At 47.4% G+C, this 144,179-nt stretch overlaps 1 protein-coding gene and 1 pseudogene across 3 annotated transcripts; both read right to left on the bottom strand.

Moving 5' to 3' along the window:
* Window positions 1-41,158: 41,158 nt before the first annotated feature.
* On the bottom strand, window positions 41,159-123,479 carry LOC103653563 (DNA repair protein RAD50). Of its 3 annotated transcripts, none has more exons than XM_008680435.4 (27): window positions 123,092-123,474; window positions 122,906-122,992; window positions 122,531-122,698; window positions 116,922-117,097; window positions 115,791-115,905; window positions 113,236-113,464; window positions 112,978-113,156; window positions 112,720-112,890; window positions 112,315-112,419; window positions 112,109-112,216; window positions 111,315-111,526; window positions 111,117-111,209; window positions 105,028-105,155; window positions 85,467-85,581; window positions 85,260-85,389; window positions 84,955-85,164; window positions 82,471-82,679; window positions 63,485-63,686; window positions 57,772-57,941; window positions 57,366-57,690; window positions 56,898-57,023; window positions 56,766-56,818; window positions 42,565-42,715; window positions 42,427-42,489; window positions 42,160-42,293; window positions 41,948-42,076; window positions 41,159-41,530 (listed from the first exon to the last, which is right to left on the bottom strand). In XM_008680435.4, exons 1-27 carry the CDS (start codon window positions 123,212-123,214, stop codon window positions 41,434-41,436), a joined length of 4,008 nt encoding a protein of 1,335 aa, XP_008678657.1. In that variant the 5' UTR covers window positions 123,215-123,474; the 3' UTR covers window positions 41,159-41,433. The 3 variants fall into 3 exon arrangements, 2 of the variants coding, with proteins under 2 accessions (XP_008678657.1, XP_008678658.1); XM_008680436.3 differs by having other exon boundaries at window positions 41,240-41,870; window positions 123,092-123,479; XR_004857788.1 differs by lacking the exons at window positions 41,159-41,530; window positions 41,948-42,076 and having other exon boundaries at window positions 57,434-57,690.
* A 2,779-nt stretch (window positions 123,480-126,258) lies between these two features.
* On the bottom strand, window positions 126,259-134,327 carry LOC103655432 (uncharacterized; annotated as a pseudogene).
* Between the last annotated feature and the right edge of the window lie 9,852 nt (window positions 134,328-144,179).

Raw genomic sequence — 144,179 nt, 5'->3', positions numbered from 1 at the left:
GCTTCGAAACTTACTCTGCGCTCCCTTAGGAATGACTTTGCAGCTTCAGAAGCGTTGTTGAGGGGTGGCATTCTACACTCGATAGTGTGACCACAACATTATTACATCAAGTTGGAGATTAAACCTCTGTGAACTGTTTTTCATGCAAGAAAATAAAATGACAAACAAAACGAAAATACATCAGGTTAGTATATCCTTTAGTAAATGTGCTTCGACTCGGGCATAGTGTTGTTGACTGTGCGAGCTTCGGACTCCTCCCAAAAATCGCGTTGTTGCTGAGCATGGTGATGCCCTTCTGGCTGCTGACTGCGGACCAGAGTAGGTGCTAGCGGTGGTGGCAGTGGCAACTGGTGCCAAGAAGCTTGAGAATGGCTTGCCGAAGCGATAGAGGCCGTAGGCTGTTGATTGCCTACATACTCGGGGACATACGGAGAGTAGCATGAAGCGGTATGTAGAACCTGCTTCGGCTGATTCTACTGTGCTTCGACTTTGGCAATCTCTTTCTGCTTTTGGATCGTAACCTGTCACATTCTTGTGGTATGCCCTTTGTCTTCGCCGCAGAACAAACAAAAAAGTTTTCTGGGCTGATCTCCATATCTTACTCCGAAGTTTCTGCCCCCTCTGCCTCTTGGAGCTGGTGGCCTGAAGGAAATTTGTTGTGCCCCTGATGATTGGGAGCTGTGCTGCTGCCTTTGGGTTTGGTTTCCCCTGTCGTCACTTGAGCTGTCATTATGGATTGATCTGACATGTCTGGGATGGAATCTTCCTCTGAAGCCCCTGGCCATTTGAGAGTATCTATAGGCTTCTTCCCTTCTTTGTCGAAAGTCATTGTCGGCTCTGATGTACTCGTCCATTTTCTGGAGAAGCTCCTCCAAGGTTTGTGGTGGCTTCCTTGCGAAGTATTGAGTCGTGGGTCCTGGCCGAAGTACCTTGATCATGGCCTCAATGACGATCTCATTAGGCACTGTAGGTGCTTGAGCCCTCAGCCTTAAGAACCTTTGGACATACACCTACAAGTACTCCTCCTAGTCCTGTGTACACTGAAAGAAAGCTTGGACAGTGACTGGCTTTGTTTTAAATCCCTGAAAGTTGGTCGCTAACATATCCTTTAGCTTCTACTGAGAGCACCTAGAGGGGGGGTGAATCGGTGATCCTGTAAAAATTAAACTTATTGCCACAAAAACTTGGTTAAGTGTTAGTGCAATAGGATCAAGTAGCTGGAGAGGAGTACTTGTGAAACACAGAAACCACAGAGAGAAACAACATAGTAGACACAGTGGTTTATCCCGTGGTTCGGCCAAGTACAAAACTTGCCTACTCCACGTTGTGGCGTCCCAATGGACGAGGGTTGCACTCAACCCCTCTCAAGTGATCCAATGATCAACTTGAATACCACGGTGTTCCTTTTTCTTATCACTTTTCCCATTTACGAGGAATCTCCACAAGTTGGAGTCTCTCCCCCTTACAACAAATATCAAAGTGAAAGCACTAGAGTAAGGGAGGGAAGCAACACACACAAATCCCAGCAATACGCAAACACACAAGCCAAGACTTAAGCTCAAATGAAACACAACAAGTTCACCACTAGAACGGAGCTCAAATCACTAAGAATGTCAATCGAGTGTGCGAGGATGGAGTGCGGGAGTCTTAGAATGTTCATAGTATGCTTAGTTGACTCCTCCATGTGCCTAGCGGTCCCTTTTATAGCCCCAAGGCAGCTAGGAGCCGTTGAGAGCAATTCAGGAAGGCAATTCTTGCCTTCTGTCGGGTGGCGCACCGGACAGTCCGGTGCACCACCGGACATCCCCTGTTCACTATCCGGTGCAGATAGCCTTCCTAAATTGGCGCAGCCGACCGTTGAAGACTTGGAGCCATTGGCGCATCGGACACTGTCCGGTGCACATCGGACAGTCCGGTGCCCCATTCAGACCGTTGGCTCGGCCACGCGTCACGCGCGGATTGCGCGGCCGACCGTTGGCTCACCGGACAGTCCGGTGAATTTTAGCCGTACGCCAACGACGAATTCCCGAGAGCGGCCAGTTGACCACACGCCAGCCTGGCGCACCGGACACTGTCCGGTGCACCACCGGACAGTCCGGTGCACCCAGACTGCGCAGAGTCTTGGCTGCTCCAGCCAAGTCTTTTTCCTTTTGTGTTTTCTCTGATTCTAGCACTTAGATAAATATGTTAGTACACAAAAACCAATGTACTAAGTCTAGAATCATACCTTTGTGTTGATTTTCACTTCATCCACCATTTTGCACAATTTAATACTTAAGGCATTTGTGTTGGACACTTAATCACCAAAATCCTTAGAAATGGCCCAAGGGCACATTTCCCTTTCAATCTCCCCCTTTTTGGTGATTTATGCCAACACAACACAAAGCAACTAAAAGAAGTGCAACATCAACGCAAATGAGAACAAAAATTTGTTTTTGATTCAAATTTGGCATATTTGGATCATTCTTTGCCACCACTTGGTTTGTTTTTGCAAGTCAAACTCAATTTCCTATCTCTAAGTCAAATTCACTTGTTGAGGCATAGAGAGAGGTATTCCAAGAGAAATTGATCAAAGATTCAAAAACTCCTCCTTTTCCCATAATCAAACATTCTCCCCACAAGAGACCAACTTTTGACAAAAAGAGACAATAAGAGAATTTTGACAAACAAAGACTCTAACTCTACTATTTTCAAAATTCTCAAGTGGTAGCTGATCCATTTCTTGCTTTGGCCTTAATTTCTCCCCCTTTGGCATTAAGCACCAAAATGGGATCATTTTTGGCCCTTGAACCCCATTGCCTCACCAAAAATTTTCAATTAAGAGCAAAAAGGCAATAAGAGCATGGAGATGAACTTTGAGTTAGTTTCCCTCTCATCGGAGTGCAGTGGAAGTCTTTCATGGTCCAAGTCCACCTTTCCCTTTCAATCCACTTTTGAGACTAGAACAAGTAAACTCAAACACAAGGTTAGTCTCAAAGTGTCAAGTTGTAACATGCCTCCCCCTAAATAAGTGCATCACTTGCAAGTGGACTTGTGAGGTCCGGGGATCATGTGTACAACTCCTTTGTTGAGATCGACGTGTCAGTAGGTTCCCATTGGAGTCTTTGCGGGCTTGGCGTCCTTCACCCCAAACCGCTTGAGCAAGTCTTGTGTGTACTTCATTTGTGAGATGAAGGTGTCATCCTTGAGTTGCTTCACTTGGAACCCAAGGAAGTAGTTCAACTCGCCCATCATCGACATCTCGAATTTTTTAGTCATCACCCTGCTAAACTCTTCACAAGACTTTTGGTTAGTAGAACCAAATATTATGTCATCGACATAAATTTGGCACACAAATAGATCACCATCGCAAGTCTTAGTGAAAAGAGTTCGATCGGCTTTCCCAACCTTGAAAGCATTAGCAATTAGAAAATCTCTAAGGCATTCATACCATGCTCTTGGGGCTTGCTTAAGTCCATAGAGCGCCTTAGAGAGCTTACACACGTGGTCGGGGTACCGTTCATCCTTGAAGCCAGGGGGTTGCTCCACGTACACTCCTCCTTGATTGGCCCGTTGAGGAAAGCGCTCTTCACATCCATTTGGAACAACCTGAAAGAATGGTGAGCGGCATAGGCTAACAAATACGAATAGACTCTAGCCTAGCCACAGGAGCAAAAGTCTCCTCAAAGTCCAAACCTGTGACTTGGGCATAACCTTTTGCCACAAGTCTAGCCTTGTTCCTTGTCACCACCCCGTGCTCGTCCTATTTGTTGCGGAATACCCACTTGGTTCCCACAACGTTTTGCTTGGGACGTGGCACCAGTGTCCAAACTTCATTTCTCTTGAAGTTATTGAGCTCTTCCTGCATGGCCAACACCTAGTCCGGATCTAGCAAGGCCTCTTCTACCCTGAAAGGCTCGATAGAAGAGACAAAAGAGTAATGCTCACAGAAATTAGCTAATCTAGAGCGAGTAGTTACTCCCTTGCTTATATCACCCAAAATTTGGTCGACGGGATGATTCCTTTGAATTGTCGCTCGGACTTGGGTTGGAGGGGCCCTTGGAACTTCTTCCTCCACAACTTGGTCTTGTGCTCCCCCTTGATCACACGCCTCTTCTTGATGAACATGTTCATCGTCTTGGGTTGGGGGATGCACCATTGTTGAGGAAGAAGGTTGGTCTTGCTCTTTGTGTTCCTGTGGTCGCACATCTCCAATCGCCATGGTGCGTATTGCGGCCGTTGGAACATCTTCTTCATCTACATCATCAAGATCAACTTGCTCTCTTGGAGAGCCATTAGTCTCATCAAATACAACATCGCTAGAGACTTCAACCAAACCTGATGATTTGTTGAAGACTCTATACGCCTTTGTATTTGAATCATACCCTAATAGAAACCCTTCTACAGCTTTGGGAGCAAATTTGGAATTCCTACCTTTCTTCACTAGAATGTAACATTTACTCCCAAATACACGAAAATATGAAATGTTGGGTTTGTTACCGGTTAGGAGTTTGTACGACGTCTTCTTAAGGAGGCGATGAAGGTAGACCCGGTTTATGGCGTGGCAAGCCGTGTTCACAGCTTCCGTCCAAAACCGTTCGGGCGTCTTGAATTCACCAAGCATCGTCCTCGCCATGTCTATGAGCGTCTTGTTCTTCCTCTCTACCACACCATTTTGCTGTGGTGTATAGGGAGCGGAGAACTCGTGCTTGATTATTTCCTCCTCAAGGTACTCCTCCACTTGAAGGTTCTTGAACTCGGACCCGTTGTCGCTCCTTATCTTTTTCACCTTGAGCTCAAATTCATTTTGAGCTCTCCTTAGGAAGCGCTTGAGGGTCCCTTGTGTTTCTGATTTGTCCTGCAAAAAGAATACCCAAGTGAAGCGGGAAAAATCATCAACTATAACAAGACCATACTTACTTCCCCCGATGCTGAGGTAGGCGACGGGTCTGAAGAGGTCCATGTGAAGTAGCTCCAAAGGTCTTGATGTGGTCATCACATTCTTGCTATGATGAGAGCTTCCCACCTGTTTACCTGCTTGACAAGCTGCACAAGGACTATCTTTTTCGAAAGTTACATTTGTTAGACCTAACACATGTTCTCCCTTTAGAAGTTTGTGAAGGTTCTTCATTCCCACATGTGCTAGACGGCGATGCCACAGCCAGCCCATGCTAGTCTTAGCGATTAAGCAAGCATCTAGATCGGCCTTCTCCTTCGAAAAATCAACTAAATAGAGTTTACCGTCTAGTACACCCTTAAAGGCTAATGAACCATCACTCCTTCTAAAGACGGACACATCTACGTTTGTAAATAAGCAATTGTAACCCATATTACATAGTTGACTAACGGACAACAAGTTATACCCGAGCGATTCTACTAAAAACACATTAGATATGGAATGCTCGGATGAAATAGCTATCTTTCCTAAACCTTTAACCTTGCCTTGATTCCCATCACCGAATATGATTGAATCTTGGGAATCTTTGTTCCTGACGTAGGAGGTGAACATCTTCTTCTCCCCGTCATGTGGTTTGTGCATCCGTTGTCGATAATCCAGCTTGAGCCCCTGGATGCATAAACCTGCAAGGCAAATTAGGCTTGGGTTTTAGGTACCCAACTCTTGTTGGGTCCTACAAGGTTAGTTATAATCGTCTTTGGGACCCAAATGCAAGTCTTGTCACCCTTGCACTTGGCCCCCAACTTCCTAGCAATCACTTTCTTATTCTTACTATAAATTGCAAAGGAAGCATTACAAGCATGGTAAATTGTAGACGGTTCATTACTTACTTTCCTAGGCATATGAACAACATTTTTTCTAGGCATATTTCTACCATGCGCAACAGAGGAACTAGAAGCAGTCATAGCATGTGAATCATAAGCATAGTTCCTATAAGCATTTCTAGAGAATTTTCTATCAATATAAATGAAAGCATGATTCTTTTGAGCACTATTAGCCATAGGGGCCTTTCCTTTCTCCTTGGCGGAGATGGGAGCCTTATGACTTGTTAAGTCCTTGGCTTCCCTTCGGAAGCCAAGCCCATCCTTAATAGAGGGGTGTCTACCAATAGTGTAGGCATCCCTTGCAAATTTTAGTTTATCAAAGTCATTCTTGCTAGTCTTAAGTTGGGCATTAAGACTAGCCACTTCACCATTTAATTTTGCAATAGAAGGTGCTCAACACATGTATCAACATTAAGGTCCTTACACCTATTACAAATTACTACATGTTCAATACATGAGCTAGATTTATTAGCTATTTCTAACTTAGCATTTAAGTCATCATTGACACTCTTTAGACTAGAAATAGACTCATGACAAGTAGATAATTCACATGAAAGCATTTCATTTCTTTTAACTTCTAAAGCAAGAGACTTTTGCACACTTACAAATTTATCATGCTCTTCATATAAAAGATCCTCTTGCTTTTCTAATAATCTATTCTTCTCATTCAAAGCATCAATTAATTCATTGATCTTATCAATTTTAGTTCTATCTAAACCTTTGAATAAACTTGTGTAGTCTACTTCATCATCACTAGATTCATCATCATTTGAAGAAGCATATGTAATAGTATTTCGAGTGCTTACATTCTTCTCCTTTGCCATGAGGCAGGTGTGATGCTCGTTGGGGAAGAGAGACGATTTGTTGAAGGCCATGGCGGCGAGTCCTTCGTCGTCGGAGTCAGACGAAGAACAATCCGAGTCCCACTCTTTTCCAAGGTGTGCCTCGCCCTTAGCCTTCTTGTAAACCTTCTTGTTCTCTCTCTTCCCATTCTTTCCTTGTTCCTGGTAACTATCATTATCGGGACAGTTAGCAATAAAGTGACCTATCTTACCACACTTGAAGCAGGAGTGCTTTCCCTTCGTCTTGCTCTTGTTGGGATGCTCCTTGCGACCTTTGAGCGTTGTCTTGAAGCGCTTGATGATGAGGGCCATTTCATCCTCATTTAGCCCGACCGCCTCAACTTGCGCCACCTTGCTAGGTAGTGCCTCCCTGCTACTTGTTGCTTTGAGAGCAATAGTTTGAGGCTCGTGGATCGGCATTGGGCCATTCAACGCCTCATCAACATATCTTGCCTCCTTGATCATCATTCGCCCGCTTACAAACTTTCTGAGTATTTCCTCAGGCGTCATCTTGGTGTACCTAGGATTTTCACGAATAGAGTTTACAAGATGAGGATCAAGGACAGTGAAGGACCTTAGCATAAGCCGGACGACGTCGTGGTCCGTCCATCTCGTGCTTCCATAGCTCCTGTTGGGGGCCTTCGGCTTCCGAAGGTCCTCAAAAACATAATTTGACAATGTTTTCCTAGTGAAATATGTGAACAGGTATCTTCAGAATTGGGTTATGAGTATACAAAAGTATGGTTAGGACGAAGCTTGAGTAAGACGGAAGGCGATTATGATGAAGGATAAGATGATCACGAAGCTATGCGCAGAAAAGCTTCGGCATGGCAGCAGAAAAGGGGAACCGACTTAAAGATGAAAAGGCTATTCAGACCTCGATGGGTTATTATAGAGTCATTAGCAAATGTAAAGGGCATGGGTGTAATTTTACATGGGTTGCGTCCCGTGCCTATAAATAGATGAACAGTGCTCCCGTACTGTTCACGCTGACTTGGCATTCGCTTTTTGCATCACGCCTTGTACCTTTACTTTCCGTCAAACCGAAGGTACATTTATAACTTGTTATTCTGGATATGATAACGCAAATAAAAATAAATTGGTAATGATATCTATATTGTTCTTCATATTTTGCATATGAATTCCTCCTTATTATCTATGATGCTTACAAAGGATTTTTCCTTCATGACCTTCGTCCGAAATACAATATATCCGAAGGGACATAATGTCTTGAAGGACGAAGGACCTTTATATTTAACACATTTTATGTTGCCTTGTTCTTAACTCTTAGCATTTGAGAACAAGTCTCCAACATTGGCGCCCACCTCCGGTGAACTCACGTCCATTTTTTGAGTTTTGAACACCTTCGGCAAGCATCACCTTCGTCATGCCGCCGAAGAAAGCTTCAGCCACAGGGGCTGCCACTCTGCAGCCATTGGATCCCAATCAGGATGTCATTTTTCTTAGGGAGGCCCGAAGCCAGAAGAGGAAGGCCACCAGTCCAACGCCTCCGGAGGACGACTTGGATCAAGAAATCCAAAACTTGGAGATGCTCCATCAACAGGTCCAACGAAAGAAGGAAAAGATGGCTCGTCTAGCTGACCTACAAAGGCAGATAGACGAAGCCTCGGAAGAAGTTCGTCATCTTGCTCAAGATGACCAGAACCGAAGGCCTCCGCGCAGAGAGCTTCATCAGGAGGGCTTCTACAACGAGGACGACTGGTATGAAGATTTCCATCATGGAAATTTTGCTTTTGATGATGCTTCTCCTTTGTCAACAGAACTGCAGGCTACACCTTGGCCCCAGTCTTACAAGCCACCTCAGCTCCCCATGTACGACGGTCATTCAGACCCGAAGCAATTCTTGATGAGCTATGAAGCAACCATATCTGTGACACCTCAGTGTCACCTAGGGTTTCTCTTAAAATGCCAAACCAAGAACCATCATTTTATGTGAACCAAAGTAAGCATGAGCATCAAATTAACTTAAGAATAAAGAATTCACCAAGCATATACTTAAAAGTATCATGATCAAAACAAATGGGTATTCCAAAAGATAATAATGTTGTAACCCTAATAAAACCCTAAGTGAGCCCCATGAGCAAAATTCAAGAAAATAAGCAAAAGGGTATGAAAAATTTAAAATTATGACTTGAGCCAATTATAAAGATTGAAGTATATTTAATAAGCAACAAGAAAGGTTGAGAAAGCTTAGCCAGATTAACTCAAACAAAACCCCAAATCAAGCTTTTCATGTGGGGACTTAATGGGAATTCTGAATTTCAGACCTTGAGCCAAAGATTAGGGATGTTCACCTTGATCCCTAACTCGAATCGTAATGGCCCCATTAACAAAAATGTGCCTAACTAACCCCTCTGTCGTGTGCCAGAAGATGGCATTGGGACGCGAGCCCTAGACACGACAAAACCTTGGATTTGCCTCGGGTTTGCGCAGGGAGACAGACCGGATTTCCGGGCTCCATATCTCTGCAACCATTAGGCAAAATCCTATGACCCCACACAAGATCGGTAGCTTGTAGGGAGGAGAAGAGGTTTTGTGCACTGACCAAGGCGAGAGCAGGCTCGGATGAGCGACCACACGCGCCAGAACTGGGACAGAACGCACGGGCACACGTGTTCGACCCTGGTCGGCACGCCGGCGCTCGCCCCGGCGTTCGGTCAAGTCCGTCGCGCGCCCTTGCCCTCGGCCATGCTCGCCCGCGCCTATAAAGCCTCCCCGGGCGCGCCTCACTTCACCCCGCGCTCACCTTCACCGGCCAGCCCCCTCTCCTTAGCTCCGGCGAGCTTAATTCCGCCCGCCATTGCCGCCAGAGCTTCGGCCACCGTGGCCAGCCCACTCCAGCCACCCTCAAGTCAAGCCAGTGCTTCGGCTAGCTCCGCCAGTGGCCCGTGAAGCTTTCCAAGCCCTCGGACCAGGCCGGACTTCACCGGAGGCCCGAGATCGACCTCACCGGACTTCGGTCTTTCGCCGCCGCGCGTGGACAGAGCTAACCGGTGAGTCCCCGTCCAATTCCTTGCACCCATATCTTCTCTGGCATCCCGTGAACCTCTCTGACCCGTCCAATTGAACTATCTCGCTGTGAGCAGGCCGGACTCCTCGCCGCCAACGAGCATCCCCGCCTGCGCATGTGGACCGGCCAACTCCGACCATCCCAGACGGCGACCCGCACACCGTTGTGATCCCCGAGACCTCCCCTACGTCCTCGACCACTTCACCGGAGCAATCTCGCCGTCGGTAAGCCCCTCCGCCTTTTCTTCCGCCACGGTTACTGTTTAAGTGAGGAGAAGGACCTCGGGTTAGGATTTGTAGAACCCAAGGGGTTTTCTGTAACTGTTGGGGGCTTGTTCTCAAATGCTATGAATTAAGAACAAGGCAACATAAAATGTTAAATGTTAATGCCCTTCGTCCGCTGAAACGTTATTCCCTTAAGGATCTAATGCACTTCGGACGAAGGTTAAAGACGAAACAATTACGAAGGTCAAATCTTTGTAATTGAACTCTAATAGATTGTATGAAATAATACGAGATATGAAACATTAAAGATAAGCAAACTATAAATAAACAACATCATTTTCATATTATATCAACTTGATGTACTTAAATATTAGATACATTTATACCTCTGCCTTGGCAAAGAATAATTCCCGAATGACGCGGTTGCAATTACAGAAAAGCATGAACAGTAAAGGAATATTGTTCACTATTTATAGGCACAGAACACAGCCTGTGAGCAATTACAATCATGCCCCTCATAAAAGTTTACAACAACGACTCAAACACTTATGGACTAAAAGGTCATTCTACTTTTAAGTCGGTTTATAATTCCGAAGCTTCATGAACGGCACCCTTCGGCATCACGTGTAGACAGCTTCAGCCGAAGCTGTTTCTTCCTGCAGGACCTTCGGCGACGAAGCATGGTCCCAATAGTAACGTCAGTGACCCATGTGAATAGTAGCCTAAGGACTAATCCGCGAAGAAAACTTAAATACCGCCAGGGACCCCAGTGCAAAGTGGATTTCCATTAAATCAATTCTGTTAATCTTTTTAAAATGACCAGAGAACTTAGAAAACCCATAACTTGATGAATTCTTAATAAAAAGTTGTCAAACTAATTTTGCTAGCTCCTGAATATTATGAACTATCATTTAAAAATGATAAACCCTATGCTTTCTGTTCTGAATTTTTAAGTTTAAAATTAAAAGCAGAAACCTACCAAACCTTGTTTAATTAAGGAAAATTAGTTTTTCTTCTGTGCTGAACCTAAGAAAATTTGTAGGTATTCAAACCTCATTTAGACACTGTTTAAAAATAGCAGGAACCCCAGCATTGAAAAATATGATGTAGATATTCATTTAAAGCTATTTTGCCCAAAACTTAGGAAAAATCAGAAAGGCATTAGAAGTTAATGAACAGTGATTAAAGTTATTTTTCCTAGTTTGCTTAAGTAACAGAGAACCTAGGAAAAATACAGAGATCATTAGTTCAAATCAGTTTTAAATTAAAATGTTTTATTTAGCCTTATTTGGACTGAAAATAAATTATTAGAATTACAAAACTATATCCAAAATGAGTAATAAAAATCCAGTGGACTTACAACCACCAGAGCCCCACTACAAAAATAAAGAACACCTCAGCCCAACTTTTTATGTGAGGAAAATAAATATAAAGTGATAATAAGGCATTTTCCAAATAAATCATGAACAACCCCTAATAATGTGATAATGGGCAACCAAAAATTGACTAAGTCCATAATGAGATAAACCACCAGGGAAAAATGCAAACCCATGAAAAAGAAGCAAACTCATACCTATTGCTAGTGTCTTAGGAGAAAGGCCACTTAATTCAAATAATGCATACCACCCCTTCCCTTAAGCATAAAGATGCCAAACTTGAGAATGATTGCTCTTGCACAAAATAATAACCAAGAAAAATAAGAACTCTGTTGTTTGACATTTTTCAAATATAGTGGTAGTAGAAAGCACCTCTTTGACTAGAAACTTGAGAAAACTATAGTAAAATAACTAAAAGGTATTAATGGCTAGAAATTTGTATCAAGTCATGTCATAATACCTAAAAGCCAGCAAAAATAAGTTTTAGAGAATTACCCACTGTTAAATAATAGTTGTAGTTCAAAGCACCCTTTCTGCCCTAGAATTTAATAATTTTGTCCAGAGAAAACTATTCACTTTCTGATCCCCAAATTTTGAGACAGAGAAACATACACCAGTGCCAAGCCGCTGTAATTTTTGCAGAATTTTTAGAATTTTATAAAAGCAACTTGTAGTTCAAACCCACTCCAAAACATTTAAGAGATTAAAAGAAAAAGGAAGAAGAAATAAACCCCACCCCACTAAGTCTAATTTGAGTACTTATCAACTCTCACTAAGACTTAAAAGGAAATCAGTGGAACCTCAATAATAAACCTACCACTTACCTTAGCTAAGTTTAACCCAATTTACCAAGTATACCACCCAAGGGTCTTATATAAGTAAAGTTAACCTTGTTTAACTCAAGTAGATCATACACCTCCAAAGTTGTAATTTCTAAAAGCACATATCATATCATACATATATCTTACACATTGCATTCATTAGATTTTAATCTTGCCAACGGAGAGTATGTGCTCATCCCCGAGCAAGGACCTGTCCAAGAGGAGGACCAGGAGCAGGCTTCAGAGGCTGCTATTGAGGATCTCCCCGCAGCCCCAGCAATTGAAGGCAAGCCCCGGTTTTATGCATAACCTGTTAATTATACTATTTTACTACACTTAATGCTTGTAGGATTGTAATGTGCACTTAAGTGTAGGAGTTGCTTGAAACCTCTAGTTGCATGAACTTAGGATTCCTTTTTGAGATGAATACTAGTATGCTAGGTCGAGTAGCTGCTGTGCTAATCAGGATCTCGGTAGAAGTCGAGTGATTTTTCTAGCACTCGCGCGAGGTCAGGAATTGATTGTATTCATCTTGATAACGGGATCTGTGTTAGTCTATGGACTTGGATCCAGGGAGGATGCCTTTTCCATGAGACGGGAAAAAGGAATTAAGGATTAATGTGTGGATACCTGAGTCAAGCTTTTGAACGTACTAAGCACATGCCGGGAAAATGGTAACCGGTAAACCTAGTACCTGAGTGAAGTCGGGCGTGTACTTTATCCCTCATGCGACCTGAGACTGAGTCTCCCATGCTAGCTATGGTGGGTACAAGTGCGGTCACTGCACGGCGGCGGCCGGGGTCAGTGGAGCATTGTATGCCAAGGCGGTGAGGCCTGGACGCGAACTGGGAATCGATGGGGACGGTTGTCATGTGCGGGGTCGGAGTACCCTGACATGTCGTGTGTTTAGGTTTACCTTGCAAGGTTAAAACTCGATTCGAATCGTCTGCTTCTCGCAGCTAATGAGACTGCTTGACCCCTTGTACTGCATCGAGTAAGAAGTGGAATGAGGTTACATGAGATAACTTGTTGATTGAACTAAATGATTGTTACCATGTATGCTTAGAAGGAGCAAATCTAGCTAAGTTAGTGATGATAGAATTTGAAAAGCTAAAATGGATTTTAGAAACAGCTAGTGCTTTTGGCAAACCAAACCCCTCAGCCAAACAGCTCCATAGTCTAGAGGTAGAGGAGTAGACTCCTCACACCGGTTAAGTCTAACTGAGTATTAGTATACTCAGCCTTGCTTGTGGCACAATTTTTGCAGGTACCATTCAGGAAATGGTTGATGGTGTGACTTGGCCTACCACCCTACCACCGGGTTGGATGGTCGAGTGGGATGTTGCTCCGGCAGGAGAGGAGCACGAGGAGTAGTGGGCTAGGCCTTGCCCATTTCCTCGATACCGACGACATCGATTATCCGCTGCATTTTATTTTGTGAACTCTTATTTGCTACTCAAAACTCCGATTTATGTAATAACTCAGTACTTAATTTGAGGTTTCCTATTTTATTGTATTTCTTCTGTGACTCACCTTCGAGTGAGATTGTGGAATTTGATCCTGGTTAAATGGCTCTATCAGACTAGATCTGAGGGACTGACGGGTTATTCCGATTTAAGTGTGTTACGACCCCTGAGGCGTGACTTAGGCACTTAAGCTGGAATAATTCGGGTGGTTCTGCCACAGCTGGTATCGGAGCAAATTCCACCACAGAGAAGGACAATAAACCATGAATACCAATTTTCAAATCTAAAACTTGCCTAGAAACTGCTATAGATCGTCAAGACTAGACCGCTAGACCTAGGACGAAAGGCCTTAGGCATAGAGGGAGAAATAGGTGGCTAACTAACTAGGCCCTGTGGGCCGGTACTTATATTTTTAAGGATGCCCTAAAAAGCACCCTATATTTTTTTTTGAGAGGCAACGTTACTTCCAGCATGCATGCATTTCAAAACACAAAGAGGAATTAACATTTGAGTTAACCCACTTTCTTTAAAACCATCCCGGCTCTCTTTTTCTTTTTCCTTCCACCATAATCTTTACCTTTGATTCCCTTCCGCAGATGAATTCACCCACCCCCGCCAGTGGAGGAGACTCTCGTTTCAGTTCTGACTTCCTTTCTCGCGATGGTTTTCCTTCCATCTTGTGGGAAGTGCTTAACTCCGCCGGTTACCCTATGCCCCCTTTGTACATGGTGCAGTTGTATGAGGAGCATCGGGTACCTCGTTGTCGGGTCTGGCTGACTTTGGAGGCTCATCCCCTTTAGCCGGGTTGGCGTTCTCTTGATTCTGAGACGATTGGACTCAGGACGGACGACACCGTTGAAGCAGCAGCCATGAAGACTCTGACGACTTTCTGTGGCTACCGTCCCCTGGAGATGGTGATGCACCCCTTGGGACTCTTCCCTGCTGAGAAGAAGGATGATCCCATGTGGTGTAACCACGTGAGCCATGTGAAGGATGTGTGGGCGATGTATCCTGACTTGGTTGGGAGGGTCACTGTTCAGTGCATGAGTGCGTTGTACCGCCTTCAGGCCCTTCAGAGTGATGCTATGGCACTCCTTGCTAACACCGCTCAAACTGCCAAGCTCACTCTCGACAGTCGAGAAGATTTTGTGGTCGATCTATCCACCGAGTTGGTAGAGAAAGATCTGCAGGTGGAGAGGCTGAGCCAGCGCATCACCACCTTGGAGCAGCAGGTGGAGATCCGAGACAACACTATTGATGTCTTGGAGAACCAGCTTCCCGATGTGTAGAGGGAACTCGAAGAAGCAAATGACCACTTGGACATGCACCACCTGGAGATGGAGGCCAATGAAGTAGGAAGCGAGGGAGAAGAGGCTCCCGAGGAACTAGGACCAGCCCCTGGTGCCAATGGGACTACCTCCGCGATGCCTCCTTCACCCGTATCCAGTGTCGCTTCCACCGCTCAGGGTTAAGCAGTCACTTCGACACTTTTAGGCGGATAGAAACCTATGCGAGCTTAGTAATATCAGATTTTGGACTAGGCTTATGGGTACTTTCCCCTGATTGATGTAACCCTGTGAACTTTTGAAATCTGTGGGATATTTGTCACCATGTTATCTTCATTTCGAACCTAATATTATGATTATGGCATTTTTACTTCCATATGAGATGATATCTTGTCGTTCGAAACTGTGAGTCGGGATAACAATGGCGACAATCTCTGTTTTCAGATGGCACCTAGGCAGCGTCGCGGGCATAATGAGCAGGTTCCCCCGCCACCTCCTCCAGCTCCCACAGTGCAGGAGCTGATGGCCCAGCAGAATGAGATTCTGCGACAGCTCTTGCAGCGCCAGCCCCACCCTCAGCAGCATGGTGGAGGCCAGCATCAGCGACCCCCGGCTATGGCAACTTACCAGGAGTTTCTGAGCACGCAGCCACCCTTGTTCACCAAGGCAGAGGATCCGTTGGACGACGACGTATGGCTTCGCGTCGTCGAGTCCAAGTTTCCCCTCCTCACGGGAGACTGCCCTGATGAGGCCAAGGCTCGCTTCGCCGCACAGCAGCTTCGCGGCCCTGCTCGGACTTGGTGGGACCACTTCCGTGCTATGCTCCCTGCTGATCATGAAGTATCTTGGGAGGAATTCAAGACTGCCTTCAGAGGACACCACATCCCAGCTGGCATTCTTGATCGGAAGTTGAATGAATTTCTGGCCCTTAATCAAGGAACCCGCACGGTACTGCAGTATGCGCAAGCCTTCAACGACTTATGCCAGTATGCAGGGTATCATCCTGATTCTGATGAAAAGAAGAGGGATCGCTTCCGTAGGGGTCTTAATACGAAGCTGCGGGAACGACTCAACACTATCCGGGCTGATAGCTTCAATGAGTTGGTCAATATGGCCATCTCCCAGGAGGATTGTATTGTTGCTCACCGGGCAGAGAAGAAGAGAAAGGCACCAATGGCAGCACCATCCGCTCAGGCTCAGAGGTTCCGGATTGTTTCTCACAATTAGAGCAGGGGTTTTCAGCAGCAGGCAGGCAGATGGGTGATCAGGCCACCTCAGCAGCAGTAGCAGCCGGCACCCAACCGCTTTCCAGCTCCCGCCCCAAGGAACAATCAGCCTCCGCAGCAGCAGCAGTTCCGCCAGGGCAATGGGAACAAGTGTTTCACTTGTGGCAATGTGGGCCACTATGCCAAGAATTGTCCTAGGAACCAGCAGAGGCAGATGCCAGCACCAAATCAAGACAAGGGAAGAAAGCAGAAGGTGCAAGTCAGGCAAGGGAAGCTCAACTTCACTACTCTAGAGGCAGTACCTGAAGGAGCTCCTATCATGACCGGTATCTTTTCAGTTTATAATCAACCTGCTTTAATTCTGTTTGATTCTGGTGCATCTCATAGTTTCATTAGCCAAAAGTTCAGTGCTAAATGTAAACTGCCATTCTCTCACTCAAAAGGGTCATTCATGATAGTCACACCTGGGGGTAAAATTGCAACTAATCAATTAAACCAAAGTGTGCCTATTCAACTGGGAAGCCACATTGTCAAAACCACTCTTCTTGTGTTGGGCTTGGAAAATGTGGACATTATTCTAGGAGCTAATTGGATGACCTTGCACCAAGTTGTGCTTGATGTAGCCAGTCGTACCGTGGAAGTTAATTCTCCGTTCTGTGGGAACTTCACCTTAATTCTGCCTAGTCAAGGTTCTACTCAATCATGTGCTTTCTCTATGACGGAGTTACCTCTGAAAAAGATCCCAGTAGTCTGTGAGTATGCAGATGTCTTTCCTGATGAATTGCCAGGAATGCCACCAGACCGGGATATTGAATTTGCCATCGAGTTGCAATTGGGAACGGCCCCAATTTCCAAGAGGCCCTACCGAATGCCACCCGCTGAGTTGGCAGAATTGAAGAAGCAATTGCAAGAGTTGCTGGACAAGGGATTTATTCGCCCAAGTACTTCGCCTTGGGGATGTCCCGCACTGTTTGTGAAGAAAAAGGATGAAAGCTTGAGGCTATGTATAGATTACCGCCCTCTTAATGTGGTAACTATCAAGAACAAGTATCCTTTGCCTCGTATTGATGTTCTTTTTGACCAGTTGGTCGGGTCCAAGGTGTTTTCCAAGATAGACCTTCGCTCTGGCTACCATCAGATCAAGATACGACCAAGTGATATTCCGAAGACGGCATTCTCAACCAGATATGGGCTATATGAATTCTTGGTGATGTCATTCGGGCTGACAAATGCACCAGCATATTTCATGTATCTGATGAATTCTGTTTTCATGCCGGAATTGGACAAGTTCGTGGTGGTTTTCATCGATGACATTTTGGTGTACTCAAAGTACGAAGAAGAACATGCTGGGCATTTGCATGTAGTGCTTCAACGTCTGCGAGAGCATCACCTTTATGCCAAGTTATCCAAGTGTGATTTTTGGCTAAAGGAAATCAAATTCTTGGGTCACACTATCTCTCAGGCTGGAATAGCTGTTGATCTTGATAAAGTGCAAGAGGTGATGAACTGGAAGCCACCAACAACTGTTCGTCAGATTCGGAGTTTTCTGGGATTAGCTGGTTATTACCGAAGATTTATTCCAGACTTCTCTCGAATTGCAAAGCCTATAACTGAGTTGCTGAAGAAAGAAGCCAAATTTGTTTGGAGTCAGAAGTGCAAAGATGCCTTCCATGCATTAAGGCAGCATCTGACCACAGCACTAGTATTGGCGCAACCCGATAACAGCAAGCCTTTTGATGTATATTGTGATGCCTATGGCACCGGGCTAGGTTGTGTCTTGATGCAAGACAACCGAGTCATTGCTTATGCCTCAAGAGCACTCAGGCCTCATGAGCAAAACTATCCCACTCATGACCTCGAGTTGGCAGTAGTGGTTCATGCATTAAAGATGTGGAGGCACTATCTAATGGGAACCCACTGCAACATCTTCACTGATCATAAGAGCCTTAAGTACATCTTTACTCAGGCTGATCTCAACATGAGGCAGAGAAGATGGCTAGAGCTGATCAAGGATTATGACCTGGAGGTACATTATCACCCAGGAAAAGCTAATGTGGTAGCAGATGCCTTGAGTCGGAAGTTGCAATGCAATTGTATTCTGATGGATTCTCGCATTAACACCTTGTGTGATGAGTTGAGCAAGATGCAAATTGAAGTGATTCCTTCTGGTTCTTTGTCTCACATTTCTGTTGAGCCAGCTTTGCAAGACCAGATTATCATGGCCCAGCTCAGTGACAAGGGAGTGCAAATTATCAAGAAGAATCTCCATCAAAAGGTTGAGAAGTATAATTGTTTCCGCCAGGATGAAAGGGGTGTGTTATGGTTCTAAAGCAGATTGGTGATTCCTAAGGACCAGGATCTCAGGAGGAAAATTTTGGATGAGGCTCATCTCTCCAAATTCTCTATGCATTCGGGAAGCACAAAGATGTACCATGATCTGAAGCCTTTGTACTGGTGGACCAGAATGAAGAGGGAGATAGCCCAGTATGTATCAGAATGTGACACCTGTCAGAGGATAAAGGCAAGCCACTTGAAGTCAGCTGGAGCTTTGCAACCCCTGTCCATACCTTCGTGGAAGTGGGATGACATCAGCATGGATTTCATTGTGGGTCTGCCCAACACCTCTCGTCATCATGATTCAATTTGGGTTATTGTGGACCGATTGACGAAAGTGGCACATTTTCTTCCTGTGCACACCACTGATAAGGCTCAGAAGTATGCAGAATTGTATATTGACCGAATCGTGTGTTTGCACGGATTACCTCGGACCATTGTTTCTGACCGAGGAGGCCAATTTGTTGCCAGATTTTGGGAACAATTGCAAGAGTCTTTGGGAACCAAGCTAATCAGGAGTTCAGCTTACCACCCACAGACTGATGGTCAGACGGAAAGGGTAAACCAAATCATTGAGGATATGCTGAGAGCTTGTGCAATCGATTATGGCAAGAACTGGGATAAGCACCTCTCCTTGGCATAGTTTGCTTATAACAATAGTTATCAATCCAGCCTAAAGATGGCACCTTTTGAAGCTCTCTATGGAAGAAGGTGTAGGACACCACTCAATTGGTCTCAACCTGGAGAAAGAGAAGTTTTTGGACCTGACTTAGTGACTGAAGCCGAAAGGAAGGTCAAAATAATCAGGAAGAATCTAGAAGCTGCTCAGGCCAGGCAGAAGAGCTATCATGATAGAAGAAGGAAACCTCTCCAGTTCGAGGTGGGAAGTTTTGTATACCTCAAGGTATCACCTACCAAGGGAGTGCAGAGGTTTGGGATCAAAGGCAAGCTAGCCCCTCGTTACATTGGACCTTATGAGATCATAGAAGCATGTGGACCCGTGGCATACAAGCTGAAGTTACCTTCAAAAATGTCTGCCATTCACAGTGTATTCCATGTATCTCAGCTGAAGAAGTGTGTTCGATTGCCGACCGAGATCATAGCAGAGCCAGAATTGGAGATAGAGCCAGATCTATCGTACCAAGAGTACCCCTCCAAGATTCTGGATTGCAAAGAAAGATCAACTCGGGCTAAATCGATCAAGATGTACAAGGTCCAGTGGAGTAATCACTCAGAGGAGGAAGCTACTTGGGAAACCGAGGAATTCCTGAGATCCAACTTCCCCGATTGCCTACCTAAGAAAGCTGGTACGTAATCACCCCCAACCCCTCCTCCTGCCCTTCGAATCTAATTTTCAAAAATATGATATTAATTCAGAATGAAGTAACTATGAAGTAAAACTTAAAAAGGGCTTCCTTCTGAAGTTGCAAAGAGAATGACATTTGAAGAGCAGTTTTACCCTAATAATAACAATAATCACCCATTTCCTATAAGTCTCACCCTTCGCTTCACCCTGGGAGGACTCTGGCCCGAATCTCGGGACGAGATTCCTTTAAGGGGGGAAGGCTGTGACACCCCAGTGTCACCTAGGGTTTCTCTTAAAATGCCAAACCAAGAACCATCATTTTATGTGAACCAAAGTAAGCATGAGCATCAAATTAACTTAAGAATAAAGAATTCACCAAGCATATACTTAAAAGTATCATGATCAAAACAAATGGGTCTTTCAAAAGATAATAATGTTGTAACCCTAATAAAACCCTAAGTGAGCCCCATGAGAAAAATTCAAGAAAATAAGGAAAAGGGTATGAAAATTTTAAAATTATGACTTGAGCCAATTATAAAGATTGAAGTATATTTAATAAGCAACAAGAAAGGTTGAGAAATCTTAGCCAGATTAACTCAAACAAAACCCCAAATCAAGCTTTTCATGTGGGGACTTAAAGGGAATTCTGAATTTCAGAATTCTGAAATTCAGACCTTGAGCCAAAGATCAGGGATGTTCACCTTGATCCCTAACTCAAATCCTAATGGCCCCATTAACAAAAATGTGCCTAACTAACCCCTCTGTCGTGTGCCAGAAGATGGCATTGGGACGCGAGCCCTAGAAACGACAAAACATTGGATTTGCCTCGGGTTTGCGCAGGGAGACAGACCGGATTTCCGGGCTCCATATCTCTGCAACCAGTAGGCAAAATCCTATGACCCCCACACAAGATCGGTAGCTTGTAGGGAGGAGAAGAGGTTTTGTGCACTGACCAAGGCGAGAGCAGGCTCGGATGAGCGACCACACGCGCCAGAACTTGGGCAGAACGCACGGGCACACGTGTTCGACCCTGGTCGGCACGCCGGCGCTCGCCCAACCCGCGCGCGCGCTCGCCCCGACGTTCGGTCAAGTCCGCCGCGCGTCCTTGCCCTCGGTCGTGCTCGCCCGCGCCTATAAAGCCTCCCCGGCCACGCCTCACTTCACCCCGTGCTCACCTTCACCGGCCAGCCCCCTCTCCTTAGCTCCGGCGAGCTCAATTCCGCCCGCCATTGCCGCCAGAGCTTCGGCCACCATGGCCAGCCCACTCCAGCCACCCTCAAGTCAAGCCAGTGCTTCGGCTAGCTCCGCCAGTGGCCCGTGAAGCTTTCCAAGCCCTCAGACCAGGCCGGACTTCACCGGAGGCCCGAGATCGACCTCACCGGACTTTGGTATTTCGCCGCCGCGCGTGGACAGAGCTAACCGGTGAGTCCCCATCCAATTCCTTGCACCCATATCTTCTCTAGCATCCCGTGAACCTCTCTGACCCGTCCAATTGAACTATCTCGCCATGAGCAGGCCGGACTCCTCGCCGCCGACGAGCATCCCCGCCTGCGCACGTGGACCAGCAAACTCCGACCATCCCCGACGGCGACCCGCACACCGTTGTGATCCCCGAGACCTCCCCTACGTCCTCGACCACTTCACCGGAGCAATCTCGCCGCCGGTAAGCCCCTCTGCCCTTTCTTCCGCCGCGGTTACTGTTTAAGTGAGGAGAAGGACCTCGGGTTAGGATTTGTAGAACCCGAGGGGTTTTCTGTAACGTCAGTGACCCATGTGAATAGTAGCCTAAGGACTAATCCGCGAAGAAAACTTAAATACCGCCAGGGACCCCAGTGCAAAGTGGATTTCCATTAAATCAATTCTGTTAATCTTTTTAAAATGACCAGAGAACTTAGAAAACCCATAACTTGATGAATTCTTAATAAAAAGTTGTCAAACTAATTTTGCTAGCTCCTGAATATTATGAACTATCATTTAAAAATGATAAACCCTATGCTTTCTGTTCTGAATTTTTAAGTTTAAAATTAAAAGCAGAAACCTACCAAACCTTGTTTAATTAAGGAAAATTAGTTTTTCTTCTGTGCTGAACCTAAGAAAATTTGTAGGTATTCAAACCTCATTTAGACACTGTTTAAAAATAGCAGGAACCCCAGCATTGAAAAATATGATGTAGATATTCATTTAAAGCTATTTTGCCCAAAACTTAGGAAAAATCAGAAAGGCATTAGAAGTTAATGAACAGTGATTAAAATTATTTTTCCTAGTTTGCTTAAGTAACAGAGAACCTAGGAAAAATACAGAGACCATTAGTTCAGATCAGTTTTAAATTAAAATGTTTTATTTAGCCTTATTTGGATTGAAAATCAATTATTAGAATTACAAAACTATATCCAAAATGAGTAATAAAAATCCAGTGGACTTACAACCACCAGAGCCCCACTACAAAAATAAAGAACACCTCAGCCCAACTTTTTAAGTGAGGAAAATAAATATAAAGTGATAATAAGGCATTTTTCAAATAAATCATGAACAACCCCTAATAATGTGATAATGGGCAACCAAAAATTGACTAAGTCCATAATGAGATAAACCACCAGGGAAAAATGCAAACCCATGAAAAAGAAGCAAACTCATACCTATTGCTAGTGTCTTAGAAGAAAGGCCACTTAATTCAAATAATGCATACCACCCCTTCCCTTAAGCATAAGATGCCAAACTTCAGAATGATTGCTCTTGCACAAAATAATAACCAAGAAAAATAAGAACTTTGTTGTTTGACATTTTTCACATATAGTGGTAGTAGAAAGCACCTCTTTGACTAGAAACTTGAGAAAACTATAGTAAAATAACTAAAAGGTATTAATGGCTAGAAATTTGTATCAAGTCATGTTATAACACCTAAAAGCCAGCAAAAATAAGTTTTAGAGAATTACCCACTGTTAAATAATAGTTGTAGTTCAAAGCACCCTTTCTGCCCTAGAATTTAATAATTTTGTCCAGAGAAAACTATTCACTTTCTGATCCCCAAATTTTGAGACAGAGAAACATACACCAGTGCCAAGCCACTGTAAGTTTTGCAGAATTTTTAGAATTTTATAAAAGCAACTTGTAGTTCAAACCCACTCCAAAACATTTAAGAGATTAAAAGAAAAAGGAAGAAGAAATAAACCCCACCCCACTAAGTCTAATTTGAGTACTTATCAACTCTCACTAAGACTTAAAAGGAATTCAGTGGAACCTCAAAAATAAACCTACCACTTACCTTAGCTAAGTTTAACCCAATTTACCAAGTATACCACCCAAGGGTCTTATATAAGTAAAGTTAACCTTGTTTAACTCGAGTAGATCATACACCTCCAAAGTTGTAATTTCTAAAAGCACATATCATATCATACATATATCTTACGCATTGCATTCATTAGATTGTAATCTTGCCGATGGAGAGTACGTGCTCATCCCCGAGCAAGGACCTGTCCAAGAGAAGGACCAGGAGCAGGCTTCAGAGGCTGCTATTGAGGATCTCCCCTCAGCCCCAGCAATTGAAGGCAAGCCCCGGTTTTATGCATAACCTGTTAATTATACTATTTTACTACACTTAATGCTTGTAGTATTGTAATGTGCACTTAAGTGTAGGAGTTGCTTGAAACCTCTAGTTGCATGAACTTAGGATTCCTTTTTGAGATGAATACTAGTATGCTAGGTCGAGTAGCTGCTGTGCTAATCAGGATCTCGGTAGAAGTCGAGTGATTTTTCTAGCACTCGCGCGAGGTCAGGAATTGATTGTATTCATCTTGATAACGGGATCTGTGTTAGTCTATGGACTTGGATCCAGGGAGGATGCCTTTTCCATGAGACGGGAAAAAGGAATTAAGGATTAATGTGTGGATACCTGAGTCAAGCTTTTGAACGTACTAAGCACATGCCGGGAAAAATGGTAACCGGTAAACCTAGTACCTGAGTGAAGCCGGGCGCGGACTTTATCCCTCATGTGACCTGAGACTAGGTCTCCCATGCTAGCTATGGTGGGTACAAGTGCGGTCACTGCACGGCGGCGGCCGGGGTCAGTGGAGCATTGTATGCCAAGGCGGTGAGGCCTGGACGCGAACGGGGAATCGATGGGGACGGTTGTCATGTGCGGGGTCGGAGTACCCTGACATGCCGTGTGTTTAGGTTTACCTTGCAAGGTTAAAACTCGATTCGAATCGTCTGCTTCTCGCAGCTAATGAGACTGCTTGACCCCTTGTACTGCATCGAGTAAGAAGTGGAATGAGGTTACATGAGATAACTTGTTGATTGAACTAAATGATTGTTACCATGTATGCTTAGAAGGAGCAAATCTAGCTAAGTTAGTGATGATAGAATTTGAAAAGCTAAAATGGATTTTAGAAACAGCTAGTGCTTTTGGCAAACCAAACCCCTCAGCCAAACAGCTCCATAGTCTAGAGGTAGAGGAGTAGACTCCTCACACCGATTAAGTCTAGCTGAGTATTAGTATACTCAGCCTTGCTTGTGGCACAATTTTTGCAGGTACCATTCAGGAAATGGTTGATGGTGTGACTTGGCCTACCACCCTACCACCGGGTTGGACGGTCGAGTGGGATGTTGCTCCGGCAGGAGAGGACCACAAGGAGTAGTGGGCTAGGCCTTGCCCATTTCCTCGATACCGACGACATCGATTATTCGCTGCATTTTATTTTGTGAACTCTTATTTGCTACTCAAAAACTCTGACTTATGTAATAACTTAGTACTTAATTTGAGGTTTCCTGTTTTATTGTATTTCTTCTGTGACTCACCTTCGAGTGAGATTGTGGAATTTGATCCTGGTTAAGTGGCTCTATCAGACTAGATCTGAGGGACTGACGGGTTATTCCGATTTAAGTGTGTTACGGCCCCTGAGGCGTGACTTAGGCACTTAAGCTGGAATAATTTGTGTGGTTCTGCCACAATATCTTCGTATGGTGGCAATACTGCGGTCATGGCAAAGTCTTTCGTCATGGCTGTCAAGAGTGTTGCACAAACCTGGTACTCCTCTCTTTGGCCAGGAACAATCACCTCATGGCAAAAGCTGAAGGACATGTTGATAACCAGCTTCCAAGGGTTTCAAACGAAGCCGGTCACTGCTGAAGCTTTATTCCAGTGCACCCAAGACCACAAAGAATACCTTCAGGCATATGTCCGAAGGTTCCTGCGGCTGAGGGCACAGGCACCAACAATGCCCAACGAAATTGTCATTGAGGCCATGATTAAGGGGCTTCGGCCGGGACCTTCAGCTCAGTACTATGCCAGGAAGCCTCCTCAAACTTTGGAGAAGCTGCTCCAGAAGATGGACGAGTATATTCGAGCTGACAATGACTTCCGCCAAAGAAGGGATGAAGCATACAGGTTCTCTGAAATGAGCAGGGGCTTCGGAGGAAGATTCCATCCGAGGCACGTCTGGTCAATTCACAACTCTGCTCAGAGTGATGATAGAGGGAGTCAACAGCAAAGGCCACAGTACTCCTCGCAAGCTTCGGGGCAGCAGCAAAGCTCTTTCCTGCCGCCAGCTCCAAGGGGCAGAGGCGCCAGGGGCTTCGGAGGAAGATTTGGGGATCAACCAAGAAAAATTTATTGTCTATTCTGTGGTGAGGACAAGGGCCATACCACCAGGATGTGCCATGTTACCATCCAAAAGCAAAAGGAGATAGCAGAAGCTACAGCGCAACAGAGTCAGCCGAAGCAAGTCATGCATACTGCTTCGTACCATTCACCTTATATTCCAGAATATGTAGGCAACCACCCTGCAGCTTTTGTTGCTTCGGCAAGTCAACCCCAAGCATCTTGGCAACAGCCTCCACCTCCACCACCAACGCAACGAGGCCAGCAGCCAGAAGGGAGTCAGCACACTCACCTTCAACGGGACTTCAGAGAAGAGTCCAAAGCTCGCACAGTCAATAGCACTGTGCCAGAGTCGAAGCACATTTACTGACAAATATCCTACCCCGACATCAGTTTTTCACATTCAGTATTATTTTCTTTTTAAAAAGGAACAATTATGGGAGGCTTAAGTGTTTTTTGTCGTTTTTTAATCTCTTGTAACAGTTTCGCTTTTTACCATAATGAAAATATATCTTCTCCATAAGCTTAAGTCGCCGAAGCATAAGAATTTATGGTGGCAAGGAGGATCTTCGAATTATCAAAAATTTCGTTCTAAGGAACGCAGCGTAATTTCTTCGAAGCAACAAAAGTCGTTCCTAAGGGAGCGCAGTGTAAGTTTTTTGCTCAAAAGTCGTTCCGAAGGGAATGCAGAGCTTACAGCGAAAAATAAACGCTGATTCCGCTGAAAGTAAAAGGCGAAGAAGCTCCTAAGGGAGGCTTACAGCGAAAAATAAACGCTAATTCCGCTGAAAGTAAAAGGCGAAGAAGCTCCTAAGGGAGGCTTACAGCGAAAAATAAACGCTGATTCCGCTGAAGTAAAAGGCGAAGAAGCTCCTAAGGGAGGCTTACAATGGAAAAATGTCAACCTTCGGCAAATATCATTTTGCATAACATCACATCATTACATCATTTGCATAACATAACATCATACATCATATTGCATCAACAACGCAAGAAGGGGGTCTCGGTATTGATATTCGAAGATTGTTTTGAAGACATAGTGACAGGGCACAAAAAATAGCTATTGAAGAGTTTTACCTTCGTCAAACTCTGAAATGGAAAGATTTATTGATTATTGATTTTACGAGGATTGGTTACTGATTTTATGAGAACATGGATATTATTTACGAAGCATGAAAAGAAGGGAAGGTGTTTTTTTCGCCGAAGGCTCAAAAATGGTATGTATATGATGTTTCATGCATCGTAAAGAATAGGACTATAAACAGCTAATATATTACATTCAAAGTTACAAAATATTACACACAACAAATGTTACATTCTAAAAGTTTTTTACAATAACAGCTAATCTTCCCTTAGAACTATCTCTGCAGCTTCGTTTAGTAGTTGATCAACAACTTTATCCATGATGGCTTCGGCCATTTTCCTAATTCCGTCGTCCCCCTTTGCGTGGGGGTCCGCAGATGGCTCGGCAGGTTCTGAGGGAGGAGAAGATACGGCTATATTACTATTACAAACCGTGAACAAGTTCGAAATCAAAAAATTACAACAACGAATCAAAAACCACTAGTCAATACCTATTTGCCCTTCGGGCTCTGCACTTTTCTCAGCGGCCTCGGCTACTTTTCTAGCATCATGAATGTCTTTTTCGCTTTTTCGGATAATTTCTTGGGCCATTTCCCGGCCACCATTGTCCCAGATGTTGGTGAAAATTTTTCCACCGACCAGGCTTGCTTCGGCCGAGGGGTCTTTTATATCTTTGGAGGATAAGGCGGCTTCGGATTGCGCCAAAAATTTCACATGCTCACAGCCTTTCCTCTCCAAAATGGTAGCAATCCCCCTGGCACTCGAAAAGGCACATATGTCTCCGCGGCTATTCAAAATTTCTTCAAAGGCTTCAGCTTCGTGGCTGATCCATTCGATTGGGCCTTCGGGGTCACCCCTTATAAAGTTCTCCTCACTTGTGAATGCGCCAACGCTGGCGAAGCTGGTTTTTACTTTTTTAACACATTCCACGGATTTTTCATAGCATCTTTTCTTAGATGCACGAAGCTCTTCAACGCTTTTTTCCAAATGGTTGGCCCATTGTTCAATGATTTCTCGTTTTGTTTCTTCAAGTGTGCGTTCCTCTTTAGCCCTGGCTAGTTGTTTTCGGAGGTCTTCAATTTCACGCCTCTGAGCCTCAGCTTGAACATTAAAAGTAGCTTCGTCTTCTTTTATTCTATTTATTAATGAATGCAATATTTTATCTTTTTCGAGACCTTCATTCCTTAGTCAATTACTTCGGAACGAAGGTTGCTCAGGGCCATAACACACCCTTCGTCTTCGGCATCTTTTTGAGACCTGAGGGCATTGCTAAGTATAAGACCCTGCAAAAAAGTTTGGTTTCAATAAGTTTAAACAAATGAAAAATTTTGATTCCAAGAAATAATAACAAAAGGCCTTATTTTCACACCTTTAAGCTATTGTACGCCAAGCTGTCGGCTAGATCGTCTTTTGATAACACCGAGAGCCTGTTTTCTAGTATTGGGAATCCGAAGCTCTTGCTCATCTCCCGACAGACAGAAATCTCCTTGCTGTCAGGGAGACAATACAAAAAGTCTTCTTCTCCACTGCCGTTGAATATCAACGCCCCCTTTGGATACTTTAGCTTTTGAGCGTAAAACCGGGCCTCTTGCTTTTCTTTTTCAGTCAATTTTTTCCCCGAAGCATGACGTAAAATATAATCGAAGCCTTCGAAAGACGCTTCGGGGGCGGCAGTACCAGTTTCTTCAGCCGTAATTTGTTATGTTGTTTCTGTTTCTTCGGCTTCCAAGGATTTCACCTTGGTGGGCTCTGAAGGCCCAGCTTCAGTCACAGATTGATGTTTTGAAATTCGGCATCATGTGCTCCAATATGCACTTCAGAAGATTCAACAATTTTCTTCGGAGTTGTGCTTGAAGACTTTATTGTCTCCAAAACATCCAGCACATTAACCATCCTTTTTCTTTTGGGGGTCACTGCTGGACCCTTTTGGCTTGTTGCTGCCTCAATTTTTGCTGAAGGACTTAGAACTTCCAATGTCTTTGGTTCTTCAGCCCTCGGTTCTTCTATTTTTTCCGTCGCCAGCACTTCGGCCGGCCCTTCAACATTCGGCAGAGGAGTTGGTTCTTTAGCTTCGGTGGCCGAAGAGGCCTCACCGACAAACTCAGGCACTAAGGCCGGTTCAATATAACGTGGCCGGTGAGTGAGAACCTTTACCCTTTTCCTTTTCGGCGTCGGCTCGCTAGGTGCGGCTGAAGCAACTTCCTTCGCAGAAGATGTATTCTTTCTTTTTTGACCCCGCGTTGGATAACGGTAGTCGGGGTAGACAAACCCAATTGCATCAAATACTCGGTTGAGTCTCTTTTTCTTTCGGCCTCCGAAGGTCGCTGATAATGCAGTATCTTCGGCCCTCGAGTATAATCCAAGCAATTCATCACTTATGGCCTCAATACTTTTTAACCAGTCATCATCTGGCTCGACGAATTTATCTCCATATTGGAATGTGTATTTTAGCCTAACTAATCCACATTCGTCAGTTTCTCTAACAGTCTCCTTCGGCATTTCCCACTTTTCTACAAGTGGCCATATTCCGAAGGCAATGTGTTCTTGGACCAAATCCCTTGTCCCAATAAAAGAGCAAACCACGCCGAAAGGCTCTCTGGCATTCTTCGGGTGCTTCATTCATTTCCACCTTCGGCCTCCGAAGGCCGAAGCGTTGCCAGATAGGGCGCATAATGATATCTTTAATATCTTCCCGTGTTTTTAAGTCATTCTTCACATAAAACCATTCCGTCATCCAGTCGCCGGGCCACCTCTTTCGAAAGGTTGGCACATGACAGCTTGACCCAGACCGGGCACCGAAGCTGTAGCAGTCAAAGTTGTTGTGATACTGCTCTTTACCCCATGGTTTTGTCTCATGCAATAGCTCATGTATGTTGCAGAAACTTTTTGCATTTGGTTCTAAACCTTGGCTCCTCACGGCCCAGACAAAGATACCCATTCTTATGATTGCTTCGGGAGTAAGTTGATGAAGGTAGATTTAAAATATCTTCAGTACTTTCACGACAAAACTGCTCAAGGGAAACCGCAATCCAGCCTTTAAGAAGCTTCCGAAGATTACGACTTCATTCTCTTTGGGAGTAGGCACGGTCCTCTCTCCGTCATCAGCCCGTACAATAGACATGTCCCGAAAATATCTTCCCCTCATATTATCAAGATGACTCTGTTTAATAGTTGATTTTCCAAAAACTGAATGGCTTGGTCGCCAGGGTCGATCTTCGGAGTCTTCTCCCCCACTTTCTACATCATAGTTGTCACTGTCACTAGTGTCTTCAGATAAACCCTCCAAAATCTCTCTAGTGATCTTCTTTGTATTGGTCTTTGATATTGATTGAAGAAACCCGAGATGCATCTCCTCAGAAAGGCTCAGCTTCGATTCAGCAACAGCTTTTTTATCTTCAGACATCCTCGTAAACGCTGAGAAAGTGCTCTCGAAACCGAAGCTTAAAAATTTAAAAAGCCAAGCAAGTGTTGTTGCGCACATGCTAAAAGTTGAGTGAGCAAGAGCAGATGGCAAGAAAGCATGCCAAATAAACTCGTGGTGAGCTCTTATTTATACACCTAGTGCGTTGAAAACTGGAGGGTCTCGCTTGTCAATGACTGTTGCTATTCTAGCAAAGGGAAGGTGTTTTTTCGGACCTTCGGCTTTAAGCCTTTGTCCATGCCGCAATATGAATTTATTATTCCAACAAATTAATATTGCGAGGGGCTACTGTTGGGAGCCTTCGACTTCCGAAGGTCCTCAAAAACATGATTTGACAATGTTTTCCTAGTGAAATATGTGAACAGGTATCTTCGGAATCGGGTTATGAGTATACAAAAGTATGGTCAGGACGAAGCTTGAGTAAGACGGAAGGCGATTATGACGAAGGATAAGATGATCACGAAGCTATGCGCAGAAAAGCTTCGGCATGGCAGCAGAAAAGGGGAACCGACTTAAAGATAAAAAGGCTATTCAGACCTCGATGGGTTATTATAGAGTCATTAGCAAATGTAAAGGGCATGGGTGTAATTTTACATGGGCTGCGTCCCGTGACTATAAATAGATGAACAGTGCTCCCGTACTGTTCACGCTGACTTGGTATTCGCTTTTTGCATCACGCCTTGTACCTTTACTTTCGTCAAACCGAAGGTACATTTATAACTTGTTATTCTGGATATGATAACGCAAATAAAAATAAATGGGTAATGATATCTATATTATTCTTCATATTTTGCATATGAATTCCTCCTTATTATCTATGATGCTTACGAAGGATTTTTCCTTCATGACCTTCGTCCGAAACACATTATATCCGAAGGGACATAATGTCTTGAAGGACGAAGGACCTTTATATTTAACACATTTTATGTTGCCTTGTTCTTAACTCTTAGCATTTGAGAACAAGTCTCCAACAGCTCCTTATTTTGTTGACCAGGGTCTTGAGCCTGTTGTATGTTTGAGTTGGCTCCTCCCCCCTGATCATTGCGAACTTTCCTAGTTCGCCTTCCACCAACTCCATCTTGGTGATCATGGTGGCGTCGTTCCCCTCATGTGAGATCTTAAGGGTGTCCCAAATTTGCTTGGCATTATCCAAGCCGCTCACCTTATGATACTCTTCCTTGCACAAGGATGCTAAAAGAACAGTGGTAGCTTGTGCATTTTTGTGAATTTGTTCATTGATAAACATGGGATTATTTGTACTATCAAATTGCATTCCATTTTCGACTATCTCCCATATACTTGGATGAAGAGAGAACAAGTGGCTACGCATTTTGTGACTCCAAAATCCGTAGTCCTCTCCATCCAAGTGTGGAGGTTTACTAAGAGGAATGGAAAGCAAATGAGCATTGGAATTTTGCGGAATACGAGAATAATCAAAAGAGAAGTTTGAGTTGACTGTTTTCTTTTTCTCGTCGTCGTCTCTTTGGGAAGAAGAGGACTCGTCGCTGTCGTAGTAGACTATCTTCTTGATGCGCCTCTTCTTCTTCCCATCCTTTTTCTTATGACTTGAGCCCGAGTCAGTGGGCTTGTCATCTTTTGGCTCATTGAGGAAGGACTCCTTCTCCTTGTCGTTGATCACCATCCCCTTTCCCTTAGGATCCATCACTTCGGGCGATTAGTCCCTTCGTGAAGAGAACGGCTCTAATACCAATTGAGAGCTCCTAGAGGGGGGTGAATAGGTGATCCTGTAAAAATTAAACTTATTGCCACAAAAACTTGGTTAAGTGTTAGTGCAATAGGATCAAGTAGCTGGAGAGGAGTGCTTGTGAAACACAGAAACCACAGAGAGAAACAACACAGTAGACACAGTGGTTTATCCCGTGGTTCGGCCAAGTACAAAACTTGCCTACTCCACGTTGTGGCGTCCCAATGGACAAGGGTTGCACTCAACCCCTCTCAAGTGATCCAATGATCAACTTGAATACCATGGTGTTCCTTTTTCTTATCACTTTTCCCATTTGCGAGGAATCTCCACAAGTTGGAGTCTCTCCCCCTTACAACAAATATCAAAGTGAAAGCACTAGAGTAAGGGAGGGAAGCAACACACACAAATCCTAGCAATACGCAACACACAAGCCATGACTTGAGCTCAAATGAAACACAACAAGTTCACCACTAGAACAGAGCTCAAATCACTAAGAATGTCAATCGAGTGTGCGAGGATAGAGTGCGGGAGTCTTAGAATGTTCAGAGTATGCTTGGTTGACTCCTCCATGCGCCTAGGGGTCCCTTTTATAGCCCCAAGGCAGCTATGAGCCGTTGAGAGCAATCCAGGAAGACAATTCTTGCCTTCTGTCGGGTGGTGCACCGGACAGTCCGGTGCAGATAGCCTTCCTAAATTGGCACAGCCAACCGTTGAAGACTTGGAGCCGTTGGCACACCGGACATTGTCTGGTGCCCAATTCAGACCGTTGGCTCGGCCATGCGTCACGCGCGGATTGCGCGGCTGACCGTTGGCTCACTGGACAGTCCGGTGCACCACCGGACAGTCCGGTGAATTTTAGCAGTACGCCGCCGACGAATTCCCGAGAGCGGCCAGTTGACCACACGCCAGCCTGGCGCACCGGACACTGTCCGGTGGTGCACCGGACAGTCCGGTGCACCCAGACTGCGCAGAGTCTTGGCTGCTCCAGCCAAGTCTTTTTCCTTTTGTGTTTTCTCTGATTCTAGCACTTAGATAAATATGTTAGTACACAAAAACCAATGTACTAAGTCTAGAATCATACATTTGTGTTGATTTTCACTTCATCCACCATTTTGCACAATTTAATACTTAAGGCATTTGTGTTGGATACTTAATCACCAAAATCCTTAGAAATGGCCCAAGGGCACATTTTACTTTCATCTACCACGACATAATTGTTCCTGGCCGAAGAGAGGAGTACCAAGTTTGAGCTACGCTTTTGGCTGCCATGACGAAGGACTTCGCGATGACTGCAGTATTGCCCTCATATGAGGATATGGTTGCTTTGTAGCTCATCCGGAATTGCCTGGGGTCTGAGTGCCCGTCATACATAGGGAGCTGAGGTGGCTTGTATGATGGTGGCCACGGGGAGCCTGCAATTCTGCTGCCAAGGGAGAAGCATCGTCAAAAGCAAAATTGCCCTGATGAAAGTCATCGTACCATTCATCATCATTGAGTGGACTTTCTTGGCGAAGCTCCCTGTGTTGAGGCCTTCGGTCTTGGTCATCCTAAGTGAGATGGCGCATTCCTTCAGCAGCTTCATCGATCTTCTTTTGAAGGTCGGCGAGCCAAAGCATCTTTTCCCTCTTCCTTTGCACTTGTTGATGGATAGCCTCCAGATCCCTGATCTCTTGATCCAGTTCCTCCTTCTGAGGTGTTGGGCTAGTAGCCTTCCTCTTCTGGCTCCTAGCTTCTCGCAGCGTCTCCTGATTAGTGTCCAGTGGCTGCAGGGCAGCCCCTGGCACCGTTGTCTTCTTCGGCGGCATTGCGGAAGTCGATGCTTGCCGAAGGTGGTCGAATGAGTTCACCGGAGAACAAAGCAACACAATTGTTAATGATTAAAAACCTTCGTCCTTCGATATATTATCTCTTTTTTGGGTATAATGATCTTCAGACGAAGGTGATGAAGGACATACCTTCATCATCTCAGTAAACAAATATAAATGAAGGTAAATAAAATACAAGAGAACATAAATAATGATGATATATCAACAAATTACTTATATTCTCATTTTATAAACATGGATAGATATTCACAATATTTATATTACATTGATACCTTCGACTTGCCAGAAGGTGAAAATGCGAGGGCGACACAAGAGCGAATACAGTTCAGCGTGAACAGTACAGTGTTACTGTTCATCTATTTATAGGCATGGGACGCAGCCCGGACAAAATTACATTCATGTCCTTGACATTTACTGCTAATCATAAGGCGAGCTATCAAGGGCTGAGTAGTCTTTTCCCTTTTAGGTCGGTTTCATCTTCCACCTTCATCATCATACTAAGCCAAAGCTCCTTCATCCACAGCTTCGACGTTCGTTCATCCTACCTTCGGGTTGTATCTCCATATCACATATACCTTCGTCTTAAAGCCAAAGCTTCCTGTAACAGTTTATGTTACACTAAAAACATATTAGTCACGTTTTTGAGGACCTTCGGAAGAGGAAAGCCCCAACAGTAACAAATATCTTATTAAGAGGTACTCTAATTCAAAAACTTGGGAGAATATTACTAAATTCCAAAATAAGACTTTTGGGTTGTTACACTAGGGGTGTATACAACTCATCCAAAGTGTAAAACTAGGTAAAGTTCTTCTATTCCAACTTTTACTCTTTATTGGTTGGTTTTGAGCTATTTCTAACTAAGAATATGAACCTGTGAATCAAAGACTAGGCAAGCTATTTAGTCCATAAGGTTGTGATGGTCATCAAGCACCAAAATCAATTAGAGAAAATGGTTAAGTCTATTTCCCTTTCATCGGCTTCGAGGTGCGAAGATCTCGCCATCGAAGAAAGTAGATGACTAAGCCATCGAAGTGAAAGCATCGCTTTGGCATGCTAACAGTCCCCCTACCTGTCGTGTCAACTGTCGTGGTTTCGAAAACCGGGGACATAATAGAATTTGTGTTCGGCGGGGGAGGCTAGCGTGGACTTACTCCAAATGATGAGTCAAGAGTGGTGAGTCAAGAGACCAAAGCAGGGGTACATATTGGTTCAGGCTTGCACCCTAGTCTAGTGTAGTGCTGATCGTAGTATTGCTATAAGGAACATGTTACAATGGGTGCAAGTGTGAGAATGAGAGGAAGTGGATAACTCAGGTCGAATGCTCCCCTCTCTTTGGCTGTTTGGTCATCCCCTTTTATAGTTCAAGGGGAGGCTCTTACAAGGGGATTTGTTGTCTGAAGCAAGGAGCGTCGCATTGTCTATGGCGGTCCTGCTTACGAAGTTCTCATGACGTCGTCTTCTGGTACGCGAGTAGTCGTACGCCCAATATGGCGGATCGCTCCATCTACCTGGTATGCGGGTCACTCTAGGGACTCTAGCGTTTAGGCGGCACCCACGGGACAGAGTCAGGGGATACTGAGGGCCGTACGTGGCGATGCCTCAACCCGTTGTTAGAGACTCTCTGTCACCCCTCAGCGCATCGTGGCATCATCCAAGGCGGTGTGTGGTGGCGATGTGCCTTACCATGGCTGGCGTGGGGTAACAGTGCATGTCTTGCCTCCATGTCAGGCGAGTATTGGAGTGCTCCTACGCGCACGTGATAGGAGGGCATGGCACCAGGGCCCACATGTACCAAAGAGAAAGTCAACGAAATGATATAAAGGACATGTCCTCATAAAAATCCCCGGACTGGATGGCTTCACGAGGCACTTCTATAAATGTTGTTGGTCTATTATTAAATCAGATGTTTTAGCAACCCTAGTGGCTTTCCAGTGTGACGATGTTCGTAATCTTTCGGTGCTTAATTCAGCCTTCCTCGCTCTCATTCTAAAAAGGGAAGATGATAATCAAGTTAAATATTTATGACTAATTAGCTTGATCTACAATTTTGTGAAGCTTGTTGCCAAGATCTTAGCCAACCATCTCACAAAGAAGCTAGACATTCTAATAGCTCCTAAGCGCCTTCATCAGAGGAAGATGCATCCAAGACAACTTCTTACTTCAACAAACCACCAAACTTCTCCATCAACCAAAGCTCCCTCGAATATTAATTAAACTTGATACCCCCGTCTACCTCGTCTACCCCCCTCATGTATGCGCGTTCGCGCCGTTCGCACGTGTCGTTGTTGCCTTTCGCGTGCGCGGTCTGTGCGCGTCGTCACCGTCCATTCGCGCTATGTCGCGCACGCGATCCGCACACATTAGTTAATCATTTCGCTATAATCGTTCATAATTAGTAATGAGTTCTTGTTAATCGTTTACTAATTGATAATTCAATTTATCTAAAATGTTTTACGCAAATAATTTATATTAACTAAAAATCAACTTAGAAATATAGTTTCGCATATCTAATTATAATCTAGTGATATTCGCATGTCGCGTGTTGCCCGCACGCTACCCACTTGTATTGTTCGCGTACGCTGTCACCACCCTTTCCTCGCGTGTCACGTGTGTCCACACGACGTTCGTGCGTGCTGTTCACGTGTCGTCGTTCACGCGAGTCGCGATTCGCGTGCTTTAATAAAAATGTTTACTAGCCATGAATTGTTAGCTATTCCATATATAATGCGCCATAAACCCGTTTCTATTTCGTTTCGGTCGCTTTAACTTCGTAACCTCGTCACCAACATGTTAGTAACATTATTTCGTCGTGAGGCATGTTTTAATTAATTAGTTGATTATTTACTTATTTATCCGAGTCATTAAAGTAGTAGTTTACTTAAACTAATTTATAATTTTAGCCACACTTTATTTATATCTGTTAATAGGATTATATCTACTCAAATGTTTTAATTAATGTTTGTTTAGTATAAGCACGACGTAACTTAATAATTCCCTTATGTTGTATCGTTCGGTGTCAAGTTGTCGCGTGTCGTTCACGCATCGTTTCGCGCATGTCGTGCGCGTAGTCGTGCTGACTCGCGCGCTGTCGTGCGCGTAGTCGCGCTGATTCACGCGCTGTCGTGCGCGTTGTTTCGCGTGCCGTTCGCGCGCTATGTCGTGCAGTGTCGCGTGTCGTCACACGTCGTGTCCGTGCGTCGCGTGTTCCATTTACACGTGTCACTTGCCTTGCCGCGCGTCGTTAGCGCGTATCTCGCGTGTCGATCACGTGTGTCATGTGGTGTTTGCGCATGATAATACATTGTTCTCGCTTATAAACAATCGTGTTGGTAATATTAATTCGTAAGATCTCATATTTTAGATAATTAACTTAAGGTTGGCTCGACTAATATTTATTAGATTAATATTCCAATTAGATTAAATGGGTAGTGCTCCACTTGAGCTTTTATAATAAATATTGACATGATAAATATTAACTTAACTATTTTCTATTTATTTAACATTTGTTTAGTATAAATGTGTCACCTATTTAGTTTTCTCACCTGTCGCGCGTGTTGTTCCACACGTGGTGGCGTGCTCGTTCGCGCTGGTCGCGCGCGCTGTTTCGTGTGTCGTCAGCGTGCTATGTCGTGCGTGTCTGCATGTCGTTTGCACGCTGTCATGTTGGGTTCGCCGTCGTCACGTTGTCTGCGCGTGCCGCGCGTGTCGCGCGCGCTAGGTCGCGTGCGGGCGTGCTGTTTCACGCGTTATGTATTTCGTCTCGCTCCGCTAATTCGCTCTGCTAATTCATCCCGCTTAGAGTCGTTGATGTTATTTAAATTACTTATTTAACTAAGAATTGTTAGTGTGGTCAGCTAATTAAAACTGTGTGATAGCTCTAGTTTCATTTTAAATAAATATCGATTAATATAATCAGGTCAAACTAAATATTATGATTAATACTCGTTTAGTGTAGACGCGATAACTTCTCGACCGCCTCGCGTGACCGTAGTAACACGCTCTATTTCGTTTTGCATATTTTATTATGTTTTTATTTGAATGGTGTAACGTTCTTATGCATATATATATATATATATATATATATATATATATATATATATATATATATATATATATATATATATATATATATATATTTGTTTATTTGTGTCTGTTTGTATTCTTTGTGCGTCGTGAATAGATTGTGATCCGTTTCTGAGCTTCGAGGGATCGAAGATCAAGCGTTGGCAACCAAGCGATCTTGCTCTTCGAGTTCTACAAAGTCGAAGACCCTGAGCATCTGTTTGGTGAAGGCAAGTGTCCTCTGACCCATTATGTTCTATCTACTTATAATTCATCGTCCCGCATTACTTAATTGAAACATAAGGATTGACTAACTTTCTATTTACCTTGTCCTTGATTACCTTTTGGGTTATTATGGTTAGCTTCATGATATTGCTCTACTTTAATCAATAAACATGATGTGAACACTTATGATACGATGATATCTTGATTATGCTGATGATCTTGTGATATTTTAGGGGACTCAGGCCATTTTCCTAAGTACCTCTCCGTAAGGACCTGTTCGTGGAGTGACCACCCAGAATAACAATGCAGCCATGAGGGTGGAATGAGACGCCCTTAGCTGATTAATTAGATGAACTTGGGGGTATAGTTGGCTTTACCGGAGGGCCACCTAGGATAATGTTTTTCGTCGATGAGGAAATGGTTCACGGGTTGGCTATTACTAAAACTTGGCTTCCACTAATAATAAATACCTGACCAACTAAAAGCAACTGCTTGAGCTTAACTCCACATAAAGCTAGTCCACCTTAGCCAAACGGAACATTTGCTGAGTATGTTGATGTGTACTCACCCTTGCTTTCACAAAACACCAGGTTGCCTTTGGTGCAATCTATGCTCAGGTAAAGAAGAACGCGTCGAGGCGGATCTCCAAGAGTTCCAGGACTTCGACGAGTTCGAGGATTAGGCTAGCGACCTCCCCCAGTCAGCTGCATGTGGTGGGTTTATTTACGTTGGCTACGTTTCTATTATGTGCACTTTGATTTATATTATGTAAATGACTCTAGTCTTTAATATTATTAATTACTCTTTATTGTTATTCGAAGCATTGTGCTATGATGAGTCATTTATGTAATCGATGTGTATGTGAATTTCTGATCCTGACACGTACATGGTTCACATTCGGTTTATCTTTCAAAACTGGGTGTGACAATCATCTTCGACCCTTGTGTATGCCCCGAGCAATTCGTCACTGGTTTCCTCTATACTGCTCAACCACTCATCATTTGGCTCGTCAAACCGGTCTCTATATCTAAAGGTATATTTCAAGTAAACTAGGCCACCATGGCTAGACCCGGCAGCAGCTTCCTTCGGCATCTCCCACTCATTCACAAGAGGCCATACCATGTAGGCTATGTGCTCCTGAAATGCCGATGAAGACGCAAACATTGTTGAAAGCCTTCTAGCAATGCTTCGGTATCATTCCCAAGTGCAGTAGCCGGCCTTCGGAGGCCGAAGCGAGACCAGATAGGACGTTGGATAATCCCCTTTATATCCTCCCTTTCAATCAGATTATTTTTAACATAAAACCATTCCTCCATCTAGGCCCCGGGCCACCTTTTTCGAAATGTTGGAACTGGGTAATTTACATCAGAACGAGGAACGAAGCCGTTACAACCGAAGTTGTTGTGATATTGCTCTTTGCCAGTGGCCTTTGTCTCGTACAGTAGTTCGTGCATGTTACAGAAGCACTTTGCGCTTGGTTCTAGCCCTTGGCTTCTCACGGCCCAAACAAAAATACCCATTCTGATTATAGCTTCGGGAGTAATTTGATGAAGAAAGATCTTAAATGTCTTCAGAACTTCAACCAAAAATTTGCTTAATGGGAACCGGAGACCTACTGTTGGGACCATGCTTCGTCGCCGAAGGTCCTGCAGGAAGAAACAGCTTCGGTTGAAGCTGTCCGTATGTGATGCCGAAGGGTGCCGTTCAAGAAGCTTCGGAATTACAAACCGACTTAAAGATAGAATGACATTTTAGTCCATAAGAGTTTGGGTCGTTGATTGTAAACTTTTATGAGGGGTATGATTGTAATTGCTCACAGGCTGTGTCCTGTGCCTATAAATAGTGAACAGTATTCTTTTACTGGGCACGCATTCTTGTAATTGCAATCACATCACTCGGAAATTATCCCTTGACAAGGCAGAGGTATAAACGTACCTAAACATTATATTTGAATATCTTAAGTTTAGATAATATGTAAATGATGTTGTTTACTTCTAATTTACTTGTCTTTAATGCTTTATAACTCGTGTTGTTTTACATTATCTTTGAGAGTTCAATTACGAAGATATAACCTTCGTAATTGTGTCATTATAACCTTCGTCCGAAGTTCATTAAACCCTTGGGGAAATAATGTTTCAGCGGACGAAGGACATTAATATTTAACATTTTATGTTGCCTTGTTCTTGATTCATAGCATTTGAGAACAAGTCCCCAACACCTACCTTCATAAAGCTTCTGTAAACAACAACTCCATCTTCCTCGGGTGCAGGGGCGGCACTGTCCCCCCCAACTCTCACAATAGACATGTAACGAAAATAGCTTCCCTTCATGGCATCAATCTGACTCTATTTGATGGACGACTTTTCGAAGATGGTATGACTTGGCCGCCAGGGTCGATCTTCGGCATCTTCATTCCCGCTTTCCACATCAAAGTTATCGCTATCAACAGAATCCTCAGACAACCCAGCTAATATCTCATTCGTAATCTTTTCTGTGTTTGTTTTTTCATAGCTTCGTAAAACCCAGCTAGAGTAGGGTCCACAATCTTCTTCTCCTCAGACATCTTCTCTTCAGACATCTAATGAGCACTTGTGCAAGTGACGAAGCTCAAAATTAAGCGAGATCTGACAGCAAGAAATTTCAAGCTTGAAACAATAGCACAAGCAATTGAAAAGCGCAACAAATGATATCGTTGCAGGTTCCTATTTATATGCCCAGCTCACTACAACTTGGTGGCCCCATTTGTCATTCACTTTCGCTATTCTAGCGAAGGGAATGTGTTTTTCGGACCTTCGGCTAAAGGCCTTCGTTTACGTCACAGTTTGAATTTGTTAGACGCAAAAACAAATTAATACTGCGAGGGGCTACTGTTGGGGGCCTTAATCTTCTGAAGGTCCTCAAAAACATAACTAACATGTTTTTCAGTATAGTATACTGCCACAGGAAGCTTCGACTTTGAGATGAAGGTGCAGCGTATGGTATGAAAGGCGCGATCTAGTAGAAGGATGAACCAGCTCCGAAGCTGTGGATGGAGAAGCTTCGACTTAGCACAAGGACGGTGGTGCAGAATGAAACCGACATAAATGGAAAAAGACTGCTTAGTCCTCGACAGCTTACCCTTTGGCTAACAGTTAATGTCAGAGACATGAATGTAATTTTGCCCAGGCTGCGTCCTGTGCCTATAAATAAATAAACAGTAACACCGTACTGTTCACGCTGACTTGTAATCACTCGTGCGTCACACCTGCCTTTTTTTACCTTCTATCAATCCGAAGATATAAAATGCAATTCAAATATCATTGATGTTTGTTTATCTTTATATAATAAAAATGTGAAAAGTCCAATGATTCGAAATGATTATTCATGTTCCCTTTGTGTTTCATGCCTTTGTTTACATCCTTGCCTACTGAAATAACAAAGGTATGCCCTTCTTGACCTTCAACTAGATATCATTATACCTAAGGGAGATAATGTTTCGAAGGACGAAGGTCACTAATCAATAACAATTGTGCTGCTTTGTTCCTGAGTATAACATCTGAGAGCAAGGGCCAACAATACATCTGTAATATAAGTTTATAACATATCTTATAGAGAAATCTTTAGGGGATACATAGAGAAGAAATATAGAGATGTATAACGGTTCACATCGTCAAATGGTATAGGTCGTTACCTCTTAGATAGATGGTAAGAAAACACCCAAACTAAAACACGACACAACCACATATAGCACAGCGCTCCTAGATAGTACCACCTCACTAGAACAAACAGCCAAGCTAGATATTAAGTGACAAGTCTCCTTTTTAACAAATATCTTTCTCAAATATGGTCGTCATTGCACAAGCATCATACGTTAAGAGACAACCTTACAAATGTTGAAGCGAATCCAACGGCTCCAACGACGCAGAAACATGCCGTTGTGTTCCATCGTACTCGTAGGTACCTCCAAAACCAAATGAAACCGTAGCGATTTTGTATGACATCATGTGAAGCAAAAAAAACGGATGCTAGATTGTGAAACATTCATTGATGTCGTGAAACATCCATCACCCAGTGCACACATTCCATCCTCTGGCCAGATTAAATAAGTATACAACAACGAAGGATAGGTTTCACGCAACTGACGTAACGGCGTAACAGAGCCTCCTAAAGCTTGTTAACATTGCTCTGGCACCAGTACTTGGCATAAATTAACTGGATTCGACTAGCAAACGAGTGCGTGCTACAGCCTCCTAGAACACCCTTAGTCAAATATCTCTTGGGATTCAATTATGCTGTGCTGGCTGCATGCGGTTTGGTCAAACGTGAATCAGTTATTTATTCACCAAACGACAACCAAAAGAGCAAAAGCACTACTTACTTCTCATCCTTGGAGACTCGATAGTACTTCTCAGCAAGCTGCCTTTGACCGATAAGATGGGCAAATCTCTCATCATGAGTGATTACAATCAACTGGAAGTTCTCCTGCCCTTTCCTGGCTTCCATTATTCTGAGCGAGAGACATACATTCGGTTACAAACTCAACCTGATGGTAAATTAGTGACAGTCAGCTATTGTTGTCTAAAGGAGTACCTCAACAGCGCAGCAGCAAGACTCTCTGCATTTGGCCCATCTAGATTCGTAGTTGGCTCATCCAAAGCCAATATACCGCAGTTCAGGCAGAAAGTTTCCGCAAGTGCTAGTCTGATTATAAGAGAAGCAAGAACCTGAAGATAAAGACAGACATTGTCAAGATCTGACTCTGTTAGCTTCAAAAATATTCAACGAATCCTTTTGATTAAAATATGTCCGCATAACATATGCTACACAGTTGAAGTTCGTGAAGGCAGAATATTTTACCTTCTGACCAGCACTGCAGCGCCCTCGCATTTCCAGCTCAGCATCACCAGTTTGCATAACAACCTAAAGATTGCGCAGGGCTAAGAAATTAAAATTCAATAAAATAATTTTACCCTAGCAATAACTAGCTCAACATACGCGGTAGCTGTATGATCGAGTGCCAGCACCCTCAGAATCAGAATTTATGCTTATGTAATCAATATCCTGGCCTCTGTATGTCTGTTGCCACAGTTCCTTGATTATTTTATTTATCTCCTCCATCTTCATGCTGTGGAACCGCATAAGAGCCCTGGCAAAAAATATGAGCATGTCATACCAGGAAATTCAAAATGAGGGGAAAAAACAAGCACCTTAATATCAGCCACTGCCCTAAAAAATAATCATATGTAGTCAGTTATTTTTTTTCGAACACACAGGAGAACTGTGCATCATTATATTAAGAAGAAAAAAGCAAATACAAAAAAACAAAAACAAATAAAAACAAAGGGAAAAGATCCCAAAGCCTCCATAACACACTCACGCCTACAGGGTTCCCCACCCCTGCTGGCTCCAAACTAGCAGCAGCAGCAGGAGGGAGAACACCGACAGCACAAGCAGACACCCCTACACTTAGCCGAAACTAAACTTTAGGAATCTAAGCATGAAGGAAGGACAACCCCTTAGCACCCAGCCATCGACCAAAGTAAGGCTTCCTCCCTAACAGCCACTGCCAAATGTGGAGGAGAGCCTTGAAAGACGCAGGCATTCCTTTGTTTCCATAAAATCCAAGCTCAACCCAACCATAGAATCAAAACCTTTTTTGGACAGCCCATTCAAACGACCACTAGAAAAGCTCCACCATTGATGAAAAACAATGTCACCTGGTCCTGGGTGAAGGTTCTGCATCCCAAAGGGCCTGAACAGCTCAAACCAAAGCTGCCGCGCAAAGGAGCAGCCCACCAGCAGGTGGTTGATTGTCTCATATTGCTGATCACATAACGGGCAGTGGATGGGATGAGGCAGCCCCCTTCTAGCAAGCCTATCCACAGTCCAACATCTGTCGTGAGCCACTAACCATATAAAAAATCGATATTTGTTAGGAGCCCAAGCCTATCCGCAGTCCATGTAACATTGCTGTGTATGCAGACTGAGCTCCGGTATCAAGGCACACAGGCAGAGCGATGTCAATGTCAGGGACATAGAGGCGGCTCGCTGAATTTCGCACCTTAACCAGCAATTGTCGGCGCTGCAGCCAGATCCTGAGAACGTCGTTCTAGATTAGAACCTTACTTTGGTCATCCTTGTCGAGCTAACTGTTATAGACTCCTTCTATGGTCAGCAGTACCAAAGGCGCAGAAAAGGAAAGGAGCAGCAGCAGCAGCAAAAGGAATCAGGAGAGGAGATATGATTTAGGCACAGAAAAGGAAAGAAGGAGCCGCAGAAACAAAAGGAATCAGGAGATATGATTTAGTTTGTTCCTATACTAAGCAGATTGCTTAAGAATAAATGAGGAGAGTGTTTCCCTCAATTAAGAGATATGATCTAGTTTATTTCCCTGTTAGTATATTTCCTTAAGAGAAAGAGGTGCTAGCTATATAAAGCACCATAGTTTGTAATAGGGGACATCGAAGAAGAATAGATCTCCCAGAGAGGGCGATCTCCTTCGGTCACCTCGACTGGAGATCGACCTCCTCTGGTTCCACCTTCCCCATAGTCCATTGAGTCCATTTCACTCGAGTTCAGCTTTGTGTGGAGTCGATTTCCTGGTTTCCTTCCCCAATCCACATCACTAACCCAGACTGATTTCCTGGTTTCCTGATCAGGGAGATGGCCAACATGACAGACCTGGGCACTAAGTTGTCTGCGCAGATGACTACTGTCACCAACCGGATGAACTCCCATGACAGCCGTCTCGCACGGCTGGAAACAGAGGCTCCCGAGGGGGACCAGCCAGTCCCTCCTCCCCACCCCCAAGCCGCCGATGCATCCGCCAGCGCCGTGCACGACGACACGCACGACCCATCGGGAGGGCGGACCATCCAAGGGGTCGATCGGGAGGGACACCGCTTCCCCGACGGGTTTGGTGGCGGCCACGTGCAGAGCGACCGTGCAAGGGGCCTTTATGGCCGCGCCGCTGGCCGCATGAGGGGTCCCTACGGCCGCGTTGACGACGGCGACTTCTACGACCGCGGTCACGGTGCTGGCGGCGGGCGGGATGGCTTCGACGGCGGCTTCCCCCACCGCGACCGTCCCAAGCTCAACTTTCTCTCCTTCGACGGTACATCAGACCCTCTTCCGTGGCTGACAAAGTGTGTGGCCTATTTTCGTGGCATGCGTACCATGGAGGAGGAGAAGGTTTGGATGGCAATGATGCACCTCGAAGGCATTGCTGCAGAGTGGTACTACGCTCTGGAGCGGGATTATGGCATCCTCACCTGGCCTCGCTTCGCCAATTTCGTCAACATGCGGTTCGGACCGCCGTTGAGGACCAACGGTCTCGCTGAGCTGAAGGATCTGCGTCGCACGAGCACAGTGGATGACTACATACGTCAATTTTCCTTGGCATTATGTCATTGTGCTGATCTATCTATGCAGCACCAAGTGAATTTATTCACAGCAGGTCTGGGCGAGCCTTTACGCACGGACGTGGAGCTGCAGGCCCCGTCCCATCTACAAACAACCATGAACCTGGCCCGGGCCTATGAGCGGCGCGACACGGAGGCCAACAAGGCGTTGCGGGGTATGTATCGCGCACCAACAACCAAGACTGACGCATCGCCAGCCCAACAGCGGCCGACGATGGTCACCAGACCGCGCTTCAAGCGCCTGACTACTGAGGAGATGGCAGCCAAGCGTGCCAACGGCGAGTGCTACCACTGCGCCGAAAAGTACACTGCTGACCACAAGTGCAATGCCCGGGGGATATTCTTGATCGAGCTGGACGACGACGCGGAGGCCGACACACTTGCCGACGATTTGGGTGTGTCGCTCCACGCCCTCACCGGCATCGACGTGGGCGGGACCATGAAGCTACACTTCCGTATCGGGGATACAACCTTGCTGGCCCTAGTGGACTCTGGGTCGACCCACACCTTCATCCATGAGACCACGGCGTCCCGGTTGGGCCTCAGCGTGGAACCACGCCCGGGCCTCACCGTCAAGGTGGCCAATGGAGAAAGAGTCACCAGCCAAGGTGCCTGCCCCATGCTACGCGTCTCCATTGATGCAGAGGACTTCGACCACACCTGCTACGTTCTACCTCTCGTCGGCTTCGACGTGGTTCTGGGGGTCCAATGGCTTCGCTCCCTCGGACCGGTACTCTGGAACTTCGACGCCCTAACCATGACGCTCTGGCGTCACGGCCGCACCATGACATGGACAGGGGTGGGAGGCCCTACACCCCGGTGCAACGCCATCGTCGGGACGCAGGACTTGCTACCCGCGTTACTCGACTCCTACGCCGACGTCTTCGCGGAACCACGAGGACTGCCTCCACAACGTCGCCAAGACCACCGCATCCGGCTGCTGCCGGGTACGCCTCCAGTGGCCGTCCGACCATATCGCTATCCTCAACTCCTCAAGGACGAGATCGAACGCCAGTGTGAGGACATGCTTCAGCAAGGCATCATCCGGGAGTGTACATCGGCATTTTCCTCGCCGGTGTTGTTGGTCAAGAAGGCGGACGGCTCATGGCGATTCTGCGTCGACTACCGCGAGCTTAATGCGCAGACGGTGAAGGACAAGTTTCCAATTCCGGTGGTCGACAAGCTGCTCGCCGAATTACACGGCGCCAAGTTCTTCACCAAGCTCGATCTTCGCAGTGGCTACCATCAAGTCTGCATGCATCCAGACGATGTTGACAAGACGGCGTTCCTGACACACCGGGGACATTTTGAGTTCCTGGTGATGCCCTTCGGCCTCACCAACGCACCATCGACATTTCAGTCCTTAATGAATGACGTGCTCAAGCCCTTCATTCGCAAATTTGTTCTGGTTTTCTTTGATGATATTATGATCTTTAGCAGTTCATGGGCGGAACACTTACAACATGTCAAGCAGGTGCTTCAGGTTCTGCAGGAACACCACCTCGGCCTAAAACGGTCCAAGTGTTCTTTCGGCCAGGAGTCTGTGGCGTACTTGGGCCACATCATCTCGGCCACAGGTGTGGCAATGGATCCTGCAAAGGTCTCGGCAGTGGAGGCCTGGCCGCGGCCGCGGTCTCTGCGGGCACTCCAAGGCTTCCTTGGTCTTACGGGCTACTACCGTAAGTTCATCGCTGAATACGGTGTTGTGGCCGCCCCCCTGACGTCTCTCTTGAAGCGCGAGGCATTCACTTGGACAGAAGAGGCGACAACTGGCTTTACCCGCCTTAAGCAAGCCTTGATCATGGCGCCACTACTCCAGCTTCCGGACTTCTCCGAGCGCTTCATCGTCGACTGTGACGATTCCGGCACGGGTTTTGGTGTCGTACTGCACCAAGGGGATGGCGCCATTGCATTCTTCAGTCGAGTGGTGGCGCCTCACCACCAGAAGCCGCCGGCCTACGAGCGGGAGTTAATTGGTCTTGTCAAAGCAGTCTGACATTGGCGTCCGTACTTGTGGGGGCGTCCATTCACGGTACGGACTGATCACTATAGCCTCAAGTTCTTATTGGACCAGCGTCTTTCTATCATTCCGCAACACACATGGGTCAGTAAATTATTTGGGTATGACCTCACGGTGGAATACCGCCCTGGGAAACTTAACGAGGCAGCGGACGCTTTATCCCGCCGTGATGAAGATGTTGCAGCACTTCACAGCATCTCGGCCCCGATTTTTCAGCTTTTTGACACACTTCGGGCAGACTTGGCTAATGATTCCCAAGGTATAGAACTGCGAGCAGGGCTGCAGAATGGGACGGCTCCTCCTGGTTGGACTGAGTCTAATGGGTTATTATTGTATAATGGGAAAGTGTTTGTTCCTGCTTCCTCTTCTATGTGGTCTTCCTTGCTAGCTGAAGCACATGAAAGTGGACATGAAGGTATTCAGAAGACATTGCACAGATGGCGGTCTTCTTTCTACAGCCCTTTAGCTGCCCGAAGGGTGCGAGAGTTTGTACAAGGCTGTTCGGTATGCCAGAGGAATAAAACTGAACATCTACACCCCGCTCGGTTACTGCAGCCGCTACCTGTTCCCTCCGAAATCTGGAGTGATATCTCGATGGATTTTGTCGAAGGCTTTCCGAAGTTTGGGGGCAAGTCTGTGATCCTGACAGTGGTAGATCGGTTCTCTAAATTTGCTCATTTTATTTCCCTCGGTCATCCATACACTGCCTCATCTGTTGCTAAAGCATTCTTCGATGATATTGTGCGCCTTCATGGTATTCCGTCCTCCATTGTGAGTGATAGGGACACTGTCTTTACTAGTTCTTTCTGGACAGAACTGTTTCGTTTGGCTGGTGTTAAACTGCAGATGAGCTCAGCTTTTCATCCTCAGTCTGATGGGCAGTCCGAGGTGGTCAACCGAGTGATTGTTATGTATCTTCGCTGTCTCGCCGGTGACCGGCCTAAAAGTTGGCTCAAGTGGCTTCCTTGGGCTGAATTTTGCTATAATTCTTCTTATCAAACTGCCCTGCAATGCTCTCCATCCAAGGTGGTTTATGGGAGAGACCCCCCGACCATGGTCTCTTATTCACCAGGGACAACATGGGTGGTGGCTGTGGACCGACAGATGCAGGACCGGGACCTTTTCTTGGCAGAAATTCGGGAAAGACTGCTTCAAGCTCAAGTGACAATGAAAACGTATCAAGACAAGAGCCGTCGGGATGTCCAGTTCATCGTGGGCAATTGGGTTTGGCTCCGTTTACAGCACAGGACTGCTGTTGGTGTCACTGCAGCTTCTCCGTCCAAATTAGGGCCCAAGTTCTATGGTCCGTATCAAGTGCTGCGGCGCATTGGCAATGTGTCTTATCAGCTCCAACTTCCTCCACGTGCCAAGATTCATGATGTGTTTCATGTTTCACTGCTTAAGAAGTTTGAAGGACCCCCGCCAGCGGCTGTTGTTCCTTTACCAGATATTCTTCATGGCAGAATTGTCCCTACACCTAACAAGGTTACTAAAGCCAGGCTGAATCGTGGAGTCTGGGAAGTCCTAGTGCATTGGGTTGGTCGGCCTGCTACTGACGCCTCATGGGAGCAGCTGGATGACTTCAAGCGTCAGTTTCCTGCAGTACAGCTCGCGGACGAGCTGTTTGTTGAGGAGGGGGGAAATGTTATAGACTCCTTCTATGGTCAGCAGTACCAAAGGCGCAGAAAAGGAAAGGAGCAGCAGTAGCAGCAAAAGGAATCAGGAGAGGAGATATGATTTAGGCACAGAAAAGGAAAGGAGCCGCAGAAACAAAAGGAAACAGGAGATATGATTTAGTTTGTTCCTATACTAAGCAGATTGCTTAAGAATAAATGAGGAGAGTGTTTCCCTCAATTAAGGGATATGATCTAGTTTATTTCCCTGTTAGTATATTTCCTTAAGAGAAAGAGGTGCTAGCTATATAAAGCACCATAGTTTGTAATAGGGGACATCGAAGAAGAATAGATCTCCCAGAGAGGGCGATCTCCTTCGGTCACCTCGACTGGAGATCGACCTCCTTTGGTTCCACTTTCCCCATAGTCCATTGAGTCCATTTCACTCGAGTTCAGCTTTGTGTGGAGTCGATTTCCTGGTTTCCTTCCCCAATCCACATCACTAACCCAGACTGATGATGTTCGCTATCAGCCAGGGGATGAAGTAGACGTCAGCCAACACCTAGTGCTCGCAGCTCATGCACCTGAAGTAGATAGTGTCGTGACCCTCAATGGCGACCATGGAGCATTTGCCAAACTTAACAGTCCCATGAACGCTGATGTCGAGCTCGAAGGCCATGAGCTCCCCGATGATGTGGTTCGTCGTGCTAGTGTCGAGGATCCAGCGCGTGCTCCCACCATAGGCCTTCTCCCCAAGCTAGACAAATAGTCGATTCCTATCGAGGTGGATCTTCAGCATTAGGGTTGAAGTAGGGATGAAAACAATAATGGTAATTGTCGAATTTTCGGAATCGTTTGACTTTTTATCGATTTTTCAACATAAACGAAAATGGTTACGGTTATTGACAATTCGAAATCGGTTCCGGTAAAAATAATACGAAACTGAAACCGAAATCGATATTAGTTTTACCGACCGTTTTCGATAATTTTCGATATTATTTGATAATTTACCGTCGATAATTTAGTCGATAATTTGAATTACATTCCAGCCTGACCGTAGAGGCCCAGCCAAAAGCCCATGAAGACATCAAGTAACCCTAAATCCCTAATCCCCTCCATCTCGGCATCTCCTGTCTGCCTCCACGGCTCCACACGAGTGACGCACGACGCTGCACAGCCACCTGACCGCGCGCCGCACAGCCGCTAGGCGTAGGGAGCACTGGAGCAGGGGCACGCCGCACAGCCGCCAGCCGGCCAGGGCCACACCGCACACCCGCCAGCCGGCCAGGGCGACGCCGCAGCGACCAGCGAGGCTGTCCGCGGCTCCGCGCGCCGTCCAGGGGCTCCACGCGCTAGGAGTCTGTCCGTGGCTCCGCGCGCCGTCCAGGGGCTCTCCGCAGCGACCAGCGAGGCAGCGAGCCACCAGGGGCACTTTGGCGACTCCGCTCTGCACACCAATGGCCAGCCGCCCGCCTATGACCAACCGCCCAGCGCCCTGCCGCTCGCCAGCGGCCAGCCCGCCAACGCAGAGCTGCAGAGCCTCGATTGCTCCCGATGAGGCTGTGAATCCTGCAACGATGGATGCATCTGGTGGCGGTGCACAACCTCAGGTCCGCGACATCAACGGATCCGGCTCTTAGGCTTCTACGGCAGTAGTCGTGGCCTCCTCTGCCTCCGGTAAACATGGACAGTAAGAGTCAGTACAACCCTTTTGTTTGTTGTTGGCTTGTTGCTTATAAGAGTCCTCCAATTATTTGTAGCAGCGGCAGCAAGTCAGAGCCAGCGAATTATATCCACATCGTCTACAACACCATTAAGTGTAGTGCCAATTGGTGCTGCAAATCGTGATGACACAATTAATGTAGATGTGGACATGGACAGTGATGACGATGACGATGAGCCTTCTGGCAAAAGGGCAAAGAAGAGCACATCTGAAGTCTGGCAATATTTCACCAAGTATTGGGTGACAGTGGAGGTGGATGGCAAGCAAGAGAGACAGAGGTGGGCTACCAGTCTGAAATTGACAAGTTTATTGGTGTCCTAAAGAACTTGTTTCAGTGCTATGTTTCGGCTGCACCTATTTCACAGAACAATACCGATCAAGGATATGCACCTCTAATTTTAAATCAGTTTGTGAACAACATGGATGAGGAGCTTGATAACTATCTATTTGACAATGAGTCATGTGGTGCTGGTGTGGAATCAACTGAATTAGATAGGTATTTATCTCAACCACCATTGAAGACTTCTAAAGCCAACCTGAATGCATTTGATATCCTAGCATGGTGGAAAAATCAAGCTGACGAATATCCAATCCTCTCACTACTTGCTCTTGATGTGTTGGCAATGCAAGTTTCAAAGGTTGCATCTTTTTTTTCTCGAAAACGCAGGAGAGCTGCATTTCATTAAAATAAGGTGAGCCCCAAAATGGGGCGGTACAAAAATGGTGTGGCTTTTTATGGCGGCCAACACCTTACATAGACAAACGTATCCATAGTACCAGGAGACATCTCAGCCCACAGCCCTAGGGGCGCCAGCAAGGCGCCAGAAAGTGGCATCTTCGCTAATCTCCTGGACCACTTTAGCGATATCAGCAACCTCATCATCGAACACACAACAATTCCGATGCTTCCACAACCACCAAGCAACCAAGCAGACCACCGAGTTGAAAACCTTTCGCCGCTGCTTTGGTACATTTTGCTCCGCCTGCTGCCACCAGACTTGAAAGTTGTCCTCCCCAGGGGAAGGGCACAAGTGTTGAAGACTGCAGGCGGAAAGAACCTGGAACCAGACTTGCCTAGAGAAGACGCAGCCAGCCAACAGGTGTTGAATCGTTTCCTCTTCTTGATTACAGAGCACACAGCAGTCAGGATGATCCAGCCCTCTTCTCGCCAAACGGTCCGCTGTCCAACATCTATTTAGACTTGCTAACCAAAGGAAAAACTTGCACTTCGGAGGGGCCCAGGACTTCCAAATCCTATGGGCAGGTTCAAAAGCGATGGAGCCTATAAAGAACCTCCGGTAAGCCGATCTTGAAGAGTACTGTCCTGAGGATGATGGGGTCCAGAGGTGCTGGTCACTAACCCCCGGCGCAAGATTAACTGTTTCTATGACATCCCAGAGTTGAAGGTACTCCGAGAGAACTTGAGCATCCAGAACACCCCTGATATCTCTGACCCAGCGACCATCAACCAAAGCCTCCTGTACCGTTCTACCTCGCTTGAACTTAGAAGGGACCAGCCTGCATAGGGATGGTGCCAAAACTGAAAGTGAGTGACCCTGAATCCATCTGTCTTGCCAAAACAGTGTGTTAGCCCCATCTCCCACGATCGAAACCACTGAGGCAGCGAACATTGCTGCTGCAATGGGATGGACCTGAATGTCGAACTCCGTCCAAGGGCGATCTAGCTGAGTCTTTTTAAACCAAAGCCAGCGCATACACAAGGACCAGCCAAGAGCTTCCAAGTTATGAATACCTAGGCCACCAAGCTCGATTGGTCTGCAAACACGGCCCCAATTAACCAGGCAGTGCCCCCCTCTAATGTCACGTCTGCCTTTCCACAAGAAGCCCCTCTTGATTTTATCAATGGCTTTCAGCACCCACTTCGGACATTGAAGCACCATGAGATGGTGGATAGGAATGGCTGTAAGGACAGCTTTCACCAAGACATTTCTTCCTGCCGGATGCATCAAAGCAGCTTTCCATCCTGGGAGTTTGTCCGCGATCTTATCAATCAAAGGTAGCAAGTCAACCGCTGTCAACTTTTTGTGAGATAGAGGCAAACCAAGATATTTGCATGGAAAATTCACCACATTGCAACCCAAGGTTCCCTGAACTTCCTCCACCACCTGATCCGAACATCGAATTGGTGTAATGGAGCATTTGCCAATGTTGGTGACAAGCCCCGAAGCTTCTCCGAAAACCCGCAGCAACTCTTTTGTCAAGGTTAATTCACTCGCCACCGGCTGCACGAAGAGCACCACATCATCCGCGTACATTGAAACCCTCTGTCCAGCACCCCGCCTTAATAGGGGGAGTAACAGACCTAGATCTGCAGCCCTCTTGATAAGGAAATTCAGCACGTCCATGACTAGAATAAACAACATTGGCGAAAGGGGGTCCCCTTGCCGCAGCCCCCGCTGGTGAAAAATAAGATCACCAGGTTCTCCATTAACCAGGACTCTAGTGGAAGCAGTTCTGAACATTTTAGCCATGATGTCGCACCAGAACGAGCCAAAGCCAAGAAATTGCAGGACTTCCAACAAAAAGGGCCACGAAACTGAGTCAAAAGCCTTGCTGATGTCAAGTTTGAGAAGTATCCTAGCCTCTTTCTGCCGGTGAAGCACACTGGCCATCTGTTGCACAAGGATGAAATTGTCATGAATACATCGACCCTTCACGAAGGCGCTTTGGTTGAGAGAGACCAGCTGCGGCAGCTTAGGAGCAAGCCGGTTGGCCAGCAGCTTCATTATGATTTTTGCAAAACTATGGATGAGACTAATTGGTCTGTAATCTTTTAGCTCCAGGGCCTCCGCCGTTTTAGGAAGAAGGGTAATAAAGGCTGAATTCAGCAAAGACAACCTGGAAACATCCCCTTGCATCAACCTGTTGACCGCCGCCATGAAATCTCCTTTAATTGTTGGCCAAGCAATTTTGTAGAAACGGCCTGTGAAGCCGTCCGGGCCAGGTGCCTTATCCGCCGGCAGCGATTTGATAGTGTCCCAAACCTCCTCCTCAGTGATAATTTGATTCAATCCTTCGAGATCAAGTTGAGTTCCTGGGTTAGCAAGTCTAAATAGATGTTGGATTCAATCCTCGTCGGCTGGGAGTGTACGCACATTGCATGCGCACTCGACATATGTGGGGCCCACCTTTCTATTGGGTAAGCTTTGCTACCGGTATCTCAAACACCCACTTCGTCAAGATCTGTTCCAGCCCGGTCAAGTGTCACCGTTGTTTTCTGCTCGGTCACTTGGAAAAATATTGCAATAGTACGCACATACAGCCTTCGTCGTGTCTGATATGGAGGCTTAAGGCTAATTGCATTAAAGGATTGGCGGCAGGCTGCTATGATGCTCTTGTTGCATTGGAAGTTGCTCCCGGAGCCTTAGCTAAGGCCCCTTTGCCTTCGATCATCGGGACCACTCAATCTTTCAGTAAAGGCGCCTTTTCATTCACTGACGAGGGCAACTGTTCGGCTCCTATCCCCGAAAGAGTTTCGTCCCGCTTTCAACAAGCTTCAGTTGCTGGCTCACTACTATACCCGGTTGCAGGTGCCTTTTCGATTCTAACGCTGGCCACTCTCCCCATACTGTTGCCGAGAAAACCCTCTTACTCTCACTGTTGCCATCGTCCCTCTTGCAAATGGCCAACTTCCCGGTGGATCCTCGTCCCTTCCTCCCGCCGGAGTTCGTCACCGTGGATGGAGACGCCAATCGGCGTACGCATGCCCGCATTCATCTCGCTCTGGGGCAGGAGACCCGACGGGATGACTTTGTCATTGCAGAGGATGTGGAAGGAGTGGTGCAACAGGCTGATCTTGGTATGTGGGCTCATCATATTCGGGATTATCTTCAGAATGATCTTAGATTGCATGTTCTTAGTTGTTCTGATCATCCATTTGGGCTAAGAATCTTTGAAATGGGAAGCCTTCTCAGAAGGATAGGCTGATCTTGGGTGATATTTTCAATATTGATGGCACTTTGGTGCGTTTTATCAAATTGGATAGAGCGCAAAATTTTAGAGAAGTGAACTATAGAAGGAAAGGATGGATTTTGTTGGTTTTCCTGTTACTCTCATGAATGATATGTGAACTATAGTCGTAGCTTCCTTCGGCAAGCTCCTTCGTTGGCACAATAATCCTAGAATCAAGTCTTATGTCCTTGTCAAGTGCATGTACAAATCCTTCAATGATGTGCCAAGAAGCATCGTGCTCACTCAGGGAGAGGTTTCCACTGGTCTGGGATGCTCTTGGATTGTCCCAGTGTACATTCTCACACCGGAAGACAACTAGAGGCTGGGGGACATTGAAGCCATTGTTAATCATGAAGATGATGTTCCTCCCAACGACAACCCTCGTCCTCTTCCAGAAGAAGACAATGATGAAGATTTCTTTCAAGATGAGGGAGACATCATGGAAAATGCCGCTAATCACAACTTGGGAGGTGTTCAGGGTCCTGCAAAGGGTGATCCAATCTAGGATAATTCTGCCATGAACATGGGGATCGTTAACAACTGGCATCTGTGGCCCCAACAGCCCCATTTTCCTCCTTAGGCTCATGGCTTGCATGACCATATTATGTTGGACCCCTCTGATAGACTGGATGATGGGGTCGATTCCTCCTCCAACAACTTGGTTGTAAGAAGCAAGAACAGTAACAGATTCACGTTCAGGACTGCTGGTGATCTCCCTGAACTTGGTGCTTTCCCTCTATCTCTGGATCTTCTATCACGTGAAATGTCGGGATGGGCTGAACAATTCGTGTCAATGGGACTCAAAAGAATTCTATGTCGTGCTCTCCCTCAGGCCTCTTGGTGGGGCTCTTTCTCGTGTGGTCCATCCACGACTCCAATTCAGATTCAGGAAGAAAATGTTGAGGCTTCCATCATTGAAAAAGTTCAGCCTGTGACTGGTAGCCAGCCTCTCCGCTCCTCCTTTGCCTATCAAACATGCTTGCTTACATTGGCATAAGCAGGAGGTTTTAAAGCAAAAGCAAGTGCTCTTCAAAGCAGGCGCCTAGGCAGATTGAGCAGATTGGCAAGAAGACCAGGTTTGTATGTAAGAAGGCTTCTCAATAACCTTATCCACCTCAAGTCAGAAGGAGTGCAAGGATCAATGCTAGAACTAAGGGACTCAAGGTCTCCTTCGAGCTTCGAGCTTGGTTCGGCCTCACGGTCCCTGGAGGTACCCACTCAACATCTGCCCCTTGAGTTGGAAGTCCTTTTCCTGGACCGGTTAAATTCCCATTCTTGCAAAACCTCTTGGATATTGATGGTACTTACCCAGAAATTAATGCTACCACCTTGCAGAAGATGGCTATTGAGTATTGTGGTGTGCCCCCTGTGGAAGCATCCGTGGAGGCGTGGAGGTGCGGCTTCGTCCGTTTTTTGGATCTTGGGCAACAAATATCATTTGGCCTTGATGGCAACTTGGCCTTTTATTTGCGTTCCGATGATGCTGTTTTTTCTGATCCATTTTCACCTAGGAAAGTCTGCGAGGAGGGCTGCGCCCTGCGTATGCGTCATGGATGTGAAATCCAGGTGCTCGTTGGCCTTAATTATTTTTGTGATAATTAATGAATCACAGCGTTAGAAATTGGAATGTTCTTAATTGGAACATCAGAGGTTTGAATGAAGGCAAAGCTCGTGCAGTGCAGCAAAAAATTGAAGAAAGTGGTTGTTCTGTCTTCTGCATCCAAGAAACAAAAATGGGGCACTTCACTCCTCATTCTTTCAAACGATTTGCCCCCAAGCGCTTCACCAAATTCACCTTTAGCCCCTCTAGAGGTGCCTCGGAGGGTATTCTGATGGGTTGGAATGACTCATTGCTTCAGGGTTCGGTCCTAACAAGTTTGGTTCACCTTATTCTCATCCCTGAACCACTCAGCCTTAGCCCCCAGACAGCAAGACAACAATTTTGCAGATTGGTGAAGGACTTCGAGAAGAGTCTAAAAAGAGGATAAAAAGGAATGAACTCCCTAGTTATTTTAGGGGCATGGTGTATCTGGAAGCATAGGAATGCATGTGTCTTTGACGCTGTCTCTCCCTCGGTTATCTTGATCTTGAATTCAATAAGGGATGACCACAACCTTTGGTGCCTGGCAGAAGCTAAGAAGCTCCAAGGCCTGGGCCTAGGTGGAACTAATTAGTTCTTTGCATGGGAGTCGGGTCAGCTTATTTTTGTTTAAGTAAATTAGTCTTTGGTAGTTTGGTGTGTGTATTTCCCACCTCTCATACTTGGTCCCCGTATGAGAGGCTTGGGTTGTTTGGGGGCCTCTTTTTCTTTTTCTGGTCAATGAAACACGGCTCTCTTGCGCTTTCCAAAAAAATACAGGTTTCAATAGTAAAGTAAATATATTAAGAAAATCAATGAAAATTCTTCGAGAACAGAACAGGAAACAAGGACATTACATGGTACTTACTTGTCTAAAGCAGTATAATATCTGTCCAAGTCCTTGTTTGCCATTTCAGTTGTCTGCAACCACCTCAAATTTTAGATCAACAGAAAAATATTGGAGTCACAGGAACAGGATCTGCAATACCATGTCATCTACCTTAAGCTGGAGAAATTGATTAGTATATCGCTTCTCGATATCCTTGTACTGTGACAGTTTAAGCTCTTGTTTGTGCTTTGAAATATTACTTTGATAAACAGAAAGTGTTCCTTGCCACCTGTTAAACTACAAGCATATCCACACAGATCAGTTTCATGATTTCCACTTTATACATGTAAATTTCATTCAGATGTAAACTTTTTAACTCCACATACCAAATATCATGCTTTATCTGAATGAAAGTATAAAAAGTTATGTTGTCATATTAGAGGCATATTTTCTTAATTGCTACAATGAATAAAGAATACACTCTCTGTCCCAAAATATAGTTCTTTCTAGCCCAACTTTTTTCCGTCCACATTCATTCAAATGATAATAAATAGACATACATGCAAACCGCATTCATATGTTACTTAATGAATGTATGATTAGTCTAAAACGAATTATATTTTGGGATGGAGGGAGTACTTCTGAATTAAGCCTCTCTTTTTCTTGAGAATGGCGTTTCAGATCAGCTTCTATAGCAGACAAGCTACCTATTGAAAGCAGCCTTTCTTCAAGTGATTCTATATCACGAGTAAGTTGTTCCACATCAGCCTTTGTTTTCCTGTACTTGAGATTGTCATCAATGTTTCTTTTCAACTGGCCCTGGCCCTGCAGTAGTTCTTTGCTCTTGTTTAACTCAGCTGATATTCTTTGCTGTTTTGCCATGCAACTCTGTAACTGAGAATGGCAAAGAACATGCCTTCCCTGCAATTCCTTAAGCTTTTCGTTTTTCTTGGAATCCAAGTACCTGAGAGAAAAATTTCAGGTTACCAATAAGCAGCAAAAGTCAGGTAAATGAAAATCTGAGAAATGGAAAAGGATACCTAACCCTTTTATCTTCATACTAAGTCTTCCAAGAGCATCAAGTTCTTGCTGGAACTCCCTTTTTCTTTCTGCAAGCTGATGATACTCTTCATCCAGCTTTTGCTTCAAAGCATTATACTCTTGCAACAAGCTCTCTTTCTCTTTGGACAATGGATCAAGAGACTCTTCTAAAAGCTAAGTTATTCAGATATAAAATAGCCGGCATTCAATAAAACATCATGCATAAGTATAACAAGTACAACGATATTGATGCAAAAATAACAAAACAGAGGTGTACAATAGAAAACAATGAGATCAATAAAAACGTGTATTTAAGGATCAGATTCAAAACAGACTGCAGAAAAGTGTTAAGACTTGTAGCACAATTTGACCTCAACAGATAGTCCTTCCATTAAAGGGTAGGCCTTGTGCATTGGTGAGAGTTATCTCACTGAGTCACCAGGTCACGGGATCAAAACAACCTTTTCCGCATTTCAGGGGAGGCTTGGTTCGGCTTATCCCTTCCCCAGACCCCACTCATATGGAAGTTGTTAAGGCCCATTAGGCCCATCATATTGCTAAGGCCTCCTGCCTCTATACATACTATATGTGGGAAACCCTAACCCTAACAAGGGGTTGGGTGATGTATTAATAGACTAAGTTAGTTGTGCCTGGCTCATTACACAGGTGTGAGAAGGTAAATACACGAGGTAAACCCCAAACCCTAAATGGGAACGCTAACACCCCCCGCAGTCGCAACTCTATCGTGTACATATATTGAGACTAGAGCGAAAGTCTAAAAATACACTCGACGGTAACACCTTGCTGAAGATGTCAGCGAGCTGCAGCGTGGTGAGGACGCTAAGAACCCGAACGTCACCGGCAGCGACAAGCTCGCGGACGAAGTGCTGGGCAATCTCCACATGCTTCGTGCGCTGATACTGCACGAGGTTGGTGGAGAGGTACACCACCCTGACGTTGTCGCAGTAGATAAGGTTGAGCGCTGAAGAGGGTTGTGGTAGCTGGCGCATCCAGGAGGCTTCTACCATGACGTTGGCCACAACGCGGTACTCGGCCTCTGCGCTGGAGCGGGAGACGACGGGCTACCGCTTGGCGGCCCAAGAGACGAGGTTGGCACCCAGGAACACGGCATAGCAAGTGGACCGGCGCGTGTCGGGACAGCCGATCCAGTCAGCGTCGGTGTAGACCACGAGCTCCGACGTCGGGGATGGTCGGAGGAGGAGGCCATAGTCGAGGGAGCCGCAGAGGTAGCGCAGGATCCGCTTGAGCTGTGAGGTGGGGCTCCCGCAGGGTGTGCATGTGCAGGCACACCATCTAGGGGTGGTGTAGCGCCACGGTCGAGAGTAAGGCGCTGAGCGGTGGCCAGCTGAGTGGTCAAGGCGGCGCCCATGGCGCGCTCCTGTTCCTAGGCAAGGGAATCAGTGTGCTCGCGCTCCTTTGAGGCTGCCATGGCGGCCTGGATGGTGGCGAGAGCGGCGAGTAGCGCGGAGTCGGTGGAGGACTCGGCCACACGCGATGTAGGGGGTGGGCCCACATGACGTCGTCGAGGTGTGGACAAGAGGCAAGGAAGCCGAGAAACGCCCACCAGGAGGGTTGAGACTGCAGGGGATGTGAGCCAGGGAGAGGGCATCGCACTCGGCCGCCACATCCGTGACGACGGCGAGGTCACCCGTGCGCGTCGGATAGCAGGGGAGACCAAGGCCGCTGTAGGGGCTGGTAGGAAGTAGGTCGGCCGCGTGCGCGCTAGCCGCGGTGGCTGCAGCGACAGCAACGACCGTGTCGGACGCGTGCGGGCCAGTCACGCGTGCACTGGCCGGGAGCTGCTGGCTGGTGGCTGAGAGGGAGGGGGTGAGAAGAAAGTGGAAGTGGGGCTAGCTCTGATACCATGTGAGAAACCCTAACCCTAATCAAGGTTGGGAGTGCATATATGTAAGCCAAGAGTTGGGCCAAGCCCATTAAACAAAGGGGTATACATGTAATTACATGAGGACTGACCAAAACCCTAGCACGAGATTCTAACATGGATAGCACATCTTGGCGACGACTTATCGGGGGTCTGTTCAAGCAAACCATGGAACGTGCCCATGTGATGATGACCCATGGTATATCTATCTCCCACAATACGAGAGTTCGTTACGGGGGTGAGATCAAGATATGCAAGAAACATACGGATTTAAATGTTGATGATCCTATGATGAAAAGACCACAACATAAGAATGAGGCACACGAGATCTATGGGTATTAGATATCTTTTAGATTAACTCTGTATGTGAATTGTTTGTGACATATGCCCTAGAAATAATCAAAGATGAGCATATTTCTTCGTATCCATGATATATTGCTTAATTGAATATCCATGGAAGGGACCTTGTATTGATTAACAATTATGTGAATTGTTTGAGATTCTTTACTTGTATGGTTATTCTAAATGGCGTCCCTGGTCAGAGTCAATGACTAGCACATGTGTTAGTTGATAACTGTTTCACAAGTCATGGACATGGAGATGTCAAATTAATAATGTGGGCACATGTATGACATGAAGCTAGACCGACCCAACGTGAGATATTGTAATATAGTTCTCTTTCTGCAACATATACGCTGTGTCCTTAGACCTGAGATTGTTGCATGTACTCAAAATGTGAATTGACCAACTTAGGGACTATCAAACACTACTTCATAATTGGATAGTTATAAAGGTAGTTTTGGGTTTGTCGGGAAGCATGCTGTGAGGCATGGTCAGTCAAGATGGAATTTATCCCTCTACTTGAGAAAGATATCTCTAGGCCCCTCGAATGATTGGATCAACAAATGCATGGCCATGCTAGGGTTAAGTGCTAACCTATAAAAGGATTACAAATCACAACATCGAGAAAGAGAGATCAGCTTGGAGACAGACCAAATATAGTGAGACAAGGGGAACATCATGTACGTAACGTTGTGATGGTTCTTCTGATATGATCTTTACATATGCATATGAGTTGACATGTCTTGCTATAAGCCGATGTCAATTATTGAGCTAAGTAAAAGTACTTGGGCCATGTCTATGTATATGCGAATCTATAGGGTCACACACTTAAGGCGAAGGAAGCCTAATTTGGATAGGATTCGAACTAGACTGGTTTTAGGGTTGCTGATGGCCCTCGGAATTAGAAGCCCATGAGAACGCCTATATAATGAGGGGTGGGGAGTGGTTAGAGTTAACCTAATTCGCCCACCATCACACTAGTCGTCGCACTCCTCTCGCCCTCGCCACACCGCCGTCGCGGACCTAACAGTCTTGTACACAGTGCTTCCTCCCTGTACGTGTGAATACCTCGGAGGTGCTGCATCTGGAGTACTTGAACGAACTGGGCGAGGACGTAAAGGACGTCGGCAATTGCACGGCATTGCTCGACGCATTTGTCAATATCAAGACGGTTTCTGATGTCCTGCGCGTCTAGTAATAATCCCCTGATCTACAACAGCCCGATTCAGCTCCGGCCTCCTTTGAGGACGACCCCGGTTGCTAATCTCACCAGCTAACAGTCTTGTTGGGGCAATGCAGTAACTCGTTGTTATAGACTCCTTCTATGGTCAGCAGTACCAAAGGCGCAGAAAAGGAAAAGAGCAGCAGCAGCAAAAGGAATCAGGAGAGGAGATATGATTTAGGCACAGAAAAGGAAAGAAGGAGCCGCAGAAACAAAAGGAATCAGGAGATATGATTTAGTTGTTCCTATACTAGCAGATTGCTTAAGAATAAATGAGGAGAGTGTTTCCCTCAATTAAGAGATATGATCTAGTTTATTTCCCTATTAGTATTATTTCCTTAAGTAAGGTTTCCTTAAGAGAAAGAGGTGCTAGCTATATAAAGCACCATAGTTTGTAATAGGGGACATCGAAGAAGAATAGATCTCCCAGAGAGGGCGAACTCCTTCGGTCACCTCGACTGGAGATCGACCTCCTCTGGTTCCACCTTCCCCATAGTCCATTGAGTCCATTTCACTCGGGTTCAGCTCTGTGTGGTGTCGATTTCCTGGTTTCCTCCCCCAATCCACATCATCTTGACATCCTTAACATTTTTGGGAACGCCTCTGGTCTCCGCAACAATGTTCAGAAATCCAATATCTACCCTATCAGATGTTCGGAGCTGACCATCTTGGAGATTCAAAATTGGTTACCATGTGGGGTGGCTTCCTTCCCTTTCAAATATTTGGGTCTCCCTCTCTCCCTTCATAAACTGACCAAGCAACAGTTTCTGCCCATTATTGAGAAAATTGTAGATCTTCTCCCATGCTGGAAGGCAGATTTGTTGAACAAGGCTGGCAGAAGAATTCTAGTGCAGCATGTCCTCACTAGTATGACAATTTATACCGCAATGGCTATTGATTTCACTAAGTGGGCAATTGATGCAATTGATAAAATTAGAAGAGGTTTCTTATGGAGAGGCAGAAAGGATGCTAAAGGAGGCCATTGTATGGTTGCTAGGGAAAAGGTCTGCAGGCCTCTCCATCTGGGAGGTCTGGGAATTTCTAGCCTACCTAAGCTATGTAGGGCTCTTAGAATGAGATGGTTGTGGCTGAAAAAAACCGATTCTTACAGGCCATGGGTAGACCTCCCCATTCAGGTCCCAAGCAATGTCAGATCCTTCTTCTCTGTAGTGTTGGTTTCGGTGGTTGGTAATGGTGCTAATACTCTTTTTTGGGTTAATAAATGGATCAATGGAAAGAAGGTCGTTGATATCGCACCAAGGCTGATCTGCACCATACCTAAAAGAATTATCAACAAAAGAACAGTGCAAGAGGCTATGGTCAATAGAAGATGGATTGGTGATATTAGGGGTGCTCTAACAGCAGGGGCCTTGATTGATTATTTGCACCTATGGGAAGCTTTAGCAGATTCAACGTGCATCCTGATATTGAAGATAGGCACATTTTCTCCTCAACACCAGATGGTATTTACTCGGCTAAACTGCTTATGTTGGTCTCTTCCAAGGTTCATGCTCCTTTCACCATCATAAGAGGATATGGAAATCTTGGATGCCACACAAGTGCAATTTTTTCCTATGGTCGGTGGCTCATAACAAATGCTGGACTACTGATAGGCTGGCAAAAAGAGGCATGAACCACCCGGTTAGGTGCCCCCTATGTGACCAAGAACCTGAAAACATCGATCATCTGTTGGTCTCCTGTGTGTTCACAAGAGTGTTTTGGTACAGCCTCTTGAGAAAGTTTGGGCTGCACAGCTTATCCCCTCAGCAAGCGGAGGCTTCCTTCTTTGGCTAGTGGGAGAGATCCTCGGCTCAGGTCCTCAATCTGGGAAAGAAAGGATTGGATTCTCTTATTGCCTTAGGGGCCTGGATGATCTGGAATCATAGGAACATGGTGGTGTTTGATGGCAGGACCCCTTGTATCTCCTTCCTCCTTCAGGATGCTGGTGAGGAAAGGGAGAAATGGCAGATGGCTGGTGCCAAAGGTCTTTCCTTCTTGGTCGGCCAAGCTTCCTAGCTCTTAGGGCTGTAGTTTTTTAGTTTTGATTCTTATGGATAGTTTTGTGTATGACTGCTGCTTCTGGCCTCCATAAGGAGCCATTGTATCTAGGTCCTTTCTGCCCCCCCCCCCCTATCCCCTCTACTTTAATACATGGGTGCACAGTTCTCCTGCGCTCTTTTGGAAAAAAAGAAAAGAAAAGGGTAATCAACCAACCAATATTTTGCATAAAAGGAAACAATGAGTACCTACCTTCTTTTCTACAATCAGTTGTTCTTTTTCCTCAGCTAGAAGCACCAATTCCTCTTCAGATTTTTGGAATCTTTCCAATATGCTAGAAGCTTTCACTTTCTCTTCCCGAGCATTGTGCCATCTCACCTGAGCACTTGACATATCTTCATTTAGCATTCTATGTTGATCTCTAAGATCATCCACTTCGACAATCAATGTGTCCCTGGAACAGATGGTCACATCAGAAATAAGAGCTAGTACAATAATTGGCTTATAGCCAAGCAAATACTGATATGGAGGACAGAAGACAGAAGGCAGAAGAGAGGAGAGCTTGGCTCTCATGAAACCAACAAGCTAGGCACGGAAGCATATGCAGTGGTGGCCCATACTTGAAGTGAATGTGAGAATTAAGAAAGAGGAGATGGTACATGGCTAAAAGTAACAATAAAAAACTTTTATAGACAAATAAGAGACCACTATCGATACCTTGTCTCTTACAACTTTGGCTAATAGCAAAAACTTGGCTCTATTATTGGCCTTGCTCTAATCTAGCATCCAAGTTCCAAATGTTAGAGGATGTTAGCAGATATATCAGCCCTAGGCTTCCTGCCATACAGGCACAGACATACTTGCCTTACTAGCACCGCGCATATAGGAAGCTATAGATGCAATCCTCCCATTTAGGGGGCAGAGATAGGTTTCCACCAATCAAGGAGATCTTAGGGTATTGTTTCTATAAACCTAAGATCTCCTGCCCCTCTACTCCTCTATATATAAGCGCATGTATGATGTATTCCCTCTTCTAAAAATCAATATACACAGCAACCATATTGCTATCATGGTATCACAAGCTCAAGTTCATATCCTCCTTCCACTGCCCTAGGCGCAGTCCTCAGGCTGCGCCACCTCCCTCCCCCTATGCGCCACCTCTAGGCTACGCCCTCGCCTTTCCCTACCCTCTGCGCGCCATCCTGGCAGCGCCCTCCCCTGGCCATGGCCAGTCTGGAACCACCGCCGCCACCTATCGTCGACGACGTTGCGACCTAGGCCGCATCTGATCATGAAGCACGCTTCCGAGTTGCCGCCCGGCGTGATGCTGCACTCACCCAAGCCCTTCAGGCAGAGCAGAAGGCGGCCACCGCGACCCAGGAGTGCGACGTGATGGGAGCAACATCGTGAAGCAGAACGATAGCAGCAGCCATGGTTCTTAAAAGGCGGTAAGGCGAGATAAGGCGCCGAACCACCGCCTAGGCGACGCCTAAGGCGAGCAAGGCGACGCCTTATCAACCTGAGAATCAGCAAAACAGCCCCATGGAGGAGGAAGAAAAAGAAAAAAAGAAAAAGAAAAAAGAAGGAAGGGGTAGGAGGCCCAGCCCACCAGCCAGCCCATATAATCCTTCCTCTGGCAACCCTAGGTTGCCTCTCTCCCCCACGATTCAGCTGCCGCTGCCCCCGATTGAGCCGCCGCCGCCTCAGATTCGTCGTCGCCGCCTCAGATTCGCCGCCGCCGCCGCCGATTTGGACGCTGCCGCCAACGATTTGGCCTCCGCCGCCCTGGATTTGGCCTCCGCCGCTCCCGATTCGACGCTGCCAACCCGAAACAGCGTCGCTCCTTTCCCTTCCCCTCTGCCCTATGCCCTCTTGCTGCTTCTTACCTAGGCGACGGGGACGCCTTGGATCTTTCGGGCGCCTGGACGCCTAGGCGCCGCCTAGGCGACGCCTTTAAAACAAGGGCAGCAGCCTCGTGAAGCAGAACGCCTCCTGATTGTCGTCAGGAACCTCGTGAGGATGTGGACACTGCTATCGTCAACCTCCAACGGACTCTCTCAGGAGTTTGACGATAGCAGCAGCATATTGAAGCAGAACGCCTGCTAATTGTCGTCGGTAGGAGGCGTTCTCGCTGCTCTCGAGCGCGCAGCACATGCGCGCACCCTCGCTGCTCAGGCTGCCACCGATGGCATTCAGCCGACGACAATCAGTCCCACCTCTCTGATCCAGCGGGTGGTGCTCACAAGGGCATCCACGACGCCATCTTCCTTCACGAGGCTGCTGCTATCGTCAACCTCCACTCCCAGACCGTCGTTGTCCAGAACATACGGAGTCTCGTTCACGTCGACCTCGCCAACAACAGCTACACCCGCTGGCGCGATGAGTTCCTCCTCATCGTTGGCAAATACTCCCTAAACAGCCACATCCTCGACGACACTCCCTCGCCTCACTTCCCCGACTGGGCATGCATGGACTGCGTTGTCAAGTCCTAGATCTCCAGTTCCATCTCCCCAGACCTTGCTGAAATGGCCATGGAACAAGGCGCCACTGCCGCAACAATTGGCTGACTCTCGAGAACCAGTTTCTCGGGAATCAGGAGACTCACGCCCTCCACCTCGACACACAATTCTTTCACTTCATCCTAGGTGATCTACCTGTCGCTGATTACTGTCGCCGCTTCAAAACCATGGCAGATGCCCTCGGTGATCATGGCGAACCAGTCTCCGACCGGATGTTGGTCCTCAACGTTCTGCGTGGCCTCAGCAACCGTTTCTTCAACATCGGCTGTCATCTTCGCCTCGGTCGCCCCTTTCCGACGTTCCACGACGTCTGGGCCACTCTCCTGTTGGAGGAACTCACGATGGCTCATCGTGCGTCTGCTCCATCCACCGCCCTGCTTACCTCCACCAAGCCTCCACAAGGCGGGACTTCGACGGCCTCCAACAAGGCTCTTGCTGCCTTCAACAAGGCGCCTTCGGCTCCACGTTCCGGCCACCCCAACTGTCACAGCAAGAGGGGTGGCCAAGGCCGCTAGGGTCTCCTTCCAATCCCAAGCACTGGTCCCGGCGGCACTGTTCCCCTTCAGCACGGGGGTGCCTCCAGCCTGTGGCCCTCCCTCCAAAATCCTTGGACTAGGGCCATCCAGATGTGGCACGGCCCGTGGGCGCCGACTTCACACCAGCAACAAGGTCTCATGGCGCAACACCAAGCCCTGCTGCCTCCGACGGCCCAGCAGCAAGAGGCCTTCTACGCTGCTCTGGCCTCCATCAATCCTCACCAGGCGTTGCTGGCCCACCAGACCCAGCAGTACGTTAATGGTACTCTTCAAGGACAGGGAGGCGCACCACTTCAACACACTCTGCAGACCGGCCCTCTACAGGGAAGCGTTCCCTAGTCTCCCTATGACATCCTGGCACAGCCGGCCACTCCATCTTAGGACGCTCACTCCCTTGCATCCGCTTTTAGTACTGTGTCCCTAACTCCGCCTCAACAGACCGACTGGTACTTCGACACAGGTGCAACCTCCCACATGACCTCCAACACCGGTACCCTATCAAAAACTTCCAACATCCTTTATTACTGCACCTTCCTCCATTATTGTCGGTGACGGCTCGCTTCTTCCTGTCATTTCCACTGGCTCTACCACTTTGCATGGTTCTTTACATCTCAACAATGTTCTTGTGTCACCTAAACTTATTAAGAACCTAATTTATGTTCGCCAGTTTACTACCGACAATAATTGTTCCATTGAGTTTGATCCCTCTGGTTGCTCTTTGAAGGATCTGTTGTCTCGGAACGTGATCGTCAAGTGCAATAGCTTCGGGCCGCTATACCCCCTGTGCCTCCCTGCTGCACACAGCTTCATTGCCAGCTCCACTCCGTAACTATGGCATCGCCGTCTCGGTCACCCTGGTCACGAGACCCTCTACAAGCTCGCATCAATCATTCCCATTTGTAGTAAAGATGCTAGCTCCCCTTTATGCCATGCCTATCAGTTGAGTCGTCATGTTCGTCTTCCGTTCCGTACGTCTACTTCTTGTGTGGTGTTGGGGCGAAGGCGAAGACGCCACCCTTCGCTCGAGGCCTTCGTCGTGCTCGCTGCACCAACGGTGACAAGACAACGGGCAGACTTACCCTTCGTCTCATACGCCGCCGGGCGAAGACCCGCGACGAGGTCGTCTCATCCTGCGACCTCGTCCAGAGTGGAGGCCCGCGTGTGATCCGACCCATTGTAACAGGCCCTGCGTGGCCGTCACGCGTTACGGGCCTAATTTGTAAAAGCCTCCCTATAATTACGGTCTGTAACCCCGCTTTATGTAAATATTCCGGGGATAACCTAGGTGTCTGAGGGCACATGCGTCCTTAACACGGGACGCTGGGCACCCGGATACCTATAAATACCCCCGCAAAGTGCCCTTGAGAGGCTAGATTAACAGAGCTATTGGCATCTCGAGCGAAAACCCTGTTTACGTCACTTCACACCCCCGTTGGATCACCTTGCAACAGAGAGCAAGTTCCAACATTTGGCGCCCACCGTTCGTGCTACGAAAAAACCACCCGCGATGGCACCCAAGAAAGCTAGCTCGAAGGCTGACGAGGCTGCGAAGGCAGCACTGCTGGCCGCAAAAAAGGGCAAGGCCCTCGCCCTCACCCACTCCACCCACCAAGAGGCTACTGAAGACGACGTTCTCCGCACCTGCGAAGACGACGCCCTCCGCACCTGCGGCCCTGAAGGACAACCGCAACCTCCCCCAGGCTTCGCCCCACCGGAGGGCGCGGACCTCACCGAGGACGGCGAAGTCCTGGGCGTCTCAGCGGAAGAACAGCTACAGCTGCGCGCTTTGCGCATCAAGAACCGCAATCTCCAGAGGCAAAAAGAGATACTGGAGCCCAAGCGCCAACGTGTGTCTGCACTAGCCAAGGTGCGGCAAATGATACGCGACGAAGAGCAGAAGGCCCAGGACCTCGAGCAGGAGATCGCGATGATGCAGCGCGAAGGCCACCTCGGCCTGCAGCACGGGCCACCCCTGCAACAGCGCGCACAACTGGAGGACATACGCGAAGGCCACCTCGGCCCGCAGCACGGGCCACCCCTGCAACAGCGCGCGCAAATGGAAGACCTACACTTCCCCCAGCGCGAACACGCCTTCCCACTGTTAAGGCCCATTAAGGCCCATATATTATGGTCTGCCTATATATATGCTACAGTACCCAAGGGGGCTATTATCTCATCTAATCAAGGTTAGTTACACGATCAAAGGCTGAGTAGTACTCATCAATGCTCATATCATTTTGCTCAATAACATGTGTCTGTTGCATGAGAGTGTGTAATAGAGCACCACTGTCCTGAACAAAACGCTCCTTCAAATGAGACCAGATGGCTTTGGCAGTTTTAAATTTAGACAAACTCATAATCATAGACGGTTTGACGCTGTTCACCATAGCAGCCATCACTTTACCATCATTAAGCTGCCATGTTTTGATATCAGCAGCATTGCGACGATCATCCGCAAGTATGGGTGCCGCATCAGTCAAATGAAAGAGTAATCCATGTCCTCTGAGTGCAGTCTCAACACAGAAAGCCCATTCCGAATAATTGTGTCCATCAAGAGTGATATTGACCACGATAGCATTTGTCGTCATGTTGAATTCAATGAAAAACAGGAAGAACAGGAGACTGGAAACCAAGCAAACCAGAGGAACCGCAGCTGACAGCAGTCCGAGTTGGACGAGTTGACGAAGGTCTTGGTCGCAGAAGCCGAGTTGATCAGTCTGCCCGCAATGGCAGCCACCGGCGCACGGCGCAGATGGCGACGAGGCAGGGTGCAGTTGACGGCGACGCAGATCCGGATCCGCAGACTGTTGAGCAGCCTGGCGCAGCACTGCTGGGAACAGCTGCCTGGTGCAGCACTGCTAGGAACTGCGCCCTGGCGCAGCAGGCACGGCGGACAGCAGCGGACAGCAGTGGACAGCACTGCTGGGAACTGCGCCCTGGCGCAGCAGGCACGGCGACCAGGGGCGGACAGCAGTGGACAGCGGCGGCCAGGAAGGGTAGATCCGCGACGGCGGATGGGCAGCAGCCAGGATCCGCGAGGATGGCCGCGGAACTGGACGAGATCCGCGACGGCGGATGGGCAGCGGCGCAGATCTGGACGAGGGCGGCGCAGACGAGCTCGCAGTCCAGCGAACGGGCGGCGGCCGGATCTGGGCAGCGGCGGCCGGATCTGGGCAGCGGCGGCCGGATCTGGGCAGCGTTGGCGCGGATCTGGACGGCGGCGGCGGCCATATCTGGACGGCGGCGGCCGGATCTGGGCAGCGGCGGCCGGATCTGGGCAGCGGCGGCCGGATCTGGGTGGCGGCGGCCGGATCTGGACGGCGGCGGCGGAGAAGACCGCGACGGCGGCAAAGGGGACCGCGACGGCGGCTGGAAGGAGAGATGGTGGCTGGAAAAAAAATCTAAGAAACCCTAATCGTGACCTCCTCTGATACCATGTAACTAACCTTGATTAGATGAGATAATAGCCCCCTTGGGTACTGTAGCATATATATAGGCAGACCATAATATATGGGCCTTAATGGGCCTTAACACCCACACGCCGCGCCATTTCAAGGGGTCAACTACCTCGACGAGCGAAGTCCCCTGGCGCCACACCTGCAAGTGACACCCTGGCCTACCAACTTCCGGGCAGGGACCTATCCCAAGTACAACGGCAGCACTGACCCAGCATAGTACATCATGAGTTATCAGGTCGCCGTTGCATCTTCCGGAGGGGACGACGCCACGATGGCCAAGTCTTTCATCATCGCCCTCGAGGGCCCAGCTCTCACCTGGTTCACCAGGTTGCCCCCGTTGTCCATTGACTCCTGGAGAAGCCTCCGGGACAAATTCCTGCTCAACTTCCAAGGGTACCGCCCAGACACCGACGCCTTGGCCGAACTCTCACTCTGCAAGCAGCTGGAAAAAGAGACTCTGCGGGAGTATTACCGCAAGTTTCTAACACTCAAGTCACAGCTACCCTCAGTCGATGACCAGATCGCCATCCACTACGCCATCAGTGGCCTTCGCGTCGGCGTCCTTTACAGCCACTGCATCAGAGATCCAGGAATTATATCAGCTATTTGAAAAATACGTCAAATCCGAAAAGCTCCACCAACGCAAGGTTGAGTCTCAGAGGAAACCCAAAGATGCTCCACAGTCCAGCCGCACGTGGACGAGAACTCCGCAGCCAGACTCCGGTCGAGACGGCCGCAATCAGCAGCAGGTGCACAACATCACCAACCAGCACCCCACTGGTGACGCCCCTCGTCGTCAGGAATATCCCCCCCAGGGCCGCGGAAATGGAACTCGCGGTAGGGGTCGGGGACGTGCGCAGCCGCCGCGCCGATTCTACTGTCTTTTTCACGGCGAAGACTGCGCCCACCAAACCAGAGACTGCCCAGAGACGAAGGCCACCAAAGACAGGATGGCACGGGCGCAGCCAGCCGACAACCCTAGAATTGTCGCGCACACTTATCAGCAACCCCCTCCGCCATACATCCACGCCCCCGCCCCGCATCCACCGCACCACGCATACCAACACCACCAGGAAGTACAAATCGTACCTCCCCCACCCCCACCTCCACACCAGCAACAATAAAACATCCCCCACCCCCACGCCCCAAAACAAGAAGACTTCGCCGATCAGCTGTATCGCGGAGTCATTCATATGATCACTGGAGGGTCCAGCACCAACTTCGACACAAAGCGGCAGAAGCGGGACCATTACCGCAGCATCAACCACGTCGCCATTACCGGCCCAGTCGTGCAGACGAAGTGGTCCCACGTACCGCTAACCTTCGACGCCCGAGACGTCGACCTGCGCAGCGCCCCCCACATCGACACCATGGTTATCAACTGCAGCGTGGCAGGCTGGGACCTGCACAAAGTCCTAGTCGACAATGGCAGTCAAGCAGACATCATTTTCCTCCATGCCTTCGACCGCATGGGCATAAGCCACAGCCTGCTCAAGCCTTCGAACAACCCGTTGTATGGCTTCGGCGGCAAGGGCACCTTTACTGTCGGAAATATAGAACTGCCTCTCTCCTTCGGTGTAGCACCCAATGCCCGAAGTGAGCAAATAACCTTTGATATCGTCGATATGGTGTATCCGTACAACGCCATCATGGGCCGGGGCTCCATCAACAAGTTTGAGGCAACCATTCATGGACTGTACCTCTGCATGAAGATACCAGGTCCGTTAGGCGCCATCACGGTCTACGGCAATCAGCAGACTGCGCGCAACATAGAGCGAAACTTCGTCCCTGGGCAAAGAAATGTGCACTGCCTCACGGCCCAGCGCGAGGTCCCTGCGTCCGCCAGCCCAACCGACAAAGAACACGACAAGGCACAGCTGCAGAGCAACGACGGGACCAAGACTGTTCACCTCGACCAGGCCACGCCCAAGCAGACAGTCACCATCAGCGAAGACCTCACTTCGCATGACGAGGAGAAACTCCTCTGCTGCTTGTCCAAGAACAAAGACGTCTTCGCCTGGTCCGCCCTCGACCTGGTCGGGGTCAGCCGATCCATAATTGAGCACAGCTTGGAAATCGACCCTTCGGTGAGGCCGAAAAAACAGCGGCTCCGTAAAATGTCCAACGAGAAGACAGAAGCCGCCAAGGCCGAGGTACATCGCCTCCTGGAAGCCAAATTTATCGAGCCAGCGGCTTACCCCACGTGGCTCTCCAACGTTGTGATGATGCAGAAAAAGAGCGGCAAGTGGCGAATGTGCATCGACTTCACAAGTCTCAACAAGGCCTGCCCAAAGGACAACTTCCCGTTGCCTCGGATCGACAAAATAGTCGATAACGCGGCCGGGTGCGAAGTCATGTCACTCCTCGACTGCTTCTCCGGTTACCATCAAATATATATGAAGGAGGAAGACAAGGCTAGCACCAGCTTCATAACACCCTTCGGCACATATTGCTTCATCAGAATGCCGGAGGGACTCAAGAACGTCGGGTCCACCTTCTCCCGGCTTACCAAAACAGTGCTCGAGGGGCAAGTCGGCAGAAATATATTCACTTATGTGGACGACATCGTCGTCGCTAGCAGGAGCAAGGAGGATCATCTTGCTGACCTCGCCGAGACATTCGCGAACATGCGGGACGCACGACTTCGTCTTAACCCCGAAAAGTGCGTCTTCGGCGTTCGCCAGGGGAAAATATTGGGCTAACTGGTATCACACCGCGGCATCGAGGCCAACCCAACCAAAATTGAAGTCATCATCAACATGACGCCCCGGCAGTCAGCCAGAGACGTACAGCGCCTGACGGGCAGATTGGCCGCCCTCAACAGATTCATCTCCAAATCCGCTGAGCGAAGTCTCCCCTTTCTCAAAACTCTCTGTGGCGTAAAAGACTTCGCTTGGGGACTAGAGCAGGCAGCGGCCTTCGCCTCATTAAAACAGTACCTGTCGGAGTTGGCAATCCTTACAAGCCCCGACTCTTCGCTACCCCTGTTGCTCTATGTTGCGGCTTCGCCGCATGCGGTCAGCGCGGCACTGGTGCAGGAGCAGACAGTTGAGGGCGTGATCAGGCAGTGCCCAGTTTATTACGTCTCCGAAGTGCTAACACCATCCAAATGTAACATGACGGAACTGGAGAAGATTGCCTATGCAGTTGTTATGTCTTCGCGCAAATTGCGACATTATTTTGAAGCATTCAAGGTCCAGGTCACCTCAGATAGGGGACTAGGTGAATTGTTCAGAAACCCGGAGGCATCGGTTAGGATTGCCAAGTGGGCGGCCGAACTCTCCGGCTACCACATCAATTTCGAGCTCAGGACAGCCATCAAGTCACAAGTTCTGGCAGACTTCGTCGTCGACTGGACTGGGCCAATAACACAGCCGGACCCGTCCGTAGAGAAGGTTTGGACAATCCACTGCGACGGCGCATGGTGCCATGCGGGGGCAGGCGCCACAGCAGTCATCACCTCACCCACCGGGGTCAAGCACAGATACGCGGCACGCCTCAGCTTCGCTCTGGAATCTGACAGATGCACAAACAACATAGCAGAATACGAAGCCGTCATCCTCGGTCTCCGCAAGCTGAGGGCCCTCGGTGTCACCACCTGCATTGTCAGAACAGACTACAAGGTAGTCGCCGGCCAAGTCGAGAAAGACTATGCAGCAAAGGACCCCGCACTTATGCAATACCTCGCGGCCATCCGAAGTCTCGAGAGACAATTCAAGGGGTTCACCTTGCAGCATGTGGACCGGGCCAAGAATGAAGAAGCCGACGTATTGGGCAAGGCTGCTGCCAGAGGCGAGTCCCTGCCCTCCGACGTGTTCTACCATGTTATCGGCACGCCAGCCATCCGGAGCCCCGAAGGGCTCCAAATAACCAATGACAGCGAGGGCCACCGCATAGTCAACCTTATTATGACCGAAGACTGACGAGCACCAATAACCCTGTTCCTACAGGGGTACTACCACCCAACCGACATCAACGAGGCCAAGCGCCTCAAACATCGAAGCCGAGACTTCGCACTGATTGAGGGCCAACTCTACAAGAAGGGGGTCAGTCAGCCAATGCTTAAATGTGTCACCGAGACCGAAGGCGTCCAAATCCTGCGCGAAGTCCACAGTGGTACTTGCGGCTCTCACGCAGGGCCAAGGGCCCTAGCCGCAAAGGTGATCCGCCAAGTTTCTACTGGCCCGCAATGATCTGCGCCGCAAATCGAGTCACAAGGTCCTGCGAAGCCTGCCAGAAGTTTTCTCCTCGATCAGGCAGCCCCTCGCAATTCACAAAACTGATCGCCCACACATGGCCTCTCCAGCGCTGGGGCCTGGACATCGTCGGGTCCCTGCCCACGGATCAGGGGAACCTTAAGTTCACCTTCGTCGTTGTCGAGTACTTTACCAAATGGATCGAGGCGAGGGCTGTTTCCACAATAACATCAAAGACTGCACAGAAATTCTTTTGGCAAAACATTGTTTGCCGCTTCGGAGTACCGTCCGAACTCACAGTTGACAACAGCAAGCAGTTTGACAGCCAAGACTTCAAGGATTTCTGCTTCTCCATCGGCACCAAGCTTGCCTTCGCCTCAGTATATCACCGTAGTCCAACGGAGTTGTGGAACGCGCCAATAGAAAAAATTTCACAGCTGTCAAGAAGATGCTCCTCGACGAAAAAAAGGGCAGGTGGGCCGACTTGTAACCTGAAGCGGTCTGGGCGCTAAACACGACTGAGTGCAGGGCGACTGGGTTCACCCCTTTCCGCCTTCTATATGGAGCGGAGGCCATGACCCCACAAGAAATAAAGCATGGGTCCCCGCGAACAGTTGCGTCAGCCGTCCCCGACGTGGACGAACCCACTTCGAAGGATCTTATCGACGGAGACCGCGTCTTCGCTCTACAGGCTCTAAATAAATACCAAGCCCAGACAAATGCATGGCACGACCGCGCAGTCATCCCGCGGGAATTCAGCGAAGGGGACCTCGTACTCGTCCGAACAGCTCGGACAGAGTCCAGGGGCAAGCTGGAGCCCAGGTGGGAGGGCCCTTTCATTGTCAAGACGAAGGCCTCCCCCAGCGCATACAGGCTCGCAACGCCAAACGGCGAAGACTTGGAACATTCCTGGAACATCGATAGCCTCCGCAAATTTTTTGTTTGACTCATCAGGGTCAGCTCGCCCTTATAATTCGCAAAACAATTTTATTCTGACCCGCACTCTTTTCCTCCCGGGGGGTGAGGTTTTTAACGAGGCGGAGTCATGTAATATACAAGTGAAAAATCCCCCGCAAAAATCTACGTCGAAAAAATACCGCGCCGACGGTCTCCGACATTCGACCAATACAAAGTCACCGCGAGGCCGAGCGCTAGCTACCCTCGCGTGCGACACTCCGCGCAAAAGTCGCCTAAGGGTGCAGCCGGACTAGTACAACAAGTGCGAAAAATCGAAGTCTTCCGCGAAGACTATCCGTGCAAAAGTCGCCTAAGGGTGCAGCCGGACTAGCACAACAAGTGCGAAAAATCGAAGTCTTCCGCGAAGACTATCCGTGCAAAAGTCGCCTAAGGGTGCAGCCGGACTAGCACAACAAGTGCGAAAAATCGAAGTCTTCCGCGAAGACTATCCATGCAAAAGTCATCTAAGGGTGCAGCCGGACTAGCACAACAAGTGCGAAAAATCGAAGTCTTCCGCGAAGACTATCCGTGCAAAAGTCGCCTAAGGGTGCAGCCGGACTAGCACAACAAGTGTGAAAAATCGAAGTCTTCCGCGAAGACTATCCGTGCAAAAGTCGCCTAAGGGTGCAGCCGAACTAGCACAACAAGTGCGAAAAATCGAAGTCTTCCGCGAAGACTATCCATGCAAAAGTCGCCTAAGGGTGCAGCCGGACCAGGCACAACAAGTGCGAAAAAGACTACACCAAACTATCCGCGCAAAGACCGACTACATACGCGCCAGACCGACATAACAAATACACCAGACCAAGTGCGCAACATCTTCGTGAGCATAGCCGAATGCGCGAAGGCACACAACCTCATCATACAAGCCAGTATATATGTACAAGCGAGTGCATCACACTTTACATCGGCTCAACCTTCGGAATAATTCCCATCTCCCTATAGTTAAATAGCATTATCCTCAGCTCCTCACCCGCAAAAAGACTTCGCAGCTCCCCCTCACCTGCACTCGCAGCGGCCGGCAGGGACAACAGCTCCTGCCTGCCAACTCTGCCCACACGAAACCGACCGCCGTCCGCCTCACTCACTCTACGCTTCGCAACCGCCCTTCGCCGCCTGCGCCCAGCACTTGGACCAGGCACAACCTCAGCATCCACAGCACGCGGCGAAGCTTCCGCCGCAGCCACATCCAAGGCCGCAAAGTAATCCAAGTCCTCATCCGACGACTCTTCAGTCCACTCAACCGAAGTCCCAGAGTCACCAAAATCAGAAAACTTAGACGCAGATTCATCCGATTCATTCCCATCATCCACGGTCGAAGCCGCCAAAAAATTAGCAGTAGCGGTTGCGTGCGCAGGCCCAAAATCTTGAACCTGCGCAGCAACCAAGGTTCAGCAACATATGCAAAATTCCCTAACTACCCACACCCACTAAGCCAACTGCGAAGACCCAGCCGTCGCGGGATCCTCCGCTGCCGGCTCCGCCGCCATCTTCACAGGATCCTCAGCCGTCGACGCAGCAGTTGGCGACGAGCCACCGCCGGCCGCAGTGGCTGCGGGGGCATCAGGGGCGCCTTCAACGGTTTCTGGGGGCGACGCCGGGGCGGCCTCGGACACAGCCGCCACCGGGTTCGACTACGAATCAGGCTGCGCGCTGTTCAAAGCCCCGAAGTCCTCCACCTTCTCGTTACGCGCCGCCTGAGACACAGCACACAGATTCAGCAAACTCACATATAACCCACATTCAACAACACCAAACAAAAGTCAAACATTTCATGACTCCTCGCCGTCTCGGACCGCTCCCTGACCACCTCCCGACCGTGAGGGCCCCACATCCGGTCGAAGAGGGCTCCCGCGGATTCCTTCACCACAGGGTCCTCAACCTTGTAAATATCGCGCTCGAAATCCTCATCAGCTTGGTCGAAGACCTCATAGTGTCGGCACCCTTCACGGGACAGCGCGTTCATCGCCCCTTCGCAGGTGACCAGGAAGGCATAGGACATAAACCCCTCCACGATGGCGGGGAGCGCCAGCAACTCCTCCTGCAGCCACTCGAGGCAGCGAAGTCCAAGCTCTCGGTCTGGCACTTCGAAGTCAGCGGTCCGCGCGCTCAGCTCCTGGTATGAGTCCATAAGTTGTTTGCGTGTCCGCTCAGCCTCCGAGCGCGTCGAAGCCTCGGCCCTCTCCACACGGGTCTGCAGAGCGTTGAGCCGCTCCTCCAACTCCTGGGCGCGCTGTCTGGCAAGACTGCCCTTCGCCCGCGCCAATTTGGCCTCCGCCTACGCAGACTGCGCCTTGGCGAGGGCCTCATTAGCCTCCTTCCTCTCCTCCGCCAGTTGGCGCCGGAGGTCAGTCCTCTCACCCTCCAGCGCGGCCACCTTATCCGCCAACTTGCGGCACTTGCTGTCGGCGGCCGACTTTTCCCGGACGGCGTCAGCATGTTGCGCCCGAAGTCTCTCGACTTCGGCAGATACAACTGCCGTAAGGGCCCCCGACGCCGCGCGGTCTGCGAAGTCAGCCGCCTACAAGACACACATAAGACCACAGCCCCAACGAAGCTGGTAAAAACCGAAGTCTAGCTCAACTTACCTGACTCAATGCCTCCTTCAGCCGGCGGGACACAGCGCCCGCCTCGTCCCTGACGGCAGTGAGTGCCGGAATTTCACCACCGGCACTAAGAGCACTACCCTTCGCCCTGGGCACCACGGCAGCCGCCGCGATCGCCACGGCAGGCGGAACAACAACAAGTTGGCCTTCGTCCGACCCTGCAACGTATCAACAGATTAAAAAAATCGAGCTAACGACTTACCAACAAGATAATCATCCACGCTAATATCGGTGGCGAAGTCGGCAACACGCTTGCCCGGCGGAGGCAACTCTCGGGCCTTCACGGCTCCCGCCGGGACAGACTTGGTACCGCCGGCGGCGGCCGCCTTCACAGCCTCCGGCACCCTGCTGGACCTAGGGGCGGCCGACTTCGCCGCCAGCGTCGGCTGGCCTCCGCCGGGGGCCGCAGCCTTCGCAGTCCCTCGCGACCTCTTCGGCCTGGCCTCATGCAGCCTGACGACCGCCTGGCGCTTCTGCGCAGCTCCCTGACGATCCTTGTCCATCACTGCCGACACAACAGCAACAATATTCCGCCCGTAAGGAAACACTCTCCAATCACGAACCATGCGAGATGTAAAAAAGTCTTCGCCGGCCGCGCGGGGGATAGGAACATTCTTAGGCCACCAACCCCCGGTAACCCTCAGCATCCGCGCCGAAGACACCCGGAGCTCGGGCGAAGACATCCTTCCCCCTGGGGCCGCGCATGTCCTCATCAATTCCCTAGCAAAACCATCGGAAACCCCCAGTCCTCCCGTAGCAATACCCTGTTTACGTCACTTCACACCCCCGTTGGATCACCTTGCAACAGAGAGCAAGTTCCAACATGTGGTTAACAATTTCGATCTTATTCACTGTGACTTGTGGACATCTCCTATTTCAAGTGTCTCGGGCTTCAAATATTACTTAGTTGTTCTTGATAATTGCTCCCATTACTTATGGACTTTCCCTTCACGCCTAAAGTCTGATGCTTTAACGACTCTCACTCAGTTTTTCGCCTATGTGAAAACACAGTTTGGCGTCACGATTAAAGTTGTGCAATGTGACAACGGGCGCGAGTTTGACAACTCTAGCTCCCAAACATTCATCCTCACCCACGATGTCCTCCTACGCATGTCCTGCCCCTACACCTCACCTCAGAACGGTAAAGTTGAACGCATCATCCAACACAATTGGCTCTCTTCTCTTTCAGGCCAGCATCCCACCAACCTTCTGGGTTGAAGCTCTCCACACGGCAACGCTTCTTCTCAACATTCTACCCACCAAGACCCTTCATTTTTCTACTCCTCACTTCGCCCTCTTCAAAATAGTACCCTCCTATGAACACCTTCGTGTGTTCGGTTGCACTTGCTATCCCAACCTCTCTGCCACCACTAGCCACAAACTTGATCCCCGTTCCGCTAAGTGTGTTTTTCTTGGCTACTCGTCGCATCACAAAGGGTACCGGTGTCTTGACCCCCTATCCAACCGTGTCATCCTTTCCCGTCACGTTGTTTTCGATGAGTCCACTTTTCCCTTTGCTGAACAGCAACCCACTGCCTCCTCCCAAGATTTTGACATCCTGGATACCATTACCACTAACCCGGTGCCGCCACCTATAGGCCCAGCACACCTATAGGCGTTGCTGCTCCCAGCGCCCAAGCTGTTCCCGGCGCCCCTACAGCTCCCGGCGCTGCTGCTCCTAGCACCCAAGCAGTAGGCGCTACTCCACCTAGTGCTGCTAGTGTTGCACCCGACGCCACTGCACCACGACGGTTTGGCCAGGTCTTCACGCGTCGCCTACACCCACCAGTGCAGGACCAGGCCATCCCGACCAAGCCGGCTGGACTGGACGGCTCCTGCCATCATGGCTGGCAGTGTCGATGCTCCATCTCCATCTCCTACGGACGCATTGGATCGTTGTCTCCCACCCGGCGCGGTGTCTATCTCCCAAGTGCTCAACCACCATCGCATGGTCACGCGTGCTAAGGCTGGCTTCCGGGTGCCAGCATTGTTCCACACTGCCCTGTCGATTGTCTTGTCCTCTCCGTGACATCGTCTCCATCGGTGCCCCTCATGTCGACTTCTGGCCATTGCGCCCTCATCGATCCTCATTGCCATCATGCTATGGGGGGAGAATATTTTGCCCTACTTGCCAACCACACCTAGGATTTGGTGTCACTCCCTCTAAGTAGCAATGTGGTGACTGGCAGTGGAAGAAGGATGACTCTTTGGATAGGTACAAAGCTAGATGGGTTATCAGGGGCTTCACTGGCACTGTCCCATTGCTAGCCCATTCATGAGACCTTCAGTCTAGTGGTAAAGCCTCCTTACTATTCGAACGGTTCTCTCACTGCATTGTCAGATTCTTGGCCGGTCCATGAGCTATATGTCATGAATGTGTTTCTTAACGACACCCATATAGAGACGGCTTATTGCAGCCAGACCACCGGATAAGTTGATTTCGCTCACCCTAATATGGTCTGCAAACTCAACAAGTTTCTATATGGCCTGAAGCAGGCACCCAAGGCTTGAGCCAGTTTGCTTTTTACTTGCTCCCTTTGGGGTTTACTAAGGCCAAGTCCGACACTTCCATGTTCATCTACCAGAGTGGAAGTGACATTGTGTACCTCCTCCTATATGTCGATGGAATTGTGCTCGCTGCCTCTTCTTCAACATCTTGCACCTAATGATTACATCTCTTCAGCACGAGTTTGCGATTAATGATTTGAGCCCTCTTCATCACTTCCTAGGCATTGTTGTCGAGCATCGCTCAGATGGCATGTTCCTCCAACAGCGACAGTACACCTTGGATGTATCGGAGCATGTGACCTTCGTGGACACACAGGCGAAGGTCTCTAGTGATGGTCCTCCAAGCCACGACCCCACAACCAACCGGAGCCTTGTCGACGCCCTCCGGTACCTCACCTTCACCAGGCCCAACATTGCAGTCCAACGGGTCTGCCTCCACATGCATGACCCACGGGAACTGCATTTGACAACAATCAAGCGGATTCTCCAGTATCGCCATGGTACACTCAACTACGGACTTCTTCAGTGCTCCTCCACCGACGAGCGGATCATCTATACCGACCTTGATTAGGCGGAATACCTCCGACACCCGTCGATCCACCTCCGGCTATGTTGTGTTCGTTGCGGGCAACCTCATCTACTAGTTCTCAAAACATTAGCTTGCGATCTCCTACTCTAGCGTTGAGACTGAGTACCGTGCCGTCGCCAATTGTGTGGCTGAGGAAAGCTAGCTCCGCCAACTCCTTCAGGAGCTCCACAGCCCGCACACCAGGAGCACCCTCGTCTACTTCGAAAAATCAGCGCCATTTACCTTTATGCCATACTAGTCTAGCACCAACGTACGAAGTATTTTGAGATCAATCTTCGCTTCATCCATGAGCACGTGGCTATCGAGGTCGTTCGCATCCTTCACATCAGTTTGTAGACATCTACACAAAGGGTCTTCCATCCTCATTGTTTGTAGCGTTTCGGTCTAGTCTCAACATCTATCGAGGCTAGAATTTTGGCTAGGCAGTGTTAGATTGTATTTGTATTATGGTTGTGTAATATGGGCCTAGCCTAGCCCATGTGACATATTAGGCCCATTAGGGTTAGGGGGTCTATTTATATTGTAATCCCTACATCTTAATGGTTATTCCAAAACCTTCTATCAGCATCAAATGGCTAACATCTCTACTATTGTGCATGCATTGTTGCTTAGTGCTAAACATGCACTGCAGAGAGTTATTCTGCAAGATAGCAACCTCTTTCTATAACCACTCCACATCACCTAAAATCCTATGTAGCAATGCCATGGAACGAACTAGAAGATAGCGAACAAGAATCACTGTAATGCCCCTAGCATGGTTGTTAGGTGTCGCTAAATCGACGCTTAAGCGGTAAGGCGAGCCTAGCCATGCAAGGCGTCCCATCGCCTTGCCCCGAGAGTAACGTGAGGGAAAAACAGAGGAGGCGGTGCGCAGAGCACAGCCTCATCGGGCCAATCAGGAGGAAGGAGAGCTACGGGGACGAGAGGAGCTGCGGGGGAAGGAGGTGAAGAGATGCTGGCGGCTACAACTGGGGACTGTTGTGAGGTTTTAACCTAAAACTGGTGTTGAGCTAGGTTGGTTGCGCTGTTAGGCTGACTAGTTGTGGACTTTTTCCTTATTTCTCTCTTCTACTAGGCTGAAATAGGCCTACTAGGCCTTAAGTTGTGCTAGCTTGCTTATTAATTTCGAATTACTGTATACATATAATGTTTGGTCAAATAGTTTATATTACTATATAATTAAGGTGTCACCTCGCCTTATGCTTTACCGCCTAAAAGGTAAAAAGGAAGTCGGTCGCCTTAACGCCTTAATAACTATGGCCTCTAGTGTTGGGCAGGTTAAAGAGATTGTCCACTTCTTTCAATTATTAATTCTGAACCAAAAAAAGTAATTTGCTCTCTTATTGTCAATATAAGCAAAGCCAACATAGTGAGATGAATTTGAAGCGCTAAACTATAAATGAAACCATTTATACACACATTGTCAAAATCAACCATTGCTTTATTAAAAAGAATTCAGATATGAGAATTTGACTCCTATTCAGTAGCAACAAAGTGAAATTACCAAGATATAATACAGCTAAAGCAAGAATCGAGTTAAACGCGTAAACAAACCATATGCCCACATGGAAATAGAGCAAAATTGAATTAGGAAGATATCACATCTTTTTAGATCATGCTGAATTGCTGATTGACCCAATCCAAGTCAACCATAGAATTCATAGCTTAATTCTATTGGGTCCGAAACTATATATTTTGTGTTCCTTAATAAGTAGTAATAATGCTAAAGAGGGCTGGAAAGCTGACATGACAGATTACTTTCCTAGCACAATGATAAGATGTACAGCCAAATTATTTTTTGAACTTGGTACCACGAACATTTTTCCAAAATAGCTAATAGCATTTATATAATGGAATCCTATTGAGTACCTTGTTCTCTGCAGAAAGTTCAGCTCCAGTTGAATTTCCTCCAAAGACTTGACACCTCGGCCACTAGAATCAAGTGCATATTCAAGATCTTCTACTTCTTTGACTAGCTGTTGAATTTCATGTACATGCCTGTCAATAGTATCAGTGGGTTGTAATAAGGCTTCCACTGCATCCCTGTCCATTTGAACATGGGCAAGAACACCCAAAAGCTGCAACAAGACACCAAATTATAGAAGATATACATAAAAGTATTTTTCACCAAAGACAAAGTATTGGCAAAACATAGAAGGTAAAGTTTTGAAATAAATGGTACACAGCATGCTCAATAAATAATAGTATAACTAGAAACGATTCGTCTGCTAGATCTACATAAAAGTAAAAGGATCTAATTTGTCAGGAAATGATGCAGCTGTAGTGTGTTCACAGACGATTCAGATCATGTTCTCTAAAATGGAAGTGTTCCTATCTCTGCTAAGTAAAAATAGTATGACATCAGGTAACCTTAGGGTCTGTTTGATTCAACTATAGATTCCTGAAATTTTGAGCTGTGAGGAAGCTATTTTCAGCTAAAGGCTATGGGAAAGCTGAAAGTTGTTTTGTTGAAGCAACTATCAACTGTGGATTCTATAAGAGTGTGACGCCATGGCAACCTAACAGGAAAGGCGTTGTCCTTGCCTCTCAGATGAGTCGATTCGACAGTGGCCCATTGCTGGCATGTACCTTGTCAACTCGACTCGACTTACCGACTTGAAAACCTTGGCCACGAGAGCCCTATGCCTGCAATGCTAGACCCAAAGCAGCGTGGTTGTAGTCATGCCCGCTCAAGCGCATGCATGGCACTCTACACGCACAACGCATATGGCGATAGCAACAGTCAAAGCAATAGGTGACGTCATTATCTTCATGAGGATGGAGCTTCACCATCATTAAACACAGAAGTGGGGCTAAGGATGTGTTGAATGGGGCAACATCAAATGGGGACGGGTGGTGTGGATGTTGGGTGATGAGCAGCACTCAAGGGTTGACGAGAAGAGGTGCGATGGTTTAGGGATGGCTGAACTGCATTGTCGACCGACAAAATCAAGCGCCGGGAGACAGTGGCAACCCTAGCCGCAATTTGGAGGTGCAATCGGGTGGGTGCTTCCGAATAGAAAATAAAATAATATAAACAGTGGCAATTGAGTAATATTTTGAAACTTTTGGATTGTAGAAATCTGGAAAATCTAGGGTGGGAGGAGATTCACCTCATGTATCCTTTGGTTGGGATTCCAAATTTTTAATAGTAAATCTAGCTTTGATGTTGAACCAAAGGGACCCCATAGCTATGTAAAGATTTCCGCAAAACTTAGTGCATCTTCAACCTTGACATTGTGCCTAGTCAAGCACGCCAGAGATTTCAAGAAAATGGCAAAGGTAGAATTTGTCCCTTTGTTGGTTAATGGTACATGACCTGATTGACAGGTTTTCGAGAAAAAAACACCCAGAGCAATGTCCTCTTTGTGACCAACAGCTAGAAAGCAACAACTACCTATTGGCGGAATGTGTGTTGCTCGGCAGGTTTGGTTCGAGTTGCTTAGGCTGCTAAATCTTCAAGACTTAGCGCCTCAACCTACTGACTGCTCCTTTGAAGATTGGTGGAGGACGGGCAACTGTAGGATGGCTGAACCACATAGGATGGGGTTTAATTCCTTGGTCATCTTATGTGCTAGGAGCATTTGGAAGCATGGGATGGATGTGTTTTCCAATCAAAGCCTCCAAATATTCTTGTACCTCTGGCTGCAGCTAAGGAGGAGGTTGTCTTGTGGTCTTTGGCTGGAGCAAAGGGATTGCCTTTTATTCAAGCCTTGGACCAGCCAGGTTGAATGTGTGGTTTGGTCGAGTTGTTCTCTGTGCTGAGTTGGTTAGGTGGTCTGAGTAGCACTCCTCAGGTCCTGGGTTCGACTCCCCGTGGGAGCGAATTTCAGGCTGTGGTTAAAAAAATCCCCTCGTATGTCCTACGACAAAGCACGGGTCTAAGACTCAGCCCCGGTCGCGGTCGTTCTCACATGGGCTTCGATGCCGCTGTGTATGGGTGGGGCAGGAGTTCGGGGATTTTATCGCCTGTGTGAGAAGGTCGTCTTTTTAATACAATGCTCGGGGGCTGTCTTACCCCCCGCAAGTCAAGAGTTGTTCTCTGTGTGGCTAGTGACCTTCTAGGGTTTGTTCCGTTTAGGGGGTGTGCGTGAGCTGTGGATGTGGTCATGTGGATCTATGTGTTTTTATTTGTTCTTGGGGTTCTTTACCCCTTTTTCCTCTTCTTCTTAATAAATTGATGTGCATCGCATAGACTAGTTTGAAAGGGAATTAAGCACTTAAAAAGACAACAGCGGTAGTGTCCTCCTTGGAGTTGTTTCGGTCAGAGAAAAATAGGCAAGTCCTCTTTGCTCTATTGTTTAGAATTGTGTGCGAGAATTGAAAGTGGATGGAGTTATTAACAGAACTAACATCATCAAATGCCTGCGCCTTCTGACTTTCATCCGCCAAATGTTGATTCAAGTTTTTCTCTGCTAGAGGTATGGTTTCTTCTACCAGCTTCACATAAGCATCATAGATAGTCCGAAGTTTATCCAATTGCTGAAAAAGAGCTTCAGCATTTGATGATTCCATTGCCAGAGCTTTAGATCTCTCTGCAGTACTTGAGTTTTGCATCCTTTGCTGAGATGGAAAGCAGAAAGCAACATCATTGAACAAGTCTAACAGTTGGCTTTTAATTTAAACAGAACAAACATCTTTGATTATTTGCCACCTACTTTCTTCACGAACTCATCCTCCTCATCAGGTGTGAAAGCACGTTCACAGCATGGGCATACATGATTCTTCCGAGCCAAATGTTCAAAAGGTGCAAGCATTTCCCGCATTCCATTTGCGAAATTCTCTAATCTGGGCATGGAAGAAATTATTAAATATAAGTATCTCGAGGACAACTTCAGCAGAATAGTATAAACTCGGATATCAACCTTTTCTGTTCATCTCTTTTGTTCATGGCGTCTTGTAGAACTTTGGGAAACATGTCAACATTAGCAGATATCTGTAAAATAGATTGAAGTTTCGAGTCCAGGAATCTTCTTTTTGCTGTATAAAAAGTGAAATGTGAATGCACGATAGTCAATGGAATAGCACAGTACTTAAAGTAACAGACAAATAAACCAACATCCGGTTTTAAAATGATTTTTATATTTATACCTAGAACAATTCGTATACATAACTGTTACCCATAAATCTTTACCAAATGAAGTGCATTCAACAGAAAAATCTCACCAAAACTATACTTTTAAGATACTCCCTCTGTTAGAATAATACAGGACGTTGATTTTCAGAGCATTGAAGGTGCACCATTAACCATTATCTTTTATTATAAATCAAAAAAAGTAATAATAATCCCTCCGTCCCAAAATAAAATTTGTTTTACCTGTTTAGTTGATTCATAAAATAATTAATGTATTTGTTTTATATATGTGTCTAGATTAATCATCATCCATTTGAACATAGACATAAAAATCAAGATCTAAAACGACTAATATTTTGGGACAGTGGAGTATATAATAAATGTATGAGATTGAAAGTACTTTTTCAAGACAAATAAGTAGTCGGAGGAGGACGGCATCAGGAGGGAGCTGGTTATCTCTCTCGACAGTCAGGTACGAGTCTTATTCTCAGGGTAGTCGGAGGGGGGTGTTGCCGTTGAGGACTGCCATCTTGGCCTGTCTCTCAACGGTGCGTCAGCGATGTCTGGTTACGTATGCGCGGAAGGGTCGTCGCTGGAAGACTCTTGCACCTACGGAGGTAGATGTCGTTCGTGCTCTGGCATGGAGCTGCAACCAACGCATGTTCCACGGCGACAAGTTCTGGATCTCTGCTGCCTGATCTTGGGATTGGTTCAGAGGTTGGAGGTGTTGGCAGTTAGCCTGGGTGTAACTCTGCTCCGGCAAAGTCCAGTGGAAGGAGATGCTGCAATCTGTTGGTGAAGGCGCACTGGGGGTCTGCAGGTCGGGACCAGGGCGGACGCCTGTTCATAGTTTGCTTCATCCTCCTCCTTTGAGCTCTTCTTCTAGGAGTAAGGTGAAGCCATGGCAGGGCAAACTACCGTCGCCACGGTGTTCGTCGAAGCTCATTGATGAGGGACATCACATGCAAGGTTCATGAACATCCAAGTATCAAAACTCAAACTCAATTTTAATATCAAGAATTAGAAGAGAAATCTGATTTTGCTACTAAGAGTGAGAAGTCAACTTGAGTTTGATCTCTAATACATATTTCATGAAGGTTACCTAAACATAGAAGATGATGCCTCTGCATATGTCATTGTATTACTATTACTAGAATATACTTGCATCTCCGAGAAGTTATGTCCTAGGTAATATTGAGTTATGCATGAGTTGTATTTGAGTTGTTATCTAATTGTCAAGTATGAGTTGTCTAAGGCTTCAAGTCTATAAATAGAGGCAATGCCCTCTAGTTTTGTAACTTGACTTGTATGTTGTATCCACCACTATATGAATGGAACTTGATGTTCTTTAGATCTTGGACTAGATCTTTGCTTTGAGCTATGGATTGAGCTCTCGTTGTCTATGGATTCAGACTAGCCTTTAGGGTTGTACCTACTAGCACGTTGAAGCTGTTCCTTCAACATTTTGTGATATCTACCTATCTGCACCTTGGAGAGGTTCCTCCAATATAGTGTGCTGCATCAGATTGGTATCGGAGCCTCGTAGAACTTCTCAAAACTGATGTTTTCTTACAAAAGAAATCTGCAGTAGAAGATGGAGGAATTGGGCAAGAGGATGGATGCTGCAGAGAAACAAATTCAAGATTTGCATGAAGCACTCAATAGGAGGTTTGACAGCCAGCAGAAATGATTAGAAGTGGATATCATCAAATTCGCATCAGACCTGGAGATGAAAGGAAAACAGCCTTCAAAACCAAGAAGGGGCTGTATGAGTGGGTTATGCCATTTGGACTTTCAAATGCACCAAGTACTTTTATGCATTTAATGAACCAAGTCCTTTGGCCTTTCTTATCTCAATTTGTTGTGGTTTATTTTGATGACATCTTAATTTATAGCAAAAGTGAAGATGAGCACTTTGATCATGTCCAAAAGGTGTTTGAAGTATTAAAGCAAAATGAGTTGTATGTCAATTTGAACTGTGTTTTCCTACAGAAGAAACTTCTTTTCATGGGCTTTATCATAACAAGTGAAGGTATTCATGTTGATGAATCTAAAGTTGTTACAATAAGAGATTGGCCAACTCCAAATAATATTACTGAAGTTAGAAGTTTCCATGGTCTAGCAACTTTCTATAGAAGATTTGTTAAGAACTTCAGCACTATTATGACACCAATTAATGAATGTTTGAAGAAAGGGAAATTCCAATGGAATGAAACTGCAGAAGCAAGTTTCAAGGAGATTAAGGAGAAGCTATGACAAGCTCCTGTGTTGATTCTTCCTGATTTTAACAAGACTTTTGAACTAGAATGTGATGCAAGTGGAGTAGGTATTGGAACTGTTTTGTCTCAAGAGTTGCATTCTTCAGTGAAAAATTAAGTGATGCAAGACAGAAATGGAGCACTTATCAGCAGAAACTATATACAGTTTTTAGAGCTTTAAAGACTTGGGAAGTGTACTTATTACCTAAAGAGTTTATTGTCTACACTGACCATCAATCTTTGAAGCATTTTAGAAATCAAAAGCATGTGGATCGCATGTTAGCAAGATGGGCAGCATATCTAGAAAGATTTAATTATCTCATTGTTCACAAGTCTGGGGCAACAAATAGAGTGGCTGATGCTTTCAGTCGGCGTGCTTGTCTCTTAACTTCATTTGAAGCTGAACTTCCAGGAACGGAGCAAATAAAGGACTTGTATGAGAATGATGATGATTTTGGCCAAGTTTGGTTAAAGCATCTACAAGGGCAACCACTAGGTGAAGAATATGTGATACATGATGGATATCTCTTCAAGAAAGAGGGATTGTGTATTCCAAGAAGTTCTCTACGTCACAAGCTAAATTAGAGAACTACATTCAAGTGATCTTAGTGGTCATGTTGGGCGTGATAAGACTATAGCCAGCCTGCAAGCACGTTATTATTGGCCACAACTCAAAAGAGATGCTGGAAAGTTTGTTCAAAAGTGTCCTGTATGTCAAACCTACAAAGGCCAAGTTCAAAACACTGGATTATATATGCCACTAGCAGTACCATGTGCACCGTGGGAGGACCTATCGATGGACTTTGTACTTGGCTTACCAAGAGCAAGACATGGGAATTGTAGAATGATGAACTATTGTTGTATTGATAGGAAATGGGGTACATATATATAGGGACTCAACCCTAACCCTAATGAGCCGGCAGCCCAACAGTGGTGCCGGCCCACACACACTCACACACACAGTCTAACATCCCCCCGCAGTCGCAACGGGGACACCACACACGATGAGACTAGAGTAGAGGCCGAAGGTAGGAGCCAACGGGTTGAAATCCCCCCGCAGTCGCAGCGTCGTGATGGTACGAATGTTGCGGCTGGAGTAGAGACCGGTGTGTGCTCCAAGAAGACGATAGCCCCTATATGCCGAGGTAGCCCAAGTCGAGGTGGTCGCGGTCGAGAGACACGCAGCAAAAGCCTGATCTTCGGGAGGGGTCGATGTTCGAGCGTCAACGATCGACAGGGCGACACAACAAAAGGACACCGGCAGGTCGACCTTCCTGCTTCTTCGATCGTCCGGGCGTCAAGGAGCCCCGCCAGAGAGGCCGACGGCAGCGCACGCGTCTGCGCCGATCATGGTGTCCGCGCCCGCTGCAGAAAAGAAGGGGAATGTCGGATCCGGCCGGGAAGGCCACGGCAGCGACGTATCCGGACGGGAAGACGCGATCCAGCCAAAGGGGCGGCGGATCGAGCCGAGAAGGCCGCAGCAACGTGGATCCGGACGGGAAGGCCGCGGCAGCGACGGATCCAACGAAGGCGATGAAGGGGTGGGCGGCGGGGCGGGTCCAGCCGGGCAGGGGCCTGCGCCGGACCTGGCAAGGGGTACTGACGGCACCGGGGATGGGACAAGCTCGAAGTGGGAGGCACTGCTAGGGCATCAGCGCGAGCAATTAGGAGGTGTCTAGTGCGATGACAAGGGGCTGCAAAGCGCATGAGCGGCTTGCTGGCCGGTCGGCGGCGGAGGGAGAGGGTGTCGCGGCGAGATCGCCCGCGCCCACTACAGCGGCAGCAAGGCCGAGGAGCGAGCCCAGCGACGGATCTGGGCAGACGTCGAGGTGTAGGGGGAGAGGTGGTCGCGCCTCCGAGGTGCGGGGGAGAGGTGACCGGAGATGGCGGCTGGGCTTAGGGCGAGCCCGAGCGAGGCCCTGGCGGCTTGAGTGCCTGCACCAGGGAAGATGGTCGCATGGAGAGGCTGTCGAGCAGTGGGAGAGGAGGAAGGGAGAGGGGATCGGTTGTTGCGACGGCGAGGCCCGTCACGGCGGTGGTCATCGCCATGACTGGCTTCAGGGAACCCAGCTACCGGACGGAAAAGAACCCAGCTCGGCGGCGCGCGCGGACGCTATGGCGGCGTTGTCCCGGAGGCCCCCTACGGCGATGTGCTCGGCGGCGCCCGCGGTGTCGTCGAAGGCCTCGCGGGCCACGTTGAGGCCCATGGCGTTGAGCGTCAGCTCGCACTGCGCCAGCGCCTGCAGGTGGGAGATGACCCGGGTGAGCAGCTCCCGTCGCACACCGGGGAGCGCGAGGGGCAGGTGCTCCCGGCCGACGGCGAGGCGGCGTGCGGTGTAGGCCCGCGCGAGCACTAGGGTCTCGTCGGTCAGTGGACGAGGAGGGAGAAAGGGTGCGCCAGGAGCGAGGCCGCGAGGGAGAAGTCGACAACGGCGGCCTGGTTGACGCGGAAGTAGCCCATGGCGGAGGACGCGGGGCGGGTCCAGCCGGGCAGGCGTGCTAGTCACGGGGAGCAAAGGCGCAGGTGTCGCAGCAGAGGCCATGGTTGATGGTGGGCCTCCGACGGCGGATCTAGGCCGCGGCTAGGGTGTAGCCGCCCCCGGGAGTGAAGGATGAGCCTCCCGGGGCGGCGGCTGGTGTGGGTGGTGGCTAGGATGTGTGGTCGCTGGCGGCTGCTATGGGGAGAAGAAATCCTAACCTAGTCTGATACCATGTAGAATGATGAACTATTGTTGTATTGATAGGAGATGGGGTACATATATATAGGGACTCAACCCTAACCCTAATGGGTCGGCAGCCCAACAGTGGTGCCGGCCCACACACACCCACACACACAGTCTAACAGGAATGATGCAGTATATGTTGTAGTAGACAGATTTTCTAAGATGGCTCATTTCATTCCTTGTCGGAAGACAACAGATGCTCATCATGTGGCTAACCTTTTTCTTTAGACAAATAATTAGACTACACGGTGTTCCAAGATCAATGGTTTCAGACCGTGACAGTAAGTTTCTAGCTGCATTTTGGCTTACATTGTGGAAGCAATTCAACACTGAATTGAAATTTTCAAGAACAGCACATCAGCCAAACAGAAGTGGTGAACAAGTTTTTGGGTAACTTAATTCGTTGCATATGTGGTAACAAAAAGGGACGGTGGGATTTAGCCTTATCTCTTGCTGAATTTGCTTATGGTCCGTTTGGATATCAATATTGGAGCACAGAATTGGGAATTGGAATCAGCTTTTCTAAATTCTGTTGTTTGGTTGCACACATAATTGAGATTTGGAATCAGAGACCCAATTCCATAGAATTGGACTATAACTAAAAACCCCCTCTCCCAATACCGAGCGTCACCCCTCTGTATTGCGTGGAATTAGACCGCACAATTCCAAAAACCAATTCAGCGAAATCCAAACAATATGTGAGAATAGGAACCCATGCCCCTAACCAGGGATGGGGAGTAGTATTAATAGACTTAGTAACTGGGCCAGGCCCATTACAGTGAGGGGTGAGACGGTAATTACATGGGGAATACCCCAAACCCTAGAATCCTAGACGGGTAGTCTAACACCCCCCCGCAGTCACAACTCTATCCTGTACAGATGTTGAGACTGGAACGAAAGTCTAAGAATACACTCGACGGTAGTCCCTTGGTGAAGATGTCGGCGAACTGCAGCGTGGTGGGGACACTGAGAACCCGAACGTCACCGGCAGCGACACGCTCGCGGACGAAGTGCAGGTCGATCTCCACATGCTTTGTGCGCTGATGCTGCACGGGGTTGGTGGAGAGGTAGACCGCGCTGACGTTGTCGCAGTAGACGAGGGTGGCGCGCTGGAGGGGACTGTGGAGCTCGTGGAGGAGCTGGCGCAGCCAGGAGGCCTCTGCCACGCCGTTGGCCACGGCACGGTACTCGGCCTCAGCGCTGGAGCGAGAGACGACGGGCTGACGCTTGGCGGCCCAAGAGACGAGGTTGGCGCCCAGGAACACGGCGTAACCGGAGGTGGACCGGCGCGTGTCGGGACAGCCAGCCCAGTCAGCGTCGGTGTAGACCACGAGCTCTGACGTTGGTGATGGTCGGAGAAGGAGGCCGTAGTCGAGGGAGCCGCGGAGGTAGCGCAGAATCCGCTTGAGCGCAGTGAGATGGGGCTCCCGCGGAGTGTGCATATGCAGGCACACCTGCTGGACGGCGTAGGCGATGTCGGGCCTGGAGAAGGTGAGGTACTGGAGCGCGCCGGTCAGGCTCCGGTAGGACGTCGCGTCGGCGACCGGAGGCCCATCGTCCTCAGAGAGCTTGGCCTGAGTGTCGACAGGCGTGGAGCAGGGCTTGCAGTCAGACATGCCAGCCCGCTCCAGGATGTCGATGGCGTACTGGCGCTGGTGGAGGAAAAGACCCTGGGGCCGGCGCTCGGCGGTGATGCCGAGGAAGTGGTGTAGGGGCCCCAGGTCCTTCATCGCGAACTCCCGCTGAAGGGCGACGATCGTGCGGTGTAGAAGATCGGCGGTGGATGCCGTGAGCACAATGTCGTCGACGTAGAGCAGGAGGTAGACGGTGTCGTCGCCGCGCCGGTAGATGAACAGGGACGTGTCCGACTTGGCCTCGACGAAGCCGATGGAGGCCAGGTAGGAGGCGAAGCGACTGTACCAGGCCCGTGGCGCCTGCTTGAGGCCGTACAGGGACCGGTTCAGCCGGCAGACCAGATCCGGACGGTCAGCGTCGACGAAGCCGGTGGGCTGGCTGCAGTAGACAGTCTCCGTCAGAGTGCCATGCAGGAAGGCATTCTTGACATCGAGCTGATGGATCGCCCAGTCGCGGGAGAGGGCGAGGGAGAGGACGGCGCGAACAGTGGCGAACTTGACGACGGGGCTGAAGGTCTCGTCGTAGTCCACTCCGGGGCGCTGGGTGAAACCCCGAAGGACCCAACGGGCCTTGTAGCGGTCGAGGGAGCCATCCGAGGTCAGCTTGTGGCGAAATAGCCACTTGCCGGTGACCACGTTGGTGCCTGGTGGACACGGCACTAGGTCCCAGGTGTGGTTGGCCAAGAGGGCCGCGTACTCCTCCATAGCACGACGCCAATGTGGGTCGGCGAGGGCAGTGCGAACGGAGGAGGGCACCGGGGAAGCGCCGGGGGGAGTGCTGGACGTATCAGCAGCCAGGATCAGCCGGTCGACGGGGCGGAGAACGCCAGCAGCGCGCCGAGTCACCATCGGGTGAACGTGCCCGGGGTCGCGATGGATGGCGACCGGGTGGTATACGGCCGGCTCGGAGTGAGCCACCGGAACGTCGGGAGCGGCTGGTGGGGCCGGCTCACGGCGGTGATAGACGACGGCGGGGTCGGCGCATCGGGCCGCGCTCGTCGACGGGCCCGAGTCGGGGGGCGCCGAGGTAGTGGCGTGGCCACGGCGATGGTAGACGAGGGCGGGGTTGGCGAACCGAGCCGGAGTCGACGGGGCCGCGCGTGGCGCAGGCGGGGTCGACGGGGCCGCGCGTGGCGCAGGCGGGGTCGACGGGGCCGCGCGTGGCGCAGGCGGGGTCGACGGGGCCGCGCGTGGCGCAGGCATGACCGACGGGGCCGCGCGTGGCGCAGGCAGGACCGACGGGGCCGCGCGTGGTGCAGGCGAGGTTGACGGGGCTGCGCGTGGCGCAGGCGGGGTCGACGGGGCCGCGCGTGGCGCAGGCAGGAGCGACGGGGCCGCGCGTGGCGCAGGCAGGACCGACGGGGCCGCGCGAGGAGCAGGTAACGGCGCAAGACGGGGAGCCGAAGGTGGGGGAGGAATTGGGTCGGACTCGAGGAGGGAGTCAAGATCGGTGGGTGGGGTGGAGGCAGCAAGGGGAAACACATCTTCGTCAAAGATGACATGACGAGAGATGATGATGCGGTGGGAGGTGAGGTCCAGACACCGGTACCCCTTGTGGTCAGGGGAGTAGCCAAGGAAGAGGCAGCGAGTGGAGCGAGGAGAAAGCTTGTTAGGGGCGGTAGCGGAAATGTTAGGGTAGCAGGCACAGCCGAACACGCGTAGGTGGTCGTAGGAAGGGGATGTGCCGTACAGGGCGAAGTGAGGTGTAGGGTGGCTCACCGCCTTCGAGGGAAGACGGTTGAGGAGATGCGTGGCGGTATGAAGGGCCTCGGCCCAGTAGGTGGCAGGGAGAGACGCCTGAAAGAGAAGGCAGCGGATCATGTTGGTGGTGGTGCGAATCATGCGCTCGGCCCGGCCGTTCTGAGCAGAGGTGTAGGGACACGAGAGACGCAACTGGACGCCGTGAGTGAGGAAGAAAGAGCGGGAGGCGTTGTTGTCGAACTCGCGGCCATTGTCGCACTGCAGGGCACGGACCGGGCGCCGGAACTGGGTGGAAACCCAGGCGAAGAAGTGAGTAAGGGTGGTGAACGTATCGGACTTCAGCCGAAGGGGGAAAGTCCAAAGGAAATGGGAGTAGTCATCCAGAATAACCAGGTAGTATTTGTAGCCGGAGAGACTAAGGACAGGAGATGTCCAGAGATCACAGTGGACAAGATCAAAGGCCTGAACAGCCCTGGATGTGGAAGTGGAAAAGGGAAGACGGGAGTGACGGCCGAGCTGACAAGCATGACAGAGGCGCTCAGAAGAGCCCCGAGTATATGATATGTCGGAGTGGCCGGAAAGCTGGGACATGACGTCAGGTCCAGGGTGCCCGAGGCGACGGTGCCAAATGGCGGAGGAGGTGGTGGTAGTAGCAAGAGCATGTGATGTGGTGGTAGTATGAAGTACGGGAGAAGAGGCTCCTCTGGTGTGGGGAGTGGAGGGCAAGTGAAGAGAATAGAGGGGGCCGGAGCTGTTACAGCGAGCGAGCACAGCATGTGTGGGAAGGTGGCGTATGGTGAGGCCCCAGGGGTCGAACTCCATAGAGCACTGGTTGTCACTAGTGAAGCGACGAACCGAGAGGAGGGGATGAGTCAGTCCGGGAGCAACAAGGACGTCGTTGAGGCAGAATGGTCCTGGAAGAACCGATGTACCTACTGAGGTAACCGGGAGGGTGGAACCGTTACCGACGACGATGGAGGTAGGATGTGAGGGGTGGGGTGGATGGGAGTGGAGTAACGAATTAGTGGTGGGGGTAGTGTGGAAGGAGGCCCCGGAGTCAACCACCCAATCGGTGGTGGTTCGGGGGGGTGGAAGTGGCGAGGGTACGGTGTGAGCGGAGAGGGCCAGAGAGGGTGCCCCGACAGGAGCACTAGGAAGGGAGGGAGAGGACACGGGCTCAACCGCAAGGGAGGCGATCGCAGCACGTGGGAAGACAAGCGGTCCAGGCACGTGACGGCCCGCCTGAGGGTGGATCTCGACGCAGTCCCGAAGAATAGGGTTCCAGACTGGATCGAAGGACACGAACATGCCCCGGATGAGCTGGCCGTCGTGGAGGAGGACACGCACAGTCACGAGAGCGACGGGCGGGGGTGACGCCATGGAATCGATGTGGGTGGGGACACCGCTGGTAGGAGAAGCGCAACGGCGCGAGGAGCGCGGAGGGGAGGGGCGCAGCTCTGCTGCACGGACTCCGGGGCGTGGGGAAGGAGCGGCGCACGGGCGGCGCGGCAAGGCAGGGGCGCAGGGCGGCCGGCTCGGCGGGTGGCGCGCCCGGCACCGGCGCCAGAGCAGGGAGCCGCGGGTGGTGGGGAGAGGAGGAAGGCCGGCGGCTGAGGGGGCCGGCAGGGGAGGAGAGGCGGCTGGACGCCGGCCGACGGTGAAGGGGAAGAAGCTAGCCGGGGCGGATCCGGCGGCGCTGGCGCGGAAGGAGACAAGACGCGCGCGGCCCCGGCGGCTGGAGGAGACGGCGCAGGTGTGCGGTCCGGTGGGAGCAGAGGGAGACGGCGGCGAGGGTCCACGGCGCGCAGGTGGCGGATGGCCACGCCCACCTCGCCGGCCGCGGACAGGGGCCGGCCCGGGATCGAGAACGTCAGGCGGTGCTTCTTGGCCACGCCCACCTCGCCGGCTGCTGGGAACGAGGAGCTGCTGGCAGCACGGCGGGTCGGCGCTCGGGCGTCGAAGGGGCGCGGCAGCGGAGGCTCCTGGGAACGCCAGGCGAGCGCGGCAGGAACGCCAGGCGGGCGCTCGGGCGTAGGGCCGGGCGCGGCAGGATCCGGCGGCGGCTTCTGGGAGGGGAGGGGCGGCACTGGAGCGGGGGTGGGCGCACCCGACGGCGCACCAGGGAGGGGTGGCGGCTGGCGGCCGGCGTTGGGAGGGAAAGGGGGGCCGGCGGCTGGAGCCGGCGGCGGCTGGGAGGGAGACCGATCGGCTGTGGCCGGCGGCTGGAAAAAAAACAGAGAAACCCTAAACCTAGCCCTCTGATACCATGTGAGAATAGGAACCCATGCCCCTAACCAGGGATGGGGAGTAGTATTAATAGACTTAGTAACTGGGCCAGGCCCATTACAGTGAGGGGTGAGACGGTAATTACATGGGGAATACCCCAAACCCTAGAATCCTAGACGGGTAGTCTAACACAATAGAGTTGGAATTACATCTCATTTCAATACCATGGTTGATTTGGTATTGAACTCAATTCAATTTCATGCCCTCCAATATCGACATCCAAACGGAGCATTAAAATAATTCTGAGCATAGATCTACACGCAAGAGTCCGTTCTCCATTGTTTACACAAAAGTTCCAAGACATGTGGTTGATTTATTAAAGCTACCCTCAAGAGAGAATTCAAGGTCAGCAACAATCTTTGCTAACAACTATTCTGATTTGTTTAAAGAAGTTCATGACGTCCTAGAAGCCTCAAATCAGAAATACAAACAGCTAGCAGACAAGAGAAGAAGACCAATGTCATTTGAAGTTGGTGATAGGGACTAATGGTGTATCTCAGAAAGGAGAGACTACCAGCAGGAGTTCATGGAAAATTAAGGCAAAGAAAATATGGGCCATTTTCTATTTTGAAGATAAGTGATAATGCATATGTAGTTGATCTGCCAAGAGAAATGAATATTTCAAATACTTTCAATGTGGCTGATATATCACTCTATCATCCAGAACAAGCACTTTATGAAGAAAACTCGAGGTCTAGTTTCAATCAAGTAGGGGAGAATGATGAGGGACATCACATGCAAGGTTCATGAACATCCAAGTATCAAAACTCAAACTCAATTTTAATATAAAGAATTAGAAGAGAAATCTGATTTTGCTACAAAGAGTGAGAAGTCAACTTGAGTTTGATCTCTAATACATATTTCATGAAGGTTACCTAAACATAGAAGATGATGTCACTGCTTAAGTCATTGTATTACTAGAATATACTTGCATCTCCTAGAAGTTATATCCTAAGGTAATATTGAGTTATACATGAGTTGTGTTTGAGTTGTTATCTAGTTGTCAAGTATGAGAGTTATACATGAGTTGTATTTGAGTTGTTATCTAGTTGTCAAGTATGAGTTGTCTAAGGCTTCAAGTCTATAAATAGAAACAATGCCCTCTAGTTTTGTAACTTGACTTGTATCCACCACTATATGAATGGAACTTGATGTTCTTCTTTAGATCTTGGACTAGATCTTTGCTTTGAGCTTTGGATTGAGCTCTCGCTGTCTGTGGATTCAGACTAGCCTTTAGGGCTGTACCTACTAGCACGTTGAAGCTGTTCCTTCAACATTTTGTGATATCTACCTATCAGCACCTTGGAGAGGTTCCTCCAATATAGTGTGTTGCACCACTCACAGTTGGAGTGGCCTTATGAAGATTAAGGACCTATTCATCATTAAAGGCACCTTTCAAGTACATGATGGGTCCCAAGTGCGTTTCTGGGAGGAGAATTGGCTGGAGTTGGGGGCGCTTAAATTTCGATTCCCTCTTCTGTATAACCTAGCAAGGAGGAAGAATTCAAGTATTCAACAGTTGCTTTTGTCTTTTCCTCGGTACCCTTAAGGCTGTCTCCAGCAACGTCCTCTATATTCATCCTCTATATTTGTCTTTTACAGTCTCTTCTAAAAGATTTCATCCTCTATATCTCATTTCTCTCCAACAACGTCCTCTAAATCACGTCCTCTATACTCAAATATCCATATTAAAGACATTTTAAAATTTTATTTTTTGTACATACGTAATTATCACTCTCAAATGTATTGTACATATTTTAGTTTTGCTAAACCGGTTATTTAAAGTAGTCAAATGGATAGAGGACCGTTTAGAGAAACTCTATATATAGAGAATCCAGCAGTGTCCTCTAAATTTAGAGGACCGTTTAAAGGACGTTGCTGGAGAGCGTAGAGGACCATTTAATCCTCTATATTTAGGGTACAGAACCCTTTAGAGGACCTTGTTGGAGCCAGCCTAAACATATCCTTTCGTAGGGGTTTGGTACACCAGTTGCGGGTCCAATGGTTTCAACTAGTGGCATTGGTGGTGCATACTAATTTGAATACTAATAGAGATTCATTCAGATGGGACCTGACTGCTAACGAGGTGTATACTGTTAAGTCCTTGTACCAATCAATTATGAACAATAGAGCGGGAGTTAATAACAAGGATCTCTGGAAACTCAAGAAGTCAAGATACTTCTGAATATAAAAGTTTTTTGTAGTACCTCAAAAGAGGTGTAACCTTAACAAAGGATAACTTGGCTAAGAGAAATTGGCAGGGTAATCAGAGCTGCAGCTGCTGCTTTTGTAGCAGACTGGAGACAATAAATCACTTGTTTTTCAGGTGCACTTATGCGGCTTTCATTTGGCGTTTGGTTCAGATTAGCACAGGATTCAGACCTCCCCGGGATGCAAATGAAATGTTTGGGTGTAAGTAGAGGGAGTCCCTCTGAGGGACTCTAACAGTGTCTAACTCTCATCCAGAGGATGACACTACGAGCTAGGGCAATTTTCGTTTATTTCTCACACACTACTCAAATGTCATACCCATCTAAGGGTTGGAGACACATATTTATAGCCCTAGAGGCTGCACTACCACACTTTCTCACACACACTACACAACAGGATTGTCCTCTAGATGCTAAAAGCTAAAAGAGACTAAAGAGGACAGTCAAAAAGCTACTGTTGTCCTCTAGATGCTAAAGAGACTAAAGAGGACAGTCAAAAAGCTATTGATGTCCTCTAGATGCTAAAGAGACTGAAGAGGACAGTCAAAAGGCTCCTGTTGTTCTGCTGTCCTCTAGATGCTCAAGACTTATTCCATCATTCTCCCCCTAAGTCTTGGGCGTCGTCTTGTGGGAAAGTTGGGTCATCCCGGACCTAGAGCAAAGCTCAAGAAACTTGATCCTCCCAAGGGGTTTGGTGAGCAAGTCTGCAAGCTGATCCTTGCTGATGTAGCGCACCTTGATGCTCCCTTCTGCCAAGCAGTCTCGGATGAAGTGGTATCTCAGCCGGATGTGCTTGCTCCGTTCATGGAACACAGGGTTCTTGGCCAATGCCAGAGCGGACTGGCTGTCCACCCTGAGTTCCACCGCTCCAATGTCTCTCCCAAGGAGATCACCGAGCAGTCGACCCAGCCAGAGCGCCTGAGTCGAAGCAGTGGAGGCCACTATGTACTCGGCCTCGCAAGTGGACATGGCCACCACCTGCTGCTTGACCGACTGCCAGCTAATGAGGCACTTGCCGAGGAAGAAGAGGATCCCGCTTGTGCTCTTGCTACTGTCGATGTCACCGGCGTGGTCGTTGTCGCTGTACCGACAAGGTGTGCCTCCCTAGGGCACCTCGGGTAGTAGAAACCGTGGTCGAGAGTCCCCGCAACATAGCGGATGATCCTCTTCACAGCCTGCTCATGCTCCGTCGTCGGTCGCTGCAGAAACCGACTAACGTAGCCGTCGGAGTATGCCAAGTCAGGCCGTGTGTGGACGAGGTAGCGAATGCTCCCCACAAGACGCCGGTACTGTGTAGCATCCACCTCCTCCGTCGTGCTGTCGCGACTCAGCTTCAGTCTCTCCTCCATCGGAGTGAGAGCTGGGTTGCAGTCGGTGAGCCCAGCCAGCTCAACAATGCGATTGGCGTAGGCGGTCTGGCGAAGTGTGATCCCGGAGTCTCTCTGGTGCACCTCAATCCCCAGGTAGAAGGAGAGATGCCCCAAGTCACTCATTTGGAATGCCTTCATCTCTTCCTTGAACGCTGCCACCTCTGCATCCTTGGCGCCGGTGATCACAAAGTCGTCAACGTAGACACCCACCAACAGGGCACTTCCTCCATTGCCCCGTCGATAGATGGCCGTCTCGTGCGGGCTTGGCGTGAAGCCCATTCCTTTGAGCGTGGAATCCAGCTAGGCATTCCATGCCCTCGGTGCCTGTCGCAGGCCATAGAGAGCCTTGCGCAGGCGCAACACCTTGCCCTCCTTGCCAGGGATCGCAAAACCTGGCGGCTGGTGTACGTAGACCTCCTCCTTTAAGTCGTCGTTAAGAAACGCCGACTTGACGTCCATGTGATGAACGTGCCAGCCCTCCTGGGCTGACAGAGCAAGGAGTCGCACGGATTCCATCCGTGCCACGGGGGCGAAAGCATCGTCGAAGTCGATCCCCTCCTGCTGTAAGAAACCGCGTGCCACCAAGAGAGCTTTGTGCTTAACGATGGCACCGGCTTCATCCCTCTTCAGTTTGAACACCCATTTAAGGGTGATCGCGCGATGACCATGAGGGAGATCAGCGAGCTCCCAGGTGCGGTTCGTCTCAACCGCGTCCATCTCCGACTGCATCGCGGCACGCCAAGCCGCGTGTTTCTCGTCCTCCGCGAAAGACCGAGGCTCACCATCGTCGCATGCAAGATGCAACTCTCCTGCCAAAATGCGAGACGCCGGACCCGGCACTGACAAGTCGATGAGAAGGCCCTCCACCTTTCGATACCGCAACGGCTCGCCGTCGTAGCACGCGTCGACGCGCTCCTCGTCGTGGGAGAGCGGGGTCACGAGCTCCACTGGGTCATGTTCGACACGAGCTGGCGTCGGAGAGGATGTTCCCGAGGAGGGTACCGATGGTGCTGGAGTACATGGTGACGGAGAGCTCGCTGGAGCCGGAGTCGTGGCTGGATGGCGAGGTGGCGAAGAGCTCGTTGTAGCCGGAGCTGGAGAGCGTGGCATTGTAGTCAGTGGAGACTTGGGGAACGCGAGGCAGCCGAAGAGCCGTAGGTGAGAGACCGCCAGCTTGCGCCCATGCCAAGCCTCGTACGGTGTCATCCCGTTGAGTGCCTTGGTGGACGAGCGGTTGAGGATGTAGACCGCTGTCACCACCGCCTCTCCCCAGAAGACAGCCGGCATTCCCCTCTGTTTGAGGAGAGCCCGAGCCATCCCCACAACTGTCTGGTTGCGCCGCTCGATGACGCCGTTCTGCTGCGGGCTGTACGGCGCGGAGTAGTGGCACTGAACGCCCTCATCCGCGCAGTACGACGCGAACTCGGCCGCCGTGAATTCGCCGCCGTTGTCGGTGCGCAGCACACGCAGCTTGCGACCGCACTCCGCCTCCACAGCGAGCTGCACACGCCTGATGGCGTTCGCAGCCTCTCCCTTGCTACCAAGGATCATCACCCACATGTAGCAGGAGAGATCGTCGACGAGCAGCAAGAAGTAGCGTCGTCCTCCTGGTGTGGCTGGTGTCACCGGGCCACACAAGTCCCCATGCACGAGCTCGAGCCTCTCCTTGGCTCGGAAGCTCGACTGCTGGGGAAAGGGGAGTCGTCTCTGCTTTGTCAACACGCAGACATCGCAGAATTGCTCCACATGGTCAAGGCACGGCAGGCCTCGTACCATCTCCTTGGCACTGAGCCGCTTCAGGGCCTCGAAGTTAAGGTGCCCGAAGCGCTCGTGCCACTGACATGCCCCGTCGTCTCGACGAGCAGCAAGGCAGCAAGGTTGTGCCACCTTCACATTGAGGATGTATAGCCGATTTGGACTCCTGCGTACCTTGCCAAAAAGGCGACGAGAGGGATCCAATATCCTCATGACTCCGTGCTCGACCTCCACGCGCGAATCGTTCTCATCCAACTGTCCCAAGCTGATGATAGAGTTCCTCAACGCGGGGATGTAGTAGACTCCGGTAAGCAGCCTGTGCTCACCAGACGGGGCGGTGAATACGACTGAGCCGGCGCCCTTGATCTCTACGCCGGAGGCGTCCCCAAACTTGACGAAGCCTCGGACGCTAGAGTCAAGCTCGGTGAAGAACTCCCGTCGGCCGGTCATGTGATGAGTGGCGCCAGTGTCGAGGCACCATCCTTCGATCATGTCTTTGCTAGAGTCGTCGCCGAGGAAAGCGCGTGCTTTCGACTCATCAAGGTGGAGGAGTGCCGCTGCGACCAGTGCCGCTGGAGATAGCTCAATGCTTGCATGTGCTAGGAGCAGAGCCTCCTCCTCTGCCTCCGCCTGTGCGACGTTGGCCTGGCCACGTCGTGGCTGTCGACAGTCCCTGGCCCAGTGGCCAAGCTTGCCGCAGTTGTGACAGCCGCCGTCTCGTGTCGACTTCTTGTTGCCGACGGCGCCGCCTTGGGCACCTCCACGGGCACCACCCTCAGCATGTCCTCGCGCCCCGGCCTGGGCGCCTCCACGCGCCTTGCGCGGCTTGCCGCGTTTGCGGCCTCGTGTCGAGGACTCCCCCTTCTTGTCACCCTGGCAGGCCTCCCACTGCTCCCGAGTGAGATGTAGCTTCCCGCCGATAGTGATAGGCCCAGAGGGAGCCTGTGGTTCGTCGCCGTCGACCACCTTGAGACGACCTATCGCCTCTTCAATTATCATCGTGGAGAGGTCTAGCAGACTCGAACGAGCAAGCAATTTGCTTGTACTTCTCGGGGATGCAACGGAAGAGCTTCTCAACAGCTCTCTCCTCATCGTAGGTGTCGTTGCCGAACTGCACCATCTTCTGCAACAAAGTGTTGAGGTGGAGAGCAAAGTCATCAACATCCTCACCTGGCTTGAAGGCCAGGTTCTCCCACTCCTTGCGAAGTGCCTGCATTGTGGTCTTGCGGGCACGGTCGCTGCCGATGCGGGTCGCAGCGATGGCGTCCTAGGCCTCCTTGGCAGTCCGCTTCTGGGAAAGCGAAAACTGCATCTCGGGCGGGACTGCAGCAATGAGGGCATCCAGCGCCCGTCGATCCTCGTGAAAGTCGATGTCGCCGTACCGAACTGCTTCCCACATGTGGCGAACCTAGAGCCGTACCCTCATCACCACGGCCCACTCGACGTAGTTGGTCTTGGTGAGGGTAGGCCACCCACCGTCGGGACCGATGTCCCTGACAATGGCCTGGGCCATGCGGCGACCATGGGACCATGGTACCGATCCGGGGAAGGAGAGTCGCGCCGCCTGTAGAGGCCGCGATCTCCGACGACTCGGTCGCCGCCGCCGGGAGCACCGTCAGCGTGTCTAAGACCAGCTGGGCTGCCGCCGCGTGCGCCCTCGCCCGGAGCGCCGTCGGCGCGGCGGTGCCTATCTGGGCTGCCGCCACGTGCGCCCCCATGGGGATGCGCGGCTGCCCACTGTGCCGCCTGCTCTCGCGCTGCTTCCCTTGCCAGCCTGAGCTCTTCGTCAGTGTTGTCGTCGACAGAAGCAGAGCTGTCGGCTCTACTGCCGCGCAGAGCCTCGAGCTCTGCTGCCGCCGCACGTGCTGCATCCGTCGCCTCCGCTGCTGCTACTTCCGCTCTCGCTGCTGCCAGTTCCGCCGCCGCCAGCCGTGCTGCCCTCGCCGCTGTCGCTGCAGCCGCTGCTGCTGCTCGCGTTCTTGTGCCGCGGCGACCTCGGCCTCCTGCTGGCGCCGCGCACTCGAAGTGACCGAGTGTAGGGACATGGTGGGCTAGTGAGGGGTCGCTGCGTGTGGAAGAGGTTGTCTCAAACGGAAGTCTGCTCATCTGAGCAGGAGAGGAAGGAACAGTTGGAGCTCTTGCTGCCGACTGAGTGTGGGGAGAGGCGCGGGAAGGAGATAAGCAAGAGATGTTTAGGCTGCAGGATAGTTTGGCTCTGATACCAATTGTAAGTAGAGTGACTCTAACTCTCATCCAGAGGATGACACTACGAGCTGGGGCAATTTTCGTTTAATTCTCACACACTACTCAAATGTCATACCCATCTAAGGGTTGGAGACACATATTTATAGCCCTAGAGGCTGCACTACCACACTTTCTCACACACAGTACACAACAGGATTGTCCTCTAGATGCTAAAAGCTAAAAGAGACTAAAGAGGACAGTCAAAAAGCTATTGTTGTCCTCTAGATGCTAAAGAGACTAAAGAGGACAGTCAAAAAGCTACTGTTGTCCTCTAGATGCTAAAGAGACTAAAGAGGACAGTCAAAAGGCTCCTGTTGTCCAGTTGTCCTCTAGATGCTCAAGACTTATTCCATCATTGGGGACTGGGCAAGGGTTCTCCCGGTCAAATCACGTCGCTTACTACAAACTGCAGCATCTGCAATTTGTTGGGCCATTTGTTTGAGTAGGAATGATTTGGTTTTCAATAAATCTTCTCCTAAATCTTGTTTGCAGGCAACCTTCAGGGCAACCTTCTGGTGTCACTTCTGGTCACAGCTACAGCTTAAGATGGAGGACCAAGAGTTAATAAAGTCTTCATGTCGTAGTATGTAGATGGTGCTGCTACAGTTTTTTCGCAATTTCGGATGGGGTTCTGCTTTGCGTTTAACTATGTAGTACCTTTGGTTATGTCACGGGTATTTTCTAGTGAGGTCATGTGATGTGTCAAGGCAGTGAGTGTGCTGCCTCTTATTGTAAACTTTGGTTGTAACCTCGTTTGAGGCCAAGGTCGGACGTTGTTTCCATGATCTAAAAAAACATATGGACTTTATGTTTACAAAACAAGTTTGACAACTATTGACAGTCAGTTTCCAAATTTTGGCCACATCCACACATCACAGCAGCAAGCCCATAAGGCAACCAATGTAAGTCTTGCTTCCCCAACAGACATTTCAAAACGTAAAGAACAATATGCCTCTGCCAGCCCTTGCTTGTAGTTGTAAGATGGCTTTGGGCCACCTAATTGTTTCAAATTAGTTTTCTCCAGGATAAAGCTTGAGGCAAGCCCAACCAAATAATCCCCCCACAGGCCCCGCTACTTTAATAAATCTCCAAATTTCATAACATGGTGACCATTTTTGAAGTTGTCAACTTGGTATTAAACAAGTAGACATGTCTAGTGATAAGATCTTACCATCCATATCTCTTCGAAGTTTTGTCAATTGTTCTCTAGCATCAGTTACTTTGCTGTGAGTAAATTTAAGCTCTTGCTCTGCTTCCTGGGATTTTGATCTTAACTCATTGTATTCCTTGTCCACAGGCCTGAGTAAGAAGATTCAATGTTGCTTCGGTAATCAGTAGATGCAGAAATAACAAATAAAGTGTCAAATGCACATGCACTACTGTAACTATAAGGGATTATGTTATAGCACTATGCAGGTACTTTTCTATGGATTTTAGGACTATTTTACTACCTATATAGGTGCATACCTTTAGCTCAAGCATTGTTCCTAACAGTAGCATTTTTATGGTGATTTCAATGCATAACAATTCAATAACGCCCCGTTTGGATCATTGGAATTGAATTCCATTCTAATAATAGTAATTTAGGTATATATCAATTAAGCTAATTCGGTTTTATACAAAATATATTTGTATACTATTATTAGCAAGATGTCGGAGATATTTATGTGCTACATTTTTACTATAGAGGAGTGAAACGAAGAGTGTCATGTAAGTTACAGAGTAGAAACAAATTCTACTAATGCATAAAATCATTTCACATCCTCCACCCCATGAATTTGAGATATGCTTATATCTGAACTTTGGAAAGTGGTGGAATATCAAATTCCAAACTAAATAAGTTACTTTATTGAGTGAATTCCAATTCCTCTAAAAAGAAGGGATCCAAACGCACCGTAAGTTGAATCTGTTAGTGTTGTGTATCTTGTAATGGGCCTTGGCCCACATTCCTAGATATATCTAATATATCCCCTATCCAATTAGGGTTAAGGTTTCTATTCTTCCAAATGGTATCCAACTAGGTTTTGCCTCTCTCTTCTTCCTCCAGCCGCAACCTCCCTCCCCACCGCCTGCGCGCTATGGTTCCCCATCGCCTCCCCTTTCCTCTGATCCCGCGCGCCCCGCCTCCTCATGTCCACCGACCGCAGCCCGCGCCCCTCCTGGCGCCAGCGTCGTCACACGTGTCGTCGTCCTCCCCGTGCTCTCCCCGTCGGCAAACAGGCCTGCTCCTCCCCTGCTTCTGTCTGCCGCCGCCGGCACACCGCACACGGCCCACCTCTCTCGCAATGCCAATGTTGCCCTGCATGTGGCCTTCCTCTTCTCTAGCGACGGCGTTGCTCCCCACCTCGATCTGCACCCAGCACTCGCTGTCATCCCGCAACATGAGTCGGTCATCGTCCTGCACGCCGTCCCTATTGTCTGCAGTGCTGGCACCGCCATCGCAGCCGCCCTCGCTGCCCTGCGCGCTGCCACCATCCCCCACGACAACGCCCTGCACACGACTCATGTCAATCGCGCTTCTCCATGTCGGGCAGTTCCTCCTCCGACCAACCCGTCACCACCACCTACACTGTCAGCGCCCCCTCCCTCGCGATCGCGGCCTCCTTCCCTGATGCCAGCGCCCCCCATGTGGCAATCTCCCTCGTTGTGGACGCGACCAGCGCACCATGCCCACATGGCTTTGTCATCTGCCGCTCACGACGTCATCCACTTCGCTGCCAACGCGGCTCGAACAAATGTCCTCGCCCCCTCTCCTCTGCAGTTGTCTTGACCCGAGATGGCACCCGTGACAAACCCTTCCCCTCCGACACCCCCCACCTACTTCAGCAGCGTGCCAACGTCCCACCCTGCTCGCGCCTTGTCCTTGCGGCTCTGGGTGGCATGGCTCCTTACACCACTCCCTTGTCGCATATCCTTCGCTCCGCTGCGGTCCACATGCCTCCCTACAACGTTCGTGCCTGCCTTCACGACGATCAGCTTCTCTAGGACACGTTTGTGGCCTTTGATCAGGTCATGAACCCAATCCTCCATAATTGTGTCGAGCTCTACCACCCTCTGGGATCCATCCACCCTCTGGAAGGTCGCAACGCTACTGGTCCATTTGTGTTCTGTCGTACCGCGATCGTCTCCAGGACGATCGAGGCCTTGTCGTCTCCACCACCATGATCGTCGTTAGCATGCTCGTCACTCCCGGCCCCAGCCCCCTCCTACTACTGCCGACTAGGTTGCCGACTCCAGCGCCTCATACCACACCACTCCTGACCCCAGTATTGTCTCTTTACCTCATCCCCATAGCCCCACCTTCCCTTCATCATTATCGGTAATGAGTCGGCTCTGGCCGTCACCTCAGTAGGTGACACGGTACTTCCTGGTCCTTTGTATCTCAACAACATCCTTGTTGTCCCCAACATCAATCAGAACATTCTCTCGGTCTGTCGCTTCACCACTGACAACCATTGTTCTGTGGAGTACGATCCAAGGGAGGCTTATCATATGGGATCTTACAACTCGTGTTGTGGTCGCTCAATGCGACAACTCTGGCCCTCTATATACCATTTGCTTCCCTGCCCCACCTTCCTCCGCCCATTTTGGCCACACCCTACGCCCTCGCCTCCACTGCCTCTGCCTGCACTTGGCATCGTCGTCGTGGCCACCCCAGCCACGACGTCCTCTCCAGACTCTCGACCACCTTGGCCATCCCTTTCCCCCACGACACCGCTATCTCGCTCTACCATGCTTGTCAGCTTGGGCGTCACACTTTTACCCTTCTCTTTTTCCATGTCCCGAGCTACTCACACCTTCAGCCTCATCCACTACGACCTTTGGACATCCCCTATTCCAAGCATCTCCGGTTATCGATACTGTTAGACTATGTGTGTGTGAGTGTGTGTGGGCCGGCACCACTGTTGGGCTGCCGGCCCATTAGGGTTAGGGTTTCCTGTGTTTCTATATATTGTAACCCCATCTATTAACAATACAACAGTTCACTCTTCTACATGGTATCAAAGGATTAGGTTTAGGGTTTTTCCTCACCTCCCACTGCAGCAGCCGGCGGCTCCTTCCTCCCGCAACAGCCGCCGGCCGCCTCCAACCTCTACAGCCGTCGCCCCGGGAGGCTCATCCCTCCCTCCCGGGGCGGCTCCCTTCCCAGCCGCCGGCCATCCCTCCAGCCGCTCCTCCCCATCTCTCGGCGGCGGCCGGCGCTCAGATCCGCCTCCGCTCCCTCCTCGCAGCCGACCCGGCCCCACTGCCGCCGCCGCCGCAGCCGCAGCAGCATGCTCTCCTGCACGGCGCTCCGGCTGCCGCTCCCGCGGGGCTGACGCTCCCTCCCCCGCCACCGCTTCCGGACAAGCGCCGCCACGAGCATCCATCGCCGCGCTCGAGTCACTGCCCCTCCGCGTCCCGCCGCTCCGGTCCCAGCACGCGGCGGCGCAAGCCCGTGTTCCCCTGCGCGGGGCGGCCACGACGAGCGGCCCCGGCGCGGGCGCGCGTTCCCCTGCGCGGGGCGGCCACGGCGAGCGGCCCCGGCGCGGGCGCACGATTACCCTGCGCGAGGCGGCCATGGCGCGGGCTGGCTCGACGGCGGCCATGGCGCACGCGGCCAGCGGCCTCACGGCCTCTCGTCGGCGCTCTCCTCTCTCACTCCTCTTCTCTCTCTCCCTGCCTTCCCTTGCTCCCGTGCGCAGCCGCCAGGGACCGAGCCCGACGCGCCCAGGGCGCAGCCGCGCCAGGACGCCGCCCCTTCCCTGCAGCCCGGCGTCGTGGCCGCCCCTCCCCTCTGCCCACCACCGCCTGCTCCCTCTCCACTGCGTCCTCCGCCGGCACCCTCGCACGTGATGCCTCTCATCGCGTGGCCTCCTCCTAACTGCTCGCGTTGATGCCCAGCAGCGCCTCACCCTTCAAGCTTCTCCCGGCGCCGGCACCGTCATCGTCCCTTGCCAGGTCCGGCGCAGGCCCCTGCCTGGTTGGAACTGCCCCGTCGCCCTCCCCTTCCTCGCCTTCGTTGGATCCGTCGCTGCCGTGGCCTTCCCGGCCGGATCCACGTTGCTGCGTCCTTCTCGGCTCGATCCGTCGTCCCTTTGGCTGGATCGCGTCTCCCCGTCCGGATCCGTCGCTGTCGTGGCCTTCCCGGCCGGATCCGACATTCCCCTTCTTTTCTGCCGCGGGCGCGGACACCTTGACCAGCGCAGCCGCGTGCGCTGCTGTCGGCCTCTCTGGCGGGGCTCCTTGACGTATGATCGATCGAAGAAGCAGGAAGGTCGGCCTGCCGGTGCCCTTTTGCTGTGTCGCCCTGCCGATCGTTGACGCTCGAACGTCGACCCCTCCCGAAGATCAGACTTTTGCTGCGCGTCTTCCGACCGCGACCACCTCGACTTCGGCTACCTCGGCATCTAGGGGCTATCGTCTTCTTGGAGCGCACACCGTTCTCTACTCCAGCCGCAACATTCGCACCATCACGACGCTGCGACTGCGGGGGGATTTCAACCCGTCGGCTCCTACCTTCGGCCTCTACTCCAGTCTCATCGTGTGTGGTGCCCCCGTTGCGACTGCGGGGGGATGTTAGACTATGTGTGTGTGAGTGTGTGTGGGCCGGCACCACTGTTGGGCTGCCGGCCCATTAGGGTTAGGGTTTCCTGTGTTTCTATATATTGTAACCCCATCTATTACCAATACAACAGTTCACTCTTCTACAGATACTATCTGGTCATCTTGTATGACTTCTCTCACTACTTGTGGACCTTTCCTCTCCACGGTAAGTCTTACACCTTCACCAGTCTTTCTCACTTCCTTGTGTGGGTGTCGACTCAGTTCGGTCACACTATCTAGGCTATTCAGTGTGATAATGGACAGAAGTTTGATAACTCCATGTCTCGCACCTTCTTTCTCTCCCACGGTGTGCAGCTGCGGCTGTTGTGCCTTCACACCTCCCATCCAAGTGGTCGAGCCGAGCACATGATTTGTAGCACCACCAACTTCTCTACCCGCACACTACTCAGTCGAGACGCTAAGCATAGCCACCTACCTCCTCAACCATCTTCCCTCCAAGGCGGTCCCTCATCCCACTCCGTTCATCGCCCTCTTCGGCACCACCGCCTCTTATGAGCACCTTCGCATCTTCGGGTGTGCGTGCTATCCCAACAACTCTGTCGCTACTCCTCACAAGCATGCAGCCCGATCCTCTTGTTATCTTTTCCTCGTATACTCCTACAAACATGCCTAGATCTTCTCAACCACTACATCATCATCTCTCGTCATGTTGTATTTGATGAGGATGTTTTCCCCTTGTTGGCTCCTCCCCACCTCCCAACCTCAATTCCCTCCTCGATGTTGATTGCGTCAACGTGCATCCTCTTCCTCTGCCCTCTTTCATGTCGCACGTGGCCACGTCCCCTCCGCCTGCGCCACGCGCGGCCGCGTCGCCTCAGCCTGCGGGGCCACGGCCCTGTCGCCTTCACATGCGCCATGCAGCCTCATTGCCTCTGCCTCTACCTATGGCGCACACCGCCCCGTCGCTTCCGCACGTGCCATGCGTGCATCTGTAGCCTCCACTCGTGCCACGGGCAGCCCCCGCCTCTCCATCCACCTTCGGCTCGATACGCCAATCCTACATGTGTCTATCAGCGACATGCGCGGACCGGTCCACCAGTCCCCTCCTCCTACAAGTAGCTCATGTCTCGGTCTGCTCCCGTGACGAGTCGCTGGTGCACTATCTGGTCACCATCCATCGCAGCCCCTGCCACGTCCATCAATGGTCACACGTCGCTCGGCCGGTGTCTTTCAACCAGTGGACCGACGGGTGCTCACGGCCGCCCCTCCAGCGGCTCTCTCGCATGTCCCCTCCTCCCTCCGTACCACACTCATCGATCCCCGTTGGCGCGGTGCTATGGAGGGGTATGAGGCCCTGTTGGCCAACCACACCTCTAGCTGAGTTGGTTAGATGGTGTAAGTAGCACTCTTCGACTCCTGAGTTTCATTCCCCGTGGGAGCGAATTTCAGACTAGAGTTAAAAAAACCATCTTGTTTGTCGCACGCCAAAATACATGTCTAAGGTCTGACACTGGTCACAGTCATTCTCACATGGGCTACTGTACCTCTATGCATGGGTGTGGCAGAGGTTCAAGGGTTTCCGCGACCTACTTGAGAAAGTCTTCTTAATGTAATAATGCTCGGGGGTTGTCTTACCCCCGCAGGTCGAGTTTTTTCTTTTTTGAAAGTAAAGTTATACATTGAATATAATTAACAAGAGTAATTATGACAAACCAAAAGGCTTGATTGATCTCCTTCTTCATATCCTTCTCAAAAGGATTCCTCCCCCTAAGTACCTTTTTGATTTTATCCTTATGCTCATTAACTCTGCATTTACAATTCAAGAGTTAGATTTTTTAATAATAAAGAGGGAAGGAATAACAGCATACACATAAAATTGATGGTACACAAAACGAAAGGAACAAAACATGCATCTCATTGAGCTTGTCCTTGCTGCTTTCCAATGCATCCTTCTTCAAACCCAGTTTTACTCTTTCATCAGCATTTCTATTTATTATATCTTTCTCCCGCAGAAGCACTTTTATTTTCTGTTCCAAACTATATACTTCTGTTCGTTTCTGACTTATAATTGAATCATAGTCTCTTTCTCCAAGCGCAAGTGTCTTCCTCTCGACTTCAATTTGCTATTTGGAAAGAAAATAAAACAAATTACTTACAAAAAAAGAAAATTCCATACTCCAAAGAGTAAGTAGAGAATGTAAAGGAATGCAGGTGTCAAGTATGCAAGATCCATTAAACGCCACATCTCTAAGCAGTTGTGATGAAACTGAAGGTTTCAAAAGATCAAATCGCAATAGTAACTGGCAAGTTACTGCTGCCAGACGTGTTTCTCAGAGAAAGTCGAAAGAAGAATCTCGTCCTCAGAACACCCAAATTCTCAAATCAAATTTACAAAACAGTGATTCAAAATGGTACTGACTTCATACAAGGCAACCCAGGTAAGAACTGGATGCAGACCAACCAGATTCATTAAAATATTAACAGAACAAATCAAAACCACTCAGACAGAATACCAGAAACCAGAGCCAAGAAACTAGAGAGATTCAAAATTATGCAATGACGTCAAACTTCCAACATTTTTTATATGACTGGAAGCAAAGAAACGAACTTTTTCAAAACAACCAGGCCCAACTGACAGATAAAATAAATAGTCAAATACCATATGTCTCTCCCTCTCATTGATACGGGACAGATAAAACAAATACCATATGTCTCTCCCTCTCATCGATACGGGATAGATTAAATTTTGAAAGCTCCACTTCTGCAGCATCGCGTTCTTTCTCTTTATCTTTTCTCCGTCTTAAAATGCCTGACTGAAAATTACTCAATATATTAGGAAATGGTGCCTGAAATATAAGTCATGGAAGAGCCTACTGGTGTAGATAAGTCCAATGTTCTTTCCACCACTAACCATGGATTCAATCTTAGATTGTATCTGACCATCAACTTCGGAGTAGCGAGCATTTATTTTAAGATAGTGTTTCCACAAAACATCTAACTGATCTTCATTGGATTTCTGCTCAAGAAAAAAGAACAACCATAATTAGCAAGTACTTTTTAATAATTAAACCTGCCCGTAACAGGGACAGATTCACAGATGATTTTAATGAAATAAAGTAGCATCCTTCCTCATTAAAAAATCACTTCACATGTGCATCCAACCACTGAGAAGACAAGCGAAAAAGATAACTAAACTGCAATCGAGAAGGGTGCAGGATAAAGCAGATGTGCAATGTGGATAACTCAATACAAACTTCCATTTTTAGAATGGTTGGGTAAAAGTATACATCACAAGCAACTCCAAAAAAGAAAAAACCTTCTTATCCAGCAAATCATTCTCAAGACTTGATAGTCTCGCTTTAATCCTGTTTGTAAGGTTCATAGCAACATCATTCGTAAAGGGATGTTCAGGAACCGGCCCAAGATTATGTTTAGTGCATATATTTTTTATGTCTGAGTCTCGTTCATGCTTCATAGTCAGGTGAGCCTGAAAACAATAAACATGAATTAAAGTCCAATATAGAGAACAAAAGAAAGAGAAATGACAGCAGGTAAAAATAGAATAAAGGGTTACATCAGCTTCTGCCTGGAGCTTTCCAATTTCATGTGTTAATTCAGAATTTTGTTTGGACAGAACGGAGCTATAAGATGCTTCATCATCCATATCTCTTACAAGTTTACTGATTTTTGTTTCTAGTAACGCAATCCTTTCTTCAAATTTTGTTTGCCATTCCATTAGTTCCTCATCGGTATCTAAACAAAGCAATAGTTAGCTGTTATCAGGTTGGGGGAAACTATTCGGAACAAGTAAATACTAGTGGTTGAATTTTACCTTCATTTTCCTCAGAAAGTGCAGCAAGCTTTTCATGCTGCTGCGTAAGTAATGTACTTCTCTCTGTTGCCTTGATGTCAATTTGTCCCTGAAGTCTTCTCAGTTCATCCAAACTTGTTTCCATTTGCAGGATTTCTCTCTCGGTACCACAGATCTTTTCCTTCAGTTGCTCCATCTGAGATTTTGAGGCATCTGACTTTTCTTGATCTTGAGCAATATTTTCACGCAGCTGCAAAAGTAATTAGAATGAATGGAACAGTTCTGCCGCTAAACTAAACTCCACATACGTGTAAAATGTGTTCAGTTTTGCTGTAAGAGATCTGCTGTTGAACAAACACCATTTTTTTTCAAAAGGACTAACTTGAAATGAGAAGAGGCAATTCAATAACAATAGTAATCATCAGAAGAATACTTATATACATAAGTTTCTAAAATTTTGACTAGGAAACAGAAAACGGAAATATGGAAGAATGCAGAGTTACATTACATGTGCAAATAATGTATAATTGAATCAGTTTGCCATCAAACTAGTTCCCACAAGTTAAAAAATAAGATCTTACTATTCTAGGACTTTCGCCCTCCATAGAGCATAATTGCTCTTGTTGAGTTTCTCTAGAATTAATTGTCCCAACAGAAGTTATTAACCAGCAGAGAAAGCTGAAGAACTCGCCATGGCAGATCGATTTTTTGGCAACTATGCTAAGGTTTCTGGATAGTCCTATCAGCTAGGGTTTTGAAGGTGGCTCTAATACCATGGGAGAGAAAACCACCAGATTGGTTAAGTTTATGTCCTCCAGAGGAGGCTGCATGATGTATATTTATATGGGCAAAAACTGCCAACAAGTTAGAGTCCAATTCAGTTACAATAGTAGTAACCAATCAAGATTCTATATCCAGTCCTTTTCAGTTACAACTCTATCTATAATCATCTCTATATGTACAGAACAAGGCAAGCGGGCCAGAATAATTAATCCTTCTACATTCTAACAGTAAGAAGACAGAGATCAAAGAAGTCGTGAGTCAGGTCGTAACCTGTGAAACAACTCTTAAGATGTGAACTATCCTTGACCAGACCTATGTGTCACGTTCTCGAGCAAGAACAGTCAACACAAGGATTGCACTTGCAACAACTCAGAAGGGTAACATGTCAGTTTCTGAGTATATCACAAAGATGAAATCACATGCACATGAGATGGCATCTGTCAAGAAGCCAATTGATGAAGAAGAATTAGTCTCGTACATCTTGGTGGGACTAGACATCGAGTTCAACTCGGTGGTGTTCGCTTTCTGTTCACGAGTTGAATATGTTTCGCTTGGAAAGGCGCACTCGTAGTTTCTCTTTTTTTAAAAGTAGGATGGATATGCTGCATGAACAGCCCCGGCAATCGGCAAATACTGCACAATGTGGACATGGCGCTCCTGGTCAAGGACGTAGTCGAGGCGTGGTGGCCGTGGTAGAGGCTTCTAGAACAGCTCTAAAGGGCGAGGAACAGCAAGAAGGCAACCTGACTAGCCAAGTTCCCTGTCAGGTTTGTGATAAAATAGTTTATTAAGCCCTGGGCTACTAGGACAAATTTGATGAAGATTAATCATCCAACTCCAAGAGTGCACCAGCAGCTACTCACAACCATGGAGTGAACACAAGGCTAGCCTGATAGCAAAAGGTTTCAAACAGTGATATGGCATAGATTAAAAAAACTCGGCCGGGGAGGGAAAGACTGCCCTCCCGGTATTATATTAAGAAGAAACCGAAACATGGTCCCGGCCGAGAAAACCCCCCAACCCTGGGCCCCCATCACTAACGGGCCGAGTTAACTGCCCACTACAACAGCCCAGCCAGAGGGTGGCGCGCAGGATATCGATCCCCGAGAGCGGGCGGGGCACAGCGAGGGGATTTTTTAACCAAGCACGAAATTCGCCCCCGAGGGGATCGAATCTGGGACCTGGAGGTGCTACTCGGAAGCCTTAACCATTACGCTAGAGGCCCTTTGGCGATATGGCATAGATTATGAGGATACTTTGAGCCTTGTAGTCAAAGCAACTAATATCAAAATCAACTTGTCTATTGTTGTGACTAGAAGATAATCCTTGAGGCAGCTTAACGTTCAGAATGTGTTTCTTCATGGCATCCTGAGGATATTTACATGAAACAACCACAAGGCTATGAGAACAAGATAAAGTCACACTACATTTGTAAGTTGGACAAAAAAAGCGAGAGAGAAAGAAGAGTAGTGGCAATCTAGAGTTCTAGACTAGTGTTGTGGGTGGCCAGAGTGCAACCCACCCGCCTCCCACGGCAAGGTATAAGCATTAGGAAAGAGATTATATTAGATCAAATCAATTCCTTATTTCTAAAGATTAGTTTCTTCATGATCAAGTCTCCTCTTACCTATATATGGATAGGGTCATATCTCCTTTCAATCAGACAATGAAGAAATTCCAATTCCCACAAATTACTCTAGTCTCCCTCCACGACGACTTTGCCCGGCCATCTTCATGGCAATGGTTATCCCCAAATTATCTAAGGATCATAACATCTAGTGAAAAAACAGTACCTTATGTGCTTGGTCTTTTACAGTCTGAAGGTTCTCCAGCTTTAACCTAAAAGTCTTGATCTCTTGCATTTGATCCTTGTGAAGTTTCTTTATGACTTCAAGAGCTTTCGTATAGCTGTACTTGAATTTGGAAAGTAAGGAATCAGATAGTAGTTATGAAAAATGGCAGCAAGTCATTTGACCATGAGCAAGCATTATTTAGGGCTTGTTTGGCCAGACTCTGGCAGCTCTGGCAATTCAACACCTGTTACTTTTCTGCACTGTGCAGTACTGTGCAGCAGCTATGATTCCACTCACAAAGAAGTGGTTGACACTTGACAGCAAGAGCCACCCAAGCCAATGTTTTTAGGCTCCCTCGACTCTGCTATAGTGTGTTCTACTTCAAAAAGGTGACGATAGTTTCAACTATGAAATAATTTGGCGTTGCTCAAAGCTTCTTAAGTATACTAAAGGAAAAGGTCCAAATTACTCCCCTCACCTATGAACAATGTTCACATTATAACTTATGTTATAAAAATGTTAAGAATTTTTCATCATTATTTCATATTTAGTTTTGTATCATTAGAGTTATTATCTTATCTGTAACCTATCAAAATAATTATTAAAAAATCGTAATATATTTTTTAGGCTAAATTATGCTATTAGCTACTAACCAACAAAATCTGAACTGAAAACTCAGTTTATACATAAAGAAATAAAAAAGACCAATTTCAAGGGGTAAATTGAACCAACTCAAAGGAGTGGAGAGGTAAAATAAACTAAAAATACTTTAGGGGGTTATATGAACATTGTCTATATGTGAGGAGAGTAATTGGACTTTTTCTAATACTGAATTAAAAAAATACCAAGTTCGATGACATCTTCTCTGTTTTAAATTATAGTTCTCTTTGGCTTTGTACTAAGTCAAACTTCTCTAATTTTAACCAGATTTACAGAAAAAATGCACAAACATCATCAAGATCAAATTAGTTTCATTAAATCTACCATGAAATATGTCATCATAGTATACTTCATTTGGTATCATAGATACTAATATAGTTTTCTAGAAACTTGGTCAGTAAAGTTTGTCTTTTGACAAAGCTAAAGTGAACTATAATTTGGAACCAAGGGAGTAGTAGTTCTTTCAAGTACCGTGTGGCAGAGAAGATGTCATCGAACTTCTTCTTAAGTGTTGACGGGTCCTGCAATGGCCAATTGGATTCATCTTGGTGAACAAATATAACATTCTCCAGTACGGCCTTCGAAACACCCATTAAGGCAGGAATCTCTCTATCCATGTCAGCACATCTGTAGCTGAGGCAGACTTTCTGTACTATAAATATAACCGATTAAAATCGACGTGTCGATGAATAAAATCAATATTTGACGTTCAAATAGTAAAAACTAGTACAGTGCTAGCGAAAAATAAATGTTGTTCCTTCCATAGAACTTACTATATGTTACAATCAACAGCAGCCCCAAATAACAAGTATCAAAGTTCCATTGCCTGAAGACATGGATTTCATAAATTATATGTGCAACCAAATCACTGCTAGCTGGATACAAAGATACAAAAGACAGAGAAGTGTGCTAGACGAAGTTATTTTTATATGACCTCCGGAGGCGCCACTGCGTAGTGGGATCCTAAAGCGCAATAGCAATGAGAAGAGAGTAAGAGAAAGACCAGAGTTGACATGGAAAGTGGTAGATAAAAGAGACTTAAAAAGATGGGATATACCCAAAAATTTAGTCTTTAAAAAAATGCATGGAAAACAGTTATTTATAGGCCTTTGCCACTGTCTCTTGGCCTTTTCTATTAGAGGTCCTTCAGAAATTGGGTTTCGGACAGATTTGGAGCGACATTTTGAGTGGGCTGCTGGCCACTTCATCCACACAGATCCTTCTTAATAGAATTCCAGGGTCAAGAATACAGCTTAGAAGACAGGGTGGCCCTCTGTCCCCTATGTAATTTATCTTGGTGATGGATGTTCTGGGATTTCTAGTTTCTAAAGCTGAGAATGAAGGATTATTGCAGCCCTTGTCCTCCAGACCCTTACCACATAGAATATCTCTTTATACTGATGACGTGGTGATGTTCCTGCAGCCAAGAGAAAATGATATCCAGATGGCTCTCAACATTCTAAAGGTGTTTGGTGAAGCTTCAGGTCTAAAAACCAATGTGCAGAAAAGTAATGTGTTTCCCATAAGATGCGGTGAGGAAGAGCTGTCAATTCTGCAAGAACATCCCTTGTGAAATTTCCTCCTTCTCTTGTTGAGAAAATTGAAGAAAGTGGCTGATGGATCTTCCACTTTATTTTGGCAGGATCGGTGGTTACGTGGGAAGAAAATTGAAGACATTGTCCCTCGTCTTTTTGCTGTTGTTCCTAAGCGTACCAGAAACTGCAGAACAGTCCTAGACGCCCTCACAAACAGAAAGTGGCTGATGGATATCAGCGGTACTTTGACAGTGGGTGTTTTTGCTGATTTCCTGGACCTTTGGGATGCTCTAGAGGCGGTTTCCTTGCATCCAGATCAAGAAGATAGACATTTTTTCAGATTTGCAGCAAATGGCAAATATTCTGCCAAAGCAGCATATGAAGGATTCTTTATTGGATCAACCCAATTTGAACATTGGGAAAGAATTTGGAAATCTTGGTCTCCCCCAAAGTGCAATTTTTTCCTCTGGCTAGCTGCGCTGGGAAGATGTTGGACTGCAGATCGGCTTCAGAAAAGAGGGCTCAGTCACCCGACTCACTGTCCTTTTTGTGATCAAGAATCTGAAACAATTGATCACCTTCTTGTGGGCTGTGTGTTTGCTAGAACCTTCTGGTATCACTTAATTGCACAAATAAACCTTCGGGATCTTGCTCCCCAGGTTGGTGAAGGCTGCACCATGCATTGGTGGCAAAGAAGTAGTGATCAGCTGCAGGGTATTGCTAAGAAAGGCTTTAATTTCTTGATTACCCTTGGGTTATGGACACTTTGGGACCATAGGAATGGGTGTGACTTTGACAAAAACCCTCCTAACTTTGACAAAAACCCTCCAAAGCATAGGTCTAAGGCCCAGCCCTAGTCGCGATCGTTCTCACACGGGTTACGGTGTTGTTGTGTATGGGTGGGGCAGGGGGCCAGGGGTTCGGGGGTTTTCTTGATCTATGTGAGGTCTTGTTCTTAATATAATATCGTGTGGCAGGTCGAGTTTCTTAGTATTTAGTTGCATGCACTAACTAGTTCAACCTAAAAGCCTAAGGTGACAGAAAAAGGTGGGCAATCCACTCATAGAAACAATTATTTTATTAATTACAGTAACTAGAATTCGAACTTGAGATCTTAGTAACCGGGAACTAGGAACGTGGCCATGTTCCTCGTTCCAGGAACGTTTGTTCCGTTCTGGAAACGTGGGAACAATCCCGTTCCCGTAGTGTTAAAACCTAATTTTAGTAGTGTACCGTGTACCACGTTCCCGTTCCTCGATCCCATCGATCCGGAAACCTGGTTACTAAGCTTGAGATATCTTACTCTGATTACATATTAAGTTACATGTACCAATCAGACAATCAGTTCAACCAAAAAGCTTAAGTTGAGGGAGAGAGGTGGGCGATTCATTTGCATTCTAACATTCCCTCTCACGTCGAAGCTCTCTCAGGCCACAATGTGGTGACTGGCAAGTGCGTATGCATACACAAACGGAAGGCTGATGACTCTTTGGACAGGTACAAGACTCACTAGGTTCTCCGGAGAGTTGACTATGGTGAGACCTTCAATCCCATGGTGAAGCCTATTGCTATCTGGACAGTCATCTCACTTGTTCTATCCCATTCTTGGCCGGTCCATCAGTTGGACGTCAAGAATGTGTTTCTTCACTACACTCTTACAGCGATGGTCTATTGCAGCTAGCACACCGGATTTGTCGATTCTGCTCACTCTGACATGGTCTACAGAATCAGCAAGTCTATATGGATTGAAGCAGGCACACAGGGATTGGTATGGCTAGATTGCTACTTACCTGCTCTCTTTGAGGTTAACTTAGGCCAAGTGTGACACTTCCCTATTCATCTACCGACATGGCAATGACATCGTGTACATCCGCCTATATGTCAGTGACATCATGCTCACTGCCTCCATTTCGGCTCTTCTACAACAAATCATCAATGATTTTCAGCACGAGTTCGCGATGAAGGATCTGAACCTCCTTCATCCCTTCATATTGTCGAACATCGCTCAGATGGCCTGTTTCGTCAGCTACGGTAGTACACCTTCGATATCTTGGAGCGCATTTAGAGGTGTCAGTGGGTACCCAATAGTCAGTACCCCATGGGTAGAGTATGGTGAATTTTGATGCACATGGGTTTATTGGGCCATTTCCTATACCCATCGAGCATGGTGGATGTGGGCATGTTCTCCCTTGCCCCATAGCCGCTACTGGATGGGGAACCCGCTATCATATGACATATGGGTCCAGAGTATAGAAGTGCTCCATATAAAATGTCAAAACCCTATGTTGTACACAAAGATAATATACTATTCTAGCATCTTCCACTAATTGTAATGTTTTCAAGTCGTCCAACTAATCACGATTAGTCGCGATTAATCGTCCAAGTCGGTTTGGACCAATCACAATTAATCGCCCAAGTCGTCCGACTAATCGTGATTAATCAAGATTAATCGTCCAAGTCGGTCAGCCAGAACGACCAACAAGTCGTCCGACTTGAAAACAATGAATATTATTGATGAGATTTGGGGCTTCCATATTTTGTTTTTGATTCTTATTGTTGATATAAAAATGAGTATGTCTACTAAAATGTACTCCCTCCGTTTCTTTTTTATTTGTCACGTTTTAGTTCAAAAATGAACTAGCGATGGACAAATATTCGAGAACGGAGGTAGTAGGCAGGTATGAGTATCCAATGGGTACCTGTTACCCATGCGAGTGGTAGGTATGGGGTAATTTTGTACTCTTGATGGGTAGTGGGCATGGGTAATGGGGTACTTTTTTCTCTGGTGGGCATGGGTATGGCCTTGTGCGCCCACCGGGTATCTTACCAACTGTCATACCTAAGTGCACTAGCATGCGGGATTGTAAGCCATGTGTGAAGGTCTCTGATGATGGTCCTCCGGTTACTGACCCTACTTTCCGGAGCCTTGTCGGTGCCCTCTAGTACCTCACCTTCACTAGACCCAACATCGCCCGCACTTGACAATTGTCAAGCGCATCCTCCGCTACCTCCACGGTACACTCAACTATGGGCTTCTTTGGCGCTCCTCCATCCATGAGTTGATCGTCTACACTGATACTGACTGGGCGGGTTGCCTATGCATAGGGATGGCAGTCACATCCACGGGCGCTCGCGCCCACGAGTTTCACACACATTGGTTGCAGGCCTAGGTGTCATTCCACCCATGGGTCTACAGTCTACACCCGACCCGTAAAATCATGGGTTGGGATTAGGTATTTTCACCCATGGGTGCCCAGTGGGCCCCATAATACTAACTTTGAGTCCTTTTTCATATATGATTTTGGTCCAGACCAATGAAACCTTAGGTCATCTACTCATCTTCACTTCTTTGAAATGTGAATTGATATTGCATTATGTATTGTGTGCTTCTAAATAATTATATGTAGTATATGCATCTAAATAATTGTATGTGTTCACCTTGTTGTTTGTGGTGCTTTGTTTTAATTATTTGCAATTGTCGATCACCCTGTGGATGCCCAACCACCATTGGGTGCCCAGCGGGTATGGGTGCTGGTGTCAAAATCCACCCGTTCGGCATTATGGGTGCGAGTGTGGTTTGATGTGTCGGGTGTCAATATGGATGGGTGTTTACTCCACCCACACTACATCCACCTATTGCCATCCCTACCTATACATCTGTCGGTCCACCTTCGACTACGTTGTGTTCCTTGGAGACAACCTCATCTCCTAGTCCTCCAAGCGTCAACCCGTGGTCTCCCGATCCAATGCTAAGGATGAGTATCGCGTTGTAGCCAATGGCGTGCCTAAGGTGAGCTGGCTCCAACAGCTCCTTCAGGAGCTCCACAGCCCACTCACAAGGAGAACCCTCGTCTACTGCAATAACGTCAACATTGTCTGCCTCTCCGTCAACCTGGTCCAGCACCACGAAGCATGTTGAGATTGATCTTCACTTCATTCGTGAGCGTGTCGCCATCGCAGGTGTTCGTGTTCTCCATGTTCCAACCAACTCGTAGAGTATTCCATCCTCGATGTTCTTGGAGTTTTGGTTCACTCTCAACATATGTTGTGGCTAGAGTTTCGACTGCGGGAGGTGTTAAGAGAGTTTTATATTATGGTTGTTTACTTGTGTGTGTATTATGGGCCTAGCATAGCCCAACCCATTAGGCCTATTAGGGTTAGGGGAACCCTAGGTCTATATATTGTAACCCTTTCACCAATTATTAGTATTCCGAACTATTATCTCTAAAAAGTAGGGGTAACTTTTACACTTATATTTCTCTTAGGGATTCTACCGGCATGGCTAATGCAGCAACCCCGACAGCGTCGATCCTTGCTCTGCCCCTGCATTGCAATATGTTGCTGTTTCATAAAGGGTGGTTCGACAATTTGTTACTCTGGGGTTTTCAAAACAACGCAATATAAATGTCGCTCTCTCGTAAAACTATTATATGCCATAATAGATTTTATATAAACTAAAAATGTGTTATCAAACAGACTAAAAATGCAAAGACCAAACTGGGCATCAACAACCTAAATTGAAAAACAAAAGGAAAATGTGCAGACCTCCCCTGTGTGTGGATTTATAGTCTGGAGGACGCTTTCAATTGCCTTAAACTCCATCTTTGATGCCTTTTGGGTAAGCTGGAAGGACCGGATGCACACCACATCCTTTCCTGCTGCAGTCTTAAACCGCAACTTAATTTGTCCTTTTGTTTCCGTCTCGCCAGCTACCTACATTGTAAAGGACAATAAATCCTCAAAACAGATTACAGAGTTGCATTTCCACATACATTAACCACAGTTCTCAATTTCTGAAACGCCTGCGCCCCAACACCAGAGATAAAGCAAAGCCTCCTTTGCTGGCCACACGAGAGAACCCAGACCGTGATATAGAGAAGTTATTAATGGAGTAATGGGTATGAAAACCGAGCATATCACCTTGGGGTCGTGGACGAAGGTGTGGCCAGAGCGGGAGTTGGGGGGCAGCTCGCCGGTGCAAGAAAGCTTCAGGCACTCGATGATCGTCTGCAAAACAAACAGAACAGAACACACAAAAATCAATCCAGGAACGACTAATCTTCTGGGTGCAGGATCTCGGATTTAGAGGTGTAATCAAACACATACGGTCTTGCCAGCACCGTTGGGGCCAACGATGAGGGTGAGCGGCTTGAAGAAGGTGATGACGTTCTTATTGTCCGGATCGAAGCTCCGAATCCCCTTGATCAGCATCTTGTCAACGGTGCTCATCTTGCCCCACGAGCCCCAAGTGCCTCCCTCTACGACTTGCACTCCGATCCAGTCTGGCCAGAGCGATTGCCCCAAACCTAGATTGCGGATGCTATCTCCCTATCAACTTCTATTCATTACGCTCGTAGTGATTGCAAAACGATTGGAAAGAGAAAAGGAGGGGCAGTGGAGGAGAAAATCGCGTTTTTTTGGAGTCTTCAGCGGCGTTAGGGTTTTTAGGGTTTTGTACCGGTTAGGGTTCTTAGGGTTTTGTACGGCTATGGGTGCTAATGGATCCAAATGTTTCTTCGTTTATGGTAGAATTCTAAAAAAATTTTAATTAAAAATAAATATAAATAGGGTCTAATCTCTACTATACTACTAGTTTCAACGGTGGTTCCGCGTTATCTTTTTACAAAAAAGACACTATATTTTTCAAATCAATTCAGTGTGTACATCAGGTGGGGTTTGAACTCCACACCCTAATGAAAGAAGTGTGGAAGACACTTGATGAAGTTGTCTAACCAGTAGAACATCATAATCAAATGTTTATAATATTGAATATAAATTGTACATATGTATATATATATATATGATTTTTTGTAAAATAAAAAAATAATTATGTAGGACCGGGCCAGCACTACGGACCGAGGATACGACCCAAACACCGCACGACGCTCGCGCTGGTTTGGCCCAGGCACTATTAAATGGGTCGTGCCTCGGACCGACTCGCCAGACACGGCCTATTTGGCCATCTATACATCCGCACGATAATGATGGTCCTCGTCTGAGTTGTCACCACCACATTCGTCATTCTACTTCTTTTCTCTCTCCCCTCATGCCTCCACCTCCGCGCCACCCATTCTCGGCAGAGGGCGAGGAGCAGGCGCCTCCTACCCGTATTCGTATGACACCAGCCCTGGCATCGACTCGCGCAGTGGGTATTGCACGTCCACGAGGACGTTTCACATCATGCGCGTATCATCGTTTTCACCATTGTCGGACATCTCGTTCGTCTTCCCGGCCTTCGCCCTGTTCTTCCTCCTCAACCTGCTGCTCACGATCGCAACCGTGAGTCGACCGACGCTCGTCGACGCGGGTATGGGGCAAATCGGTCATGCTCCTAGCCTTTCTTTGTGCGTGCCGTCGAGAAGGACATGGTGGTGTCTGCCACGCTTAGGTTATCTTAGTGATGAGGAGTTTAGGTCTGAGATATTGGACAACTAAGACCCGTAACGTGACATCAGTCGGCATATGCTATGGAGTTGGTGGTGGTGTTGTGTCGCTTCGGCGGGTCCAGGGTTGGGAAGACACTCGCATTCTCTCGCCCTTCTCGGACTGACACCTGGTGGGGGTGCCTCTTGGTTTGGAGCTACTCCGGCTAGGCTTCTTTCTCCGCTTGCGTGCTCACTCCCTATATATCTAGCGGTATACTACCTATGTCGCCTTCAGATGTCCAGGTCTTCGTCATGTCCTTCTCCGGCAACGAACAGGTATGCTTGCCTCTTCCCTTCCCCTCCTGTTCTACGAAACCTTGGAAGTGGGGGAGGCGAGTGATGAGGGTCTCTGATTTGCTGCCTATGATACTCGTGCGTTCATAAAAAAATATTATGCGAAGAGTGGAGACAACCAATAAAAAATCTTGAGATCTTTTTGGTGGATAGTTTATGTGGGTATTGTTATGACCCGTCGCAACGCACGGGTAACCGACTAGTCCTAATCTAATCTTTAAATCTTATAGTATAAAATTTATAGCTCATTATCATCCCTATATACGGTATTTCTATTCCGATTTCTAAGCGATCCAACCCAACTAGGGATGGTAACCGATAAACTATCTGCGAACAATGTCTCTGAACATCCATATCCATGACTTAAATTTGTTATCTGAATCAGTACCCGTTACCCACCACGGATAAAAAGATTGTATCCACACGGGTAACGGATATCCGTGTCTGTGGATATATTTGTTTCCCATTACACATACAACAAATTCAAATGTGATAACATATTCAAATTCAAATAACGATATAGAATCTAAAAAACTAGGAGAATCTGAAAAGAAACTGGACTTGCAGCCCTAGCGACTGGAGTCATGCGCAGTGCTCAGCCACCGATCCTCCTGCGCGTGGAGATGAGCGTGGAGAGGTCGCGGGCACAGGAATTAGTTTAAAAACACAGGAAAACGCTGGATTTAGGAAATAATCCTTTGATCTAAAAAGGACATCTAGTTATTTTAGGATTCCTTTAGAACGTAGAAATTTCATAGGAATGATATAGGAATTTTACAGGAATTAGTTTAGAAACACAAGAAAAATGTAGGATTTAGAAATTAATCCTTCGTTCCAAATAAGACTTTAATTGGTATTTGATTATACTATTTTTTACATGTTCTATAAACATTAATGGATATCATGTAACACCCCTGGTGTTACTATCACTAAAACTTGAGCATAACATCATGAGCATTAGCATATCATGTGTTTACTACACTTAGAGTGCATTCACTAGGCAAAAATTTTAAACAAGTTGTATTGATGTGACTTGGTATGTGTGAAACCCTAGGGAAGAGTACTTACCCCTAAACTAGGCTTATGAGTAAAAATGAAGCCCAAACAAGTTAAACATAAGATATCACATTTGAAGGACTTTAGTAACACCAAAACCCTAGAGTACTAAAAATCCTGAAAAGACCCCTGAAAAACCCTAAGTTGGAACCCTAGGGGGCTAAGTGTAAATTTTGTGCACTTTTGGACCCAAGTGCAAAAACCAAGGTATTAGGGCACCTCAAATCATATGGTTCACACATTTGAGGATTTGCAAATCAAACCATGAGATTTGGGCTTATTTGCAAAAGGCCACTCTATACCTCTCATATGCCTAAGTCCAAAACCAATGAATAGGGCTGACTTTTGAGCTCTACATCTCAGGATTCTTAAAGTTTTTGCTAAAAGTCAATATAGCAAAGTTGTAGAGCTATAAAAGGAGAACACATTTGATTAAGTGACCTAGCACTAATACTGCACAGAAATTAGATATAAATAAGTTTGAAGTCTGGCGTCAGACTAAGAATCTGTGATGTTCAGAAAAAGCAGTGTGTAGGATCAACTTTGGGACCATGTGGAGCTCGATTTCGTGGGTGTTTAACTAGAACCTCTGTGACAAAGTTAAAGCTGGTTTGTTGAACTACAACTTTCAGAGTGTTGATCTGGTCACTACACAAAATTGGGAGCAAATTGCCTCCATATAAGCTCTATCAGGCCAACTGAATGGCAGCGCGATGGTACAGTGTTTGGATCAGATCGCCCAGTTCAGTGTATCTCGCCGCCGGTAATTCCGCGCCGTGATCATCATCGCCATTGTGATTCGTGTTCAATGAAGTGCAGATAACTACGGTGGGTGAAAAATCTGGCGCTGGGTATGAGCTTGGGGCACTGTTGTGCTCGGTCACTCATCCACCGCACCGGCGACGTGGCCAACCGGCCGTCGTCGAGGTAAACGTCATCGTCGTGATCGTGCCACGACCAAGACCCTTTAACCACGTCACGACTAGCCGCAACAGCTTGTCAATGACCGTCGTAGCCCCTCCGCCAGGGAGTGCCACGGTAACCCACACCAACGATTCACCCCCTTCTCGGCCGCCAGCGCAATCCCTTCGAATTGAACACCACCGCTCACCAACTCTATAAATTGAGTATGCCATGAGCTCCGTAGGGTAATTACCCATCCAAAGCACCAGCACTTGCCTTCAATTGTTCACCAGAGCCTCCGAATTGCTCACTTCCCCCAAATCGGTTTTCCGTCGCCGTGAAAGACTCTCACCGTGGCCTGCGCGTTACAGGTCCATTTCCACCCTCTGTTCCTTTGTTTCAGTACTCTGATATGCCCTTGAAACTCATCGGCCCAACCAATTGCACTAGACCAGGGTAGATCGCCGGGAACACTTCATGTTGTCCATTGATCGCGCTGTCACCGTGAGCAGTGTGATTAAGAACTCAAACCTTGCAATTAAGTGAGGGGAAATGGTCGTTTAGGGTTGAATTTGGTGTCCAGCAAACGGAAGGGCTAGTCATTGCTTATTCTGGCCAGTACAAGCTCACCGGAGCTCGGTCCGTCGTCGTTCACCGTTGGGGATCATGGGTTGTAAAGAAAAAGAAGAAGGACCTATCTGCATTTGTTAGTGGCTCAAACAAATAGTGTGCATGGTTCTTTGCTAATTATTCAAACCGCTGAGGGCCTCGGTGCAAATCTGTCACGCGGGCGCGTGCACACAGGCGCGTTCTGCCTATGCTGGGCTGGCTCGGGCCAAATTAAGCCCAACACTGTTGGTCTTTTTCCTTTTTCTTTTTCTTTTTCTGCCAGAGTTAGAAAATCCATAGAAAATTCCAGGAAAATACTAAAAATGTGAGACCAATTTTGTTAGATTCCTAAATTTCTATAGTATTTAATAAAAAATAGGTTTAAGATTTTTGGTCCAAACAAGGAATTATCTAGTATTTAAAAAGGCTTAAACCTATACCTCTAGAATTTTAGAAATTAATTAATAACTCAAAAAATCACTAAACTTTTTGGATGAGCTTAAAATGATATTTAGAAAACTTGGGTGAAGTTTGACATGATTTGGACAATGTTTGATACCTAAACCCCAAAACCCTAATCTTCTAAGTAGCGTCTGCCCTATGAAATAAAAGACTGACCCCAAAAACCATGGTTTCCTGGAGTATCGTGAAAGAAAATTGTATTCGAGACCTAATATGATGTACTTTTATTATCATTGCATTTTCATAAGCATTACATGAGCATTCATGGTTATATATGATATAAATAGAGAACGAAGAAGAAGTAGTGGTTGAAGGAGTTGCACCACCACCACCTGAAGACCCACCTGCTAGGAACTGCTTTTATTTCGATATTTGTGGAGCAGAGCCCAACTCTACTATAACACAAGGCAAGCCCCGGTGCATTTGCCACCTCCTTGCTGTTTTAAAATCTTTCTCACTTGTTTGATGCATTAGGTGATAGGAGTTGTGTGCTAAAACAATTGATGCATTTCCTTCCTTGGAAAATTAATTACCTTTCCTTGATCACTTGTTTTATGAAAAGGTTTTTTCTGATGCTTAGTCTTGCTCTAGAAAAACAAAATGTTTTGTTTGACAAAATATGATGCTTCAAGCGGGATGGGATGTTTTCAAAAGTAAAACTGGATGGTGGATCCATCATGGTCGTGATGGGTTCAACATCGGAAAGGATGTACCTCTGACAGGTACCAAACTTTGGGTTTAAATGATAAAGCTGAGACCAGGCGGGTGACTTGCACGAGAAGAGAGTCTCGGTGTAGTATCTCCGTCTGAGTCGATTAAGGACCGTCTCGATGTAGGCCTGATGATCGAGGACCTTTGAACTGGTCACATGCCTCATCATGGGTAAGCTTTGCCTCGGGCAAACTAATACCAGAATAAGATAACACACAATGGGAGTGGAGAGATGACGAGAGTAGCGTGTACCCTCCGTGGCAAGAGGCTGGACGGTGGTGTATCTGTGCTCTCGGTTGGCGTGAACCTGATCTAGTCTTAAGAACCCCGTTGGCGAGTTGACATATGCAAGGGTTAAGTGCTACATATGTCGTGTGATTGGAGATCCCCAGCTGGGTATTAATCGATTCGGATCGCCGTTACTTCTCGGACATGAAGACTTGGTCACTGACTTACACATAGCAATCCAGTAAACTTAAAGGGGATGATAAAAGGATGGCTAGTATAGGCCAAGTGCTTAAACTAGGGTAGAAAGAACTCTAGATTCAGGTAATGACTTAACTTGCTAATAAAATTGTATTTTTAAGGATCCACTATTAGTAAGCATTTTTGCAAATAGAGTCTTGATTCTTGATTAAGCCTTACATTGACTCCCTCAAGCCAGCATATCCTTGAGAGTCTTTTTATTTGACGGGTAAGACTTGCGAAAGTACACTTTGTACTCAGGGTTTTCGAACCCATGTTATTGTAGGTGAGGAAGCAGCAAACTTTTGTTGCTTTTGCTCTAAGGTGGTGCCAAAGGAAGAATCTCAAGAGTGAAGCCTCGGGAGGAAGTTGTCCTCCTTTTAAAAAACACTGTACTGTTAAGCGGGAGGGGTTTTTGCCTCCCGAGTTTGTAATAATAATATTTCTGCACTCATATACTACTGGTCTGTAATAATAATAATAATAACACTATTTCTATATTTTAATGTAAATTAAGTTACTATAATTGCTTCCGCTTATTCGTCCCTCCGATGTGTTGTAATATCTGCGTGACGGGTGAAACGCTCTTGGGAAAGGTAAAGGATATCGATACCAAACTTGTCGAGTGATCAGGTGCATCTGCAGGGTTGCCCGAAGTCCGTTGGACAAGGACAACTGTAGGTGGGCCTAATGACTTGGGAGGTTCCGTCACAGCTGGTATTGGAGCGAAGCCCATCTCTTCAGATATTATGAGGCATTTCAAAAAGAATTTTCAAATACTTATCCAAGAACATTTCTTTCGTTCTCACCTTGTGTCACACCCGGTTCCAGGGGGTAGAACCGAGCGCATACCATATGTGTGCCAAGATCCATTTCCACACATATGTTGACGTCATAAGTGTAATATATCAAAAGACAATGCAATAAAGACATAAAGAGAGTAGAATACTTTATTACATCATCTGAATCATTGTATCTTTAACAAGTATCACATCAAAGTAAGGCAGAATTTAAATAACATGGGCAATCTCCCACAGGAAGATAACCGGCGCATCGTTAGACTTAGAATTCGTCGTCGTTAAAATCTCCATCAAAGTCTCCAGCATCACCCTCTGATCAAAATATTAGCAAGCACTACAAGAAACTGATAAATGTTCGTGGGTAAAATTAAGAACGTGGGTACCGACGTTCTTACTTGAGTTAAGTTCGTGGGCCATATGGACACCGTCGAACTTAATAAAAAAACCTAAATCCCCTAACCCACCCACGCACGACTCTCTCTCATCTGCTGCCTCATTCCCGCTCACCGTGCCACCGCAACAAAAAAGCGTCGCCGCGCCACCGCCAGTAGGCCGCGCCGCCGCGCTGGCTCGCCGCCCCGTCGCCCTTTCTCCTCTTTTCGCCAGCTCCGCCGCGTCGCTGCCCTGCCCAATCTCGTCGGCCTCGGTGCCTCCACCACCCAGCTCGCCGTCGCGTCGCCGCCAGAACGCCGCGCCGCCGCACCATAGCCCAAGCTCGGCCTCGACGTCTCCTCGACCATCACCAACTCGACGGTCTCCTTGAAGGTATTTTTCTTCTTTATTCATGCTTGATTTGTACTTAGAACATATATTATATTAGTATATATTTGGTAATCTATATATGTATGACGACAACTAAGACCTGGTCGACGACAAATTGTAGTTAGTCACCTGATCAGTCCTATTGCGACTAGGAATCTAGGATTGACTAGACAACTTGTTAACATTGATCCTACCTATACCAAAATCACTCACAAGAGGGGGGGAAACCGCCACGCATGCTTCTAGTTCAGATTCACTCCAGCATTGGAGTATCATTTTCAAGGTCCATTATATACAGTAAAAGGCAGAATAATGACATACAACATTGGAGTATCATTTTCAAGGTCCAGTAGGCATAAAAATAAAAGACTGGATATGCCCAGTGTCTTTTACATAGCTCAGTATAACTACCTTCCCTTCCCCTCTCATCTATGCGTGTCTTCAAAACCTTTATTCTCTTCGGTGCGGTGGAGGCAGGCTCAACTGCAGAATCCTGTTTCTTGTTACTGACAGGAGGATCGCTGCTATTTTCTTTTAAAGTAATCCTAGAATGGTTCATAGTATTGACAGTTTTGGTTTTACATTCAGAAGTGAAGTCAGAATCCACCCCATTGAGGAACCTTTTTCAGTGTTCGGTACATCATCTTTATTTTCCAAGTTCTTTTGATTTACTTTAGTGTCTTCAGCAGTTTCAATAACAGGGTCTGGGGTATGCTGTTTTGGTACCTCAGGAGATGCAATGCTTATAATATTATCAACTTCCTCATCATCCGAAAAATCAAATACTGCTCTTCGCTTTCTGTTATTTGCATTGGTGGATTCCCCCTTGTACTTTATTCCCTGTTCATCATCGTTGCTATCTCCATCTGCTTCTTCCTTTGCACATATTTGTGCATCAAGAGTAGCTGAACATATTAACAACATGAGATCTACAGTAGCATGCTTAGAAGGGTTTATATACAGGACTAGATGTGTGCTGAGAGTTATACACAAGAAAAGCACGGAGAATTAAATATGACCATTAGTGAGATACCTGAAACACTTTCTACAGCTATAGAATTAGTGGTACTTGAAGGCTTAGGTTTAGCTGATGCACGGCCCCACATGTTAGCTAGAGATCCACCATTATTAGGCATGGTCTTTCCATTTTGAGCTCTACTTTTGCTTGCATGGGCATCAATTGATTGTTCTTTGACAACAGGAGCATTGCCAGCTTTATCTAATAATGTGGAATTATCCTTCTCAGACTTATTGCCTGCTCCATGCTTTGAACTTACAAGCAAATCTTGCTGCGGAGCAGTAACAAATCTTGTTGCGGAGCAGTAACAAACTGCTCCTTTGTAACAAACTTTGGAATTTCCCAGAATGGGAGCTTCTACGATTGTCAAGTAGAATAAATCACCCTGGATCATAAGCCAAGAGCATTATTTTGTAAGAGACTAAATTTAGATAACCTGTCATTGAATTGAAAAGAGTGTTGCATGAAAAAAGTAACATCAGGTTACAATTACATGCATGATTTTTAGGTAGTTGTTACAATTGATGCATCCGTGAAGGTATTTTTCTTCTTTCTTTGATGCATATTATTACAATTAGTTTGTTAGTTAAAATTTGATGCATGATTTTTGGGTATTTGTTACAATTGATGCATAATTTCTTGTTCATTGTAAATTAATCGATGTTAGGTTCAATGTTTGGTTAAATGTTTTTTATGTCTAGTGATCCTTCCTAATAGAAGAAGGGCTTAATGACGTTTATTTACACTTTTTTATTTATGTTTGTATGCTTAATGATGTTTGTTTACACATTTTTTATTTATGTTTATATGCTTAATGATGTGTATTTACACTTTTGTATACATTGGGTTATTTAGTTTTGCAAATGGATGACAATAGAAGAAGGGCGATGTATGATGGATTAAATAGCGTGACTCTAGGTCACTCAAAGGAATGGGTCAGGATTGCAAAACAATTCGTGGATCTCGCATTTTCCGGTGGACCTCGTGTGGTGAAGTGTCCGTGTACCAAGTGTCGGAATTTTAAGTATGTGAGAAAGATCGAAGAACTAGAGCATCACCTTTGCAAGAATGGGTTTATGCCTAACTATCTTGTGTGGTGCTCACATGGAGAAGTAGAGCAGAATATCACAGAGTCAGAAAGAATTGATGATGATGATGAGGATCAGATGGATGACTTGGTGGCTGATATTAGTAGAGAGTATCCAACATTAGCCTCGGAACAGGAAACACCAGAGGAAGTGCATGAGTTTTATAAGCTTCTTAACGCGTCAGAGGAAAAAGTGCATGACGACACCACTGTGACCGTGTTGCAGGTGGTTACACGTCTTATGGCAATGAAGGCAAAGTATAACTTCTCGAATAACTACTATAACGATATAATCAATCTGATTATTGATCTCATCCCATCGAACCATAAGATGCCAAAAGACTTATACCAGTCTAAAAAGATCGTGTCCGGTCTTGGGATGAAGTATAAGAAGATTGATGTGTGCGAAGACAATTGCATGTTGTTCTGGAAGGAATATGAAGCGGCCACCCATTGTCAGATATGCGGTAAATCAAGATATGCGGAGGTACTAAAAGAGGATGGAGCTACTTTTGCTACAAAAGTGGCAATTAAACAGCTTCGATATATGCCCATCACCCCAAGGCTTAAATGTCTGTTTTTAACCCCAGAAACTGCGAAGCTAATGTTGTGGCATAAGGAAGGAGACCGTGAGAGCCAAGATCCAGACATTATGATGCATCCATCAGATGGCGATGCTTGGAAGGCTCTGGATCATTTTGACCCAGAATTTGCAAGAGACGCTAGGAGTGTTCGTCTAGGCTTGTCCACTGATGGTTTCACTCCTTACGACAACAGTTCAACTTCATACTCTTGTTGGCGTTTTCATCATGCCCTACAACCCCCCTCCCAACAAATGCATGAAAGAAGGGTTCATATTTCTTGCCCTTATTATTCCAGGGCCTAAACATCCTGGCAAGAAGATCAATGTATTCATGCAACCGTTGATTGAAGAGTTCAAAGAGCTATGGGTAGGGGTAAAGGCTTATGATGGTCATCTAAAACGTGAATTTACCTTACGTGCTGTATATTTGTGGTCAATTCATGATTTGCCTGCATATGGTATTTGGTCTGGCTGGTGTGTCCACGGTCGACTGTGTTGTCCCATATGCATGGGGGACACAAGCATATCGATTGGAGCATGGTAAAAAGGTCTCATTCTTTGATTGTCATCGACGGTTTCTTCCATCCAACCACCCGTTTCGAAATGATACGAAGTCATTTAGAAGAGGCATAAAAGTTAAAGATGGTCCACCAAAACGTTTAATGGGTGAATATATCCTGATACAACATCGTGCCCTTCAAAGGGCTACAGAAGGTCATGAGTTTGAAGGGTATGGTCAAGATCACAACTGGACTCATATTTCTTTTCTCTGGGAACTTCCATACTGTCTAAAGCCGGAAGAGCGAAAAAAAGTATTTCAATGGTTGAAAATGTTGAAGTTTTCAGACCGCTATGCAGCTAACATAAAACGTACTGTTAACCTCGACACTAATAAATTAAATGGTTTGAAGGCTCACGATTACCATATTTTGATGGAAAGACTTATGCCGGTAATGTTCCGTGGCTATTTGAAGCCTCCTCTGTGGAAGATGATTGCTGAACTTAGTTACATATATAGACATATATGTGCTAAGCATATCTCAAAAAAATTGATGATTCAATTTGAGAAACAAATTGCGGTGCTTGTATGCAAGATGGAAAAAGTATTTCCGCCTGGATTTATGAATGTGATGCAACATTTGCTAGTGCACTTACCTTATGAAGCATTGGTAGGAGGACCAGTGCAGTTCCGATGGATGTATAGTCAAGAAAGAGAATTGAAAAAACTTAGAGCTACTGTGCGGAACAAAGCAAGGGTTGAGGGGTGTATCGCAGAGGCCTTTGCAGCTAAAGAGATCACAATCTTCTCAAGTCAGTATTTATCACACACTAACAACGTGAATGCTCAGCCAACACAGTATCATACTGAAGAAGAAGGTCCTTCGACCGACCTTAGTGTTTTTCTCTGGAAGGGGAAAGGGGTCGGGGCTTCTACTGCACATTATGTTGACATAAGAGAGCGTAATTTCACCATGCTCTACTTGTACACCAACATGGAGGAACTTGATCCATACTTTGAAATGTTTGATTCCATATATTTAGCTGGCCACAAACCTACACCAAAGGAACTGGATAATCTACGTATGAAAGGGATGAATGGAGGTCCATGTTTCGTTGAATGGTTCCACGAGCATGTAATTATCTCTTTATAATTTCCTTCGTGTACTTAGTTTGCTCATATGACTTGCTATTTACCTATATCTTTTTTTTCTGCTCTATGTAGTGTAAGAAACTTGACTCTCTAGTCTCGGATGATTTGCGACAGATATCACATGGTCAGTTGAAAGCAAGAAAATATAGTCGCTATGATATTAATGGATACCGTTTTCGAACATCAAAATTAGAAAAAATCCGCCCGCAGGCAGCCACGACAAACAGTGGAGTAGTAGCAACTACCACAAATGCAGACGGAGGCACTCATGACTATTATGGTGTTCTTCAAGATATAACGGAGTACACTCTTGGTGGGGCCAAAGAGTTCATGTTTGTGTTATTTGATTGTGAATGGTTTGATCCTCAACAAACGCGAGAGGATGAATTTGGAATTGTGGAGGTAAAGCATGAATCACGGTTTAAAGGCAGCGATTATAGCAATGTTGTGCTTGCACATCAAGCGCAACAAGTGTACTATCTAACATATCCTCATGAAAACTTGAAGTCTTGTTGGGTTGTATACAAAATTAATCCTGAAGTCCATCCGTTACGATATGATTATTACAACACAAATAACGAAGATGATGATTCTGTTAATATTTATCAAGAAGAAGGCGATCAGTCAGAAAATAGAGAATTTACTATATCTGAGGATTTAGGGCTCAATGAAGTAGCTAGTCTCGCCATAGATTTGATGACAGAAGAACCAGGTCCTTCTAGGGCAAGGACTCGTAAGTCACAGAGAATTCTTGAAAAACAACAAAGACTTGAAATAATTGAGCAGCGCGTTGCTGAAGCAGATTCTGATGCCGATGATTTTTGAAAAGTATATATATTTAAATTCTTGTATATGCATTCCTATTTCAATACTAAAAGTATATATATTTAAATTCTTGTAATGAAATTTGTGCAGATGATGAGGGTCATGGACAAGCTCAAAGGGAAGAAGCGCGGAGACCGTGGTGACTCCTCGAGGTCACGGTCGACTAGGGGTTCAGGTGGTGGGGATACATCTTCTATGTTGTTCCAGGTATTTAATTTGTTTTATTTTCTTTTCTTCTACATATACATCGAGTACTTGATATATCTCATTGTTGATTATGTTTGTAGGGCTCTACAGCGTCAAGGCAACGACTAGAGCAGCTCCTTGGTTGCATGGAGGAGCAGGGGCGCGAAGTGGCAAGCCATAGTGCACCTGGGCACGAGCGCGAGGTGGCAGGCCATAGTGCACTTGAGCAAGAGCGCGATGTGGCAGGCCACAATGCACTTGAGCCAGAGCGTGAGGCGATAGGCTCAAGTGGACATATGCTAGAGCAGGACCACAATGCATTTGAGCAAGCGCGCGAGGCGGCAGAGCACAATGCACTTAGGCAGGAGGACGAGCTGGCACGCCAAGGTTCACTGATGCGTGATGATGATGACTATGGGGAGGACTACGATGGAGAGGCCGATGGAGAGGCTGATGACGAGGTTGTTACAACGACACAGACAACGAACTTCAGGTAATTTTATTTTGACGAGGAGTTCTATTTTTTGTTGGATTGATATTATTACCAGTGCACAATTTACAATTTTGTAGGTTTCGACGGTCCCTTAGAGTTCCACCGACACAACCCTTGGACCAACGTAGGGTCATAAACCCTGCACGAGAGAGGAGTTGGGTGGAGGTGGCATGGAGTGGCAAAGGTCACCGGACACCAGTTAACACAATGCTGGGATCTATAGCTCGTTTTCACTATCCAGGGGTGGTACAACTCAACGGGGCAGAGATAGGGGCGTATCACTGGGCTCACTGGGGCCTCAAACCCTATGGACCCGACCGTACTCACCAAGACGCAGTGTGGTCATCGTTTTGGGTGAGTTTATTATGTCTTTTAAATTTACTTATCGTGGGCGTCTATAAATGAATTTAATTGCTTCTTAATTTTGCAGGAACAATTTAGATTGGACGAAACAACGAACGAAGAACATGTGAAATGTGTATTCCTCAATGCTGCTAGAAAAGTTATAAATGGTTCAATGTCAGATGCACGGGTCAAAGCTGTTACCGTGTACTTCAAGAAAGTGAAGGGTCAAAGAATGACCAACAAGCAGGCATGTGAAATCCACTTGACAACTGAGGAGTACAAACAAAGTGAAGTGGACTGGCTCACTGCTCATCCTGAAGCTTGGGTCAAGCTCTACGAGTACTGGTCCTCAGATGAGTACAAAGTGAAGTCAGATAGAAATCGTTTGAACCGGAAGAGCAAACCGGGACTCCATCGATTTGGAGCAGATGGATTTATTGGGAAATCACAACGAATGGTATGACGAGCTAAGTAACATTTAGTCTTTTTCCCTCAAACAAATTTGTATATTTTATTATGTCTCTTACTGCAGGAGGCTCGTGATGGTGTTGAACCCCGATTCATTGACGTTTACATGGAGGGACACCGAGGTCCAGATCCAGAGCATCCAGAAGTTTTATGTGACGACAGCGCGACAGAAAAGCTGGTAGGTGTAAATAATAACTATCTATTCTTAATTAACTTGTGACTCATTTATAATTAACATAAATTTAGTAATCCACTCAGAATCTGCCCATATTTTTTTTATCTAACTCGCTTTGAGCCTTAGACAGCCCAAAATCGGTCTGGTCAATTGTTGAGTGATTTCTGCATTTATTAGGAGGTTGTCACAGCCTGTGATATGAACATACCCTTAACTGCACAAGCACAACCACTTCAGATTCAGGATGTGATTAGTTGAATCTAGGCTAAGTGAGACAATGTCAAACCCTTAACGTTAGCCAAGCAGCCTGGGGGCAAATTCAAAGAATTAAAGAACATCGACACACTTGTCTAACGGTGAAATTATATATGGTAACGATATGTTCTTGGTGAACCTAACTCCTTGCCCCTTTTATAACCTGGGTGAACCAAAAAGCTGGGTGAAAGTTGGGTGAACGTTAAGTGCACTTAGAAAGGGGCAAGAAATTATATATAGTGGGTACCTTGATGTTTAATTAACAATAAAGATGTGCTGTTTTACTTTTTCTCTGTGTGGGCTCACAAATTAGGATAAACCGTTTTCCGCTCTTCAGCAATAATTATCAAAATGTTTGGCACGTCATAACATTCTTCCTACAAATGCACGTACATGTCCCCCTAATTAACTTCAAAATTAAAACATCAGTTTTGGACTTTTGGTGAGCTATAAATATGTTTTTTCTAAAGATTGTGAATCATCATCAGGATTTGTTAACATCGTCAATACAACCACTATTATCATTCTGATCCATGGTTGGAACTTTGGAAGAAACTACTATTATCTTGCATCCTCACAGATCTTCTCTCAGGATAAAACAGATTGTCACACGCACCAATTTGGGGGATGTTTATGATTGGGTTCCTGAATCATTCTTGTTTTGTCAAGATCTTGCTTACATGCATGCCTGTGTCCAACATAAATAACTAGATCTGAAGTGTCAGATTTGGAGCATATATAGGAGTTAGTGAGATAATCTATAGTCCTTTGGCTCATCATCCCCAAAAGACGCCCACAAGTTTATAATTTCAATCCATAAGTGTCCATGTGAACAGTGAAAGCCTATAACCAAATAGTAAAAGGTGGGGAAGCACTCTCTAGTCTCAAAAAAGGGAGAGTAAAAGATCAGTAAAACCAAACGCACTTGAGAAATCATAGCTCAACTGTTAAACAGCAGTAGACAACAAGCAGCCCTTCTTTAGGAAAGGCAAAGGGCCAAGACTCTGACACTATGTTTCGAGATTAATAGGAGTGGGATAAGGTAATAGGCAAGAGCCTCTGCTTGAACAGATTTGCCAATTGCGGTGGTCCAAAACTGTCGGTTTAATGGTGAAGAATGAGTGAACTGGTCTGGTTCTTACTTTTTAGTGTATACGTGGGGCACTGGGGCATGATTATTATTGGGGTGGTTCAAAACTGCGTGAACCAAAAAGTTGGGTGACGATATGTTAAGTGCACTTAGAAAGAAGTTGGGTGAACCAAAAACTGCATACTTATTACGTCTTATTCTCTCAATCGATCTGTAGCCTCAAAAAGTTTAGCCAAGCTCAAACGCTACAATACGGCGAAATGTGGAAACCATTTGAGCTCCCCCCCAACGCTTCGTTTGTTTGACACTGATGGGTGATTCTGCTCGCTGCTCAGGGCCGCCCAGCCGCTAGGAGCTAGTATTTCATCCTCGCCATTCTTCTTGCAGCAGACGCACGTCCACAGCTCGCAGTGTCCGTGGGTGTAGCCCTTCCCCTCGACGCCCAGGCACTCGTCGACGCATCTCTTGTTCTTCACGCAGTAGTTGTCCCACAGCCGGAAGCATTTCCACTGCGACTTGGTGTCTCCGGGGTCCACGTCTCCCTCCAGCAGTGGCGACAGCTCTCTTGCTGCGTGACATGGAAACGAATCGATCGAGCTCGTAAAAACCAATCAGTTCAACCATGCGTTTCATTTCACTTTTTTCAGACATCATAGCTTCAGAGAGAAGATATATATACCTGAACTTGATGACAAGGCCATCAGCATCAAGAGGCAGGAGCAGAGCACGACCTTGTTTGTGCCTGCTACTATGCTGATTAGCTGATTTTTTGTGTTATGTGTAATCTAGGCTTTTCCTGTTTGCTTTCTTGATTAGCTGATTTTTGTGTAATGTGTAATCGCAATTTCTGTCATCTGCTAGTTGCCTGCATCAGTGAATTGTGACTTCAGTTGGTAAAGCCTAACTCATGGTTCAGTTGGTAACTTGCTTGTGGCTTCTATGATGCATGTGCTAGATAAGATTACCATCCCATGTGTGAGTTTAAACTCTATATATACATTAGTTTAAAATAAAACTCAAGCTTATTATATTTGCAGATGTATAGTGCTCAGATGGGATCTCCAATGGGACCCCAGTTCACCCGTCCGTCACAATCTGGACAGACCCCAAACACCAACGAAACACAGGTATAGTTTTGTAGTATATTTACTTTCATTTACAATTATAATCATGCATCGTTTTATTTGGTTATAGGGTTCTGAGACCGGACAAGGAAACCCACAGATGGACATTCAGTGGTCGATGCCTCCTAGAGGACAGATTCTTCCTCCTCCACAACCAGGTATGGGATATTGGCCGCCACCACCATGGGGATATCCTACACATCCAATGGGACCTTAGGGACGCCCCCATGGCCAACACAACCACTTCCGTCACCAGCGGTACGTTCCTGGATTTAATGCTAGTTGACACTTATGTGCTTGGTTCATGATTAATGCTGTACTTCAAATCATTAGATATTTTCAGGCCGGTGCATATATATGCCAGTTATATTCAGAATGCTCACTTTTTCTACTCTTTCACATCATGATAGTTAAAATTTACTCTTTCTACGAATATTATTGTCAAAAAGTTCCACTTTGTAAACGTGTATATGTCCAAAGTGACTTGCATTTGACATATATATGAGAACCAACCATGCTGATGTGGGTAGCTGCTCAATCAGCTTGTGGTTGCTAAACAAACACTCTGAAGTTGATACATGTGCCAGATTCTCTCTTATGGGTGTGTGTTGTTTTTTTGGGACCTTATTAATTAGTGCTGTTGGCAGGTAGGGTGCTGATATCTAGTTTTAGTTGGCATTTATTTTAGTTAGCCTTTTGTTTTGGGCTACTGAAGCTGATTGGATTATATTCGTTCAGGTGGGTGGTGGGTGTTGGAACAGTACTGTTTTGTCATAAGTACATACTATGCAGTGTATTGCCAAAGCGTGGTTGATGCTTGAAGTATTCTCAAAGCACAACATATATATTCATATTTTGTAGGTAGCATAGCTGTCTGTTGTCTGGCATATAAGCATAATTTACCACGTGGCTGATTGGGTGCTGCGTCTTGAAATGAAGTTTGTTTTCACTCTCATGTTCATGTTCATGCACAAATATGGAAGCCACGTTTTGTGTTTATCATGCTTTCCTATATCTTTGTGTACATGTGATTTAATGTCAGTTGTGTATTTATGAGAATTTTGGTTTATTTTGTAGGATTCCAGCTCTCATCAAGTGACTCCTCCCCCTCAAGTTGACTTTGCGGACAGATGTCTCAATTCTAGTGGTGGAGCTACGAACAACAATCCGATGTCCTGATCGAGAGCGATGGAGCTAATGTTTGAACTTGTGTGTTTGAACTTGTGAACTATGGATGTGAACCTGTGTGAATTTGTGAACTTATGTATTTGGACTTATGTGAATTTGCGAACTTATATATTTGGACTTAATTATGTGAATTTGTGATATGAACATATATCAATGTGTTTGAAATCTGTATTGTATGTGATATATTGTGTTGCATGTGATATTATGTGTATCTAATTTTACATTTTTGTATTTTTTATTTTTTTCTGGAAAAGGGTTAAGAACGTGGGTACCCACGTTCTTAAGGTTAAGAACGTGGGTACCGTCGAACTTAATGGGCAGCCCTCGCCGACCCACGCACGACCCATAAGTTCGACGACCACGTGGCCCCGTCGAACTTAAGGTTAAGAACGTGGGTGCCGTCAAACTTATGAGAAAACATTCGACGGCCCCCGTCGAACTTAAAAACCCACGTTCTTAACCTTAAGTTCGACGGTACCCATGTTCTTAATGTTAAGTTCGACGGTACCCACGTTCTTAACCTTAAGAACGTGGGGGCCGTCAAACTTACTTCTTTAAGTTCGTCCAAAAATCGCCGTCGGCTATATTCGTGGGTAAACCCACGTTCTTATGGTAAGTTCGACGACCTATTACATTAAGTTCGACGGTTTTGCACCCACGTTCTTTAACCAGTTTCTTGTAGTGAAGGGTGAGCTCACTTATGGTCGGGGCTCAGCAAGTGGGGGAAAAATTAATGCAGGTATAACAAGGTGAGGCTAAGGTTGAGTAGTAAGCATTTTAGTTGGTCAACATTTTATTAACAACACCTGTCTTACTAATAAGTGTGAATCCCAAGTATCTCATTTAAACAAAGGAATATGAGTGTAACAAAAGCACTTAAGTGAAACCACTTAAGCAAATCATTGGCAGATCATCGGATCTCAATTTAATTCCATCTTCAAGTTCAATTATCATGTGAGGAGTCTAGGTCGCTCTTAACTGGGAGCACGACTGATATATCAGTTTTACACTCTACATAGGTGGTACAACTTTGCCCACAAGCCATGTATCCCATCTAGGCCGGGTTGATCGGACCCTTAAACACTGCCGAGGTGAATGGCTCTATTATGAGGCTTTCACAAAATACACTTAATACGAAGCAACCCGCTAAGGTTTCTAAAGTCGATGGTGGTGACCCCCTGGGTGAGGTACCTTAGCCAAGAATACGTCCCTATGATAACGTGGGCTGCCAACACCATCGCTCTCCCTCTTGCCCATATTTCAGGTAAGGTTGCCAGGCACTAAGCATATAAAGCTAATTACCAAAGCCAGAGCCATGATAGCACTCGTGGTTGCACTGTTATCCTGGGTGGTCACTCCATGTTCCAATTAATATGAAATAATGTTGTTTTAACCATCGGGTTAATGTCATAATTGCCAATTTCATTATCGGAACATTAATATCAATTAATGAGTGACATAAAAGTTATTAAGTGGAGCGGTAGCACAAGTTTGCAAAGCTTAATAATTTCCCCAGGGTAAACAAGGAATACAGTTGGTAGATCTAGGAAATCCTTAATTAGGTAAAACCCATCAAATTATGCAGTATATTAAAAAGTAAACATTATTTTATGCAATGATTGGGTACAAAAAGAATATGCAGAGGGAGAATCCACTTGCCTTGCTCAAATGCGTCTTGCGGGTCATCCTCGAACATATTCGAATCCTCTACCACAAAATCAGCTTCTAATAACGTCGTACATTGCCGTACAAAAAGAAAACATACACCAATAAATAAACATGCACCATTACATAAACATACACCATTACATACACATTAACACATCGCACTTATCACACCTTAAATACGTTCTAAACGCGAAAATACTTATTAATTCAATTATAGCTATTATTGTGAGTCCTAAATGGTGAATTTATGAGTGGGTGCTATAAATACAGTTTTAACTAGTATTAATATGTTTTAATATCATCAATAAAAATAAATGATAGTTATCGTCTTTAATACCAATAAATAGATCAATAGATTTTATCCTTTTTGTTTCTAACTTGAATTATTGAGTATAGCTAAAAATGAACCTATTAATATTAATATTCTAAAAATTCCTATAAATTACTAATTGGACTTTTTATCACACAAGCGGGGTTATTTTGACATAAACAAGTATTTTGCTTACTCTAAAAATTTAAGTGCTATACTTGCGAACATGTTTATTTGGCTAGTAAAAATCTACTTTCCATACTACTATTTGGCTAGTAAAAATCTACTTTCCATACTACTAGTGGTATTTTCTCCTTTCTTTATAAAAAATATTAATAAAATAATCAGTGATAAATCATCTAAAAATTCTATATCGTTTATACGACATGAATTCTATACTGTTTTCTAAATCCATTAAAATGAACGTATGACTATAATTCTGCAAATAGTTTCTAAAGTTCATTGTGGCCAAATTTAACTACACTATTTCCTATCTAGTGTTTTTATCACCAACGTATGACTACTAAATTTTCGTCATATTTCTCTCTAATCCAAAAATCAACGCATCGACTAACATGAACAATCACGGTGCACTACATATCTACCAAAAATTCCATAATGCGCTCGTATGAATTTCGGATCACACATGTTCATATTACAACAAGCTAAATATACAATTCATGAATCGAATCAAAAGTATTTTGAAAATACACAAATTAATTTGGGGTTGTCTTCCACCTTGGGTTCTCGCTTGCGCAGGGAAATGGAGATGGCTCGGCGGCGGATCGATTCGCGGCAGTGGAGCGTAGGTGGTTAGTGAGGTGGGCGGCGAGCTCGTAGTGCGGGTGGTGCGCGGGCCCCACGTGTAAGAACTCCATGCACGCCGCAAACACAGGCCGAGACACCAGGCCCGCCTAGCAGCATCTTGTGTTCTCCCATGTGCGTGCCGCGTTCGCCAGGGCCCGCCTGTCGGCGCGAGCGCGTGAATGGGGCTAGGCCCCACGGACGAAAGCGGGAAGTGGGCTGAGGCAGGGGGAAATTGAGCCCAGGCGCACAGTTCTCCCTTCCTTTTTCTTCTCTATTTTATTTTTCCTATTCCTTTTTCTTCTATTCCAACTTCAAATTCCAATTCCAATTCAGATTCAAACTTCCTGGTACATTTATTTTCTCATAAAATGTACATCTTAAACATGGCATGGGTGACTTTTATTTATTTATTTTTTATATTTATTTTGTGATAG

Source organism: Zea mays, chromosome 4, assembly GCF_902167145.1.
Source record: "Zea mays cultivar B73 chromosome 4, Zm-B73-REFERENCE-NAM-5.0, whole genome shotgun sequence".
Classification (NCBI taxonomy): domain Eukaryota; kingdom Viridiplantae; phylum Streptophyta; class Magnoliopsida; order Poales; family Poaceae; genus Zea; species Zea mays.
Note: the sequence above shows the minus strand (reverse complement) of the source record. Positions and strands in the feature narration are given on the sequence as shown.

Coding starts and splice junctions, on each gene's coding strand:
- LOC103653563 (XM_008680435.4), bottom strand. CDS start 123,214: ATGAGCACCGTTGACAAGATGCTGATCAAGGGGATTCGGAGCTTCGAT. Junction 117,098..122,530: donor TAAATCCACACACAGGGGAG/GTCTGCACATTT, acceptor TTTATAGTACAG/AAAGTCTGCCTCAGCTACAG. Junction 105,156..111,116: donor GAGATCAATCAAGCCTTTTG/GTTTGTCATAAT, acceptor CTTCTTACTCAG/GCCTGTGGACAAGGAATACA.